This window comes from Cyprinodon tularosa, unplaced genomic scaffold (genome assembly GCF_016077235.1).
Source record: "Cyprinodon tularosa strain WSP-4 unplaced genomic scaffold, ASM1607723v1 ctg136, whole genome shotgun sequence".
Taxonomy (NCBI): Eukaryota; Metazoa; Chordata; class Actinopteri; order Cyprinodontiformes; family Cyprinodontidae; genus Cyprinodon; species Cyprinodon tularosa.
The window spans coordinates 1,389,877-1,515,690 of NW_024038178.1; the positions used below are offsets into that span (position 1 = coordinate 1,389,877).

The following is a 125,814-nucleotide window of genomic DNA, read 5'->3' on the forward strand; positions in this document are numbered from 1 at the left end:
GGCATAATAAGATAAAAAAAATTAATAAATCAAAACAAAAGCATTGATTTTCAGTGACCAGAATTGGGAAGACATCCAGTATATTCTTTTTCTGCATGTATAACCACAGTTTATGTTTAAAAAAACACTTTACTTCAAGATTTTCTTGACAGCAAAATGGCAAGTCCATCAGCTACAATCGCAACATATCAAATATAATAATATATAACTATGGGAACATATTTCTTAATATACATATAAATCACTCGTAAACACAAAACATATCATTGAATATAAACACCTTTTTTCATGTGGTCCGAGCTAAACTTTAATGTCCAACATTACCTCAGTTACATTTAGCATCACATAAATTTATTACCTCTCTTCCTCTAAAGATAAATGAATTAACTGGCAGGTAACAAATGAAGAAACATGTCTTTAAGTTTAACTTTTATGAGCAAATCACTCCATTCAGAGACATTTGCTCAATTACAAAACTCCACTCTGTCTACTGGTGGTGCACACCACATACAGTTACCCTTGTCGTCATGCAGAGACGGCACACCACTGATTATTTTACAAAAATATTGCAATAAATTCTGACTGGTGATACAAAACAGCTTCATACAAAATACACACAGCTTTCTACTCTTTTAAAAATGGTACAATGTACAGAGTTCAGAAATCTTTCTTTGAGGAAGTAAACATCCAAACTGCACATCTGTTGCAACTTTTTCATTTAACTCTGGTAGCATGCAAACGTTATGCAGGTAATGGTTTATTTAGCTGGAACACCTGACTTTTCAGTCATGATCCCAGCTGATGAGAGTTTATATTGAATCCTTATTGGATGGGGAGGGGAATCATCTGTAAATGCAGACAAGCCGCTCACAGACCTTTGGTGGTTCTCATTTTGCTGATGGTCTATTATGTAATTAATTAAACAGAGATCAGACCTTGTTATTCTTTTATATATTTAGCATTATTGTACTATAATATTATTTTGCAGCAAAAATATTGAGCTCTTTACAGAAATTTTAGATGTTAAGGTGGAGCATCTTGTTAGCAGTGACATCTAGTTGAAAAAAGTTAACACTACAGCAAGTGGATTTAATTGTCTGCTAGTGTTTGTGAAAAGAACTTGTTTATATAATCAGAGTGCTTGTTTTGAAGAAGATCAGAACAATATCAAATCCAGCGATAAAAGCTTTCACATATTTCACACATCACATTTAGGCACATAGGGCAAAAAACTGTATATTTAAGGATTTCTCAGCACAAGAAAATTACAGTTGCAACAGTTAACCACCAGATGGCAGCAGACACTATCAGCGTGGGAAAAGGCTGATTGTTTTTCTTTGTTACTGGAAACATATTTTCTTTTATAGCTGATCAGGAGAAGGTTGGAAGCTTAACTGGTTGTTATGTGAACATTTTTTCACTGGTGTTAACACTCCCAGTAACGAAAGGAAGGAGACCCCAAACTAGTCAGAAATTGAGGAGGTAGATTGGGTTCATCGGCCTGGAAAAAAGAGGCTTGGGGCAGCATTTGTTAAGGCATTGATTTGTTTAACCTACTGACTGGAAATCTGCATTGACATTATGATTCGTGTTTTTTTTCCCCTCCTTGAATGGCAAATCTTTGCAAGAAATCAGACAGTTTGGGAATCTACTGCAGATTTAAGAACCGGAAGTATATAAACTATTTCTACTGCTACACATTATGATCAGAAGAATCCCTTAAAGGTTAAACATGCACTGACAAACAATCACCTGATTAGTAAAAAAGATCCAGAAGGTTTTTTACATGTTGGAAGTACTAAAAATAAAAGGAAGTTATAATTGAAGGCATCAAAGTGGCTATTCCTGCCAGTAAAGGTGTTATGTGTAACCTTGCTCTTATTCAAAATGCTGTATCTGAACTCACAGCGTAAATTAAGCTTTTCAACATGTGTAATGTGAAAATTTTAAAAGGTTAAATTATCAGATCGTCAGAGCTTAAGGGTTTACCCCCCACCCAATAGAATGGGGTATGTTAGATTAATCTTCCTTAGCTTCACGATTAAGTAATTAGTTACAATTTATTAATGTAGAAGAAGGCTCTGAGGTTTCTGGCAGTGTTGGGCTTTGGCAGGCAAGTAACACAGCATTTTTCAGAAAGCTATCGGAAAAATATTGTGATCTTCCAAATGCATCAGGTTTTATTATTAGAGTCCCTTCTTGTAGTAATTACCAGGGTTTAAATTTGTTTATGACTTTAATAAGTAAATATAGTTTTCTTTGAATGCTGAGTTTCAGATTTTTTACAGTTATAGAGTTACTTCAGTAAAAAATCTCATATATGAATAATTTTAAATAATAAATAGATTCAATTATGAACACTATCAATAAAATATTTTAGTTTAAAGTAAATTAGTTCGTTTACAAAAACTGTTGAGTGAAACTAATTATAAAGTAAAAATAAGTGATTAAAAAAAACCTTTACAACTTGGTAATCAATGTGGGAAGGGATATACGGTATTAATAAAAAATAACAGAACCAGTTGAGAAAATGTACTGTGAATACTAGGAGAATTGTGACATCTTAGGGATTTTCTTTACCTATTTCTTATACACTATATTGCCAAAAGTATTTGCTCACCCATCCAAATTATTGGAATCAGGTGTTCCAATCACTTCCATGGCCACAGGTGTATAAATTCAAGCACCTAGGCATGCAGACCGTTTTTACAAACATTTGTGAAAGAATGGGTCGCTCTCAGGAGCTCAGTGAATTCCAGCGTGGAACTGTGATAGGATGCCACCTGTGCAACAAATCCAGTCGTGAAATTTCCTCGCTCCTAAATATTCCACAGTCAACTGTCAGCTGTATTATAAGAAAATGGAAGTGTTTGGGAACGACAGCAACTCAGCCACGAAGTGGTAGGCCACGTAAACTGACGGAGCGGGGTCAGCGGATGCTGACGCGCATAGTGCGAAGAGGTCGCCAACTTTCTGCAGAGTCAATCACTACAGACCTCCAAACTTCATGTGGCCTTCAGATTAGCTCAAGAACAGTGCACAGAGAGCTTCATGGAATGGGTTTCCATGGTCGAGCAGCTGCATCCAAGCCATACATCACCAAGTGCAATGCAAAGCGTCGGATGCGGTGGTGTAAAGCACGCCGCCACTGGACTCTAGAGCAGTGGAGACGCGTTCTCTGGAGTGACGAATCGCGCTTCTCCATCTGGCAATCTGATGGACGGGTCTGGGTTTGGCGGTTGCCAGGAGAACGGTACTTGTCTGACTGCATTGTGCCAAGTGTAAAGTTTGGTGGAGGGGGGATTATGGTGTGGGGTTGTTTTTCAGGAGCTGGGCTTGGCCCCTTAGTTCCAGTGAAAGGAACTCTGAATGCTTCAGCATACCAAGACATTTTGGACAATTCCATGCTCCCAACTTTGTGGGAACAGTTTGGAGCTGGCCCCTTCCTCTTCCAACATGACTGTGCACCAGTGCACAAAGCAAGGTCCATAAAGACATGGATGACAGAGTCTGGTGTGGATGAACTTGACTGGCCTGCACAGAGTCCTGACCTCAACCCGATAGAACACCTTTGGGATGAATTAGAGCGGAGACTGAGAGCCAGGCCTTCTCGTCCAACATCAGTGTGCGACCTCACAAATGCGCTTCTGGAAGAATGGTCAAAAATTCCCATAAACACACTCCTAAACCTTGTGGACAGCCTTCCCAGAAGAGTTGAAGCTGTTCTAGCTGCAAAGGGTGGACCGACGTCATATTGAACCCTATGGATTAGGAACGGGATGTCACTTAAGCTCATATGTGAGTCAAGGCAGGTGAGCAAATACTTTTGGCAATATAGTGTATATTTCAGGGGATTCCATGTTCTGGCAGCTTTCTGAAGGGTTATCTTCAAAGCAACAACAACATTTGCAACTGGATCAATTATTTTCTTGCAGCAATTTTTTTGGACAAAAACTGTTAGAAAAACAAATTGGGATTAAAGACCACTATGGTACTGACGGAGAAAGTTCTTCTGAGAAAACTGCAGCAGTATTCCATTTGGCTCAATAATTCAATATTCCCAACATCTTCCAAGAACCAGAAGGAAAATCAAGCATGTAAAGCCACAGAGTATAACTCCGCCCCCCTCTGGAGTTTGAGCTGCTTCATTGCTCAGCCCTGTTTGAATGACCTGATGCATCATTGTAGTCTTTCCAATGAATAATTTTCCTTTGCTTTCATCAACACCTCAGGCTCTTTTAAAGAATGATGAGTTCATTTCAGACATAAAGCTCCACAGTCAACTTTTTTGCCTTGTTGGTCTTCATCTGTAAAACCGTCTCAGACAGGCAGACTTTTTAAAAGTCATAGTCCCATCCTGAATTATCATCAGGTGGCGGCTCGTCTGCATCCTCTGGAAAACTGTCAAAGTTACTGGTATCTATTGGAGAGGACACCTGCAAAACAAAACAAAAATGTAACTTAAAATAAAAAAGAAGAAAAACAACAAATTGCAACGTTTTGATCTTAAGGGGGAATTTGACATTCCTTTCCACCTACCGTAGGTACGATGGGTGGAGTCAGTGTTCCTTTTCTCAGCCCTTCCCAGTTAAACCCTTCGAACCACCTAAACAAAGAAAAAACAGTTGATGGTATGATGATCTAAAGGATGATAAGAGGAAATCCTGTAGTTTACTCACTTGTGCTTCTGGATGTCCTTAACTCCATTTTTGAGATTTCCGAGTCTCTCTGATGGACTATCCCTGCAGACAAAACCAAGACATTATCAAAGGGCTGCTCATAAGCAGAAAGCATATTTTCTGGTATAGAAAACAATGCCTCCAACCTGCAGAGCTTCTTGATGAGGTTTGAAGCATTTTTTGTGATCTTCTCGGGGAACTCAATCATGTCAATGCCTCTCAAAATGATGTTGTATGTTTTCATTGGATCCGGACCTGAGAATGGGGGACTGCAGAAGCAAAATAACAAATAACTGTGTTACTCAAAACTATAAAACTTGATTTATTTTTCACCATCAGCTGTGTGAATCCTCACCTGCCAGTAAGCAGCTCATACATCAGGATCCCAAGAGACCAGTAATCTGCTGAGACATCATGACCTTTGTTCAAGATGATCTCTGGAGCAACGTACTCCGGCGTGCCACAGAACGTCCATGTCTTCTTGCAGACGCCGATCTTCTTTGCAAAACCAAAATCCACCTGTAAAGAGATCAACAGGTTGCATTTTTAAGGTGTATTTACACAAGAAAAGTCCTTTGGTCCCCTTGTTTGGTCAAGAGAAAGAGCAGAGTTTATTAAATTTTTTGTTAGGTCAGGTTCACTGACAATAATTGGCAACAAAGCATATGACAATTGCTGCTTACATTAGACAGACAGGTATGAGAGCACAGAAGCAAAAATCCTCCATTGAACACGTCTGTTTAAATATTGTGCAAAATCATAAAGACTTTGAGACAGTTTATGAATTAATCCTCCAATCCAAATGAGATCTGCTGAGACTAAGCAGTGTTGCTCAGTAAAAGATGGCAGATTAGATATGATTTCAATACTATATTTACTACTATGATGACCTAGTAGGCCATAGAGAATTTTGCTTTGTTTATTTGCTTTATTTGGGTCTGATAGAGTTTGTAGGTAGACCAGAACAGAGCGGCACCAGGTTTGGTTTGGAAGCAGACCAAGACCAGCTCAAAAGGTACGGCTCAATCCAAATACGTCAAAGTATAGGCCCTACCTTCCGTCCCTAGTGCCTATTCCTTCACTTCACAAACACATATGAAGATAAGGACAGTTGAAAACGTCACACACCTACAGTGAGGAAAATATTTATTTTTATTGTAACTCTGTAACGCTAAGGAATGTGGGCAACAGCATAGCTACCAGGGACAACTAGGGATTAGAATCAGTATAAAGTGGTTTACACTTACAAACTGGATTTCAGGAGGTCCCAATGCTAACTGCAGTAGCACAAGGAAGTATTCTGCTTCCAGGTCCAAGCGCCGTAACTGCCTGCAGTATTTAAAGCCTTTATTAAGTGGCTTAACTGTCCTTATTTAACCAATTCCTGGAGGGCAAGGGAGTTATATTTGGTCTTTTTACAGTATAGCAGCTCAAATGCAGCAAGTGTTAATACCCTCTTTGAGTCTTTCCACAGGAATTTAATGGTAATTTCACTTTCTATCAAAATGTTGTAAATTTAAACAAAGTTAAAGATTATCAACATATAGGATTTATTCATCAAAATTGTTTGGAACCTATTAAGCATAATAGACACAGATCGAAAAGTCACAAGGAACCTGCGTGAGTTTGCTAGATGATGGTGGACATACCAGTTTGGCATATCCTCGATTGTCCAGGATCAGGTTCTCAGGTTTCAGGTCTCTGTAGATGATGCCTTTGGCATGCAGGTAAGAAAATGCTTCAACCACGCAGCCTGTGTAGAACCTTGTGGTCAAGTCATCAAATGAACCCCTGGAATGAATAGAGATGTAGGTAAATATCTGTTTGGAGTTAATCAAATGAAGTTTCCACATTCAAAGAACAAATAAAACAAGAAATGTTTCATGTGAATTATGTTTATTGCAGTAAATGAGGACTGTGTTTTTAAGTTTTTTTTCATCTGTAAATTTGTATTTAGACTAAATGTTCTTCAACAAGAGAATAATTGTTTGGAAACTGATTTAATTGAAACACTTGTTTAACAACAGTTATATACATTGTGTAATTAATCATACTAAGTGAAAATCCATAAACCATCATTTTAAAAACAACTTAAATGTTTTATTGTTTACAATTGTATTCGAATAAAATTTTAAAGGCTTCTTATAAAAAAATGTTCGAAAGTGAACTGATTTAGTTAGGGTTAGATTATCAATATTTTTTTATTTGGAGCTCCTGCAGTATTTCTAGAATTTGAATTTGTATGACCATGCAACCTGCCCTGCGATGGACTGGCAACCTGTCCAGTACCCCGCCTCTCACCCATTGACTGCTGGAGATAGGCACCAGCACCCCTCGCGACCCCATTCAGGACAAGCGTGTCAGATAATGGATGGATGGATGGATGGATGGATGGATGGATGGATGGATGGATGGATGGATGGATGGATGGATGGATGGATGGATGGATGGATGGATGGGTGGATGGATGGATGGATGGATGGATGGATGGATGGATGGATGGATGGATGGATGGATGACCATGCAAGCTTTTATGAAGTAGTCACAGTTTTAGCTGGTTACCTGTCTCTCAGAATGGTCCACAATTCTCCTCCTAGACATGCCTCCAGCAACATATATAGATATTTACTGTCTTTAAACGTCCGGTATAACCTGAAAAAACAAGAATAAACAGTCACAAAAAGAAACTACAGCGAATGCATTTTTAACTCTTCTGATAAATGAGACCTCCAGATAAAATACCTAATACTAGATTTAAGAGTTTGTTCACACCAGGGATGTTATGAGGTATTCATGTTGGATCTGGACCAAAAGTTTATCCTAAGCTTATCCTTTTTGCTTGGTGTGATTTGTGCTCACATTATTCATTTCGCAAGTTAACTTCTCATGATCCTGCCCTTTGTGGACTTCTGTTTTAGTTTCTTTTTAAGTCTGTAGTTACATTTTGATTTTTGTCATTCTGCGTAGGTGCTTTCTTTTACATTTCTTGTTATATTTAAACAGTGTTGTATTTTTTGAGTTGCTCTCTGTTGCCCCCTTGTGCCAGTCTCCTTTCCTTTAGCTCCTTCTAGTTACTTGTGTTTACACCTGCTCCCTATCAGCTAAATAATCCTCCCATTGTTACTGGTTTCCATATATACACTTCCTGATCAGCATCAACATCAGATGCCATTTGTAGATTGACCAAAACTACCTCAAAAAGTCGGTCTTGTAGTTCTTTAGTGTGGAGCAGGGTTTGAATGTATTCATACCTGTACTACTGTAAATGGCCAAGAGAGGGGAAATCAATCTGGTCCATTTAAAGGGACACTATGCAACATTTTTCAGTTAATTAATGTGTTCCAGAACGTTATGGATGACTAAATGAGTCATTTCAGGTTGAACAAAGGTATTCTCGGCCGCCCTGGTGGTCTGTGGGGGAAATACTGCACTTGCAACTGCAGGAGCACCGACCCGCACCCACAGGCTCAGAAGTCTCGTGAGAGTCAGTCTTGCTTTACGGCGAGAACTGCTACACCACCCAGTTAAAAGCATTCTCGTTGCTAGCACAGTGGCGATCTTTGTGCAGTTATGCTACGTTCACGCAGCAAAAGCAGCAAAATCGCGTCTGCTGCTTCATTTTTACTGATTGTACCAGTTTAGTTCTGACGCGTGGCTGAAGCAGCTTTGCTGCTCTGGCTGCCCGGTGCAAAAGTGGCTCTGACGCACGTTGGGCGGAGCTTCACTATCCTTTCTCTGCCTTGCAGCTATATTTGCTGTGATCAGTGGATATAAAGTAGTTTTAATATGTGTTTAAGTGAGAAAATACACCTGAAAACGTAATCAGTGCAGTCAGTTCATTCAGATTAATATCCTGCCTTCCATATTTTTTTCTGTCGGAGCCGCTCAGACCGCCACATACCAGCGGGGCGCCGACAGTATGGATCCCATCATCAGCAGCGGTTCACCGCGGCAGCTGGTAGGTGTTTTTCATCTAAATAATCCAAACTGCATATTCTGCCGGCAGATTTCTGCATTTTAAGTTAATTTAGGCGTCAATAAACTGTTTAAGAGGAGTGATCATCAGCGCTGTGTCTCTCTCCCTGCGTTAAACGCGCCCGATGCGCTGCTTCAGCTGCTCAGACGTGCTGCGCCTGGTGCTCAAAACGCGCCGCGGGACCTTTTGTTGCGCCTTGACGCGCGTCAACCATTTACTTTGCATGTAAACTCGCTGCTTCTGTCGCGCCAGCTACGTCCAGTGTGAACGCAGCATTAGTCATTCGCTGCTAAGCTCAAAACAACCGCGCCTGGCTTGACGGAGAAACCAGGAGAACAGCTGAGCATATTTACGACAGTGCACTTTTACTTTCACCCTCTGGAGGGAGCCTCGCTGGAAAATCAACACCGGTTGCATAGTGTACCTTTAAAGCAGATTAAACAAGAAAGATATAAATCCAACCTGAATTTTCTGAAGTTGAATCTACTTCTATCAGGACATGGTTTTACTACATAACTTAGCAAATTAAAGATAAAGACTCAGAATATTCTGACCTGACGATGAAGTCTGAGTGCGCCTCAGTCATAATGTGTTTCTCTGCGCGGATGTGCTCCTGTTGCCTCGTGTCCACAATATGACGTTTCTTCAGAATCTTCATTGCAAATGTTTTAGCTTCCTCATTCTTCAGTTGCACCTGAAATACAAAATTTCTTTAGTCTTCAATGTTATAAGGTTTATAGAACAGATTGCTAAAGGTATACCTATGCCTACGGGCATCATAATGTGGTATCATTGCTATCCAGCACTTGGTGCTAACATGACATTGCATTTTTTGTGACATGATGGGAAATAAATTAGATGTTGGTTATGCTTTCTAAAGCTTTCTCACCTGATAAACATTTTCTTCATATTTCATTTTGCATGGAATTTCGACTGAGTTGTTAATTTTGTTAGTATAATAAAAAACAAAATGCAACCAAGTGTTTTGCGTTTGGTTGTTATTGACGAAGCAAATTATTAAATTATAATTAACCTTTTTTTATATCCTTGTCATTTTAGTCAAGACACATTCAGGTCTTTAACAGAAACATTCACCTTGAGCTCTCAGATATTACATTTTTTTTTAAATAATTTTATAACAACTGGATTAGCTGTAAAGATATTTCCTACCTCTTTTTTTGTTCCCGTCATATTTTCCTTGCTCTTTAAAATCCCTCAAATTGTTACATTTCAGCTCGAAATAAAAAAATAAATAAATAGCATTTTCTGATCTTTACAATATCTGTGCATGTATAGAAATTATGCTATTCTAAGGTTCTGGTTCTGCACTGTCAGAATCTTAGAGCTGTATCTAGTATTATTATTTATTATCTATTTTATATTAAACTGTTAAACTGTGCTTATTTTAGAAACATCAGTCGTTTTACAAGTTTAAAGTGCCAATAGTATGTTTTAGTGATAGTATGGTCTACATGAGGACTGCTTAGGCTGTAAACACCTCACTGTGCTTCTTATAGTTCATGACATAATCCTCTATTCCTGGACGGATTCTCCATGTCAGGTTATCTGAGCTCCAGTTCCAACCCATGACCCTCTTATTCTGCAAACAGTGATGGAAAAACAGGGAACTGAAGATGGGTTTCCACTCATGGAGCAGATTGACCTGCAGCTACCTTTAGTAACTAAGGTTTTACTGACATGTTTGGAAACTTACCTCTTTTATTAGATAAAGGAATTTTTTGATTAGTAGCATTAAATGCTTACCTTTAATATTTATTTAAATATTTCACTGTGATATCAGGAAATCCTCCAAAAAAGTTGTTCTGGAATATATAGGTTTACATTACAGTAAAGGCAGTAAAAGAAGCTGTATGTTGTAACTCTAAAACAGTCATATTCTTAGTACAGATGATGTCATTAGGGATCCGGTGAGGTCAGACAGGCGCTCCACAGCCAGAGGTCAACTTCTTTCTCACAGCACAGTTTTAAACTCACAACAACTAAAAATACCTCAGGAGGAGATCCCGAGCCTGGAATCCAATCTGTTTTTGGTTAAACCCGCAGGGCTTTCCCTTATACCAACAGTAAGCTCCAACCCCGCCTCCTGTAGTAGGGAAACCCAACTCCTTGAGCTGCAATGCGTCAAAAAGCTCCCCCCCTCCATCCGTCTACCTCTAACTGAATATCCCTACACCTGTTCTGGTCCAGGACTGCAGGTCTATGATCTCTGAAGCACATGACGACTTTTCTTTAGTTACAAGCAATGGTTTACTAGAAACATAGCACAGTTACTCAGAGCTTCTCAATCCTGGTCCTCAAATACTACTGCCCTACATATTTCTGGCATCTCTCTGTTGAAAGACACCTGATTAAAATGACTGTAAGATCTCCTCAGCAGCCATCCAGTGCTGCAGAAGCCTCTTAATCACTGATTCGTGTCATTCAGCTGTGCAACATGCAGGGTTGTGATGTTATATTGTTTCTGTTTAAATATAATGGAATTGAATACCTGGTGTCAAACTTTAAAGTGGTTTCTTTTTCCTGAAACCTTCTGAAACTTGTTCAACATCAGTCATAGTGGAGAAGATTTTTCTTGCTTCTAGAAACTTATATCTCACCAGATCAGACTTTAGGTTTAAGCTCCTGTTAGCTGCATTAGAAAGTCACTGACAAAAGCTTGAGACATACCAGTTCAACTCGTCCAAATCCTCCCACTCCCAGAGTATCAATGATGTTGAAGTCATCAAGCTTTAGGCTGGAGAAGAAGGCATTCTCAGCTTCGTATCTGGAAAGTTAAAAAAACAAAATCACGTCATGACAAATCCTGAACAAAAGTACCGTCCTGACGGAGAGTTTGTTTGGATAAAGTCTGTCCAGTGAATGGAAGACCCTGCTGTCTTACCTGCAGGACTTAACCACATGGAAGAATGGAAATTTCTTGGAGGTCTGGATGGAGAAGGAGGTGATGGGGAAGGAGTGAGAGGAAGGAGAAGGAAGGCTGGGGAGGCGTTCCTGCTTCCGCCTCACTGGGGTGGGAAGCAACTCTCTCATGTTCAAGTTGTGTTCAATAAATTGAATAAAAAAAAAAAAAAGTGCTCTTCATGTGCAGAGAGGCTGAACCAGCCTTTAATCGGTTGATGGATATATTAAGGACTGAAACCTAATGTACAGGATCCAGATTATTTTCTCACTGGTCTTCAGCAGAAAAATATGTTTTTAGTCACAGGCATAAAGACACTAAATCTTAGAACCTCACGAGAAAGTTCGGCAGAGCGTCTGTAACAGAGCCTTCTCAAAGGATGAGCTCCACGTCCAGTTTACATTGTGTGGACAGCACTGATGGCAGTGGTGGACCTGCAGAGTTCTGCTGTGGAGGTACCGGCCGGGCGGTGATTTTGCCGGATCCTCCAGAGGTTTGTGCATAAGGCTAGTGAGAAGAGGCTGGTCCTGAAGTGAACAAACTGCTGTCAGAATCCAGGAAAAACTGAGAACAGCATCACCTCCGAACAAATCACTTTACTTTTTTCTGACCGACGCACAAAAAGAAAGAAAGAAGGCCGAGGTGGGACAGTTAAACTGAGGACGCTTCAATGACTGTACCCTAGACCCTGAGATGTTAGTCCTTTCTGCAGCGGTTGACTCCTGCAGGCTGGCATCGAGAGGACAGCCTGAATAGTGGGAGTTGCTGCTGCTAATGGGTATTTTTAGGAGGTGGGAAACATTGCTCTAAGGTTGAGCTGCTAAAGGAAGGTCAGTTATTAAAGAGGTTGGCTCAGTTTCAGGAGACAGGAGCACAGACTGTCCAGACCTAAAAAAGCAAAGGATTCCCAGGTTTCATTTTCTATCAGAGTTCCTCAAAGCTTTCTGACCTGTTCTGTATCCAGGGATCAACATTAGGATTGAGTTTATCAATTCCCTTAATGGGAAAGAGGTTCTTTCACATCAACATACAACATATTATCTACCTCACATTACTAAGGACTAATAGTCACTAAACTCTAGTTAAAGCAAGAATCTACAAGCCATTTACTGCACACTATTGTCCTAATATTTCCATATCTCCTCAAAGGAACCATCTGTGAGCCAACAAAGTTAGACAAATTGTCAAATAATCTAAAGTAAAGCAAGCCACAAAATCAAGTCGCTTGGTTTTCACAAGATCCTAAATCAGACTTTCCTTACCTAAAATGACCAATTAAAAAAGTCCTACAATAAATTATTTATTCAGAGTATATTAAACAAGAAAGAAAGATTTTTGCTTATCTTTAGTCAAGTTGACACCCCAGCAAATGTAGCTTTATATCAGTCTGCATTGTTCAGAGAAATTACAAAAAATATATACCAACACGACACAGTATTCTGCAAAATCTCCTTTTAATACATGCAAACACGTGTCCTGTATCTCTCCAGACCACATCTGTCTTCCCTTCATCTCACGCTCCATCTCTCTCATACAACGTATCATTAAAATGTCTATACTGTAATGCAGTTGGATGAAATATATGATGTAACCTCATAAAATGGACAATTTCTTCTAAGTAGCAACAATTGTGGTCATTTAGAGAAAAACTAGGTTTGGATAACAGCTGATTGTTTGCGTTACACTCTTACATCAAGTCTGAAGCACTCGTAAAAAATTGTTCCTACCTGAGGGAAGATTAGAAATGGAAGAAAATAGTGAATCCGACATTTTCTCCAAGATCACTCGTACAGATGATTAAAGATCAGATCCTATCGTAAGAACGCTTTTTGCAAGAGACCAAGCCAATTTAAAATCAAACCACTTTAAAAAGAGCAGGTACTATCTAAAATGCTGAATAAAAATGTTTAAGATGAAGAAATAACGCAATAAAATAAAATAAAAATGAAATCAGGAAAATAAAAAACAGAAAGTTATAAAATAAAATAAAATGAAGAACTTATACCAGGTCAAAGCTCAAAAAGGAAACAAGAGGGTCATTGGAAAGGATCGAACTGCAAAGTAGATATGTTTATCCGGAATGCAAAAGGTCATGTATGACAGGATATTAGCACAAACATCTCCTACTATTAAGCATAGTAAATGGGGCATATTGACTGGTCCATAAACTTAAACCAAACAATTTTAAAGTAAAAACTGAGTTAAAGGTTAGGAGAAGAAGTTTTTGAATACTTATACCCTTGCTATTTTGTAAGTTAGAAATCACGGAGGGGTCTGAAAAAGTCCTTGTAGGTGAATGTCTACTGTGAGAGACTTAATCTAACAAAAATATATCAAGAAATTACAATATATGAATTTTTTTTTTTTTTACTATTTATTTGTATAATAGTGTAAACCATTATCTCTACTTGATACTGTATACCTAGGGTACTGAGAGCTGTTGGGAATTGTGCAGAAATCTCAGAAGAAGAGTGGGCTAAACAGTTTAAGATACTGTCATCATACCTTTATGTTTTGATAATGTTTCCCATATTTCTATATTGGGACTGGCAAACAAAGCCTCTTCAGTTCTACATGCAGGACCAGACTAATTCCAGGAAGAAGTGGAATCAGGTTTCTGGAAAACAGTGGCTACTGTTGGCCTGTATTCAAATAGTCTAAAATAAGGCGACGGTAAGAAAGAGATAAAGAGCTCATTAAAAATAAAAAGTACACAATGATAAGAAAGACCAGCAGAGTAAAAATAATAATGTTTAAAAAGGTTAAATAAAGGGAGACCGGAGACAAGATACAGAATTTAAAATGTTTTGTTTTTTTGAAGTGTTGTGTTTTTTGGTTTCTTGTAAAGTTTAGATTGTTGGTGTGTTTTTATAATATTTTTTTTATATAACAAAAAAAAAAACAACTTCCTTCAAAAGGATGCATAAAGTTTAAATTGAACAAATAGGGATTTCTAAAGTTTCCTCTGCTGTCAGCGGGTATTTATAAAACTTACAAAATAATTCTGCCAATTAAGAATTAACATAATCTCTTCCTGTTTCCTTTAGCCAGCTTAAATTTATAAATAAAACTCAGATTATTGAATAGAACAAAGTTTAACGAATACACAGCACTAAAGGACAAATGCACACTCAGGTTTCACTGTTTTTTGTTTACCACCATGACAACAGCTCTGACAGACAGCTAGCATCTGGTTTATGAATGTGTGTGTGTGTGTGTGTGTGTGTGTGTGTGTGTGTGTGTGTGTGTGTGTGTGTGTGTGTGTGTGTGTGTGTGTGTGTGTGTGTGTGTGTGTGTGTGTGTGTGTGTGTGTGCCATATCAAATCTATACCATAAGAGGAAACATGAGAGTATCAAGCTACATGGTGTCACATGACTTGCAGTCAAATGACCCTCAAATGTTACTGTATGTCGGCTTGTTTACAGCATGAGCTAAATCCTGATTAGATGAATGTCTACTGCCCACAAATGCCTCTAAAAGTTTCCGTTTCTCCACCTAGTTGTGGCTAAATTAGATTGAAACTTTTTCAAAGACAATCATTGACATATTTGATGTTTACATGAAAATAAAATAATTGTATTTTAAATGTCCAAAATATGAATATTTATTATATATGAACCTTTTAAGGTGACATTTATAGAAAGTAAATTTTTAAAAAGAACAGAGAAATAATTCAATTACAGTTTATTTAAACTAAATTTAAATTTCAAGTTGCGGGAATATGCTTTCTTTAGTTAGATCAGGAAAAAAGTCTCCTAATGAGTCATGCTTTTTTTTTTTTATCGGGGCTTAAATGTGAATGACTTTATACATAATGCTTTGGAAAACTGTCCACTTACCCTAAGGGACCTTGTGGTAAGTGGACAAAAAATTGTGAATGCAATTGCAATTGCAATTGCAATTGCAATTGCAACAGCGAGGTTGCAAGGTTGAATTTCAAATATATATATCTTTATATAAATTTCTGATTTTCTTTTTTTTTCTTTTATTTTGTTGCATTTCATATCCATTTGATTTGTTTATACAACTATTTATGAAAACAAATGTATGCATTAAGCTATATATTGTTTTTTCTGAAATTATTCCTAATTATGGAAGGATTGGTCCTAGTTCCTATGCTAAATGGAAGCTGATCTGCTAGAAACATCCCCATATATAAAGTAACTACTAAGAAACATCACAGAGCTCATAGGTTCACACTACTGTCATGGTTTTGGTTCTGTTCATGTTTTATCTCTGGGTTTTCATTGGTCTTATTTCCATTTTCGTGTTCTATCTATTTCTGATTGTATTTAATTTCCTAGATATTTCTTGTTTTCCCCCTTGTGTCAGTCTCCTTTTCCCTAGCTCCCTTCTTGCCTCCTCTGCCCACACCTGCTCCCAATCTGCTAATTAGCCTGGTCTTTGTTAGTGTCTCCCATATATTCTTCTCCTGTTCAGTCACTTTTTGCTGGTTTGTCGTCATTTTTTTGCCCCCTTGTGAGTATTCCTGTTTCTCAGTTTTTGTGGATTTATGTTTTGGATTTTTGCTTCTGTTGAACTTTTGGTTAATTAAATCTTAACAGCTTAGTCAGATCAATGAGAAATATTTGGTTTCATTATTGCTCATTCATCTTGGCTTTCTTCAAACCTGGTGTGTTTTATAAAACTAACTTAGACATATAGCAACTACTTTGTCTTGACCCTTTAGAACAGAAAGTCAATTTACCTCAGTTTTATGTATGGAGATATACAGTAAAACAACCCCCTGAGTTCCATACCGGCTGTGTTTTGTCAGTTCTTACTTAACTGCAGTGAATAGAGCCGTAAATAATTGTTATATGATAAAATTGGAAGACTTAAATAAGAAGCGTAACTTTTTTTTAGCCTACCCTAACCCTTATGATGATGTCGACCTGTGACTGAGGAACCTACTTGGCCTTGACTTCAGCATCCTCGTAGACTTTATTTGAGACGTCATCCAGTCCACCAATCAGATGCTTGAATGAGCTGAAGGAACAAAAGGGATTGACTCATTAGATACATTTACTACAATAAATACCAGCATTAATACATTTACTACAATAAATACCAGCATGAGGCTTTAGTCTCTCCTGGAACACCTGGTCTGACCAGACCATGGTGACAAGTTAAAAGTGGTCCCAAATACAGATGTCACTGGAGATTAGTCCTGATAATGGGTTGGTGTTTGTGCAAAGACAAACACACTACTCTCTATGTTATTAAGTAACTAGACTGGACTGGGACCGCTTTGAACCACGCAATGTTTCTGAGAAGGCTAGGCAGTCTTAAGGTAAATCAATTAGAATGATGTAGACAGAGCTTCCAAGAGTAACGAGTAACATTTGTTTTAAAAATTTAAGGAATAGAAAGTACAGATACTCGTGTGAAAATGTAATAAGTAGAAGTCAGAAGTAGGAAGAAAAATAAGTAATGGAGTAAAGTATAGATACCTAAAAAGTGTACTTAAGTACAGTAGCAAAGTATTTGTACTTTTTTATTTGACACCTCTGCAGGTTAGGAACTGCAAATGAATTGAAATTGCAGTTGCAAGCCAGTGGATAACTGCAGATGTTCTGATAAGTTGTTGGAAGCTTTACATGTAGCCTCATGTTTGCAACAAGAATATCTGTTCCTAAACAGACAGGAACAGATACTAATATGAAATAACAGGTTATGCAGTTTATTAAGAAAGCCAGCAGAGAGCAGCATCAACCTAACAAACCTGTCATGCCTTTTCCCAAAGTTCAAATCTAATATTTTAAACATGGTCTGTGGAATGATTACACTGAACCCAAAGCTGGTGGATGTTTCATTTCTATGCAGCAAATCTAGAAATGTTCTTTTAACTCCTAGGGAATTAAATTCAACACTTTGAAGTGTCTGTATTGGTCCAGACTTGATCAAGTTCAAATTACACTTGAAAATGCAGCACTTTTAATAGTTTATTTTTCAGGGTTGAACTTATTTAACATACAGTATATTGTTAGAAGTTAACACGAGTTAACATTGATCATATAGCTGAGTTTGATCAGCATAACAGAGGGGCTCCTATGTGAACACCTTTAACACTTCATCAGTGCGAGTTATGTGTCTTGCCCAAGGATACAATGACTGAGCTGAGATTTGAACCAGTGACCCTAAAGGGGGAAGTTGTGGCTTAGTGGTTAGAGCATTGTGTTTGGGTCCCGGAGGTTCTGAGTTCAAGCCCCACAGACTGCCACTCTGGCTCCCTGAGCAAGACCCTTAACCCCAGATTGCTCCCCCGGCGCCACAGAGTGACAGACCATTGCTCCCCTAGGGAATGGGCTAAATGCAGACAGTGAACTTTCCCATTGTGGGAAAAAAAGGAATTTACATTTAAAGCTGTAATGTTGCCGTTGGTGCACACGGGGGTTCAAAGACAGGTAGTTGTTCTGGTAGAAAATGAAGACATTTAATTTTGCTGTGTCCAGGAGTGTTAGACTCTTCTGAAACAATGGGGAACTTACTCTCTGTCGATAACCAGGCAGGTAACAGCCTCAAGAGCAATGACGTTGGCTGTTCTCACGTCTTCCCTGAAAACACACATACAGTTATTGAGAACAAACAACCATATTAACCTCATTCAGAGCACAGAAGAATGTATAATCTGTGATTATTTCAGATGAATAAACATTTTACATTTTCAACACAATTTCTTCTCAAACATGTATGTCTTAGAATTTGAAAGTAAAAAAAAAAAAGATTGTTTATTTATACAATTCATAAAACTAACATGTACTGTAGCTCAATGTAAATTCTATGAGTAAGAAATGATCAAATAGTTGGATGGACGGGTGTACAGGACATTGAAGGCATCAATGAAAAACAAATGGATAACATGGAAGGATGGATGGCTGAATGGAGCTAAAAGGTTGAGTGTTGCTAGTTGTCTTGGGGGATCCTGGTCTTACCCTTGGAGCGCTCGCTCTCCAAACCAGTCCCCTCTGCCCAGCTCCCTCAGGTGAATTGGCTCCTGATTAACTAAATCCCCCTGAGTCACGTTCACCTGGCAAGGAGCATGTTTGTATATCAGGTCTCCTTAGAATATATAATAATGTTGATAGCATCGAGGCAGAGGAGGAGAAGGGTAGACTAACCTTCCCTTTGCTGATGATGAAGAAGGTGTCGCCGCGTGCGCCCTGTCTGATGATGTACTCTCCATCATCATAGTGAGTCTGGACACAGACGCAAAGTGTCTCACTAAATGATTCACAGCAAAGGACGAAGAGATTATGATGATTGTGACGATGGACTCACCTCCTCCATGACATCTGCCATTTTACTGAGAGTTTCCTCTGAAAGACCCTTGAAGGTTGGAACACTGTAAAGGCAGAATTCAGTCGTTAATCAGTATTAAATCGTAAATCAAAAAGCCACACTTCAGTTTCTGTCTATGGTTTTTCCTTAAGTTCATGGATACTTTCTGAAAGGTATGACATTTTATGTTTCTAAAACAGCTTGTACAGACCAGCAGAACTTTAGCTACTGACTGTATCTGTGCATACGGTGATGAGATCATATATTTCTTGGACACTCACCTCTTTAGAAAGTCCATATATTCAGAATGTTTGATAAGGCCGGTTCTCATCATGATGGTCTGAAAGCACTGTCTGTCAATGGCCCACAGCTTCACATGGGTTAGAGCTGAAACATAGTTAGTGCTAAAACAGTCAGAGGGGAAACTTTGAGAGCTGAAAGAGCTTTTACTAAAATACAACGAGATGAAACAGCATCTGACTTTTAGTTTCTCAATAGTCAGAATTTATTAAAGGTTTCTGATAAATAACTGGATGTGGATTTTTCCTCTTGTAATTGTATGAATTTGTGACAATGTACGTGTTTGTGATTGTTGGCTTCTATATTCATCCATAATTTGCACTAGAGATGCTGACAATCTGAAAGATAAGACCTGAATTAGTGCCACACTGTGTGTGCACAAAACATGCATAGGTGGTCATGGAAACAATGCACATCTCTGAGAATGTGTCAGCTGTTCAAATCTCCAAACCAGGTGTAATCAGGCAGTCAGGTTGACCAACAGAAGAAACTTTATTATGAGCTGAGCTAGATTCACTGAGTTAAGGTTGTTGCTTAGTAACAAATTCTAGTCCATTTAACAGCAGCTGACTTTGTTATTTAATGAACAAACACTGGACCTTGGTTTCACATTCCTCATTTAACACTGCTATAAACATTAAGGGGTACTTATCTCTGTAAGGATAATTTTAACCCCTTGGTGACATCTACAATCTGAGATCTGCCGAGATCCATCAAAGTCACAGACACTAAAAGAAACCCCAGCTCAGATGGAGAAATGCTGCAAAATGGAAGCTGGTTTCATCCCCGAGTGAGCAGCTTGGTCAGAGAAAAACACGTTTCAGGCACAGATTAAACAACTGGTTTTATTTGCAAATCAAAGAATTATCGATGAAACTCAGATCACTTTATTACACATTCTCTCCCTCTTTCTGGTAATGACAGTTTTGTGTTTCACAGAGTGATACAGTGATGCAGAGATTATTTTTGGTTGGTTCAGATGTTGCAGCTTTGTGATCTACACGAGGAGTTGCAGCCTGAAGCTAAACAGCCAAACAAGTCTTGACGCCTTACAATTGAGTCAAACTAGAGAAATTGAGCCTGAAATTACAATAAAATCCACTAACACCTGTCTGTGACAGAGAGGATCAGGTCTCTCTGAGGCCTCCGTTTTATGTGGAGACACCACGCATCCACAGTGACGCAGGTTCATTTCCCTAGACAAACAGAACCGAGGACAGGGGATCAAGAAATAACTGTGACTGTAACACAGTGGAATCTTCATCCCTTAGAGGAATATTTGATATTTCACTTTGCAGTATAAAGTCCTTCAACTATGAAAAATCTGAAATGAAATCTAAAAAACCCTGCCTGAATCAGATAGAGGGAAGACATTAGAAAGAGAAGGAAAAGCAGAGCAGAGGCAAGCAAATAATAAAGGAATGATAATTAGAAAAAATGTAACTTAAATTAGGATAATGGAGCAATGAAATACTAGCATAGTTATAAACTACATGAGAAAAGAAAAGAATCAATTCAAAAACTAGAGACCAAACATTATGGTCATTGAGGTAAATGTAAAAACGGAGATCATGCTTGTAAACAGAGATGACAAGAAAAAGCCCATAAACAAAAAGAAACTATAAAAAGAGAAAATGGTATTTAAAAAGACACAGTTTATGAAAACATTGAAAACGAAGACAAAAAAATTCTAGGATAACTGAGGAAAGTCCTCACAAATGCACAAAGGTAATCCAAACATATCATATCCCATAATCTATAACAGGTCCACAGACAGACCTCGCTGCCATGGTAACAAGGCATCCACCTAAAGTTAGAGGCAGTTACTGTGGAGACGAAGAATCTAAGAAACTTTCTGTACTTTAAAGATGTTTGTGTGGAGATATACTGCAGTTCTGACAGAACACCAACATTTTATTTCTAACAGTGAGGATAGTCTTCTGATTCTGTCACTGCAGGGCCTCCAAGCTGCAGGACATGGAGTGAAAAACTGTTTCTGAGGTTAAATGAGAGTGTTTTGTTGTTGTTTTTCATCCTGCGAGAAAGTCCGGAAGCCAAAACATTCGTGTGTAAAGCTTAAACTGTGTCTTTGAGTTGACTGAAATTTTAGCAAGTGTGAAGATGAGAGAGAGACTCAGCCCGGTTATAAATAAACTGTGTGTAGATATATTGATGTTATGTCAATGTGATATCAAATTGATAATACAGGCTGAACACATAAAGCTATTATCTGAGAGCCATAAATGGAATTTTTCAAATATAGCACTATTTAACTTGAATGTAAAAAAAAATAAATAAAAATAGAAAGCTGAAAAAGGAAACATTCGACTGTAGTGTTTTAGTTCTTCTATTAGCTTCTGGTTTTGAAGCCACTCAGATGACTGTAAATGTTTGGCTCTCTGGATGGCTGTCAATCAGCAGTGTCTTACTTAGCTCCCGATCTCTCTAATCAAAAATGTAAAAGCTGTAACCCATTAAAAATGTACAAAGCTAAGTCTGTTCGCTTCCACTCAAAAATAACATAACAAATCAAGGGAAAAAATGCATTTAGGCAATCTGATTGTCACCATAGAAACACATTAGTAAAATCCAGTTAGGATAATATGGGTCATTATAACAGTATACTTAAAACGGCATGAACTATTCTAGTTCTCTTTATTATAGTTGGTATTTAGACAGAGAGAGTCTTGGTATTGTAGTCTGAATTAACCCATTAAAGTAATACTAAATGCAAAAAAAATTCCTGGATTGCAGTACATTAGAAAAAAAAATATCACAATGAAGGAATCCTGGTGTGATTCTCTAATGATGTAAACCAACCAGGTTTGTTCCTGCCTCTTTCATGTTCTTGGTTCCGTTTAAGTTTTCTATTTGAGTTTTCACTGGTCTCATTTCTAGTTGGTGTTATTCTACAGTAGTTGTTTTTTAATTGTATTTGAGTTCTTATGTATTTCTTGTTTACCCTTTGTTGCCCTCTTGTTTCAGTCTTCTTTCCCCTTGCTCCCTACTAGATTCTTCTGTCCACACCTGCTCCCAATCTGCTGATTAGCCTAGTCTTTGTTCTGTTTGGCAGTTATACTCCTCCTCTTCAGTTACTGTTTGCTGGTTTCTCTTCATACCTCGCTCTTCATGTGTGTTTTTCCTGACATGTCCTGTTTTTTGGTTTGCTGTGTTTTGTTTTTCAAATTTACCTTCTGTTGCCTTTGATCTAGTGATGTTATAAGATGAGCCGAGGCTTCGAAGCGTGTGTCGAATAGTGGAGGGTGGGTTTCCGTGAGCCGTGTATCGAAGCTTGCTTTATTTGGGGGAGGAGCCAAAATAAATCACGTCCATAGCCTCGCAAGCCCAACATACCACGTGCTTTGGGAAGTGGTTCAGCTCACCCGGAACTTTGGCAGGCTTTTAAACAGCCTCAGTATTCAGTCAAGATGTGGGATTTTATGTTGCGGTCAGTTGTATAGAATTTGGATAGATTCTAAGAATAGATAAGTTGGAAGAACAGCCAACCCAGTTGGTTAAGACTAGTTTGGTTAGATTAAACAATGTAATGATCAAAATCTGAGCAAGCCACTGATTACAGTTTTAACATAGGTGTTAAGCAATATTGCTTTCTGGGAGGATGCCTCCTTGTTAGTGGCGTCAGCTATAAGCCATGAACTTCCATCGGTTTGCCCTAGTGCAAATATAGATTGGGTAAAAACACACAGCCAAATTAGAAACAAGCACTTTCACTTTCTGCTTGAGCTTATTTCTCTAAAATAGCAGTAAAACAGTGTACCTTATATGATTTTTCTCTTCTAAGACATTTTGCACACACAAAAAAACTTACAAAAGATTTTATCATACAGACCAATGATTAAAAATTTCAAAGGAACTTAACTGAAAAAAACAAACAAGAAAGAAAATTACAAAGAAATCCCAGATTACATTACTAACTGAAGTTATGCACTCTACCAGTAGGTGGTGACATGTTCACATGAAGCTTCATGAACTGTGGGGATGGTTCATCTCACCATCACTACTTTGATCTACATTAAATCAGCAAAAACTAATCTCTGCCTCCTTGCCTCTGCATTTGGGTCCTCTTCAAAGCTCCACACAACCTGACACCCAACAGCAGTGAAAACACTGTAGATATCAGGTCTGCTAAAGATAAATCCTTACCAACTGTGGGGTTTTTTTGTATCATGAAACATGTTTTCTGTTGTACCATCAGTTACAGTCAAGCAGTGGATGTTTAATTTTCATTGATGAATTTTAACTGAGCTCAATATGGAATCCAATTCTTTCATTGTTACATTACTTATGTCACCAAGGGTGTAGGTTTGATTTCAACTTAGGTAAGGGCACTATTGGTCTGATGCCATTGGTCCTATGCAAAAATATGCATGCTCGTTTTTTTATGCTTGACGTGAAAATCAGGGTCTATTTTGTTTAAAGCGAAAATCAGCATTTCTTGCTACATTTATACAAATGTTATAAGTGCTACACACACTAGAGCATCACCAGCTCTTATGAATGAGGAATTATGACTTCTTTTCCACTTTGAAAAGGTTTGCATTTGAAATTCCCAGCGACTAAGACAGAAAGTAAATCTGTGCCTATTTAACAAAATATGGTCTAAATATGTCTGTTATATGTGGATTTATCCTGTTTTTTCTTTTGAAGATATACAATTGTTCAGAGGTAAACAGAGGTAAAACCTACTCTTATCTTTTAAATATTCCCTCTGTATCATGAAACAAAGCAAAATAATATAATCAAGGAACGCCAAATAAATGTATAGTATTTCCATGAGCACAGGAACTGACACTGGGCATTTAGAATATTAATTTCACTCTATAAGTCATCTAGGCTGTAGTTACTCTATTTAACCCATATTATGTATTTTATCTTGCTCTGATACAATTCATCGAAATAATCGATTATTGAAATGTCAACAAATTTAGTAATCGATTAATTGTTAATTGGAGTATAGAGACTCTAAAACATGTCTTTAGCTCACAGAGTGACCAAGTTACAGCAGGAATTATATCAAAATTGTAAATAAATATATAAACACTTTACATTTTAGATAAAAACTGTTTTTGTCTGTCAATATTGTCCATCCAGAACCCCTCTACTGCTGCAACAAAGCTGTATTGTATAATATAAATGCTATAGATGTTGTTCACATCTAACTGTTGGTAGGGACAAGTAGGTCGAGTTATGGCATTTCTGGTTGGATCAAAGTCAGCCAGTTAATGAAGCCAATATTTTCATTTCTGACAGTCAAAGCATGTTAATGCACAAAAACATAATTGTGTTGTCTGTCACTCTACTCATGCCTCTTTCTCACCATATGACAAAGCATATTTTTCCATGAAAGTTTGCAACTGTATTTCAAACTTGATAGACACATAATGATTATAATATTCATGAGAGCAAACGTGGTAAAGAGATTGTGCCAGCAAATTTTGGTAATTTAGCAGATACGGTACTGGGAGAAGCAGGTTAGTGTCAGGACTCCTGTCTGTTTGTTTCTGTTTGTCTCCCTTCCTCCACCAGGAGGCGCCTGGTTCTGGTCCGCCTCCTCACACATCTGCTGATGGTTACTTCGTTAACAGAGTGTTCTTAAGCTGCTGACTGCCACTACCTCGACGCCAGAGTGTTTGCCAGTTTTGGGTACTCTAGCCAAGCTGAGATTTGCTGAGTCAAACTGAGTTTTGTCAACCTGATTCTTAACGTTGTTTTTGTCTTTGCCTTTTGGCAGGGAGTCATCCTGCAAGCTGGATTTTTCGGACCTTCTCTCCCTGGAAGGATCAACTGAGATTCAAACTGAGCTGGGGATACAAAAAGGAGGTTTGGATCCACTTTTCCCCAAGAGGTCGTTTCCCCAAGGGATTCATCTACACCACAGCCCGTTCAAGTACCGCAGGAAATCTAAGTGGCAGTCAGCTTCTCCGTTCACCTACAAACAACCGCATTCTGGGTAAACTTCTGCCCTCCACCGAATCACACAAACACTGGAACAACAGCATACAGACTGGAGTCAGATATTCAACAACTTCTCTGGAAACGTGAGTCAGCAACCAGATCCTCTTCTCCAAGTTCTGAATTGTTTTTTCTGCATGTGGGTCCGAGCTCTTGATAAAATCATGACAGTTAGTAGATCAGCTTTGCTTGTGCTATCAAGTTTACACAGGTTTTTACGGCCCTGGGACTTTAAAAGGTTAAACCCCAAGTGTTTTAGATCTGAATTATGGTGGCAGCTGCTATATCTTACTAGACCGTTCCAAAATGTTAACATTATTTTAATCAGAAAAAAAAAAATGTAAAAATTAACTATTTAAATCTCAACTAACATGGACAAATGACCAAGCAACTTCTCTATCCCATTCTTTTAGAGTGATCAGTTCACCAAAGCCATGTTAATGTATACATATATTTTTTTAACTGTACAAGGAAGGCTAAGTCTAGGATTGATCACATTGATGCATAGAAAGAAGATTCAAACTCCATGCAGAAAGATGCCGGGCCAAAATTACAAACCCGGAACTTCTTGCTGCAGGGCAACATTGCTAGCAACTGCTCCACCAATCAGCGCACCTACCTTAAGTTGAGGACAGTTGATCTGAGAATAGTATAGCATTACTATTCACACTTTTTAACCTGTGATAACCAGGCTCAGACTAATTTTACAAAAGGATAAAAAGATACAAACATTGAAAACCCCAGAATAATATTAGGAAGATCAAACATGCATGGAAGACAAATTTGTTCAAGTTCTAGTAGATTTATTAGACATAAAAAAAATAATAAAATAGTGGATTTAGCTCTCTGTCCTATAAACAGCACAGATTAATTGAGGAAGGTTTAATGTGTTAATGTGAAAAACAAGCAGAAAGCTTCTGAAAATGCAAACAAATCATGTGGAACCAAGCCCTGTTGCCAAGAGACGCACAGGTGCCAAAACGTGTTGGCTGGACCGGATGGTGTTGCCTGGCAACAGCTGCTTAGTGATCGTTCCACCAGGAAGAGCTGACAGGAAGTTGGACCTGCACGCTTAGACACATGGTGCTGTCAAATAGAGTTCAGCCTTGTTTCTTCTGCTGAACTTATATTCAGCTCCCTCTGGATATCTGACTCTTCCTGCTCCATGTTAGTGGAAAAAAACACTAGTATAGAAGCTGATTCCAGCAATAGTAATTCAGTCGCTTTATTCAAACATGTTGGTTAAAGTAGAATCAGCGAAATGCTGGCAACATTCTCAAATTCTGAAATGTTTTCTCTGGATTTTCTCCTCATTAATAAGAAAACCCACCCAATCCCAGAATAACTAACACCACAGGAACCCCACCGTCTGCCCTCTCATTATTCAGTGTAAATCTAATGCTACAAGCTGGAAACGTTTTGAAGTTATAATTTAACAAAGGAAAGATGCCTGCATTCTGTCAGGTCAACCCCCTGCAAAGATGTTTTTAATGATATCCAGGCAAACATTCAATTCAACCAATAATGACTTGTCAGCTAGTATTGGCCCAGGAGGAAAGAAACACAACAGAATCATTTTCATTTTAAATTTTGTATCTTTTTTTCTTGTTTTTTGTCTTATAACAGGAACTTGGCCAACCTGATTAGGGGTATCTATTCAATCTCATTTCCTTACTGATCTTCCCACTGTATTAAGGAAAACAGAAAACAGAGAAAACTAGAGGAAGGATCTGAAGTTTTTCACAATGTTTGTCTTGTTGTTATGACCTGAAATCTAACACCGTACTCACTCCTGACTGTAGCAGTCCGGGTGCAGTTGTAGAGGATGGCAAGCTCTCCGAAAACTTTTCCTGGTCCCATCGTGCACAGCTTCATCCCCTCTTTGGTCACCTCCACTTTACCCTCTGGGTGAAAAACATGGAAACAAACTATCACTGTCAAACGCACACCTCTCTTCAGACACGTGCAAAATTTAGTATCACTATGTGTTGACTAAAAGTACAAATATAATAACTTGCTCATTCTAACAAAAAAATACTTGATAAAAATGTATATAAATTAAATAAAAGCAAGAAAAAGCTGGATTTTGACAGATTAAGCACATAATTTATCCTTAAAAATCAATCTGTCCTGTAATTGATAGACTCTGTGCAATTAGCTGGTTTTCCTCTATAGAATCTTTTAATTATCTGATTTATTTGCCTGTGCAAAGTACCTTAAAATGACATGTGTTGTGAATTGGTGCTCTATAAATAAACTAAACTGAATTGAATAACCCAAACCACCTGAATCACCAGTAGTTTTCACATCATTAAGTATCACCACTTGAGTATGTGTAGGATAAACTAAAAGAAAACAAACACAAAGCATTATATTGATACACTTAGGTTAATGGTTGATGAGAAATTTTAGATTTTTCAGTTTGAATTATAATTTCTGATCAACGTTGTTTTGTTTTTTTCTAAATGAAACATGAAAACTGAGCATATGAAGAGCAGCATAAAAAAACGCAAGATAACGGTTCCACCAAAATGGATTCCAGCTTCCCATTAAGTATGAACACCTGCAAGACTTCTATAGAAATCCTTTTGAGCAAGGTTAATTAACTGCAATACTGTAAAACTTGAGTATTCACTCTATCTCTCTCTCTCTGTATATCTTTGCTCATAATTGAAACACATTGCATTTCACTACAAACAGACAGAAAAAAAACAAGAGTCTAGAAGTGTCTATATATTCCAGCAGAGACGACACCACCAGCATTTTTTGTATCATATTATCCTTGTTGACTCTTTACATTAACCTGCACGTTGTATTCATTTCTATGGCCTAACCCTGAGCAATACCCTAACCTGACTACAAACACATACCTAACCCTTGTAATGTGTGAGCTTTCCTTCTAGCCACACTGCAAACCACACTATAGAGGAAACTATTGTATGCCATGAATTATTATCTATGTCCACATTCAGTACAAATGAGAGTCATACAAGTCTACTGTATGACTCTCAATGGTATCATACATTGCTATAGATGTCATTTTGTAAAGCATAGAGGCTTCTGCTTAACTGAAAAAAAGTAATAGTCATCTCTAACTTTCTCTAACTAAACAGTGAAAAAACTGAAATCCTTCTCATAGGAACCAAACTTGTATTAAAAAAAAACTGACATTTTCTCCCTTCAACTGACAGTTCCACATCCTCCCCCTCACCTCAAGCTAAGACTTTGGGTGTCATCCCCAATACCTATCTGTCCTTCACCTCTAATCAGTAAAATTACCTGTTCTGCTTATTTTCGTCTATGTAATACTAATGGTCTTTTCCTGCATTCTCCATCTATTTTTATCCATATTTCTCAAAACTCCCTCCATAAACTCCAAGTAGTAAAGAATTCAGCTGCTCTATTAAACCCCAGCCTTACAGCACTTCCACTGGCTCCCTCACAAATTCAGAATACAATTCAAGATTCCTCCCTATGCATTTAAGGTTACCCACCACCCTGCTCCTTCCAACCATTTTGATCTCCTTGACATAGTTACTTACTCCCACATCCATAGATCTTCCTTTATGGATATAGGAGATAGTTTCCACAGAGTGACTGGCATAATGATTGACTCACCATCACAGTTCTTCCTTTCACTTTATTATTCCTTCTGCCTTCCTCAGCACTACTGGGGACAGAGCTTTCTCCCATTCTGCTCCTAAACTTTGTTATTCTCTCCCTCTAGACATTCAAAATATTCACACTATGCTCTGTTCAAGTCTAAACTTAACACACCTGTTCAAAATTTAATATTGTAACTGTTAATATGTGCTGGTGATTCTCAGTCATCCAGGTCAGAGTCATTCCAAAAAAGGTAAAAAATATGTTTAAATATGTTAATATGTTTTTTTTTTTAGTGTTAATATGTTTTATTAATCTTTGTTGTTGTTCTTATGCTCCTTGATCTGCACAGTGTTCAACGATCCATCCACTTATCCATCAATTCCTTTGCACAGTGATCATAAGCTGTGGCCCACAGGGGAAGATGAGGGTTCTTGATAACTTCCGAAAGTTATAATCCGGGAAGCATCCTTCTGATATGCTAGAGCAGATGGTCTACTATGAGCTGTCGCCATATGATGCATCTCCTCTTAATTCAAAGGAAGAGTCTGCTGATGTATCCACGATTGTTACAGCTAGTACAGTAACCTTTTCTGATTCTTTTTTTTAATGCTGTACAGTTGCAGGTATTGGTGTAGTTGGAGCTTCTTTTTAGTGTCTTTGCTGTGGAGATAGATGCAGACATCATCCTCATTGGCACTTATTAAAAACTCTGGCAAAAGTAACTAGATCATCAGCTATTGGCTCAACCATTCCAAGAAGAGCCCCCTTCAAATGCTGGTTTCCCCCTCGCAGGAAGACCTAACTGTGTCTTTGTTTGAGCAGCTTGAAATCTTGCTGGGTGTTTTCATTGTTGTGATTGTTTTTTATACACTGTATTGGAACTAAGATATATTTTTTGTTGTTGTCTGATTAGCTTTAAAGACACTTATTTCAGTTTTTAACCTTTTTTTTTTTTGTTTTTTTGTTTTTTTTATCGTCCAGAGAGAGAATGTTGTTGTTTTTTTTTGTTGTTTTTTTATGTTGGGAACTCTCAGGCTAAAACCTTTTATAATATGAAGCAGTAAATAAAATAATATAATAAAGTAGGGCTGTAACAAATGATTATTTTGGAGGTTGATTAATCTCTTTTTTCGATTAATTGATTAATAATCAGACAGCTAAAGGTTCCTTAAAGACTTTTTACTAAATTAAAACAGGGAAAACGTTTTAGAGTCTCTACAGTACATTTAACAATTAGTCGTTTAGTAAATTAGTTGACGATTATTTCAATAATTGATTAATCACGATTATTCTGATTAATTGTATCAGCCCTTATAATAGTAAATATTAGTTATTTAATGAATTGTTTTGTACTATGAATGTACTTTAGCGGTACTTGGGTTGTACAAGGGATCCTTGCTAATATTTCTTTCCATACTTTCCAGTGTGGTCCTGTTTCTCTGACCGTGACTGAGTGGATGTGCTCTCTTCGTCCTCTGTCATCGGAGCTGGCTCGGAGCTCGTATGCCTGGCTGTGTGTTTCCTGGACGGGGTCGCCTTTTACAGCTGCTTTTTGTGTCTCTGCTTCTGTCTCCTTGAACCCCAGTCGGCCTCGACAGATGCCGCTCACACTGAGCCTGGTTCTGCTGGAGGTTTCTTCCTGTTAAAAGGGAGTTTTTCCTCTCCACTGTCGCTACAAGCATGCTTAGTGTGAGGGATTGTATTTGAGTCAATGAGTCAATGCAATCAACTGGTTTTCCTTAGATTAGAAAACTTTGTATCAGTTTGACTGTATGATCTGGTTGAACTGTAAAGTGCCTTGAGATGACATGTGTTGTGAATTTGGCGCTATATAAATAAACTGACTTGAATTGAATATTCCTAACAATGGCTTCAATGCTGCCAGAGAAATTTGAGAACCACTGTAAAGAGATTTGCCAACCATGTCATCCCAAAAATATCCTTACTTTGGCCTATCTAAGTACTTCTCCTGCTGTGATGCATGGGACCTTCCCAATTACCTTACAATCCTCTGGCATAGTGATTGACTTACCATCACAGACGCTGCGGTCCAGTAGCCAGCTGATAGCTGACAGCCGTTTCAGTACTCACCAATGCAACTCAGGTGATAGGAGGGTCTTTCTTAGACTTAACAGCCTTCACCCTTTAATCTCTGGTCTAAATACTTTCATAACTTTTAGAAGTCTTGGTCACTTTCTACCTTAAATATTTAGTCTGGACCAAGTTGGCAGAGCAAAATCAATATACAGTAAACATGATCTATGTTGATTGCATTTGCAAAGGTTCTACAGAAAATACCCAATAACAAATCAAACAGCATTTGGATGAGAGGCTTCGATGTCCAGACATTGCCTGTCTGTGTGCAAATGTTTTTGTATTTTGGAAATGTCATAGAGTGTTTGACATTTGGACTAAGAACTTTCCTAGTGACATTGGTGAAGACAGATTAATAAAGCTGGGAAGAGAAATGTCAGACTAATAAAAAACCTGCTGCATGTGGTCACGCCAGAGCTAAAGGTGTCAACCACTCCTTCCGGTCAATTCCCTCATCCTGATAGTACCAAATTTAGATTAACTGATATGTAAGCAGCAAACACAGCAATATATGAAGTTAATGTGTGTGTCTATGTATCTGTGCATACAGTAATTATAATAGAAAGTTTTGAGAAGTTTCATTGGAGTCTGTTTTTTTATTTGACTGCAATTATTGTCCTTTAAAAAGTGGATTTATGTTGCGCCATTTAAAGCTACAGTGTGTAATTTTCAGCAACATCTAATCGTCATACTGCAGACTGCAGCAATACAAAACACTTCCACCATTGCTTCTCACCTTCCAACAATGGTAGAAAATGGTTTCCACAACGTCTGCATCACATATATTCTGTCTTTCTCTGCATGGTTCTGCTTCTATGTGGGGATATTCATCTAATCCACTGATCTCTATTATTCACTGGATTGCTGAAAGCTCAGGAAAAAAAAAAGTCACCTGTCACCATCTTGGTCCTCCCCACTCTCACAGAGACACGGCATAAAAATGCCTAGGTGTGTAGCATTTGGCTGTACAAACAAACAGTTTGCTGGCTATGGGAGGATGTTTCACAGGTAATTTTTCAGTCAGTGGATGTACTAACCAAGAAAATCCATATATATGCCAATAGATCCTATAGTATAATATGTAGCATAACATTAGTCTGGCTATCTTGCACGACTAGAATACATTGACTGCGTTAGCCAGTGACATTGACAAAAATCAGGACTAACAGATGAATTTGCTTTTACAAGTCAAAGAAATAAATTTACAGCTGAGCTTAGAAAGCCAAAGCCATTTTTGTTTTGTTTTTTCATGAAATAATCAGGAACGCAAAAGGTAAAAATAGATTAATATGGAAAACTATTGAGAAATTGATTGGAAAAGAAAAGTCAAAATGTGAGGATATCCATCTCAAAATTAATGGAAGAATTATTGATGACTATTTTGCAATAACAAATTTTAATAACTATTTCATTGAACTGGCTCAAATTGTTCAAATTTTTCATCTCCCTCTCATAATCAGTGACAAATCTGATTTTAATTTTAGTCCAATAACCACAACTAAAGTTGAAAATATAATTACTGCTTACCAGCAGCAAACCACAAAAATATTTATGGACTTAATACTACCTTTCTGAATCAATATAAGGGTATATAAGGGTATTTTTCCAACAGCCCTAAAACCTGCAATTGTCATCACAATATTTAAGTCTCCTGGACGGAGCCGCCTTTTGCAGTTGCCTTTTGTATCTCTACTTCTGTCTCCTTGAACCCCAGTCAGCCTCAGCAGATGGCCGCTCACACTGAGCATGGTTCTGCTGGAGGTTTCTTCCTGTTAAAAGGGAATTTTTCCTCTCCACTGTCGCTACAAGCAAGCTTAGTGTGAGGGATTGTCTTTGAGTCAATGAGTCGATGCAATCAATTGGTTTTCCTTAGATATGTCATGAAACGAGGACAGATGGACCCAGTATTCAGGAGAGACAGTCAGTAGGAAAGTTCAAAAGGTTTATTAAATAAAACAGAACAAAAGCGGAGCTGTGGCTCGCAGACACTGCAGGCGGGGGGGCGGGGCACCGCCCAATCTCAGACACTCTAGGGAGGAAACACAGGTAAGTGACCACGATAAACTGATGTATGATTATCTGGGTTGGTCACTTACCTGGTTTAACAGTCCAGACCACGAGTGTCCCCAGTGCTGCAGTCCCAGAGGTCATGCTGGAAGCTGATCCTGGTGTGGGATCCAGAACAGACAGGAACTGGCAGGAACAGGCAGGATCCAGATCAGACAGGAACAGAGACAGGTGGCAGGATCCAGACTTCCAGGCATGCACATACTTCCAGGAGGGTTCAGAGTCTTACTGGGACCAGAAGCATGACCAGGTGGTCACACACAGGAGCAGACAGGATCAGGTGCAGAACAGGCAGGCACAGTGGAAGAGGGTAGCCGAGACAGGACGTAGGAACCGGAACTTGAAGCAGACTTTAAACTGGTCTCCTCCCTGGAGCCAGGCTTACTTAGATAAAAACTGAACCTCCCCCCATAATGAGCCAAAAACCCAGAGGACTCCGCAGGGGAGGAACAGTGGACGATCAGGAGACGAGACAAACACTAAAACCCTCTTTCCACTGGCAGCTGGGATCCAGGACATGAACCAAATAAAACTGGACAGAAAGACAAGTAATGATCTGGCACTGAATGCTCAGGCTGAACTGAATATAAACCAAAGGAAACAGGTGAGGGGAATAAATTATAATTGAGGCTGGGAAGGAAGAGGGCAGGTGATAGGAATTACTAATTAGGGGAGAGCAAACAGGCCAGATCATGACAAGATAGAAAACTTTGAATCAATTTGACTGTATGATCTGGTTGAACTGTAAAGTGCCTTGAGATGAAATGTGTTCTGAATTGGCACTATAAAAATAAACTGAATTGAATTTAACTCCTGCAAAGAAATTCTCTTCCAAATAATTTTGTGTGTTTTCTACTCTGCAGTTTGTGAGTTTCACTGGTTTTTGTGTCCAACTGTACTCTAGAAACCTATTTGAGCTGTTTTGAGTTTTAGAGTTCAGGAACGTGAAGTGTAGAGATGTTATACAGATCAAAGTGGAGAAACACGTTAGCAACCCTACAGTTTTGAGTTATGCTTAAGGCGTACAGTGAGCGCTCCTCCTCTCCACTATGCCAGAGTGAAATAATGTTGCTTTTGTTGCTGTAGGAGAGCTGCAACATATTCCATCTCTCCACGAGATTCACATTTCAATTAGAAATTATCAGCTTGACATTACACACAGACATACAGAGAAAGCAATAATTAACTGTGCTGTGTTACAAACACACACGGCAAATGTAGAAGATTGTTTTATTGAACAGGATAAACACACACAGGATCTGTTGCCTTAATCACATACTGTAATGATTATTGCACTGTAAAACACACACACACCCATATCCCCCCTGCCACACACACACAGAGTCTCATCAGTGGCTGCACCTGGACCATCAGAGTCCCCATGATGTGATTCAGATCATTCAGCTGATGACAGTCTAACAAAGTTTGCTTTATTTGTGAAAAAGGTTTCTTTTTTCTTTTGCTTCTGATCATCATAGAGAAAAAAAACCCAAAGAGAACAAGCTTTACATAACTTTTGTTCTACGTATTTCAGTCCAGCAGCAGAAGTAAAGATGCCAAAAGCAAGGTAACCAGTAAAGAAGAATCAGGAGCTGCATAAAGTGAGCTGTTTTAAAGGCAGCCCTGAAAAAAGCAAGTGGAAATACTGGAAAATCAGCCAATCAAATAACAAACATGCTATTTCCTGTGGCTGTTGGAAAATTTGTTTTATTTCGATTGTAACAAAAAAAATGTCAGTAGAAGAACAGAACATTTTAATTGCATATAACTTCAATAGTGACATAATTGTGTTCAGACTACGAGGTAAGACAGAGAAAAAGGTGGAGCAAAAAGTGTTTTAATAACACTAACAATTCAGCATAAAGTTAAAGTCTATTTGTCTTTAAGCTGTTACACAAGTGAACCTCAACCAGAAGCCTGGTCCATTCAAGTGATTATACAACTTGCTTACAAAAATAAATCTGCAGGTTTCTAGCATTTGACTCGGTTGTTAACGCTGACCAAAAAGAGTTGCAGAAACACAAAGACAGCTTTGAAGAATTGCTTCAAAGCATCAGCACCTAAGGTGCTTTAAAGAGAAATTATCTAAGTTTTCACTGAAAAATATCTATAAAACAGCCTTTTTATTTGAATCTGAATGACTAAAACATTATTTGATGAGCAGACTGACTCCTCAGTTGTTCAAATCCCGATACATCTATAAGCCTGTAGCCTTATTTTACTTCAGGTGGGACCTTCCGGTGCTGTTCTGTGGATGTGATTTCAAGCAGATCCATGTTAAATGGGTCCAGTAAAAGAAAAAGATAAAAGTAAAAGATAAAAAATCCTTGTCAAGTAAAGGCACGCACTACGAGAATGAGCAGAAGAGGCAGTTTTGTGTTTAGGCCACAGGTGGCAGTATCATTAGAAATTTGGAATGTGGAAATGTCATTAAAACGACACTACCACACAAGCTACTGGCTGTCATCTAATGTTTTTTTATTACTTCCTATTGCTTGTCCAAATCATTTACTCTTAACAGCTTTACGGTACTGCATATCTCTCACTAATTCCCATGCCAAGTGAGAGTTTGACTTCTGCCAAGCTAAACTGAAACATGCGCCCACACTTCTCATTTTGCTGCTCTGTCACTTTCTGTCCACCTTCTCTGCAAAAAATGTCTGTGCAGTCTGATGGGAAATTTCTCCTCCAACGAGCAGAATGAACACTGATATACCTGTGACCATAAATAACCAATTGGTTGACATGATTCTCATGCAACAGGAATTTAAAATGATGCCCATTTTCTCAGATACCACAGCTAGCTGAGGTATAACTATGATGTATGTTTTTTGTGTGAGGAAGGAGAATTAAAGGAAGATGTAGTCAACCATCCATACAAAAGCCACAAAAGGTTAACTATAAGCCTGCAGAATTTGATAATGTTTGTTAGAAATGTTATCCTTCAATGATTAGCCTTAGATGATCTGGAAAACACAATTCTTATCACTATAATGTTTATAAGTCGGAAAAAGAAATCTTCACACAGAAATGGATCCATATTTCTCAGATGTTTTAAGAGCCAATGGCAATATCCTGATGGTTTAACCTAAAAACACATTTAAAAGTTTCCAATTTTTCCAGCTGAGACAGCTATACTTTTACCAATCCAAGCAGAATCTGCGCCAAAGTGATCATCAGAGTCAAAGAAGCAGCTGCTATTGTCTGGCCTGATGCCTGAAACACAATCTGTTGGCTGCTCTTAAAGCCCCAAACATTACATGAACAAGAGTAGTCACTTATCCATGTAAGAGCCTAATATGCTCTCACAATGACAAAACAAACAGATCAGAGTGAGACCTCCTCCACTCATGTCTTTGTTCCTGTAATCACAAAAAAAAAAAAAAAAAGGTCCTCGACACACTCTGGCTGAGTCTTCGGGAGCTCATTACAGCAGCAGGAGAGCTTTCAGAGTGACGGCCGACAGCAGCGAGCAGAAAATCACTGAACGCTGCCATGAATTCATTACAAATGCTGCTTCTTGTTAGCTGCAGTGGAAATTAATTCCTGCCTTTGTTTCAGGTAACAGCAGCTCTCAGCCTGAAAGAGGATCTGAACAAAGCAAAGAATCTGTTAACCTTTAGAAGCTCTGGGTTTAAATAAAGACAGGAAAAGAGGATACTTTACTGCTGCACTAACACCTGCTGCTCAAAGTCGCTTCTGTTCAACTGTCTGAAGAACAAAAAAACTCTGCTGCAAACCAAAATGCACAGGTTCTATCAACATAAACAAAGGACAGCTTTAGTCAAAAATCTGTAAGAAACTAAATATAATTAAAAAAGTGTTAACCTAACTGGAAATTAAAAATCATCATTATAATTATTCTGAAAATATAAAAGAGAAATCAGTTTACATTTCAGGGAATTTATGGAGACATGGATATGGGGATTCAGTCTAATTTATATCGTTATATTCATATTGCACCAATTCACCACACGCTATTTTAAGGCCCCATACAGACAGATTTGTTAAAAGTTTTATTTTTTATTTGTCTAAGGAAAAGCTAACTTTAAGACTTTGCCTAATAAAGGGCAAACTTTTTGAGAAATATATATGACATTTTAGTGAAAAACCTGCAAATAATTTTCCATCATAATCTGATTATATAGTTAAAGAGAATTCCTATACACAATTTCAAAATAAAGCACACAGAGCTACATAAATAGACATTCAGAAATTCTGATTTCCCCTTTTTACTAATATCATTGACCCAAGAGGATGAAAAGAATGATGGAAGAGTTGTATTTGGATAGTTTGGGTTTTCAGTTTTCATACTTTCTCCCAATTTTGGAACGTCTTGGTTATTATAGGTAGATATTTTTAACATCTAAGGTTTTCTGTAGGATATATATTTTTAATGAATTTGTTTTCTTAACCCACGTTTGGTCCCTTCAAATTTTTTTCTATGTCGTTTAATATACACTATATTGCCAAAAGTATTTGCTCACCCATCCAAATTATTGGAATCAGGTGTTCCAATCACTTCCATGGCCACAGGTGTATAAATTCAAGCACCTAGGCATGCAGACTGTTTTTACAAACATTTGTGAAAGAATGGGTCGCTCTCAGGAGCTCAGTGAATTCCAGCGTGGAACTGTGATAGGATGCCACCTGTGCAACAAATCCAGTCGTGAAATTTCCTCGCTCCTAAATATTCCACAGTCAACTGTCAGCTGTATTATAAGAAAATGGAAGTGTTTGGGAACGACAGCAACTCAGCCACGAAGTGGTAGGCCACGTAAACTGACGGAGCGGGGTCAGCGGATGCTGACGCGCATAGTGCGAAGAGGTCGCCAACTTTCTGCAGAGTCAATCACTACAGACCTCCAAACTTCATGTGGCCTTCAGATTAGCTCAAGAACAGTGCGCAGAGAGCTTCATGGAATGGGTTTCCATGGTCGAGCAGCTGCATCCAAGCCATACATCACCAAGTGCAATGCAAAGCGTCGGATGCGGTGGTGTAAAGCACGCCGCCACTGGACTCTAGAGCAGTGGAGACGCGTTCTCTGGAGTGACGAATCGCGCTTCTCCATCTGGCAATCTGATGGACGGGTCTGGGTTTGGCGGTTGCCAGGAGAACGGTACTTGTCTGACTGCATTGTGCCAAGTGTAAAGTTTGTTGGAGGGGGGATTATGGTGTGGGGTTGTTTTTCAGGAGCTGGGCTTGGCCCCTTAGTTCCAGTGAAAGGAACTCTGAATGCTTCAGCATCCCAAGACATTTTGGACAATTCCATGCTCCCAACTTTGTGGGAACAGTTTGGAGCTGGCCCCTTCCTCTTCCAACATGACTGTGCACCAGTGCACAAAGCAAGGTCCATAAAGACATGGATGACAGAGTCTGGTGTGGATGAACTTGACTGGCCTGCACAGAGTCCTGACCTCAACCCGATAGAACACCTTTGGGATGAATTAGAGCGGAGACTGAGAGCCAGGCCTTCTCGTCCAACATCAGTGTGCAACCTCACAAATGCGCTTCTGGAAGAATGGTCAAAAATTCCCATAAACACACTCCTAAACCTTGTGGACAGCCTTCCCAGAAGAGTTGAAGCTGTTCTAGCTGCAAAGGGTGGACCGACGTCATATTGAACCCTATGGATTAGGAACGGGATGCCACTTAAGCTCATATGTGAGTCAAGGCAGGTGAGCAAATACTTTTGGCAATATAGTGTATCATTCCACCTTTTTAAAAATAACAAATTATGAAATTGAAAATTTCCAATAGTAAGTAGCTTATACGTTGCTAGGCAACCACATCCACTAGAAAGCTCTGCATGTGTTTTTGTGCAACATTATGAGATAAATCTGCCGCATCTGTTTCTTCCGCCAAACCATAAATAATGAGCATCATAACTGTAATGTGTACACCCACACACACACATACTCGCACAAAGAACCTACTCATCTCCCCCATGCTCTGTTTTTAGGGATTACTTCCTCTTCCTGTTACAGGGGTCTTTATATTTAGTCGCCATCTGCGCCCCCTTGCGCTCCCTAAACTTCCGCCTCCACCCCCTAAATAGCGCACATGTTTATGCATGTTTGTGAGGACCACAGTAATAGGAAGCATTCATCTATTAACTCAGCCTGTTTAACACAAAGCAGATAAAGCCAGGTTTATACATCTTGCAGCTGGAACCTTTTTAATGTAATCAATGTATTTCTGACAAGGTTTTTTTTTTTTTTGCTCTCTGGTCTGGTCAAAAAACTGTATTTGGGGAGAGGTTTCATCAATGCTGGAACATCAGCCACCTTTTGCTCCTATTTCAGCAGTTTCAGTTTGTAAAAGCAGTTTGAGGGCTGAACCAAAACAACAAACACAAATGATTGTCTCTCCTGAATAAGAAAAAAAAATCTGTTAGTATTAGTTAAAACTAAGACTATGACAGACACCAGGATAAACCTCACAGTTGCTGTAACATTCTAATGCTCTGAGGAGCATTAAACTGATTATAATCTAAATTATACAGTTTGTAATATATGAACACTGAAATGTTCATGTTCATGTTACCTAGTTGTGGGTGGGTTAGGAGTTCTAGTGAAATGACTACCTCAGTTACACATGGGAATTATAACCAGTATCAATGGAATCAATTCCTCACCACATCAAATCTTCATTATTCCTCATGTATGATGCTGAACGTGTTGTTGTTCCAACAGCTGGTTCTAATCTGGACCTTCCCTCAGGTTTGACTCATTTCACTCACCTTTAAGTTCACTGGCTCTACTATTGATAGTGAAACTAATGTAATCAGTTATAGGTACACTTGCTCTGTAAATGATAAACTGCCTGTACTTATACGTTTTGTTTTTATATCAGAAGACATGACTAAAGCACTTTACACTACATTAAGTCATTCACCTATTCACACATACAGTACATTGATGGTTGGGAGCTACATTATAGCTGACAGAAGAAAGGCCGTACACTGGCGCCACCAGGCCCTCTGACCAAAATCAGTAGGCAATGTGGGTGAAATGTCTTGCCCAAGGACACAATGACACTGAAAGCCGGAGGCAGGGGTTGAATCGACAACCCTTCAGCCAACACCACTGTCGTCGCTCCGATGAATAAATCAGCAAATCTTAATGCATAGTTTTGATTTTGGAAAAAAAATCAGTCTAATTTCCATGGCTTCTCTGCAAATGTCCAAATTTTGAAAAAAAAAGCAATTTTTGCCTCCGTTGATGTCATTTACTATTTACTGGAAAAAATAAAAAAACTCTAGATAAGTAATTTTTTCTTTAAAAAAGTGCATTTCTTCTTGGACTGAGGAGGAATGAGAGACATTTTGCCAATAGAAAAAGACAATTTAAACTTAAAAAAGGAAAACACAATTGCATTGTCTTATTTCAAGTGTATATTATCTAATTATCTTATTTTAAGAGTAAAAATACTCATTCCATTGGCAAACTATCTCGATTGCCTACTCAAATTAAGACTCATCACACTTAATTCAAGACATTTTTTTACTTATTTCTAGATCGTTTTTCCAGTTTTTGATGTATTTTTTTTATGTTATGATGTTATACACAGTTATGTACCACATAAAATCCAGTCAGCAATCTTTTTGTGATTTCTACTAATCTTTGAAGATCTCTTTAAATATCTTAACAGTTTATTAGGAAAATAATAAAAAAAAAATTTAATGACCTGTTATGAGTTAAAGACTAGCCTAAGCTAGGCTGAAACCTAAAACTGAACTGAAACTGGTTAACATCCTCAGTCAAACAATAAGACTAGTCCTCTAGTCCTACCAACACTACAAAACACAAACACTCACACATCTCAATTTTAAAGCATTCAGAAAATCTGTCAGTTTGAACCTGAGCCACCCACACCATACTCTCTTCTCTAAAACCAGTCCCTTTAACATTGATTAGATAATTATCTAATCTTGCTCTAATATAAAAGCCGACAAAAAGACGCCTCTCACATTGTGAGGACATGCTCTTAGTCTCAGCATGTGTGTTATCTACCCAGAGCAGTTTTTTTTCTTTGGACATAAATGTCATCAGTTGTTTCTCAGCACACGCTGCCGCCCACCAACACAGGACCAGCCATCTGGAGGATTGTTTTTTGGTCTCAGTTAGTCCAGCAAAACTAAAACTCAAAGGTTTGGTAGGACCTGAAGACACAACGTGACAGAAGCAGGTCTGCAGCTACTCTCGAAAGGTCAGTAGGACTCTAATGAGTAGGGAAACTAAATATATCCTTAGAGCATCTTGCTAATAGAACATATCCAACTCCGACTGACAGAAGAACTCTCAAAACATCCCTTTATCTGAAGAGATTGCCTGTATTCTGCTCAAACTGCTCACAATACGAGAATCATATTCCTAGATGCTTAGTTAAACATCTTCTCACAAAAGGTTCAGTGACACACCAGCATCATGGTGTTTTCAGTGGGAGGATTGTGTTACCAAACGAGATTCTTATGTAACACACTGACCTCAAATTCATCTGTAAATATAACAAATGAGTTGAGTGTGTAGTACCAGAGTAGAGCTGATGAGGCCGGGGTTTGAACCCACATCCCGTGTAAATCCTGTGCTATTTCTCCAGAGTGAAAGGAGATCAAAATCAGATCAGATCAGCTAAAGCTATGCTCAAATATGGAGTTCAATGTGCAACAGCAAACAGTTTAATAGAAATCTACCAGTAAAGAGTAAGTTTAAATTAGATTAAGTATAATCTTAAAAAAATAACAATAATTCAAAAATCATATACTGTATATTTGTGGGATTGTATTGTCTGGATTGTAAAAAAAACGTACTATCTGATATTTTAATTTTTGAAAAAAGCTATAAATATGCTAACCTTCAAAAACTCCTAAAGTGTATTGTTGGTTGATCTGACTGTAGATGTAACTTAGTGAGGAAAACTTTATATCATTCATAATACACAAGATTAAACAAATATCTTCTGATCATTGTCGAATTAAAGTAAACATTCCCAAATTGCATTTCTAATTGAATTTAACAAAAGTCAGGCCACTTTATTTTTTTAGGGGTTTTCATTAAAGGAAAATTCCGGTTTTTAACACTTTTAGCCCATTTTCTGTAGTGTCCAGGATGAAATCGAATGATCGACACCAAAATTTTGAGGATTGGTCCTGTCTCTGCTATTTGGCTCATGCAGAATCCCCCCCTGGCTGCTTCAGAATGGCTTCCATAGTGCATGTCCGATAATGTCCTTAAAACAACCTTAAACGTTCTTTTTTTTAAATATGCTACTCACCGGGCCGTCAGCGCTGTTCAATGACGTTCCAAAAAAAGTTTCGTGAAGAAAAACCGTTCCTGTCTTGTTTTATTTAGCATTTTGGATTTATTGTAATCCAAAGGGGGGCCCAGAAGAAAATCTTTGGGAACCACTGGGTTATGCAAAGTATAACTAGCCTTTAAGTCCCCTATTAGTCTCCCTGCCTGCATTCCTGATTATTTCACAAAGATTCAATAAAATATTTGGGAATCTTAGGTTGTCACAAGTCCTCACTTTCCATTGCCAGGGATCATCTAGTAAGAGTAACTGGTAAAATACTAATTAAGTATTAACTCGTTTTATTTGCTATTTAAAATTATGTAAAAAGACAGAGAAAAATGTAAAGTAATGTGTGACTACTAGAATTTTGATGACTTTAAATTTGTGGTTATAACAAAGGAATGGTGTATCTTGAAAAATAAGAGATCCAGAAAGAAGAGACACTTTATCAAGCCTATTTTCTTTAAAACATAAAACTTGTTAAACTGGTATTTCCAGTAACAATAAATAATACGATCTGTTCATAAAACCCCTTTCCCTACGCTCCATTTGAGGAGAGACATGAAAAGGGAAAATAATCTGGTCTATAACAAATTCCAGAGGAATCTTTAGGAGAAGCTTCCATTTCAGGACCAGTTCCATGCCCGTATTTACGCTCTCACCTTCCATGACAAATACCAGTGAGCCCACATCTCCTTCCTTTATGATACAGGAATCCTTCCCATAATCCACTGGGTACATGCAGTCCACTATCTCCTGGATCTGAGAGATTTCCAGGTTTTTCATGAAGTCATTGTCCAAGATGGCTTCCTTTATTAGCTCCTTTGACCTAAAAAGATGAGGAGAGAAGGGAGTTAATACAAAACACCTACAAAGACATGTCAGGGTAAAATAATTTTATCAACATTTAAAATTTTACTGAAAAGCTATCTGCTTTACCAAACAAGCCTGCAACTATAGCATGCTCCCTAAAATTAAACATGGTAATTTAGTATAGTCATTTTTGAGCTTTTAAAAAATGTAAACTAATTTAAAATTTTAGATAAAATGGAACACATTTTGCATTTAGTCATAAAATGTTACTTAGTCCTGTACAACACTGAAAACGTTTTTCTGTTTCAGTGATCCTGTTGAAAATCAATCCAGATTCACACAGAAATGCCTTCTTTCTGCGTTTAATAAACTCTCCTGTCTGCAGTTATTTTCATTCTTGTATTTGACAGTATGATCATCTGAGGCAGGAAGGCAGCAGACAGCCTCAGCTCTGTCTTTTATCAAATAACTGATGTTATTTTCTGCAGGTTTGATCATCTGTCGTCTCTGAGCTTGTAAAGACTGAAGCTGTGCATCTGATCAATGGCAGCCGGGTGGTGTAGAACAGACAGCCGATTCATTTAAAACATCCTCAAGCTTGGATTGATCTTGGAAACAGTGCTGTGCCTCTGGGCAAAGGAGGAATTATTGAGACCAAACTGATGAGAATCTAACAGTCTGTGAGGAAATGTTCGGATTTCTGTAGCTTGGGATAAAAATCCCTGATAAGAAACTGGTGTCAGTGAAAAGACATCAAACTTAATCTGTTGTTTACATACAGGTTCAAATTATTAGCAGAATGGATGTCTTCAACATGCTGATGTTTTTTGTTAAATGAAAAAAAATTATAATTCTGTCAAAATGTTTGCCTGTCAAATGTTTGGTTTGTTGGGTCGACCCGTAAGAGAGGACTGAAACACAGCCAGAATCTCTGTCGTAACAGCTATAAAAGCTCTTCTTTCAAAATAAATTTATTCCCTTTGCATGCAACTCTTCACTGGCACATGCACATCTGGATCTTAACAATGAAAAAACTGCATCTTTTAAAAAATGGGGAATCAAGCACAAGTATGCACTATACCCAAACATAAGACCCACTGCAACAAGCTCCCTGAGCGCTCATAGAAACAATTCTCAAGAATTTCACGAATTTGAAAACAATGAACGAGTAACTTTTTTAAATTCAACTTTTAATTAGCCAGGATAGTTCCATGGAGAATAAACCTTGTTTTTCAATGGAGTCTTGGCCAAAAGGCAAAAAACATATAACTCACAAAATGCCATAGTTAAAAGAAAAGCAACAAATTATGAAAAACATTATTATGTTTTTAAATCACCCTCTAGAACTTTTAGCTTAGAAGTAAAAACACTCAGTGAGATAAGTTCAGTTAATTTAGAAGTTTTCTGAATTCAGTCCAAACAAAGGGACAGAAATACGCAGTATATTTTATACGAGGCATACGAGTCAATATTTTGCAGTGTAAAAGCAGAGCAGATATAGGCTGGAGGCAGCAGAAGTAATGCTTTACAAATAAGGTGCAGTAAGAATCCGGGACGAATGAAACTGATGAAGATTTAGCTATGTTGGTGGAGGAGGGGCTGGAGGTGGGTTGAAACAGGGTTATCTGAATGAAGTCAGACACAGCGCCACCACCGCCTGCGCACTAGGTAGCAGATGAGTTGCGGATCAGAGGCCTTTTAAGATGAACTATGGATGCTGACTGCCTTTCGTGGAAGCGTGGTTCAAAGCTCATTAGCTGTGGCTGATGGCGAATAATCAGTTTATTCAGTCGAACTTCCTTCTAGGTTCCATTGTGATGACAATAACCTTTTTATTTATTTTTTTATTTTTTCAATGTTTTTGACAGGTAGAGTTTCTTTATTGTTGCTGTATGGGCTTGTTGCATTATAAATGGCTTGTTGCATTTAATCAATGTTTTACCTGTGTCATCATATTTTACTAACTAGTAATACATTTACCCCTAGGCTAGAGTCAACATAAACTTTCTAAACTGTGTCTTTGATATCTAGCAGCAGCTAATGTTAAAAATCTGCTATTGCTTAAATTGAGGCTACAACTAGTTTATTTCACAGCTCAATCTGTCAATGCTCTGAGTGACTGTTGCTTTCTGCCTGGACTCATAATGTACTTTGGTACTGAAAGGTTCAGTTGGGATTTGAAGGGTTTGCTAAAAAGTTTACGGATGCTATTTCTTTGTTGTTAACCAAGTCAATAGTTCAGCACATTTTTTGACTCGCCATGTGTGCATCACTGCAAAACAATCTAAAAATGAGAAATTTTTAAACATATAAACGATTAATTAGAGTAGGTTAATAAGATAACCTGCCATTGGAATGAATTATGTTTTTCTCCTTATAAGATAAGTATATATAATGCGTAAAGTAAGAGCCTGCAATTTTTTTCTTATTCTGAATGTACATTTTCTTAGTCCATTGGCAGAGAATCTCAGTTACCTGCTCAATTCAAGAAAAATTTGATATTTTTTAAGACAAAATGAATAACTTAGATTTAAACTTGCTGCCAATATTAAAAGAGGTTTTCAGCCACCATTTTAGCAGTCTATCCGTACAATAAATCGGTCGCAATGACAGAAAGTTAACACAACATGAGAAATTGTTCGCAATTTTATAAATTTATGATCAAGCCCACACTTTCTGAAATATGGTTTCATTAAAATATTATTTTGCAGTATTTTACCTTATGCCTTGTGTAGCTGCCATCAAAGTCAGAATAAATGGATAAATAATAGATTAATAAATATTTAGGTTAAAAATATAGAGTTGAAGAACAAGTGAACCGCAGTTTCCGAAGACAATTTATTGGAGAACAAATACTGTCAACTTTAATTTTCATTATAAGAGGCTATGTGTGAAATGTGATCAGTCACATTGGAGTAAATGTTGTGTGAGGCAATTTGTTGTCTGTATTTTATTTTGGCTTGAACAGTAACGTAAATATCGCTGTGATTTCATTCTGTATATTGTTCAAGATGTTTGTTTAAATTGTTAAAATTTGAATAAATATATTTTGGGGAAAAAAATATAGAGTTCATAAATAAATACATTTCTAGTGTATATCATGTATATTGTTTGTTTGATATGGGGGAACGAGTCTTAATTAAGGGGGGAACCAAAAGGTTACTTTTGAGGGTCGATACCTGTGGATCAGGCAGACACCTCGCTGATTCCTCTGGCTAAGCCACCTGTTGGGATCCAGAGGTTTGCCCTCTAGAGGGCGACGTGGATCCCTTTCTGTGGGCTTCTGTTACTGTTGGGATCCAGGGGTTTGCCCTCCAGAGGGCGACGTGGATCCCTTTCTGTGGGCTTCTGTTACTGTTGGGATCCAGGGGTTTGCCCTCCAGAGGGCGACGTGGATCCCTTTCTGTGGGCTTCTGTTACTGTTGGGATCCAGAGGTTTGCCCTCCAGTGGGCGATGTGGATCCCTTGTTGTGGGCTTCTGTTTATCTGTTGGGATCCGGAGGCTTGCCCACCAGAGGGCGCCGTGGATCCTTTCCTGGGAGCTGGTGCTCAGCGCTCACAGCTGATCCCCATCAGCTCATGATTAAGCTCTCCCTTCTTAAGCTGGAGGAGAGCTCCACTCTGAGCCGGATTGTTGAACTGAACTGACCTTGGTCGTGGTTAGCAAGCCTGAGCCACCCTGCCTGCCTGAACCTGTAAACCCGTAAGCCTGAATCTGTGAACCTGTAAACCTGAACCTAACCTGCCTTGTCCTCTCTGCCTCCAGGGCAGAACCCTGTCTGCATCCAATAAACAATTGGACTTTTATCCTGCCTGTGTGTCTGTGAGTTCTGCATCTGGGCCAGTAATCCTGCCTGATCATGACAACACCAGCAATAAGAAAATTGGATAAAGTGCATAGTGCCATAAAGGACTGAAGATTCTAATTTTCTCTCAAGGGAAAGCGTCCAATGAGGTATAATTTTGCTTAATTTACTGTTTACTTTATTTGACCGTTAAGATGTAACGCGGAGAATTTCTGTTGAGTCATATATTGTATGGTCGCGTTTTTTCTTTGATGTATTTACGGAGAAATAATTAGTTTTGTTTGCTTTTCTGTATATGTTTTAACAGTTCTCATGGCACACTATCATAATTATTGTGTGATTAAAGCCAGTAACTAAAAGAACGACTTGGTTTCGGGATTTCGACTTGAGAGGGAATTATACCTTACATTGTGAAAAAAGTCATTTGAAAACATCAAGACTGTTTTTCCTGGAAAGTTCCAAAACTAACCATACTACTTCATCTACTCTTCTATATAACGACACCTCACTCAACTACAGTTGTTAATGATTGCCTTTACAACTAATCAACAGTTATTCATAGCCAAATCAAACATACGGTTGCACAAGAGGTGTTTAATAATTAGCTGTGATAATAGTGGCGAATGGAGTAAAATGTGTCCTTTACGTTTTGATAGTCCAAAGTGCACACAGATATGAGCCATAAACAGAACCATCATGCCCATGCACAGCTGTTTAAGGCTTGATATGATGCAGCATTCAGCAACATTATAACGAGTTATTTCTGCTAAGTCTTGAGTTTAATGAGGATGTTGGATTATCCAAATTATGTATCACTGTTAAAACCAAATAAAAATTCTCAGATTCAAATATTCAGCAAACACCAATAGAGTAAATTAGGTGAACCGCTTAAACACCACAGACAAACCGGTGGGTTCAGCTTAGGTGTTTAAATTCCACCTCAAAACAGTGTAGAACAGTAACATGTTTAAAAAAAAAAAAAAAATGTACTCACTATAATGTTTTGCTTCTAAAACAAGTCACCCAATATGTTTGTCAAAAGTATTAATTGTTTTAAAGCAACCTACAGCAAACACATCTGTGCACATTTAAAGGTCTTTTACACATTGCAGACTCAGTTAAGCAAACTCTACAAACGAGACCAAGCTTTTAACTAAAAAACATTTTATTTGATATCGAACAAAACTAAAGAAATTCCCATTTCGCATGACATATAGAATGTCCTTGCAGCATCTTTTCTGAGGAAGCATTGAACCTACATATTGGAGCTTACATAATTTCTACTTCCTGGCCATTGCATATTGAGCAGTATAAACAAATAACTACTAATGACATTTTGATGATACACTCGGTAAATGTCATGAGCAAAGGCTCTGTTGAATGCAAAATAATTCCTACAATGGATACCACCGTTTTATTTGACCAGATTCCCCATAGTGACGTGAAAAATATATTAAGCACTCCTTTGGCACATTAGGCTACATTTTGCCAAAATGACAGCTTCATTTGGCACACTGCCAACTAAAACCTGTATGGATTAAATATGCTTGATTTACAATTTGTGTTTTCTAAATGATTATAATAGTTTTTGGTACAGTGAGTTTAGATCTTTTTTGTAGCAACACTCAAATAATGTATCATTTTTATTTATGAATAAAAAAAACAGACACAGTAATAGTAGATCCGCTGGAAATATATCATTTAATGTCCTGATATTACACAGGTACCAAAAGTTCGAAGTCAGAATAGATAACTGAATATATAGTTGATTCAGTTGTGTAATTTCAGGTGGAAATTGAACAAACCCGGCTGCAGTTTCTCTGTATTTTTGTGCCCTGCATTTCTGCAAATCAGGAATGTTTTTCTCTATCTTCCCAACAGCGTTTGCATCAGATGCCCATTAAAACCAATAATGTGCCATGCTTTAAGCCCAGATAGTATTATATAAGGCTTCATCTATAACTTTGTCACAATCTGCACAACTCTCCCTGCTCTTGTTAGCAGGAACTACTGTAGATTGCACGAAGGTTGATATATAACGTGAACCTACTGCCTCATTCTTTAAGAATACCATAGCCAAACGGATTATTTCTCAAGAAACCCAAAATAGGTGGTGTTTTGAGCAGTAAAGCAGTTACAGACTCTAAAACTCAAAAACAACATGTTGCTACTCAACCCCTACTGGCTTATGCTTTTCATCTCTCTCCTCATTGATAAGTTTAGTCTCTATTTCATGAAATGGGGAAGTTGACCCCCACATACGGATAGAGAATGCAGGAGGCAGGCCCCGGCATTCAGAGATGAGGAAAAGGAGCAGGTCTCATCGATCTCCATGAAAGGGAGTAGAGATGCTTGTCTATGCCTGCAGCTGTGAGGCTGTTGAACCATTCCACCCTGAAACACAAGCTCTGGGAGCCAGTGGTAAGGTACAGATGCCTCCCTCCTTTCCTCTTATTATTACCACCAGCCTGTTTTGTTTTTTCATCAAGCAACTTTGAATATTTTGCAATTTTGATTTCCTTGCATGCGTAGGTTCTCTCCTGGGTTCTCTGGCTTCCTCCCACAGTCCAAAAAAGACATGACTGTTAGGTTAATTAGCAGAATGAGTAAAGACACAACAAAAGTTGATCCCGTGTGTAGCCTATTTTCTTTTTTTTAATATTATGACATTAGGCTTAATATTTTAAGCATACTTCTGACTCAAATCAGAAATGAAAGTTAAAACTAATCCACCATCAAGTTATTAAATCATGTAGTAACAGTACATTTGAAACTGATTTTTTTTTCTTCCAGAAGCGTAAAAAGGGCACATGCAAATTAAAACATGTTTTTTATTTGCAACCCTATGAATAAATTAACAATTTTGGGCTAACTTTGCTCTTCTTACTAACTTTATTTCAGCTCTATATTCTGCACTGTGAATCAATCCTTAAACAGGGTTTGAATATTGTCTACCAGGGGAGAAATGGCCGTTACTTGGTAATATTTACACATTATTCCTGCAGCTGGTGCCTTACAATAAATAAGTCTGGACTGTGAAAGGAGAAGTAGTTCCATCTTTTAAAGGATAGAAATAGCAAGCAGCTGAGCAATCCTCATCAAACAGACACTAAAGAGGAGGAGAAGGATGGTAGCGCTGAGCCAAAGGTTTTCCTTCCTGTCGCGTTTTATTGAAATGGACTGAAAGAGACAAAGCGAGTGGAAGCAAGATGATAAATGCTTCAAAGATCATCACTGGCAGCTGCTTAAAGATTTCAGGATGAAAGATCTGCGGAAATTTAAATAAACCTCTTGGGATTTAATCCAAAAACACCTACAGTTTGTTCAGTCTGACGTAACTGCACTAAATTCCCAAAGAAAACTGATCTCAGTAAGGGAGCAACATGGACTGCCGTCATCAGGATAAATTATTTTATTGATTGAAATTCCATTTTGGCATCAAACGACTAAAATTAATTTAACACAGGCGCAACACTAATAATAGCATGATGATATTTTAATTTAATTATATTTTCATGTGGCTGAGACATGGACACTAAGCCATATGGACCTTTTGGCATCCTCCAGACCTTCCAGTGGGAATGGTGGCAAATTAAATCAGCATGTTGGTCACATTCTGACCTAGAGGATTCTAACACATAATTTTTCACTAAATTAAGTCGCTGTTATGTTCATTATAACCTGTTGAGTTAAACCTGAAAGTAGCAAAATTATAGACCATCATTAAGAGGACCTGTTAGGACTTGTCTGCTTGCTTTACCTTCAACAAGACATGCAGGTAAAGGGAACTCTGTGCTGAATGTGTTGCCCTGCATGAGGCCAGCTACTGTAGGTGGCCCCTTATATGTACAAGCAGCTTTCAGTCTCAGTTAAAATGGAAACAAATACAGTGTGTGTTAGACTTGAATATAATACATCATCTGATATTTACAAGATCCACCCATGAATGAGTGGGTGAATTTGGGTCAAACAATAAACATTTACAAGAAAAGATTACGTTAAATTTCCATTTCAGGTTAATGAGCGGATTCTGTGTTGCAACTACTGCTGACCAGTAGAGGGTGTTGTAGGCTATCATGACAAGCTGCAACATTACAAACCAGAATCAGAATGTTTTTGCTAGTCACTCTGTCACTACACAATCCTGGGGGCAGGATCCATCCTGCGCATGCGCCATTAGCTCATTAGCACATACACATCCATATATACATCCGGGTCGTCTTCGATTTAATTTTGTTAAAAATGACATTTTTCCCTCCCCAAAAATAGTAAGCGTACTAAAATATGTGTTAAAGGTTAATAATGTATGTCCTGGGAAAATAAATGCATTAAAACCCTTTCTGTTTTATTATTCATCTGTGCCTGATATGCTCCAGAAATGGGATCTAGTACTTCTGGGAGCTAACTTTTTCAGCTTTGGATTTAAACTTTTTCCGCGGGTCATTAAAAACCATTAACAGTCATTAGATAATTATTTTTTAAATCAAGGCCTGAATTGTCATTAAAATTCATTAAATGCGATGATTTTGGCATTTAAAATGCTTTATTTAGCAAAAAAAAAGTTTATAAAAACAATTTATTAAACAATATATATATTTGCAAATATATCGTGATATATTTGCGCGGAAATGCTTCCAGTTGATCGTAAAGCCATATGTTCGGAAAATAAGCTTGCGGAGAAAAGGCTAGAGAATGGAGAAAATGCTAATTTCAACAAAAGTTGTTGGAAATTGAGGAATTGCAGCCTGCCGACGGAAAAGATGAAGGAACTGTAAATTGCTGTGTATATATGAGAGTCATGGGTATTTGTTGATGGCATTAAAATTATCTTTTAAGAGCATTCAAAGAGCATTAAAAATCACTAAATTAGAGTTAATCATTTCTGTATAAACCCTGCTTTTGGGTTTTATGTTTTCTTTTTGTGTAAAACTTATAGTATATAGTGAGATATACTAAAAAAGAAAAAACTAAAATGCAGAAAAACATGGTTTAATCATATTTTGCCGGACCACTTTGAGCATGTCTGATAACAATGTCAGAGAAGCAGTTTAATTAAAGGCACACTATGCAACATTTTTCAGTTAATTAATGTGTTCCATAACGTTTTGGATGATTAAATGAGTCATTTCAGGTTGAACAAAGGTATTCTCGGCCGCCCTGGTGGTCTGTGGGGGAAATACTGCACTTGCAATTGCAGGAGCCCTCTGCCCGCACCCACAGGCTCAGAAGTCTTGCGAGAGTCGGTCTTGCTTTACGGCGAGAACAGCTACATGCCCCCAGTTAAAAGCATGCTCGTTGCTAGCACAGTGGCGATCTTTGTGCAGTTATCATGGCGGACCCAGCGTGAAAACAGCGAAAGCCCATGTCGGAGCAGGCAAGAAAGAGGAAAAGGGCTCCGGACAGAGAGAGGAGTCGTACACGGGTGAACATCGGGCAAGCTTTTTCCGAATGGCGAGAGCTAAAATAAAAAGAAGGCTGCAAGGCTAACGCGGACCTCGCGTTTCTGCTGATGCGATTGTAAGTAACATTGGAATGGTTTCTCTCTCTCTGTGTGCATGTTCATACTTTCACTGTGTTAGTCATTCGTTGCGTTCGCCTGTCTGCTAAGCTCAAAACAACCGTGCCTGGCTTGACGGAGAAACCAGGAGAACAGCTGTGCATATTTACGACAGTGCACTTTTACTTTTGCCCTCTGGGGGGAGCCTCGCTGGAAAATCAACACCGGTTGCATAGTATACCTTTAATTAAGTGTAAAAATTGTCTCACAAAAGTCATAAAAGTCATAAAAAAACTTTCAAGATTTGTAGTAGCATTCTTTAGAGTTAAGGACATTATTTATGGCAGTGTTGGGAAAGTTATCTTTCTACGTGAACTAGTTCAAAGTTCAGTTCACACATTTTAAAATGAACTAGTTCAGTTCATAGTTCATAATTCCAAAAAATGAACTAGTTCATAGTTCTTTTTTTTTCATATATTGCTCAATTACACCATAGCCTACTGTAGAACCACAGACAGCAATTATTTTATCAGTTCTAACACTGAAACTGTGCGTCAGATTTCATCTTCATATCCAGTTTTGAATCCTTATCCAACCAGGGTTTACATTAGCATCGAGGGGACAGATTTCCCCATTGTTGTTTAATGCTTTGTTGCTGTCCATTCACTTCACACTAGTAGCAGCTGCAGCTTTCACCCCTACAGTATATTCTCAAAAACATCAGGAAAAATGTGCTGCTTGAATGGTCTTTTTTATGAGTAATTATTAAAAGAAAAATAGGAAAGTAGTCTTTAAGGTGCAAATGTTTTTTTTTTTTTTTTTATAATTTTTTTCCATTTGAAATTCCATTTCAATACATACTAAAAAGGAATACTGGAATCCTGGAAAATTATACCAGGCAGGTTTAACAAACAAGTTACATGGATAGTAAAACCCTCAAGAACAGGGGTCTATGTTTTCCAGACCAAGGACCCCCAAACTGATGGCGAGATGGAGCGGGGACCCCCTAACTATATATATTGTATGAAATTGTGTCCTATAGTCACTCTATTACAGGTGGAGTAATGTAAAGAAATTAATTTCTCCCTGGGATTATTAAAGTTTTTCTGATTCTGATTCCTGGTTGATGGGACAGGTGTTGTGAAGGAAACGGTGCCCAGCTTGAAAGAGCTCCTGTGTGTCGCTGAATGTGAGCATTGATGACTGAAAGACATCTTCTGCCTCCATTTATCTGTTTACTACAGTGTGTTGATTTCATGTTAATGAGTATTTAAAGACATTTCAATTAGTGGGGGAAAGAAATGCAGGGGGGGAATATAAAAATATCAACTAACCATGCAGACCCTCATGCAGTACCTCCGTAGACCCCCTAGGGGTCGCGGATCCCCTGTTGAAGACCTCCGCTCAAGAAGATTTTACTAACACAAACTGAGGAACCAGGCTGAGGTAGGAATTTAAGGTTACTGAAGTGCGGATTTTTTTACTGAAAGCCGGCGGGCAAACTTGTTGCCATCATCCTCACCGACCACCTGGTCATAAACCTGTTTTAAGTGATCATACTGCTGCTTTGTCGCCTCAACGGTCGCCTCCATGCTGCTGCAGCTTTAACGCTGCATTTTGTTTTGATGACGCACGCGGCTGTAGGCTATGACGCTGGTAGCTGCTGTTGCCAGATTGGGTGTTTTTCCCGCTACATATTAAGGCCTGTTTACGGTGTGATTTAGCCGGGGTTTCGCCTGGAGGGCTCTATAGAAATCTGGCAACCTATTGAACGGAGTTGAACTGAGAGAGCGTGCCGTTCCAGACACCAGAATGAACGAGTTCACAATAACGTTCACCAGGCGGTAATGCAGTACGTTCAGTTCACGTTCGCCCAAAATATGAACGAGTTCATGAACTTTCGTTCAATGAACGCGTTCAGGCACAACACTGATTTATGGACCCCTGGATGTATATCTGTTGCGCAGGACGGATCGTGCTTCCGGGACGGATCGGGTAGTCACACTCCAGTCGGTTAGCACTTGGAGCGAAAAAGCACAATGATTAGAGGAAGAGGAGGATGCTCAACAGTTTTGCGACTCTGAACTGATTTGGCACTTTCGGCAGAAAGCCGCTCAAAGCTTCCCAGCGCCTTAACATGGATTTTAGCAACATAAAAATTAAGTATCCCTTGGACAGCGGAGCTCGTTACTTGTTTGTTAGAATTGTATTAGTTCATGATTCATGCACTATATGTACTGTATTTATGTTCTGTGTCAAATAAAGCACCTAAACAGATGTTTTATTTTTCTTCTTAATTTTCATGGTGTATTTGATGCACTCCAACAATACTGGGATTTTGGATGAAGTATTTAAATATGGCTCTACTGCACCTGTCAAAGCTCTCTTTATTTGGATCTGAGGGATTGCTACAGTGAAAACTTGACGCTAAGTGAACGCTAGCCCAATGGGATCTATGCAAAACTCCATTACTTCCTGAACCTAAGGCAGCTGTGTGCCTTGCCTCAGTAACAATGCACACACATACTGTACCTGGATTAATCCGTTCATCCAATATTGAAAGACAGGAAAAAAAATAGCTGCCTTAAGTTCAGGAAATAGTGGAGTTGTGCATAGAGCCCATAGTAGAGGAGTGCAACCCACATGTCAGCCAAGAGAGACTGCTCCTGTCAAGAATCATTGCTGCTTCATCACTGCTCTTGGTACTGAACTCTGACTTGGTTAATCACAACTAATACGATATTATACTCAGTAAGGACTTTAGGGATGATACAACGTGACCTGCTCACTAATTAAGAGTTTTATGCTTTAAATGTTATTGTGCTTGTTATTGTGTTGAACTTGTTTTAAATCTACTGTGTTCATGCATTAGGTATTTCTTGTATGGGTTTTTCTTCTTCCAGAGTAGCTTGTTGTGTATCAGCACTATTTACAGACATTTTTTTTTTCCTTTTTCTAAGTTTTAACTGAGTATTGTCCCAAACCATCTTAAAGCAGCACTCATTTAAATTTGAGTCAAAACATTATTATAAAGCACAAACACAACAAAAGAATACATTGTGTCCTGCTGAAGAAACCAACAACATAGAGCAGTGGGAGGTGTGATCCGGGAATCGTGAAAGGTGCTTAACTGAAAAGGGCAAAGAAATGCATGAATAGGATGGAAAGAAAAATGAAAAAGCTTTTAACAGCACATATAATTTTTGGAACGAGTCAAATAAAAAATTCAGAACAGGACTAGAGGCTTTCTGCTTGCCAGAAGATTTAAAGCTATGCTACGTCAGCCATGACATGAGAAACATACGGCTGAGCCCATTCGCCGCATACAAAATATGACCCCAAACATAGTAAAAAAAAAAAAATGGATGCCAATACTGTGCTTCAAATAGACATTTGTGAGATTATTACTAAACAACATTAAAATATTGATAAGCCTTTTAAGGATTGTCTTGTGCAAGGAGATGGTAAGAGTGATGCTAAACAGAAATAGAATAGAATGGAATAGAATAGAACATCCCTTTATTGTCCCACAATGGGGAAATTCTGGTGTTTACAGCAGCAAAAGGATTTTAGAAGAAATGGTCATGCAAATGTTGGCCTTAAAAAAGTGTATAAGAATAACATAATAGTGAAGAGTTAAATGATAAACAATAAAATAGTGTACTGTAAAGTGTTCTAACAATATAAAAACTTTGCACCTGGAGAATAAATAACCAATGTACAGCTATGGACATTTTTACAGTAATGGATATTTGAAAATAGCAGCAACATCAGAGATGTGGCAAATAACAGCAGCATGTTATTTAACTGACTAAGGTAGGGTCCAGCGTGGTAGCTGAAACCTGTCGATCAGCTGCCCTGCTCTAGTCCCCTCTTTCAACTGGATCCCATTGTGGATTAGGGACTTTTTCGAGTTGGTGGAAGACTAATGAAACTAACACTGCCAAGGATTCAAACACCCTATTATTTTCCCAAACGATGGTCACATTACAATGTTGGTCTTATCTCACTTTCATTCAAAGATTTCCCATCAAGGCTGAAGCCAGATTCTAATGGAAATCAGAGCAAAGGGGTTTTTGGTGAATCATTGGACCAAGGAAATTGATAAGCTAATAGGCAAATGTATGCATTGTTGAAAACTGCGGCAGCCTACAGAGGAAGAAAACATGGCTGAACTACCAAAGGAACAAGTTGAACTCCTAGATCCTTTCATTTGCTGTGGAACGGGCCCTTTTGGACCATTTATCACCAAACAATGCCGCAAAGAGAAAAAAGGTCTAGATTCCTCTTTAACTGCCTCTTTACGTGTAGACCACTCTTAAATGTTAGAGAACTTCTCTAGAGACTATTTCATTAATGCCCTTCCTTGCAGATAAAAAAAAATAGTTAAAAAACAAATCACTGGCCTTTTTTTTCCAAGTTTGAAGACATTTCGCTTCCCATCCAAAAAGCTGTAAACGTCACTGACATCTAGGGGCTCTCTTCATGAGAGAGCTCTCTCTTGTGTTTCAGGTCTACCTGGCTGTAACAGGTGCAATGTGTTGGAGCTCGTCAGCCACCCCATAAAGAGCTTCATACCAGAGATGTCCACCTCTTTCTCTTATTCTCTGGGCCTTGATCTGAATTGATCTTGTCTGTAAGCTGACTGTTTTATGGGGACTTAAATGGTTTAGCTGTAAACATATTGTTAATCATATTGAATAATTGTCTAACTAAAGTGTTTTCTGTTCACAGTGGAAGCTGGTAGGGGTTCTCTGCCATTTTTGTTTAACTGTTTTCTCCTTGTTTTTATGGTAAGTCAGCGAGTTCAGGTTTTGTACTTTCTTTTCACTTCTCCTTTAGAAAGTGTTTGATTTTATAATTAAAAAGGGGGTGTTTTGTTTGTTGTTTTAGCCTTGGAGACCCTGAGGCTTGAAGCTTCCCTGTGTTTGCTGTCTTCTGTAATTGAACTCCTGCTAATTGTAAAATAAATTATATTTTGCTACTGACATCATCTGTTTAGGTTACTGACTTCTGTGTTACACCCACTACCAGAATTTACCCTTAGTGGTTGTAACGCTTCTGGGTTGCATTTAAGGAAGCAGAGGGTGGTCAAAAACTCACAGCCACACTGTTACTGCATTCCACAGTGTCATCCTTTAATAAAACATGCTCTTCACCAACTGTACAAAGCCCTGTTGAACGGCTGTCCAAACAACCCCTGACATTACAAAGAAAATATAGTTAAATAATATCTCTGTATGAGCACCTGTATCTCTCTGCATCACGTCTCCCGCACTCTCTACAGAGAAGCAGTGGCGCATACCAATACCACACTATCTTAAAGAGATAGTAGATGTAGAAAAGCTTTCTGAATTCAAAATGTCTGGAGTAGCATTGATTTTCAGGCTTACAGAGTAACCCCAAACAACTAACTAGCCACAACTTGTTATGACATAGAAAACATTCCAATTGAACCGAAAAAACAGGTCCACCCCTTTGTAATGGGGAGTTATTGAGGTTGTTGTTGGCCTGCAAAACCCGACATGGTCCATGCCTCTGAAAAGGGAGTCGTTAGGGTTGTTGTTAGCCTGGCTAACTAACATTATTTTAGGAAGCAATGTTATTCTGGCGGACTGGGCGATGCTTCTCTAAAAACTGTATTCCATGAAGCAATGTCTATAATCAATAGCCGACCACTAAGCATTGATGCCATCAATGAGCCTTAATCTCCTGAACCTCTAACTCCAAATCATCTCATCTTAATAAAGTCAAAGGTTGCACTGCCTACCCCTGGGAAGTTTGTAAAGAAGGACTTATGTGCAAGATAGATGTGGTGCAGAGTTCAATATCTAACCAAACACGTAGGAGTAGATGGAAGTGGAGTACCTTCTAAACATATCTACAAGACAAAGATGGCACCTTTCTTGTGGAAATCTTATGTTGAATGATTTTGTCATTATGAAGGAAGATATGCTTCCTAGAAGTAAGTAGCAACTGGTTCAAGTTGTTGAAGCGCCACAAGGAGATGATGGTTTGTTGAGTTAAGCTTCAAGCTGGTGATCAAGCTTTGCCAAAGAGGCAGAGTAAAACACAGAAACCTCACATTATTGAGTGACCAGTCCAAAAATGTATACTTCTTTTTAAAAAACAATAACTGATATTCGTTATGATTCTTACATCATCAATCCATTCATCCGTCCATCCATTTTCCATCACGCTAATCACAAGCAGGTTCGCGAGGGGTGCTGGTGCCTATCTTCAGATATCTACGGGTGAGAAGCCGGGTAAACCCGGGACAGGCTGCCAGTCCATCGCAGAGCAACACCAAGACAAACAGGAGAAACCATTTGTGCAAACCCTCACACCAAAGGAGAATTTAGGGAAGCAAATCAACCAAACAACTCTTACATCAGACATTAAATCACTGAAGATTGTATAATGTTGACTGCATTTATTTCACCATTTCTTTAACATCAGTTTCAAGCTTAAAATCTTGCATGAATCCATGTTAACTTATTCTCATATTGCATGATTTGATGGGAGTGTAAATGCCCATTCCATGTTCATGAGGTGATTCTGTGCTGCAACAATTGATGGCCAGTAAAGGTTGCCTTAGCCTAGTTCATAGCAAATTATAATGTTAAGAATCAGAAAGAGAACAGCTGAAATGTTTTTGCTTGTATCTGGTCGGTCAGTACTTGAAGCTAAAGAATCCCTGACACATCTGTTAGAACTAAATTTTATTTTATTGACAGTTTTACTTCTGTTTCTGGACGTGAACAGGACTCAGAAGGGAATTCTGCTTTAGCAGGAATGCAATGCAATCTGGATGGAGCGGTGATGAAGCATACCCTTACGTCCTTACTGCATTAGTCACAGAGAGAGAAAGAAGGTGTAAGGACAAATAAAATAGATGGAAAAACGGAGGGGGTGATGTGTGTTAAAGAATAAAAACAGGATGAATAAAAACAACAGATGGATGAAAAGAAAGAATTAAGATAATAAATATAGGAGAGATTTGGAATGATTGGAAAACACCAATGAAAAACAAAAAACATAACACAACGGTACTTCTGTAGGTTATTAAATGGGGGGTCATTAAAAAGAAGCTGAAAACAGAAACAAAACAAACCGATCAATTATTTGTTCAATCATGACTCAGTGTTAACAGGAAAGCAGGGAGTCATCAACTCCTAATGTTAGCCATCAAGGGGCAGAAAAGGCAAAAGCATAAAATATTACCAATCTGCAAATCTAAAAAATGGATAAAACATCACAAGGGAGAGGCAACAGCAGATTTATATTCATCACAAGATATTTTTAGACTACCATTTACATCAGAGGATTCTAAACTAAAAGGTTAAAACAAGTGAAATATCTAGACTAAAGAAACAGCTAAATATTGCCTTCTTCAGATGAAAAAATAATCTTTTTAGAAATAACATTTTTGGAAGAATGTCAAAAAATTAATAAACCTAAAAGGTGATTTATTGGTTATTTTTGGGAACTATTTTAAACACTCATACAATTATATTTTAAAGATTGATGAGTGCTTGAAAAAGTCAAAGTTGTAGGCATTGTTTGATTGTGTGAAGACAATGCTAATAGAAAAATATTAAGACTGGGAAAGAAAGGATGGGTACAAGCATTTTGCATTCTTGAATTTTAATCATGTTTCAAGATGGAGTTTAATAAAAAAAAAAATGACAAAAAAAATTTAACTGTACACACAAGTCAAGCACTGCACATAAATTTTGGCTTTCATGTTATTTATATCAGTGTCATGTCCTCCCCGACAACAAAGGAAAACAAGCCTTTAAGCTTTATGTCTTTGAAGGACTCACAAAGCAATGCTCAAATTTCAATGTAGCATAAGGTACACAGTACAAAGAAATTTGGTCTTTTTTGCCAGGTGTCTCAGACAATAAAAAGGTTCTTTTTTTGAGCTGGAACATTTCATAACTTACAAGATCTCAAATAGAAAACTTATAGCATTCCTCCTAGGTCCCTTCCACTGCAACATTTGTCTTTAGTAACCACTTCTGCAGAATCTGGAATATCCTCCAGAATATACTGTATGTCCACCAATATATATATATATATATATATATATATATATATATATATATATATATATATATATATATATATATATATATATATATATATATATAGATAGTTTTGTTTGAGTTATTTAAGTATCCCTGTATTTATATATATATATATATATATATATATATATATATATATATCAAACCAAAAAGGTTTCTTTATTTCCAGATGATTACTAAGAATATGACAAGATTAATTATAAAATGATAAAAAGGACGTTTAACATTTGAACTGCTGAAAGTTACCAGTTATTTTGAGTTTATTTTCCATGTGTAAAATGAAGTCATTTTCAACAAACCCTGTATTTTTACATACCTGCAATAGGGGTATTTAATATAGTATCACATTCAATTATATGCTGTTATCTTTGCCATCATTCTAATTTAAAGATGTACAACACTAAGTGGATGAAACATTAGCTAAGAAAAAAAATGTTAGACATGAAGATCTACATCTATAAATCTCTTCTCTGAGAGAAACAGGTAACTCAGTCCAACAAGTGTTAACGTTGCAGTATTTGATCATATCTATCTAATTTTTCTATAATATGGTAATAGTTTAATGAATGATAAATACGATTATCTGACTCCATCCATTCATCATTCCATCTATCCATCTTTGCAGTTGCATTTAATGCCTGCTGGATCTTTCTGGAAGTTTTACTATATGATTTGTAAGACGTTAATTATTGTTAAGCATCTTCCATCCACTTCAGAATTAATATTTTCTCTTTATGACTGTTTAATTATATTATTTTATCATGACTCATATTTTAGAAGAACTCATGATTCTTAATGTGTAATATACTATATTCAATATATTGTTAATGTATTTATTATGTTGTAAAATCTCCTACATGAGTTGGATACAGGAATTTGTTAATGACCACCAGCTGTGAGCGACATGTTAAACACTCATTTAGGCTGAAATATTTGATCATACACTATATTGCCAAAAGTATTTGCTCACCTGCCTTGACTCACATATGAGCTTAAGTGACATCCCGTTCCTAATCCATAGGGTTCAATATGACGTCGGTCCACCCTTTGCAGCTAGAACAGCTTCAACTCTTCTGGGAAGGCTGTCCACAAGGTTTAGGAGTGTGTTTATGGGAATTTTTGACCATTCTTCCAGAAGCGCATTTGTGAGGTCGCACACTGATGTTGGACGAGAAGGCCTGGCTCTCAGTCTCCGCTCTAATTCATCCCAAAGGTGTTCTATCGGGTTGAGGTCAGGACTCTGTGCAGGCCAGTCAAGTTCATCCACACCAGACTCTGTCATCCATGTCTTTATGGACCTTGCTTTGTGCACTGGTGCACAGTCATGTTGGAAGAGGAAGGGGCCAGCTCCAAACTGTTCCCACAAAGTTGGGAGCATGGAATTGTCCAAAATGTCTTGGTATGCTGAAGCATTCAGAGTTCCTTTCACTGGAACTAAGGGGCCAAGCCCAGCTCCTGAAAAACAACCTCACACCATAATCCCCCCTCCACCAAACTTTACACTTGGCACAATGCAGTCAGACAAGTACCGTTCTCCTGGCAACCGCCAAACCCAGACCCGTCCATCAGATTGCCAGATGGAGAAGCGCGATTCGTCACTCCAGAGAACGCGTCTCCACTGCTCTAGAGTCCAGTGGCGGCGTGCTTTACACCACCGCATCCGACGCTTTGCATTGCACTTGGTGATGTATGGCTTGGATGCAGCTGCTCGACCATGGAAACCCATTCCATGAAGCTCTCTGCACACTGTTCTTGAGCTAATCTGAAGGCCACATGAAGTTTGGAGGTCTGTAGTGATTGACTCTGCAGAAAGTTGGCGACCTCTTCGCACTATGCGCGTCAGCATCCGCTGACCCCGCTCCGTCAGTTTACGTGGCCTACCACTTCGTGGCTGAGTTGCTGTCGTTCCCAAACACTTCCATTTTCTTATAATACAGCTGACAGTTGACTGTGGAATATTTAGGAGCGAGGAAATTTCACGACTGGATTTGTTGCACAGGTGGCATCCTATCACAGTTCCACGCTGGAATTCACTGAGCTCCTGAGAGCGACCCATTCTTTCACAAATGTTTGTAAAAACAGTCTGCATGCCTAGGTGCTTGAATTTATACACCTGTGGCCATGGAAGTGATTGGAACACCTGATTCCAATAATTTGGATGGGTGAGCAAATACTTTTGGCAATATAGTGTATTTAATGCGTTTTTTTAAATTATTATACCTTTGAAGAATTTGCTGTCTGTATATCATGTTCAGTATAGATATGTTCTATAGCCTCCAATTTGATTTACAAAATGAGCATGAAAAAGCATCTTTAAAGGAACCATTCATGTGGTATAGCTGTTGTTCAAAAGCTTTTGATGGGGACAGGCTCACTTTAGAGTTTTATGGAACAATAATCCGGGATGTCCTCTTTACCAAAGCTGGACCTAATTTGGACTGAATAGAGAAGCAGAAGACCATATCTTAAAGAAAAGGAAAAGGAATAGATTTTACAAATCTTTAAAGTAGAACTTTGTGAGAGGAAAAAAAAGTTTTTAAAGTAAAACGGAGATTGGATGATATCTTTTGCTGTCTTTGTAAGATCAGCAGTTCCTCTAAAGCTTCATGTTTAAAAATGGAAGTGTCATGTTTGGGTTTTCAGACTCTGAATAGGAGCAATAACGGAGGCAATGATCAGTTAAGGGTTTTATTGAAGTTTTGTGGTGTACAGAGAGGAGTCCGGCAGGCAGGGCTGTCAGGAAACTGCTGGAAGAGGTTTGGTGACAGGTGAGAAACAGTTCGGTGCAGGTAGAGGAGTGAGGGATGTGTGAGACTCACAGAGAGGAAGGCTTGGCGTCTGTTTGGGAGGATGGTGTCCAGTGGTCCAGTCTATTGGTGCAGGTCCGATTGGTGAGACCAGATGGTGGTGTCTGAGGGTGGACAGGCAGGTGAGCTCAGGCAGGAGGGCTTCTTTGGTTCTGAGGCCAGAAGCCTCACTGGTTCTTTGAGGCTGACTGAGAACGCCTCTAACGGGGGTCCAAAGCACAGAGGTCTCTGGAGTGGTTTCTAGGCTTGGGATCCTGGATTCTACAAGAAGGGAGCAGAGAGGACAGGGTTAGACTCAGGCAAAGCTTAGATGCTAGGCTTGGTTCTGGATCAGTTGTACCAACGCTGGAGCATTAACGAACTGACGCCCTCCTCCTGGTTCCAGCTCCTTAAAAAGGGTGGGAATCAGCCTGTTGAGGAGCACCTGCCCATCCAGCCCTGCAGAGAGAGAAAAAAAAGGACAAACCCAGCCTGCACCAAGGACTGGGAGTATGACAGCACCCCCCCTTTAACGGACGCCCCCTGGCGGCCGTCCGGATGAAGAAGACTCGAACTCTGTAATAAGAGAAGGGTCAAGAATAAAAGAGCGAGGAACCCAGGAGCGTTCCTCAGGGCCATAACCCGCCCAATCCACCAGGAACTGGTGGCCTCGACCACGGCGTCTAGAGGCAACAATCTTGCGGACTGTGAAGGCCGGGTGACCATCCACAACCCGGGCGGGTGGAGGGGGCTCGGCAGGAGGGCACAGTCGGCTTAATCAGGCTTAATCTGGGAAACATGGAAGGTGGGGTGTACACGAAGATGTGGAGGGAGTTTGAGACGGACTGCTGATGGGCTGATGACCTGGTCAATCTTAAATGGACCGAGAAACCGGGGAGCCATCTTTCTGGAAACTGCCTTCAGTGGGAAGTCCTTAGATGAGAGCCAAACCTCCTGTCCCGGCAAGTAAGCGGGTGCAGGAAGGCGTTTGCGATCCGCAAACGCCTTGACACGGATGGAGGCACGTTCCAGGGCTGCTCGGGTCTGGTCCCAGATTCTACGGCAACGGGAGAGGTGTGATCTGACGGAAGGGAGGACAGAGTCAGGGAAGGATGTGGGGAGGAGAGATGGCTGGTAACCCAGAGAAGCTTCAAATGGGGAAAAACCAGTGGCCGCGGATACGTGGGTATTATGGGCGTATTCAACCCAAGCGAGATGCTGACTCCAGGTGTTGGGGTTCTGGGAACAGAGACAGCGGAGGGTGTTCTCGATTTCCTGGTTGAGCCGCTCGCATTGCCCATTGGACTGTGGGTGAAATCCAGAAGAGAGCGAGACCTTAGCTCCCAGACTCTGACAAAAGTCACGCCATACTCTGGAGATGAACTGTGGACCGCGGTCAGAAACAATCTCAGTGGGGAGCCCATGAAGCCTGAAGACGTGGCTGATTAGAAGCCGGGCTGTCTGATGTGCAGACGGGAGTCCGGACAGCGCCACCAGGTGACAGGCCTTGGAGAACCGGTCAATGATGGAGAGGATAACTGTTTTGTGGTTGGAAGGAGGAAGACCAGTGATAAAATCTAAGGCAATGTGAGACCAGGGGCGGCTGGGTCTGGGTAAGGGTTGGAGAAGACCAGTAGGTGGTTTGCTGGAGCCTTTATTTCTGGCACAGACAGGACAGGCAGAAACAAATTCAGAAACATCTTTATTGAGTGATGGCCACCAGTAATACCGCCGGATAAGGGCGATTGTGCGACTAGAGCCAGGATGACCAGAGAACTTTGAAGAATGACCCCAGCGGATAACTTGGGAGCGGACTGTGGAGGGCACATAGCGTCTTCGTGGGGGGCCGCCTCCGGGGTCTGGTTCGCCCACCAGTGCTTGCTGCAACTGTCTCTCTAGCTCCCAGGAGATAGCTCCCACAACACAGGACTCAGGGATAATGGTTTCTGGATCTCCAGGGTCTTCAGAGGAGGAGAATAGCCGGGACAGGGCATCAGGCTTAGTGTTTTTAGAGCCAGGGCGATAAGTGATGGTGAAGTTGAAACGAGAGAAAAACAGAGACCAACGACTCTGGCGGGAGTTCAGACGTTTGGCGGACTGGATGTAGGAGAGGTTCTTGTGGTCGGTCCAAATGATGATGGGTAACTCTGTCCCCTCCAGCCAGTGGCGCCATTCCTCCAAGGCCAGCTTGATGGCCAGAAGCTCTCGGTCTCCTACGTCGTAGTTTCGTTCTGCAGAAGAGAAGCGTCTAGAGAAGAAGGCGCAGGGATGGAGTTTCCTGTCGGAGGCTGACATCTGGGACAGAACCGCTCCAACTCCTGTGTCTGAGGCGTCAACCTCCAGAGTGAACTGGGCCAGTGGGTCAGGGTAGGTGAGGATGGGGGCCTGAGAGAACCTCTCCTTAAGGAGTCTGAAGGCCTGATCTGCTTCTGATGACCACAGGAACGTCCTTTTGGTTGAAGTGAGAGCTGTAAGAGGGGAAGCAATGACACTGTAGTTCTTGATGAACACTCTATAGAAGTTTGCAAACCCGAGGAAGCGCTGAAGTTGCTTTCGGGACGTGGGAGTGGGCCAATCAGTAACTGCTTTGACCTTTCTTGGATCCGTCTTCACCTGTCCACCCTCAAAGATGAAACCGAGGAAGCTGATGGATTCCTGGTGGAACTCACATTTCTCTGCTTTTACGAAGAGTCGATTTTCCAGGAGGCGCTGTAGGACCAAACGGACATGCTGCTTATGTTGTTGGGGATCCTTTGAAAAAATAAGTATATCATCAATGTACACAAAGACAAATTGATTAATGAAGTCTCTGAGAATGTCGTTTATGAGAGCCTGGAAAACAGCAGGGGCGTTGGTCAAACCAAATGGCATGACCAAATACTCAAAGTGGCCGATGGGGGTCTTGAACGCCGTCTTCCACTCATCCCCCTCTCGAATCCGGACCAAGTGATAAGCATTGCGGAGGTCCAGTTTAGTGAACACCGTGGCTCCCCGAACCGTATCGAAGGCTGATGCCAGGAGGGGAAGAGAGTATTTGTTTTTAATAGTAATCTGATTTAACCCCCGGTAATCGATGCAGGGGCGTAAGGTCTTATCCTTCTTCTCAACAAAGAAAAACCCTGCTCTGAGGGGTGAGGATGACGGGCGAATAAAGCCTGCGTTTAAAGAGTCATTAATGTATTTCTCCATGGCCCCCTGTTCAGACTGGGATAATTTGTAAAGACGGGCCGATGGCAGCGGAGCCCCTGGTAGAAGATCTATGGAACAGTCATAAGGCCGGTGGGGAGGAAGACAGAGAGCCAGATCCTTACTAAAAACCCGATTTAGGTCATGGTACTCAGAGGGTACCAGGGACAGATCAGGGGGGACCTCAGGACAGAACGGGGCGGCCGAAGAACGAGGAAGAGCTGACTGAAGACAAGAAGCCAGGCAACTGGAGCTCCAGGTCTCTATTCTGGATTCTCTCCAATTAATATGGGGATTGTGAGCTAACAACCAAGGGTAACCAAGGACTACAGGTGAGTGTTTGGTGGGAAAAACAAAAAAGGAAATGGTTTCATGGTGATTACCGGAAGTTATAAAGTGAAAAGGAAGTGTCTGTTGGGTAATAGTAGCTAAAGGACTGCCATCTAAAGCTGCAACAGAAATGGGAGACGGTAACGTGCGAACCGGGATCTGAAAACGATTAACCAAAGTGGGATCTATTAAATTCTGCTCAGAGCCCGAGTCCACTAAGGCAGAAACAGGGTGGCGAGAGTCCTGAAGGTAAATAACGGCCTTTAACTGAAACCTAGGACTGGGGTCTTCAATACACGCGCCCGCCAGTATCCCCAGAGTTACTGGCGGACCTGGTCTTTTGGGCGGAGGGGACACGACAAACGGAAATGACCGGTACCGCCGCAGTAAAGGCAAAGTTGGCCCCTTATGCGCTTATCCCGCTCCTCAGCTGACAGGTGGGCTCTACCTATCTGCATGGGCTCCTCGGTGGGCTGGCTAAGGATGGGCCGGGCTTGGGAAGGCACGGGAGGAGCTGAGGGGGAAGAACGTTGTACCGGAGGCTGATCGTGACTCCGCCTCTCACGAACCCTCTCCCTGAGTCGCTCGTCTACCCGAATAGCGAGGTCGATTAAATCCTCAAGACTGTCGGGTTTGTCACGGCTGGCTAGCTCGTCCTTTAATCTTTCTGACAGAGCGTTGAGGAACACGGCTTTTAAAGCGCGGTAGTCCCAGCCAGCTTGAGCTGCCAAAGTGCGGAAGTCGACTGTAAAGTCGGCAACCGATCGACTTCCCTGTTTGAGCGACCATAATTTCTTAGCCGCCTCCTCCTCCCCCATGGAGGAGGCGAACGTTCTTTTGAAGCGATCCAGAAAATCGGCATAGCTGTAATCGAGGATTGTTTCCTCATCAATAAAAGACTCAGCCCATTTTAAGGCTCTGTCTCGGAAAAGACCTATTAAATAGGAGATCTTGTGGGCGTCATCAGGAAAAGACCGAGGAGAACGACTGAAAACTAGAGAGCATTGTAAAAGGAATCCCCTGGACTTACTCAGATCTCCAGTGAACGGTTCGGGGGCCGGAGTGGAAACCCCCACGTCGGGCGCAGATGATGCTGCGGGGACAACGGGAGCACTGGCTGCAGGCGGAGGAACAGAGGTAGGTGGGTTAACATTCAGCAAGGTCTTCACATCCTGCAGTTCCCGGGTTAGGGAGCTCATAGTCTGCATAACCTGTGTCTGCTGTTGAATCATGGTCTGAATTAGGGCTTCATGCTGGCCTAGCAGTAAACCCTGGTGGGAAATAGCGCTGCGTAATTGCTCTCCAGAGTCAGCTTGGTCAGTTCGTTCTGTCATGTTTGGGTTTTCAGACTCTGAATAGGAGCAATAACGGAGGCAATGATCAGTTAAGGGTTTTATTGAAGTTTTGTGGTGTACAGAGAGGAGTCCAGCAGGCAGGGCTGTCAGGAAACTGCTGGAAGAGGTTTGGTGACAGGTGAGAAACAGTTCGGTGCAGGTAGAGGATTGAGGGATGTGTGAGACTCACAGAGAGGAAGGCTTGGCGTCTGTTTGGGAGGATGGTGTCCAGTGGTCCAGTCTATTGGTGCAGGTCCGATTGGTGAGACCAGATGGTGGTGTCTGAGGGTGGACAGGCAGGTGAGCTCAGGCAGGAGGGCTTCTTTGGTTCTGAGGCCAGAAGCCTCACTGGTTCTTTGAGGCTGACTGAGAACGCCTCTAACGGGGGTCCAAAGCACAGAGGTCTCTGGAGTGGTTTCTAGGCTTGGGATCCTGGATTCTACAAGAAGGGAGCAGAGAGGACAGGGTTAGACTCAGGCAAAGCTTAGATGCTAGGCTTGGTTCTGGATCAGTTGTACCAACGCTGGAGCATTAACGAACTGACGCCCTCCTCCTGGTTCCAGCTCCTTAAAAAGGGTGGGAATCAGCCTGATGAGGAGCACCTGCCCATCCAGCCCTGCAGAGAGAGAAAAAAAAGGACAAACCCAGCCTGCACCAAGGACTGGGAGTATGACAGGAAGTCAGTGTTTCTCCTAGTATCTAGGGGGTTTCTATAGCTGTGAGAACCACAGCAGCTATTATCATGGACTCATGAGGTTTACCAGCAGAATATGCAAACCTTCTGCTTCCCACATCTGATTGCAGCTGTATTGCTCTATCAGGTCCCTTCCTGATGTGGATCTAATGTAGTTTTGGTTTTAAACTGTACGATTTAAAAACTCTGTATCAAGGGCATTTTCAGTGGATCATTAACTTGTCTGCAGACACCGAGTGAGCTGGTGGGAGTCCACAGCCCACACACACTCTTCTCCATTACTTTATATTTTCATATAACACACAGACACATGCAGGCGGGCTGCAGACGTGAAGAGGAGATGGGAAGCAAACCCTGTCAGCTGCCTCTCTGTGTGGGAAGATAAAAACACGCTGGTTGTTCAATGTGCCACATGCAAAAAAACGTCCGTTAACAGCCTGTAAAGAGGTAAAAGGGAGCCCAAAAAAGAGACATATCTCTGCTCAGAGTGACCCATTCTGATGAACGCACACTGACTTCTAAAGAATCTTTTAACACTGATTAGCTGATCCCAGCAGATTGTCAAAAAATGCTCATAAATAATCCCATCTGACTGCTTAGGTCCATCAGACAGGACAACTGTGGGCATTTACACACACGCATACAGACACCCACAGACATAACTGAAGCCAAATTACAATCATCCATTTACTCACTCAGAAATATCAGTCTGTTAAATATTTTATCTTAGCTCTTCTTTCAGGGTACAACATTGCAGAAATTGTAATTTAGCATATTGGGCAGCTCTTCTTTATGCGGCCACCCCAAACACTAAACCCTGCCCTCATAATATTTTATTTATTTGTCAAGACACTAAGCATCTTGTTTCTCACGTGTAGCGCAGCTAATTCTGTAGCTGAAACCTAACTTTCTGCTATAAGTGCACCACATGAATGCTGATGGCCCGACGCTGCAGACCGTTTCCCTGAGCACTGAGCTCTCTGAGATTGTGAGCAGCTCCCAAAACGGACATATGGAGTCGTGTTGATAACCAAGCACTTCCTGGATCGCATGCGGAAGGAGCGTAATTCATATTTGTAACAACGGTAATAAGTCTGCATGAAGCACGATTATCATACACGACAAGGAGCATAAGGACCAGTGCAGCTATAGAGCTGTTAGTGGAAGGCAGCTGTTCAGCTTCCTGTGATGCTGGTCTGGAATAGAGCTTAGCCTCTGCCACCATTTATTCCTTCCTGGCTTCATGTAGACATCTGTTAGCAGTCTCAGACCTAAAAATGAAAACTAACCACAAAATAATTATTATGTGGTTAGTTTTAGGATAATTATTAATTATCCTGCATGGATAATAATTATTCAATAATACAATTCTCTCAGATAATAATAAATATAAAAAAGAAAAACATTTTAGAATGTATCTCTTTGATTCATGCATCCTATAATCTACTACTGTAGGTACAGATTCTGTTCTGGAGACTTCCTTGCCTCTTGAGTATTCAGGAAAATCTATACAGTATTCTGTAGCTAAGGAACCGGAACATGGCTGTTTTATCAAAGGACTTTCAGCTCAATGACCCTTGGAAAATTGATATAACTAAAGAAAAAGTAAAAAAAAAATGGACAGAAAGAAATCAGTTGCATTAACAATAAATCCTATTCACAGCCCAGGATGTGATGTCTATTTTAAGGGAAAACTAATTTGAGCTTGCTCCGTGTTTCTTACTGCACAAATATCAGTCTCCTCATTTCCATGGATCAATAAAAGAATCAGAAATACATGGAGGTTTATCCTGGGAACATGGGCAAAGATTTATTCAGGAGAGCACAAATCATTTAGCCATGGTGGTCAATTTGTGGGAGTCATTTTACATGTCTTATTTTAGCTGCTCCTTTGATTAATAAAAATTAAAAACTCTAACACTTTTTGGTGTGTGAACCTGAACCACTTGGTTTTATGTAACTTTTGAGTTTAAGATACATCTACTAAAGGCAGGTTTTTGTTTAATAAAAGGGAATACTTGCCTAACTCCTTAATTCTTTGTTAAAATAAATGTTCCATTTTAGAAATTAATTGAAACAGATATTTTCCCCTTTAATGTGCAGCTGTTCTGAGAAAAAAAGATCAGAGATCAGGACAAAAGCATCTCTCAGCGATTTGCTATAGTTCCAGTTTACTTTGCTTGAGGGAAAACCCACAAGTCTTTACGTGGAACAGTTTCAGATCTCCTCCAGTAGACAGAGAACATCAATATGCCCTCAACAGAGGTGTGTTATACTGCTTATTTTGGTATTGGTCTAATATAATGGCAAGTACTGATAAAAATATTAACACTTTTCAGTCTTTAAGTCTGTTATATCATTAAACTTTTGCCCATTAAAAATAGATTTTTTGTTTTTCCTTTACAAAGTTTATAGGTGAATAATTGCGTATGATATTAACTTGATTAACAGGTTAAAAAAAAAAACTGAACTAATTTGTATTTACTATACATAAGTAAAACCAAGTTTCATCCAACCACTGCAGGAATTTTTTTTTAGAATTTTCTAAAATAAAAAAGTAAAAAAAACAGGGTAGACAAAGCATCTGTAGTGTATAAAAGAGTTAAATTGAATATAAAGTATAGATCTCACAACAATAGCATGTAAATGATATCATACCAACTTGGTGTCATTATTTTGTATTGATCTGCCCACTAATAATCCTAATATGGCAAAATAGGCTTAATAAGCATGAATGCCAATGTAGCACATAATTTTAGGAGAAATACAGAAAAAAAAACATTGTATTTGCATCTGGCATAAACTTTGCAGGTTGTAGGATCTCTGTATGTCTGCAGCCTTGAAAAACGCAAATGTCCACATGTGTTTAATGATAACACCCAGCGACAGATCTGTTTTCTGACCTCTGTCATCATGTGGTACAATCCAGCAGCGATTCCTGACCAATACAGGCTATCTAATAACCGTGTACACTATGTTCAATTCATTGCATTATCTGCTGCTGATCAGACAGCAAGAGCCCAAACAGAGCTGAAGAGCTTCATTAGTGCAGAACAGAGCAGATCCATTAGAACTCATTCCTAATGAGCTAATGAGCAGCTGCAGGCCTCAAACAGATCACAAAGATTTCAGTCGTTATTACAGACCACTGGCACTCACTCATCTGACACAGACATGCCCTGGACCTTTTCTTTATTCAGTAAACATTTACTTTTATTTGCTCAGAAAGAGGCAGACTCATCTCCTCAAATGCGGATGAAACAGCTTTACAACTTTCTTACGTTTTACAGGTGGTTATTTTCCGTCAAATGGTCCGGTTCTGTTGATCCTGCATTATGTTCCCAGGTTCAACAGGACCTTAAAGCTGCAGAAATGACAGAACCTATGCAGATCACCTGGGAAGCCAAACCTTTGGTTTTCTGCAAGAAGTTATTTTTATTATTGTTAGATGGAGCCTAGGTGGAAGTTCAACTGAATAAACTGATTACTCGCCTTCATCCGCCTACGACACAGCCAATCAGCTTTAAACCGCGCCTCCACGACAGCCAATCAGCATCCAAACTTCATCTCAAAAGGCCTCAGATCCACAACTCGTCTGCTACCCAGTGCGCAGGCGGTGGTTGCGCTGTGTGACTTCATTCAGATGACCTACTTCAACCGCCTCTAGCCCCTCCTCCACCAGCGTAGCTATAACTTCATCAGAGTTTCATTACTTCTGGACTCTTGCTATCCAGCAGTATCCTTACGATCCGGCAGAAGACTGCCATGTTGAGTCTGGTTCTGCCAGAGTTTTCTTCCCAATGGGAAGTTTTTCCTCCGCACTGTCGCTTCATGCTAGCTCATCATGGACAGGTTATCTCAACCTGTGTTATCAAAACTGGACTTCCATCCATGAAACTCTAGTATCAGCTCACTCTGTCCACTAGACCTCTGCATAAAGCTCAGCATTCTGTGTCGCTAACCAGTAGTCTAGAGACTGACCAACTTCATCTATCTCCACTCCACCACCAGTTTCAGGCCTGGGGGGAACACCCAAAGATTAAGTAATTGTATCAGTAAATTTCTTCTAGTTGTCTTTCTTTCCATGTGAACTTGCTGTAGCATATAGAATGCTCTGCAAGTTTCACATAGGCTCAAACCTTACAAACAATGTGTCATGCAAGATGTTTTAACTAAGTTATTTGATTTTTTTTTTGCAGGTTTTTTGGTTTTAACCACCTGCAGAAAGCAGAACCCAGCAGAACATGCAGAATACAGGAACATCTCGTCTTGTGTTAGAACTTTTGCAGCAGAAAGCAAAGGACCTACTGTGGACTCTTGGGGTAGAAGGGCAATGTGACGTGGCACAGCTCGCTGATATCAAAGGCCGTGGGTTCTGCAGAGATGGCCTGCCTCTTGCTGCGTTGCTGATCTGGCTGCAGAACCAATTTCTGTTGCTGGGCCTGGACCTGTTGGGCTGTGGCGGGTCGTATCACTGAGCGGTACTTGTCCAGCTCATTCTGCAGCCTCTGGATCAGCTCGTCTTTCTGGTCAAGCTCCAGCTCCAGCTCATCAATGAGGGCGTCGCGTTGCCGTAGCTCCTCGATCTTCTCCTGCAGAGCGTACTGCAGGTCCCGCAGGGTTCCCATCGATCCTTCAGGTAATCCAAGGAGGACTACAGATCAGGAGCTCAAAGGGCTTCACTGCACCTTGACCTCTTTGGGATATTCAAGGTCCTTTATGATATATTTGGGAATAAAGTGTTAGCGTGCTCACAATGTACTATATCTCTGCCTCAGCCTTACATATTTGTAAAGTGTTGGAGGCTTTTCTATGTAATTTAAAAGTGCAAATGTTCGTCCCTGGAATATCTGGAATACAAATTACTTCTGGTAGCTTTCCAAGAGTCTCTTTCAGCCAAAAGTCTTTGGAACTCCAGATTCTCAAAGATTTCAACAAACTTCAGAGTTTCTGAATAAAATCCTCCCTTTCAAAGCTGCTACATCTTTTCAAAGGTATTCAGAGCATTATACTGGCTTGGCAGTGGTTCCTTTAGGGTACCTAATCCCTCCTGGTCTAAATCCATTTATTTTGCAAATATTCCAGAAATCTCTGCAGCTATTGTGTCTTTTAAACAGCCAGTAAAGGGTCCCTCGGATTATCACTACATGCCTGACATTCTTAAGGAGATGAGAAACATTTTAGAGTTGTTTTAATAAAAAAAAAAAAAACAGGATTGGGTAATTGAATATGTAAATAATTGTTGGGATTCAAGGCACTTTTATTTTTTTAGGAATTAGAGTTAATCAGGTACTCTGGAAGCAGATTGTTTTTCAACGAAACCATGAAGTAGGTGATTAAAAAGTGATTCACACTGAAATAACTAAAATCCGATTAAATAGCCTATTGGGTGCTGTTTCTGTCCGCGGGTCACATTTCCGACCCAGCTGATGAGATCCAATCAAAACAAATCAGAAGAAAGTGGATCTGGGTTCATCTGTGAGATCCATTAAAAAACTGATGAATAATCCGGAGAAATACTGACAGAAACAAAGTTTGGTCTACGTTCAGTCTGAGGAGCGCTGAGGGAAATTACCCGCAGAGAATATCCAAACCATCGCCGGACGGATTTCATTAAAGTGCGAAAACCAATAGAAAAAAAAACTGCAGGAATCCAGCTGCTCACTTTTTTCCAAAAAAAAAAAAAAAAAAACGCGTTTTAATCCCTCTCGACAGCGCGAATTATAAAACCCGGAGCCTCCAGCAGGATGTTGAGGGAAATTAGAGGACAAATGGAGGAGAAAAGGTGCAGAGGAGCGGCATACAGGAGACCTTAGAGCTGCGAGCCTTTAGAGAGCTGATCTGAACAGTTTCATCTGCAACATTTCAAGCTGAAGCGGCTGAGAAAGAGAGAGAGGAGGAAAGTTAGGCTGCCTCAGCTCCTCTTCATCACCTGTCCTCCTCCTCCTCACCTGTTCTCATCAGCATCACCAATCCTTCTAGCTCCCCCTCATCACTTGTTCAGCTTTTCTAATTTAGGAAATAAATGGAGGAGTTTAACTGATGGTCCCTCGCAATCTCATTGTTATGGTTTCGGTTCTGTTCCAAGTTTCATCTCTGAGTTTTTTATTGGTCTTATTTCCATTTTTGAGTTCTAGTTTTTTTTTATTGTATGTGAGTTCTTAGATATTTGTCCTCTTGTGTCGCTCTCCTTTTCCTTAGCTCCCTTCTTGCCTCCTCTGTTCACACCTGCTCCCAATCTGCTAATTAGCCTGATCTTTTCTAATTAAACAGTTCAACTGAAACATCATTAGTTCAACTTTTTTATTTTCTTTATTCCAACTTTTTTAATATTCTTTTTTGTTTCTGCATTTTTTGTTTTATTTTATTTTATTTTTCCTACTTGCTTTGCTTCTGTTTTATTTTACTATGTTTTAATCATGTAAAGAATTTGCATCGTCTTTGTACTGAATTGTGCTATACAAATACATTTCCCTTGCCTGTTGCCTTTGCCTCTTTGTTTCTCTCTCCCATTAACCCTCCTATTCAGTCACTATTGGCTTGTTTGTCATCATTTCTTTGCCCCCTTGTTGTGAGTATTCCTGTTTTTCAGTTTTTGTGGATTTATGTTTTTGGATTTTTGCTTCTGTTACATTTTTTGTTACTAAAAGTTCAGGAAACCACTTCAGGTTCAGTGTCTGCATTTGGGTCCTCCATCAAACCTCCTCATCCACTTGACACTCATCATCGAACCCCGTTTCATCTGAAGGTTACTTACATTTTTTTAAACATCAGGGATTTGTTCTCTTTTTTATATTTAGTTTCTTGATTTGATTAAAATTATCCCTTTAATCCAAGGTGCAATGAAGTGAAGCCATGCTGTCCTAATTTTTCTTAACGCTTTATAGGGCACTCTGTGAAATATTTAGAAAATCAACATTTCAAGCCAATAATGTTATTGGAGGGGGGGGGGGGGGGGGGGGGGGGGGGGGGTCCATTGTAAGGGGATCCAAAATGCAAACTTGCCTTATACAGGGTTAAACTGATTCCAAGCAAATTTAAGAGGAGAAAAATACTGAAAAGAATTCTTAGTTTGGAATATCAAGGCTGCCAGAGTAACAACGACGCTGGACTCAATCAATACATCAACTGAAAACATTTGTTCAGGTTTAGATTCAGATTCTATTTTTTTTAATGTCAGAGAAAATAAAAAAAGTGTATCTTTTTGGATTTATTTATTTTTTATCTGGATTATTGCAATACATCAGGAAACCAGGAGCCATAAACTAGTTAAACATCAACATCCTATCTATGTGTAATATTCTGTGCATAACGCATTGGAACAATAGTTGTGAAACTGGTCCATAGTTCTATTTATACCAAATCTTTCTGTATTGGCATCAATGTTTGGCCTGCTGTGTTCAAACCCAGCATTTTCCTGCAGATATTTTTCAGAAGACTAAAACAAATTAATCTGAAAAGGAGACATTAATACATGAATTTTACACAGAAACTGTTCTTTAAAATTCTCCCTTTTCTCATTATTGCTTTTAGAGAACATGTATATCTGTGCAACAATGTTCTGATCAGATTGAAGTAAAAATCACCCACAGGAGTATGATTTACCAACTTCTGTTAAGGAATGAATGTTTTTGTAGTCAGATTACCCTCTCTGCTGGTGCATTGCTGTCATTACAATACAAAGACCAATAAAAAAGCAAACAAACAAATTATCGGAATTTGTTAACAATAGTTAAAAAACTTATAATTATTTTCCTTCTTAAAACTTTTTGTTTATTATTATTAAATCTGTTTTGATCTCCAAACATCCCTGATATGAAATGTTAATTTACTTTCTGTTTTTTTTTTTTTTTATATATATATTTTTATTCCAACCTGAAAGGGAAAAAAAAATGCTCACATTTGGCATAAATAATAATAATAATAAACATTATAATAAAAAAAAGAGTTTTGGAAGAGGCTTAAAAGAGCTAATCATGTCCAAAACCTTTCAGTCAGAAACAACTTAAATTTGATATTCACTGTAACTTGAGAAAAAGTGTTGACACAAAACATTATGCTTGATAATAACAAAGATCTATATAGCCCACATTAAAAGTATATTGAGTATTAATATAGTATTAATAATACTCAATAATAACTATACCCTTTTTTGTAAATAAATATGCAACAAGTTTTCACTATAGACTATAGATCATAACCGTCATTATCACAGTATAATCCTTAATAATAATAAAAGCACTCATAATAATCTCTTTATAATCACAGTGCACAGTATAATATTGAACAAATATAGTACTCTAATATTTGATTAGGATATACATATACAGGTGTTTTGGTTTAAACTAAAAACTTACTGTTTCAGCTTGTTGTCCGATTTTCAAAAAAAAAAAACTTTTTAAAAAGGAGCCAAACGTCATACAAAAAGCTGATTAAAAGCTCCTAAGGAATCTATATTTTTTAGGATTCAAGGAGCAGTTGATGGTGTATTTTAGATCCCCCTTCAAAAAAATGTAAAATAATAAATAAATGGAATAGAAATAAATCATCATAACATTACCACATGATTTCAGGTGGTGCTGACTAGTTTCATTTATTGATTAATTCTATCTCCCATTAAACACCTGATTTGATGGTTCAAATCAAATGATTGTATTTAATCTTATGGTAAATAAAAATTAGCACCTAGGCATTCAACTTGCTTTTATAAACTTTTTTGAATGAATGGATTCTCATTTCAGCCATTTAATTCCTATGTGATCCATTATGACACCAACTTTGCAATAAATCCGGTCATCCCTTTTAATTGCTAAATATTTTGCAGCCAACTGGAATTGATGGGAGCTCAACTTAAATGAAGAAATGAAATCACATGTCAGTGCCAGCTGATGCTGGAGAACATAGTGAACAGAGGTCACCAACATTCTGCTTAGTCTGAATGCCTAACTTCTTTTGTCTATCAAATTTACTCCCAGACAGTGTGAAAGCTGTGTCAAAGCTTTAAAAACAGTCATATAAAGTATGTGAAGACGTGAATGAGCCTTAGATGCATGTGAAAAAGTCTATCTCTGTCTGCTAACATAATAGATGAATGTGGGTTTAGCAGTCAGGCATTTTCGACCAACAGTATCTGACATCACAAATGTGCTTCCGGATAAATGGACTCCAATTCCTATAAACCCACACAGCACCTGCTATAGAGGCCCATGCCACACTGAAACCAATGGGTAAATAATGGGATTTCACTCAAATATGTTTGGATATGAAGAGAGAGGAGTGAAAAAGTTTGGGAATAAAATGTAAATTGTTGCCCTCAGCATTATGACTTCCAGCTGTGTGTTCTCACCTGAGTGTGTCCAAGGAAAGCTCTGCCTCCCTCAGGTGCTTAGAGAAGCTGGCAAAGTTCTACCCAATCAGCTGATGATGGCACCAATACAACAGACTGAATCTAAAATTTTTACAAAATCATCTGTCTGAGTAACAGAATGAAAAAGAAAGGTAAACTACAAGTCAACCTTCAAGTGTTATAAGTTGACTAAAAAACTATCTAACAACTACTCTGTTTATCTTGTATTGTGTTCTGCTGCAATCTGTAGACTGTTGGTGGTAGAAAAGTAGCTGAACTGTGGAGAAAAGAAGGGGCAAAGGCAGAGGAGGGCAAGGGAGGCCCTGGATCCCCTATAAAGTTACCAGTTTGTTACTCAAATAAAGGTAAAAATTGCCCGGGCCTCTATTTACTTTAATTAAAAGTTAGTTAGTTAGTTTTTTAACAACCAAGTTAGTAAAACATAGGATATTGGCCTTTAATGATTCATTAAAAATTAGCTGTTGCAATAAATAAATTTATGTTAAACTAAATCTGCTGCCATATATCCAATCATCCTTTCATAAACACATTTACACACTGACGTGCAAAATTGTGTTTTAGAGTTTAATTTTTGTTGCAATATCAATAAAGGGCAGATTATATATGGAAAGAATATCCCCTCTGGTCTTACACATACTTTAATATATTTAATGTTGAGAAACTACAATTGCAAATTATAGAGAAACATATTAATTTTCATATTTTTTGCACCCTGAAATAGACCCCCCCATCTCAGCCTCAGAATACAAAGCTTAAACATTACTCATATTGTTGTGTAATTAACAGATATCTTTTAATTGTTGATGTAAAATAAGTAAATAACTTATATAACTATGCTAATTTTCCTCAACTGATGTCCATAAGCCTCCATCAGTACTATGACGCCATCTACTGTGTCTTCACCTGTGTCAGCTGACTTTCACTGACCGTTCTGAAAGCAGGACGCCATGGTAACCACCTGATAACATCATCACCTCTCACCGGATTTCTTCTGGTGGCTCTATTTGATATTCCAGCTGCTTGTAAAATCCCTCCAAATGACTTCCTTTGCATGCAATGGCTGCCATACATTATATGCATTAGTACTCTGGTCTCTCTGGCCTTTTAATCTGAAATCAAACTTTTTATTCTTTATCCTCTTTTTCCTTTAAAAAACTTTGAATTTTCCATTATAAGTGTAGCTTTATTAAAGGATGCAGTACTATAGTCACACTTGCCTTGTGATGATAATGACAAATATCATTATGACAACAGCTATGATGATAACAATTTGTTTATACAGTTTTCTTTCAAAAAAAAAAAAGAATTGATGCAAATGAAATAAGTCCATTTGGATCCGCATACACACTACATGATTAGCTTAACTGAATATTATTAAAACAAATATCATAGATAAAATTTGCAATGTTCAAATTAGTTCCATTTTCACTGAAAATCAATGAGTTTCATCCACAAAGGAGCACACAGCATATCTGCGACTTTGTGATGATTGTGTTTTTTTGTTTATCTATTTATTTGTTTTTGGTTGAATTGTTTTTCACAGCTTACACTACTTACAGTACGTTAGACAGAGTTTAACAATTGAATTATGAATCCAATGCACTTACTGCACTATTTGATGCCCCCAACCCCCTTCCTTGATGATACATATCCTTTGACCTCTTTTGCAAAATATAAGAATGATGTTCCTGCTTTTACCACCCTTTTGGCGAAACCATTGATTGTTTTATACCGGAAATAATCTGTATCACCTTCACACATTCTCTATTGTCAATAACCAGAAGTGGAATGTTTATGACTCTATGGAGACCATTCCTTTACTATGTTAACAATTCTGATATCACACTTATTCTAGACCCCAATGCTATCTATTTAAGTTATTTAGCTATTTGAATTTGTACTGTTTTAGGCATTTGCTGTTTGATGATGTGCAGGTTTTTGTTTGTTTTGAATGTCAGCTGTTTGTATGCTTTTTGTTTGTATGCTTGGGGGTTCATTCTTCTTAAAAAAGGAAAATATACTTTATTGAGATATGTTATTTGTGATCTTTTTGTGAAATAAAGATAGTGAAATGAAAATAATTGCGGTTTATAGTAGTTAACAATGGTACCCAACAGCTTTGAATAAAGCAAAAAAGAAAACATTCTTAAAGGCTTTAGGTTTTTTAGAGAATTTTTGAACAAAAATTTCACAGCAGAATGACATTACATGTTCGGAAAAGGATTAGAGCCATTGAAAAAAAAAACAAAAGAAAAAAATGTTATCGATGGGAAAAAAGTTAAAAAAAATTTCTCAGAATTCTAACTTTAATCTCACAATTCTGACTTTTTTCCCATATTAAACTGAAATAAAATTTAAAAATCAGTTAACTTTTTTTTTTTCCAGTGGCTCTTATGCTTTTCTATGTAAATGTCATTAGCTTGGAAAGTGTGTGTGTTTGTTTTATTTTATTTTTTTTTTACATTATTTTGTACAAAAATTATTCCAAAGAAGAAAATCTGGGTTCCCTTTTATTAAACATTTTCTGTATTTCCTTATTCCAAAACCTAAAAATACTGTTGGTTGTTTAAAATGGCAAAAGATTTTCGAATAGAAAAAAATATATATTTTTATTCAATGGTCATGTAATAAAGAAATAACTGAATTATAATCAGGTATGTAAAAGGGGCGTAATGTCCAAAGCACATACTGTATGAGTTTGTTGTCCATGTGTTATACAAGGATAACAGCTGCTTTTTTTCTGCAGTTGGTTTCTTTGGTTTGTCTGTTAAAATGTTTCTCTAATCACATAGAACAATATGAGAGATATGAGAAAAATAATTCAAATGATTATAAGAACACAGGAGATTCTGTTAGAAAAATGTTAAATCTAATAGATCTTGATTTTACCTCCAATATTCATGTTTGTCAGAAACATTTTTAGGCCTTTAGAGACAGTTCTCTGGAGCAGCTGGAAAGGCCTCTGATCCGGATCCTGTCGGTCAAAGGCCTCATGAGACCCACATACACACACACTGACCTGCCTCAGTTAGTCCACAGATAGCAGCAGGTTAAACATTAACGTCCTGCAGCTTGTAAAGCTAACACCAGGACAGTGAACCTTTGGAGTTTGATATGATGTGATCACACACAAACACACGCAACACAAACACACACACACTGACACAGGGGGCTCTCACACACACTTCCACTCAGAATGACACAGCTCTGATCGGAGGCAGGTGATCTCTGAAATTGCTCAGGTGAGTTTTTCTGATTTTTATACAAAAAAATCTGCTTTAAAGCATCAACTTGGAGAGAGATACACATGAAGTATGATTTTCTCGCCTTCTCTTTTTCTCTGCTGTGTGTTGAGGCTGAAAACTGAGCAAACAGCCGGGGTATGTGGTGACTGAGCTGCGTTCAACAGCTGTTTGAGCTTCTTCTGTCAGTGAAAGTGTTTCTCTTGATGTTTCCGGGCCACTTTAACACCAGTTTAATTTCCTTACTGGTATAAGACTGGAAGCTATGCCCTATAATCTAACGTTTCAATCAGGTCAAATCCTTTTTTTAAAATGTGCAAAATAGCAATCCTAATGCCATGGTTAGAAAATTTAAAGTATTTGCAATTTAAATAAATCTTCATTTCTTTTTTATGCTTAATTTTATGTGATATTTCAAAGCAGGGAAGATTGGAGCATGTGGAGGGGAAAAAACATCAAACTCAGTTCAAATCTTTAATTTGTGTTAAAATTGAATCTTGTATTATTATTCATTTAGCTGAAACGTTTCCTGCCAAATTTGCTGCTGTGAAAAGAACCATTTTAGATTGAATCCTGATTCTTAAATACTGATTAAATCCTCAATGTTTATCAGTCTGCAGCAGCTCCAAAATAAAAATGGAAGAAAATTAATTATGTTAATGTCGACGTTATATCGAATCCAATTTTAACCTTTCAAACATTTTCTTTACTAATTTCACTGGGAGGAGAGTTAGGTGGAACATTATGCTGATCTCTTCACATGCTAATCTTCACTGAGCATGTGCAGTTAATCAACTGGTTTATTCAGAAAGCTCTGACTCAGACCAGAAGTCACCTGAGGATATCTGAAAGAAGACTTTTTTAAATTGGGATTTAAACATAAACTATCACATATTATCAGATTTTTGTAAATTTATATAAATTTTAATGGAGGAATTGATCTCTGCATTTAACCCATCTCCTTGTGGGAGCAGTGGCCACTGTGTGGCATCAGGGGAGCAGAGTGGGGGTTAAGGGTCTTTGCTCAGGGAGCCAAAGTGGCAGTCTTTGGGAGTGGGGCTTGAAATCACAACTTCTAGATCCCAAGTGCAATGCCTTAACCACTAGGACGCCAATCCCCATAATTGTATTTTTTCACAATAGCGCTAAACTTTGAAAACATGTATTAGACACAAATATCATTATCAGTTTTTCGAATTATTTTAAGAGAAACTGCAATGCTATGAAAGCTTAATTTTTAAGACATTAAGAAAGTCAATTATTTTTAGCAGCTTTGCTTAAAAAAAATTTTTTTTTTTTCAAAAGTTATGGTTAATTCACTATCTTAGTAAGTAAAATATAAAGATTAATCTGCACCAAAATAGATTGAATGAAAACATTTATTTGAGGCAACTTTAGCTATAAGTTAATTAATTAGAATAATTAAACTAGCAGCCTCTGACAAGTACTGCCTTCTGCTGGTCAGAGTGGAAACTACAACCATCTTGTTACAAAACACAGCTGCATTAGTACTGTAGATGGGGCTGCTCTAAATCCTGCTCATAGAGCACTAAAATTTAACTTGTGGGAACTTGAATGTTTTTACAGCTTTCTTAGACAGCTGTGAGGGATTTAATGAGCTATTCACAGTTTTCCTGTTATGTCTGTGTAGGTAATTTTAGTTCCTAAGACAATCCTACAGGAAGTTTCTCATTAGAAACAGTAGTAATGTAAATAATCAGAGGTGATGGGATTAAGTCTTGATGTTTTATACAATCAGATAATTAAAGCATTTTATTGTTATAGATAAAATTAGATTGTTTTTTTTTTAAGGTTTGACTTCTTAATCAGTTTCACTGTTAACAAAGGTTAGTCTCCTGTCCCGATTGAGAATTAAATAAAATTTATAGATAACAAGATTTTAATGAAACATTTCTGGAAGCGTTGCGATCAAAGTCCTCCATGAGGCGGAAAGCTGCAGAAAACAGGTTAAAAATCAGATACAGTTGCTTTGTTCATGAATCAAATTCATGTTTTCTTGATGTTTAAAGCAGAAAAGACAACATTTTAAACTTAATGAGTTGGATCTTTAATAAATGTTAGTCCTGATTAAGTAAAAAATTTAATTAAGAAAAATATTGTTAACTGCTTTCTATGAGCTACAATAAGATTATAAACTGTAGGGGCTGGGAAAAGAGGAAGGCAGGAGGGCTTCTAGAAATAAAGCAGTATAAAATGTAAATCTGGATATAGCTCAGGCTCTTTTTCTATTTTAATGTAAGCTTTTATAAACATTTTGTTACATGCAATCTCATGCGTTTTTCTGAATTATCTATGAACATACTCCAAACACTGCTGCAAAATGTCTTAAATATTGTGAACTCTATGCTGCAGTTTTGATATCAGACTGCACAATGTGTTCTCATCTGCACAGAGAGCATAATTTGTTTTCATTTCTTTCCCTTAGTAGACTTTATATTTTAAAGTGTGCTTGACTGCATTAAACGGTAATATGATGTGTCGGAGTAAAATACTCTTGCAGATATATGTCCTGATTAATTATGTCAACTCTAAAAAATAGATATTTGTCAAAAAACTAAACATTCCACGTATGATATACATTAAACCCTGAATTATCCCAGATAACAGACACTCTTCCTGTGTTTCTAATTATGAAGCTCATCATGTAAAAGCAGGAGGACTGAGGCTGTGATTTCACAAATGTGGAGAATAGACTTAGACCCATAACTGAATTACCCTGTCACTGTCTTTAAAAAGGAATGTGTTCAATATAGAAACAGTTATCAAGAGCAGAATCCTCTATCTGCATTTCTACAGAAACCTAGATATGGTTGATATACGCCATTTTATTTATGCAGCTTTAAGTGGCGGATAAGGTGATGTAGGAGGTTATTTATGAATTCTATTGGAGAAGCTGTCAGGATTAGGTTGTGATGTCAGGACCCAAATGCAGAGACAGGGAGGCAGAGGTGGTTTTCTTGATGATTTAATGAAGTGTTTTCAAACAACTGAGGCAGGATTCCAAAAATCCAAAAATAAATCCGACAAGAAAAAAGTTAAACCAACCAGAAAACATGGAGACTTCAGGGGGAAAACTATCACGAGGAGAAAGACTCAGAGAGATGAAATTGGAGGAAGTTTGATGAGAAATAAGCGCTGAGGAACTGAACAGAGAGTATTTATGGGAGACTAAAACAAAAAGAGGACTAATGAGCAGATTGGAAGCAGGTGTGGATAGAGCAGACAGGAAAAGTAGCTAGGAAAGAGGAGAACACCAGAGGGCAGCAGAGGGCAACAAATAAAAACCTGAAAACTGAAGAATAACCAGAGAAGACAAAAAAAATCAAACCACTAAAACTAGAAAACATAGAGCAAAGTAAAACAGAGGACTCAAAAGAAAACATAACAGAACCAAAACTGTGACAGAAACTAGAATTAAACCTAATTGAAGGAAGGAATAATTATTCAAAGGTCATCCACTAGTGATCTTTTTTTAGTTTAAGTCAGTTTTTTACTTTAAGTTAGTTTTAATAACTAATTAATTACTGATATAAAATAAAACAGAAGAAATGTTAAAATTGAGCCATTTTTTCTAGATTATTTGCTCTGTTGTTTAGTTTGCCATCCAGGAAGCTGCTCACCGTTGGAAAGAACTGATTTTCTAAATTAAAAAGACTAACTGTGAGAGGACCAATTGGCCAAGCTTGGTTATCGTGAAAGTGTTGGTCTTAGTTTATAACCTAAATTTCTGACATCGGGGAATTATTCCTGTGGGTTAATCTGAAATTATTACCATTATGTTTTTGGTAAGATCTCCATAAACAACAGGCTGGTAACTGAGCTTTGCGCTTTCACTAGCTGAGCTTATTAGGTCTCCTTACAACCCTATCAGCAAGAGCTCCTGTAGACTGAATGTTTAAGGAAAAAATACCTAGTTGTGGACTTCATGAGATCTGAAATGAAAAACAGCTGCAGAAGTTTGGTTTTCAATGGACAGAACATTGAGAAAGTGTAAACTGCTTGGTCATGGAGCTGCAGTTTGTTTAACTTTGATTTGATTTTGGGTTTCATGATGCAGTTTTTCTCAGAAAAAATGATAAAATCTGAGTTTTATTTAGTAGGGAGGGAATCTATCCCTTAAAGGGATGTTTGCTGAATAAATTCAGTGAAAGCTCATCCTGATTTCAGCTGCAGCCACTTCCTCCCTGCAGGACGGAGAGATGGACTGTCAGGCTGTCCACAGTCTCTGTTAATGATCAGCCAGCAGACCTTGACCTCCTCACTGCTCATATCTGCCGCACAGATTAGGAAAACAAGGCGAGGAGCCGCAGATCTGTAAGGACATAATGTCTCAGCAGTGACATGAGTTGATCCAACAGAGGCTGAAACAGAGATGACACCTAAAAAATATCTTCAAGCTAAACCACAGAAATAAACAGGGAATTTGAAAGAAATTAAATTAAGTTTATTCCTAATCAAATCTGGGGGGAAATCTATTAAAAATAAAAAAGCTAAAATAATTTTTGTTGCATAATAGGAAATTGCCTTAAACTAAAGCTAAACTTTAGACCCTTTGAAGTAAATTCACATTTATTCTTTGTTAAAGCAAATCTATCATCATCCCATATTTATAATTTTAAAAAATTGCTATATCCCTTAGATTGAGAGAACCTATCTGGTCCATGGCCCTTTTCAGAAAACCTCCTCCAAGTTAGTTGGACCTCAGTTATTCAAAATGCTTTATTCACATCTGATTTTGATATCTAATAGATCAAAAGAGATTAAAAACTTAAACTACCAGCAGATACCTTTTGGCTTTGGAACAGAATAGCCTTACTTTATTGATCTTTATGAAACTAACCACACATATTTCACAATGGTTTTTCTGGTATTTTTGTTGTTTTCTGCTAAACATACCAAAAAAGCTTCAGTTTAGTTTAATCAGTCTAAATTCCATTGCAACCTTTTGGGAGATTTTAGCCTTTCTTGGATGTTTTTTCAAAAGTTCAATCCTCTTAGCAGCTCAACAGATGCTGCTGTTTGCCTCTTTAACTGGTTTTGGGTCTTTTCATCTGTGCAGGAGAAACATTCAGTTTAACTAAGTCACAGATATCATTATAACCTTTGTACAGTTTTTGTACCATCTTGAACCCTCTCTACAAAGTACTACTCTCTGTAACAGGAAAGTTGGAATTCCTTAAGATGATAAAGATTTCTTAATTGTATTAAACATTGCTTCATAAGTTAGCAGGTGTGCACTGAAGAACCATTTATTCAGAAAACGAAAAAAAATGTGTCTCTCCAAAGTTTTTTTTTTTTTTATATATTACATCATTGAACAGATATAGATATATCTTTTCTGGCCAGAAATTTTTTTTTTTTTTCTAGGGAGCTGCCTGTAGCTTTCATCTGTAATTTAATGACTTAACCACAAACATGCAGCTTGTAGGGTTTAGTCCAAAGCCTACCGAGGTGAGGTACAAATGATGAAATTAGGGATACACAGTGATCTCAAAACAGGAGCAAAACACAATATCAGATACATCATCACAAACAGTTTGACCTTCTATAATTACCTACAGCCCATGCAGACTGTTATTCATCTTCAGAACATTAGAAGTAGTTTTACACCGATACCAGTATCGGGCCGAGCCCCGATCCAACACTAAAATGGTGGTATCGATATCAGTGAGTACCAACAAATAGGGCATTGATACCATTTTGAGAGCCAAAAGTTTATTCAACTATTGTCACCCATTCCAGGTAGGCAATACAAAGTTCTACTGGATTCACTTTGTATTAGTCTTTTTCCTGCTTCACAAAGGTAGGCAGCAGCTTGACAAAGCCATGATGGCAATTATTTTACATCCAAGTAGTATACAGTTCCTTATATACAGACACATCAATTTCAAACAGATGGTATCGTTATGGTATTGGCATGTGCCAATCCTGCACAGCTAGGTATCACGTTTCGGTATTGGGGCCGAAAAAATTAAATTGGCACAACACTAATCATAAGTAAAATATGCTATGTCTATTTTTTACAGTGAGCTCCCCTAATTTCCCTGATTCACAATCTGCTGTTAATCACACCCAATGGAATCCAATCAGAAGGGAAGTGGGGACGGGCTGGCGGGGACACAGAAAGAAGTAGCTCTAAGAGCACTTACCCAAAGGACCGGATACCAGCTGAGACAGGTGGGGACAGAACTATGCACTGCAAAAACAATCCAGAAATAAGTAAAAAATGGCTTAAATTAAGTATATTTAGCCTTAATTTGAGCAGGTAAATAAGATGATTTGCCAATGGAATGAGTATTTTCACTCTTAAAATAAGATAGTTAGATAATATTTACTTGAAATAAGACGATAAAATAGTTTTTTCTTATTTTAAAAGGAAATTGTCTTGTTCCATTGGCAAAGTGTCTTACTTACCTCCTCAAATCAAGGAAAAACACACTTATTTTAAGAAAAAATAACTTATTGAGATTTATATTTTTTGCAGTGTGGAAAAAACATCTTTCTCCATGCTGCTGCTCCTAACCTGGTTTTCTGTTTTTAAGGAGAACGGCCAGCGGCGGTATGGTGGTCCACCACCTGACTGGGATGGGCCACCTCCTGAGAGAGGCAGTGAGATATTTGTGGGAAAACTCCCAAGAGACCTCTTTGAAGATGAACTGGTTCCGTTGTGTGAGAAGGTGAGACATGGAGGACTACAGTTGGGAATATCTCCTTATGATCCTATTTTCTAATGTTCTTGCATTCCCTGACCCTGGCATCAGTTTGGAAAGATCTATGAGGTGAGGATGATGATGGACTTCAACGGGAACAACAGAGGTTACGCCTTTGTCACCTTCAGCAACAAACAGGAAGCCAGGACAGCCATGAAGCAGCTTAACAACTATGAGATCAGGTCAGACGATTCTCTACTTACAACAACAGCTTTTAATACTGTCAGGAATCTGATCTGTCCCAAAAGTAATAACTGATATAATGATGCAACCCTTATTTAACCCTAACCCTTACCCTGACCTGAACCAAACATCTAGCATCCCAATAATTACCAATGAGCATGTCAGAAACAAGTTAAACACTGCTATCTATTGACTGAACACATAAGCAACTCTACATTTTGATTAAAAGAACCAATACAAATTCAGGTTCATTAGATATGCGGGATAGTTTCATAAGCAATGATGAGCAGTATAATTAAGAGACTTAATGTCTGAATTACCTTTATCTGTAGCCAGCTGCTTGTTTTACAAATTAATTGGGTTGTTATTTGCAAAGACCAATATATTGCTTTAATCTGACATTGTATAGGATTTTTTTCCTTTATGTCTCCCAGGAACGGGCGCCTCCTCGGTGTCTGTGCGAGTGTGGATAACTGCCGTCTGTTTGTCGGAGGGATTCCTAAAACAAAGAAGCGTGATGAGATCCTGACGGAGATGCGGAAGGTCACCGATGGAGTTGTGGATGTTATCGTGTATCCAAGCGCTGCAGACAAATCCAAGAACAGAGGTTTCGCCTTTGTAGAGTATGAGAGTCACCGAGCAGCCGCCATGGCCCGACGCAAGCTCCTGCCAGGTAGAGCCTGAACTATGTAGATACAGAAAATGCTCTATGTTTAACCTCTAAATTACATTTTTTATCCTAAAAAAACCCAGCTGTCTTTCCCTTCATGAGACTATGAATATGTAAATGGATATCATAGCCATATAGAGAAAAAATCACTAGCAAAGCCAAAAACAAACCTTAATATTATCGATACATCATAAAAACAGTCAAAGTCTCCACTTGTCCAAGCATCAGCCAGTCAAAGTCAATGTTACTGCTGATGGGTCTTGTGATATGATAGCAGATACCTGAGATACCATGCTTGAATCAGAACCTTTATTGTTTCTGTATGATCTTAGATACACCTGTCTTCAGATGTGTCTATAGTTACAGTCAGTTGGAAAGTGTCTTGATACAGTCATTCATACCTTCTACACAACAGTAAACTATGGCTGTTTTGTTTCCTGGTTTAGGAAATGCATTTTGACCACACCTGGTCAAATGTTAGTTTTTGTCTGAAAAAATTCCAGCAGCTAAATGTTCTTAAGTGATGGTATTACTGAACAATACATTAGTAAATGGAACAATTCTGCACCTGCAGTGATGAGGGTGCTGCTTTTGTCTCTCGGGGAAGAATGAATGAAGAACAGCTTCATAGAAGTTCCAGTCCTCTCCCATGTGGTTTTAAGATTCGCATCCCAGTAGACTAGAAAGAGATAATGAAGAGAATTATTTATCTGCTAGTGGGGCTTGGGGTATATTCCATCCTCTTCCACATCAAGATGATTTAACTTAGCTGGTGCATTTGATGAGCAGGAGATCCAGAGCATGTTGAAAGCAATGATTCCTAGATACACAGCTGGATGGATGGATGGATGGATGGATGGATGGATGGATGGATGGATGGATGGATGGATGGATGGATGGATGGATGGATGGATGGATGGATGGATGGATGGATGGATGGATGGATGGATGGATGGATGGATGGATAAAACCACTTCATTTCATTCTGTGGTAGTTCCTGCACTGATGGCTTCATGGGTGAACCCTCCTTCAGCCATCAACCAACTATACACAATGCAGGAAATTTTCAACCTACTGAAGAAGCTTGAAATAGGATGAAGCACCATGAAAAACCTTCAAAACAGTTCATTGTTTCACACAGTATGCAGGGAGTACCAACCCTGCCTTCACTATATGTTGCTGAAGGTGTAATTGTCAAAAATGTAGATATTTTGACGCTTGCTTATGCATCCTCTTTTCTTATATTACCGTGAGCAGCAACTCATATGGTCCATATTGACATCCAGTATTGATCACACTAACATCCAGTATTGTGCAGACGCAGGTTTCAAATCTCAACCTCTTTTCCTCAAGCAGCTCTTTAGGGTCTCATTAGTTCCTGCTACTTTTTAACATCTTCTGTTTGCAGATCATACTCTTTGGTCCAGCGGTAAATGTTATCTATTTCAGAAACCTGAACAACAATTGTGATCAAACACTTGTGCAGAAAGATTAAAGGCATGTGTCCTTTGTCTCAGGTCGGATTCAGCTTTGGGGTCATCCTATTGCAGTGGACTGGGCAGAGCCTGAGGTAGAGGTTGATGAGGATACCATGGCAACTGTTAAGATTCTGTATGTGCGGAACCTAATGCTGCAAACCACAGAGGAGACCATAGAGAAGGAGTTTAACAGCTTGAAACCAGGTAAGACAAGGATTGATGGAAACTCTCATCTCACATTGTCCTTAAATGCAGCAACAGCAGAGAAAATCACCCTAAATTTTCTAACATAGCCCCAGAAAAGTCAGTAAAAACCTTACATAGAAAGACAATGTGTCTTGAATACAAAATTAGGAATATGGGTGGGCAATATAGACTTAAGATCTCATCACAATATGCTGTGTAGGTACCATGACAACAACAAAACTGATCACAAAAACTTAATTATTACTTATTTTCTGTATTTTATAGGTAGTTGTATGACACATTGTATGAGTACATGCACAGAAATTATATCTCGACGATCACAAATACTGCCCTGGTAAAATATAGCCATTAAAAATTTCCTTCTTCAGGCAACTATTTATACAAAGAAGAATTATTTTAATAATCTGCACAAAGATACAGCATTTCCTATTTTTCTTTTAATTTAATAGTGATCCGTTTAATAAAACAATGAAAAAATTACATTTGGCATTTTTATGAGTTTTAATGTATCATCCATCCTAATGTACTTTTAGATGATCAATTCAACTTTTTTTCATGACGGCAAGTTTATCAGGATAATGACAAACAATAATATAAATAATAATATAATTATGTTCATCCGTAATCAGAAAATGAAACATTTCATTCATGTACAGTATTTGAATTTTTCAAATTCCAACTAAATGATAGAAAACTGCAAACAATCCTGATCACAAACCTATTTTAGAAACTGACTCATCCGGAGCTAAAGCTTTATTAAAAGAGCATTAAATTAAACTATAAGTTAGCCATACTTAACTAATATTCAGGAAAAACACTGAAAACTCTCCAAAACACAATGTAACTTCCATTAAAGTCATACATAGTGTTCAGATCAGCGAAAAAGAAAGAAGAAAATGTGTTATCCTGTTCAAAAAGTCCTTCAGACAATTATCAAAAGAGTAAAACTATGTCTTTGATGTATTTGTGTGTCATTATGTTATAAATGTTTTGAATATTTGAAGCTTTAGTAAGCTATAAATTATCAAAGTAGATGCCAGTAAAGGTCATGTATGATGTTGCAGGTGCAGTGGAGCGAGTGAAGAAGATCAGAGACTATGCCTTTGTACATTTCAGTCAGAGAGAAGACGCTATTAACGCGATGAACGCTCTCAATGGAAAGGTCAGCTCTGAGTCTCTGTCTACCATTCCTCTGTGGTTTCAAACAGAAACAAGATATGATTTCATCCTTAAAATAAAATAGCAGTAACTTAACCAACGTTAAGTGTGACCTTCCACTCTGTTATGTACATAAAAAAAAAAATCAGATGGAAATGGTTCCACTCCAATATGTTGAGGAAAACCAATGCAAGCCTTTTTTTTTTTTTTTTTCCCTCAGCTTAACTCGCAAACGACTTGTCTAAATAAACTTCTGTGTTGGTAGAAATTTTTGGGGCTAACATTATTTTCTTTCAGAGTCAACATGGCGGTAAACTCCTCCATTCTCTCCTTGCCTGCAGGTGGTGGACGGCTCTCCTATCGAGGTGACTTTGGCCAAGCCAGTGGATAAGGACAGCTATGTTCGGTACACCAGAGGAACCGGAGGAAGAGGAGGCTCGGTTTTGCAGACTGACTACACAGCTTATACTTTGGGACAGGTAGAACTGGAGGGTCCAGAAACATCACAAATATAAGTTGATTTCAGGAATTTGGGTTTTCATTTCTCTAATATTAAACAATTTATAGTTTAGTGCTAAAGGTTTAAAACATTTCAGATGATGCTCATGCAAACATAACATTTCTGCCAATACTGGGTCCTTACCTTAAAGGTATAGGGGAGGATGTTCTTTTTATGGGTGGATCATCAAAATAAGTTGTCCTACTAATTGTCAATCATTCTGGCACGTAACATGGCCGTTTACATATGGCCGTCATACGGGCTCGTCCCCATTTTCACTTCGCCTATGTCTTACATAGTGGAAAAATTACAAATCTTCTTTTGGAAAGTAAGCTTGTATGAGCAATGCAAACAGCAACTTTTAAACAGAGCGTGCACGAGGGGAAATGGGCTTGATCATGCTGTTGCACAAGTTTAATAGGCGTATTCTTTCGGGAGCGGGTACAAGGTTGTGCATGTGCATTTTTTTTTGAGAGGAGAGGGTTGGTCTTTCTCGAAAATCCTTCACGATACCTTTAACTGAATATACATAAAGATAAAGTACATTTATATGAGTTAAGCCATGATCAGAGGTGATTTAAAGCTTTTAAGGGCCTTGATCTGAATTTAAAATTGATAATGCCAAAATTTGCTCAAAGTGTCAGGACATCACCTAGTCAAATCACACCAGTTTTTTCCTCTCTGGTCAAACGACTACAGACATGTGCAAACCTTTGTTGAAGTGTGTCATAATGTTTACCAGCGTTGTCCACGTGGCTTAATCTGATATGCTGTCCAAACTAAGCCAATGACAAAAAAAGTCAGCATAGTTTGTGCATTATCCTCACATCAGATCGTTGAATAACTAAATAGAAACTCTGGTACAAATTTAGGGTAAAATACAAGAATCTTAAAAATATTGATTACCACAGAAAGAAAAAATAACAATTTTGCAATAAAATGGAAACATTTTAATCAACACCTTTTTGGTGATGTTGAAAAAGTTGAAAAAGGAGTAACATGACTCAGAAAGTTATTTTTTCATTAGTCCAAAAGTTTAGGAAATGATTCATTAAAGTGTTTTTAGCTGGAACATTTTTGACATAAAAGTCATAAAATTGACTTTGTTGAACTTAAACCAAAGATAAACAGGAGATAAAGAACTGATAATGGGTTGAACTCTGAGTTTACTGAGGCGCTGTGGTTTGCTGCTTAGCTGCACCATCAACAGAGGTTAATTATAGGATGTCAAATAGCTCCATCCAGGGGCCGGTTATTATCAGTGCCCCAGAGGAAGGTATAAGAGTTTAGACCGGGGGGGTATCTCCAACCCAAAGGGCTAATCTTAAGCTTTACGTATTTGATACTGATGAGGATTGAAGTTCCTGGCTTAGTTAAAGGCAGAACTTGCTAATTTCATCTTTTGAATCAGGGGTATTGGAGCAGGAAATGAGACAGTCTGAACTTTGACCCCTAAGAAAATATAGAAAAATTTAATTTTCCTAATAAAAATAAATTATTACCTGTGATTCAGATGCAGAGATTGCTTCCGTTAAAGTTGATTTTTGTTACAACCCAGAGCCTTTTAAAAATTACTAGGTAATGAGAGTCAATGTCTGACTTTTTTCATTCATGTTATTTATATAGGGCCATTTCACAACACATTTCATCTCAAGGCACTTTACAGTTCACCAGATCATACAGTCAAATTGATTCAAAGTTTTCTATCTACTAAAAACCAGTTGATTGCAACGACTCGTTGACTCGGATGAAATCTCTCACACTAAGCATGCTTGTAGCGACAGTGGAGAGAAAGTGTGAGCGGCCATCTGAAGAGGCCGACTGGGGTTCAAGGAGACAGAAGCAGACATACAAAAAGCAGCTGTAAAAGGCGGCCCCGTCCAGGAAACACACAGCCAGGCAGACAAGCTCCGAGCCAGCTCCCTCTTTAAATTTTTGAGATATTACTAGACTGAGGCTACATATTTTAAAACACTTTTAGATAGACAAAACTTCATTCAATTTATAAAAAAACAAAACAAATGTATTTTAATGCCTTCTTGCCAACTTAGATCAAGACTAACATGACATGTACAGTATGTCAGCGGATCAAACCTTGAGAGAATTGTCTTGCACTGATCAGTTTTAACATGTAATACGCTTTTATCCATTAAATGAAATCAAATTGAGTTCTTAATGAAATTGTGTAAGCTGTAAGATTTATTGAGACATAATATGTTTTTTGACTTCTTAACAGTTGTGATAACACGCATAAAAGTGACAATTTTTCCACATACCTGTTTATATTTGGCCGAGAAATATGCTTGGAAAGCGTTATTTGCAGACAGCATTGCTAATAGGACATATAGCTGGAGTACAATTGACTGGCAAATTGAGCTATTTCATAGCTTGGGATTCAGAAAACTTGCTGAGTTATAATTAAAGGAATAGTACACCCAAAACATGATTAGCCTTCATTTTCTACTCACCCCCATGCTGAACAACACTCTGGAGTACTTTTTTGATTTCTCAAATGCATCTGGAGATCTGGGAGGCTTCTTGCTGTCTGCTGACATTCAAATAATGGAGGTCTATGGTGCCCGAGACAGAAAGGTCCATAAAAGTCCACAAAAAACGTGTCAATATTCCTCCATACTGCTCGTCCAATGTATTCCAAGTGTCCTGAGTGGGTAGCATCCAGAATTTACTCGAAACGAAGTCATTTAGAATGTTTTTAGAGCATAAACAGTAGTGTATAGGACTTCCTGAAAGCGCGCACATGCGCGTTCACGACGCTACGGAAGCCGGCAGACCAGACCAGCGCATTCAGCTCGGCAAAGAACTCATGCTCTTCCTCAACACTGAAGTCCTCAGACATTTTTCTTTCGTTGTTTCTTTCTTTGCACAGGTAAACGGCACATTTCTTCTTCTATGCTTGCATTATTGGCAGAGCAGACGCTGAATGCGCAATTTCATCTGGGTTGGTCGCCGGCTTCTGTAGCGTCGTGAACGCGCATGTGCGCGCTTTCAGGAAATCCTATACACTACTGTTTATGCTCTAAAAACATTCTAAATGACTTTGTTTCGAGTAAATTCTGGATGCTACCGACTCAGGAGACTTGGAATACATTGGACGAGCAGTATGGAGGAATTGACACGTTTTTTGTGGACTTTTATGGACCTTTCTGTCTCGGGCACAATAGACCTCCATTATTTGAATGTCAGCAGACAGCAAGAAGCCTCCCAGATCTCCAGATGCATTTGAGAAATCAAAAAAGTACTCCAGAGTGTTGTTCAGCATGGGGGTGAGTAGAAAATGAAGGCTAATCATGTTTTGGGTGTACTATTCCTTTAAGAATGTTAACATGAAGCTATAAAAGGCAGCTGAGAGAAGTCAGAAACTTTTACATTAATACACAAGGCAACCTTTCTTCTTGTTCTTCCCCTCCTTCTTCTCCTAACGCAGGTGTATGACCCTACAGCGGCGTATCTTGGGGCTCCTGTGTTTTATGCCCCCCAAACCTACGCTGCCATTCCTGGTCAATTCCGCTTCCCAGCAGCCAAAGCTCATGTAGGAGGTAGAGGACTGATTAGAACGCCTTCGGTCAGAGGTAAGAACAGTTTGTCTTAGGACAATCTGGATTATGTGATGGAAGCAGATCTGCTGTCAGAGTTGAATTTGACTGCAGAGGCTGTTTAATCTGATGGTGAAGCTCCTCCCCTCAGCACAGACTGACCAGTCACTCCTTAGCTGCTGTCCTAGAAAATCAGGATCGTACACTGGCATAAAGTTGGCTTTGAGCTGTACATCTGGCAGATGTGACACTGAGCGGTGGATCTTCCTAAATCATCTGGACATAATGAACGTGGTTTAAAAATCAGAATACTTTATGGTAGGAATCATGTGAGATATTTTAAATCAGCTGAAGTTTGGTCATAAATTCACCTGAAAAATGAGAAATCACTCAGGTGTTGTTGTTGTTGTCAGTGATTTGATAATTGTGTGAAAGTGTGATTCTTCGTCCTTGCTGATTTCCAGTGATTTGATTGATTTACTGCCTCTCCGATCTCCTGTAGAAATTTACATGACTGTACCTGTAGGGGCCGCTGGGGTGCGAGGGCTGGGTGGGCGGGGCTACCTGGCCTATGCAGCTGGGGCTGGAGCCATGGGACGAGGGGGTGGAAGCAGTGCCTCCTATGGTATGAAGGGGGACAAACAGGCTGAAGAAAAGCTATATGACCTGCTGCCAGGGATGGAGCTGACACCGATGAATCCTGCTGCCATGAGCCTGAAGGCCAGCAGCATCAAGCCACCGACGCAGGTGATGGGAAACACACAAGCAACATGACATATTTTTAGTTTTTTAAATTCCCATAGTGAACGCTTCCACCTCTTTGTACTCCTGTCAGGTTTTGGAGGAGCTGTGTCAGAAGAATAACTGGGGTCAGCCGGTCTATCAACTCCATTCGGCCATCAGTCCAGACCAACGACAGCTCTTCCTCTACAAGATCACCATCCCAGCTCTCGCCAATCAGTACCCCAACGTGTGAGTACATGGAGCTTATTCTTCCTTATATTGCAGCAGACTGGTGCTCCAGTTACTAAAGCTACAAGGTAGAAATTGATAACTGAGGGAAGAACCTCAATGTTTCTCTCATTGGTTGACTGAAGCTTACTATTGCCTCTGACAATGAGAGCTGAAGGTGTAAGGAGACCCTTACCTCTTGGACTCCTACAATGGCAACCTCAGTTACCTTCAGTGGTTAAAGAAGGAAATAGCATAGGCTGAATTTCCCCGGCCTTGGAGAACATCTTTCAGCTGGACTGTAGGAAGTTCTGGGAGACTGTTAAACAAATCAAAAAGGAGAAGTAGGCTCCATTAAACACACTTGTGTGGTTTGGAAGAGAACAACCGATCCAGATCGATCGAATAAGAGTTATTTTAAATGATTCCTCAGGCCAATATACAGCGTTTGACACTATCAATGCTACGAGCGGGTCTCTCCTCTTTAAATACACATTATGTAAGTTGGGAGATGACGCACCATTGTTGGCCAGGTCATAATTATCTCCTTTTTGAACGTAAGGTCTGAGGACTCAGTAGGAGACGATTTCTTCAAAATGACCGAAATCATTGTAGGAGAAATCCTTTCCAGTAGTGGGGACATTACTTTTTAAGACTGAAAGCAGAACCAGAATTTTCATTAAACAGCAGAGAAATACTAGCCTGACGTAGTCCTACTCAATTCTAGTCAGAATATGAGTCTGATACTGCTCCATAGAGCTGTGATTATGGGGCGTGTTTCGAACGAACCAGGAAAAAAAATGCCTCTGCACTCAATTGGATAGACCTACAACCAATAAGAGCAACGGAGTGCGTGACGTATGTTAAGCGACGCATAGTTGTTAACAAAAATCAAAGTGTGCAGTTGCACGCCTAGAATAAGAAGATGAGCCTTGATCGCGTTTCTCTGTTCCTCTTTTAAAATTAATTTGCTGTCAATATCTTCTAGAACAGACCTAATAGCAGAATCTACACACCTCAACTCTCCAGTGGCAGTCATTGTTGTTGTCACCCAAGCGCGCTTGGGTGATGTGGTTGATTACATTACTGTTGATCATCTGTCCATCATCGTATAAAGATGATGGACAGATGATGGATGATTGGCCCGCCAGATATTGTGCGCGCATACTCGCGCTACTGTTGAGCAATGCCAGACCGAACTTCCCGACCTCAAACATTGTGGGCGGGACTAAGTTCGGAATGGCACCCAGGCTAGAGAAATAGGGTTGCAGACTAATTTATATTAATAAACTTTTTCAAGTTTACCGCATTCTAGGCTTTTTGAAATGATGATCCAAGACAAACATTGTGACTCTTACCTAGGTCAGATTTCTCAACTAGTGAGAGGATCATGGAAATTTGTATCACCACTCTATGTGTTTTGTGGGCCTGGAGAATTAAAGGCTCAATTATGGTTACGTTTCAGGGTGTCACATAGGAATCTGCTGAGGGGACATGAGTAAGAACAGGTGCTGATGGTGTTTGTATTTGAAGCTGACACTTGTACCATATTCTATAGAGAAGAACAACACCAAAAAAGTTTTTTATAACAACTTAATTCTGTTTATTGCAAAGTTCCATACAGTACTCACAGGAGGAAATGAAGAGGAAACCTCTTTTTGAACTCTTGACTTAAAGGACTCTAAATAAAACAAAAAATTAAGTTTTAAATATAATTTAAACTATCTCAGTATGTAATTGCATTATGTTACTCTGACTGTTTGTTTTTTTGACAGTTTTGTTGTCTGCCTTTTTATCTTGAAGAAGTGATTTATTTGTGTATGATAGGTTTGCATGTTGGTTGCATTTTTTTTTTTTTTTTTTTTTGCAGGATTATGAAATTATTTCGGTAACTTTAGGCAATTACCTTTAAAGAGCAAATTACAACCGAAAGAGAAAGGCAGATACATTTACAGAGTCAACTTCTATGAATGCAAGACTATTATTTTAAGCCAGCAATGTCTTGATTCTTGTCTTGGGTTGGTTTTTGCCACAAGCAAAGAACAAGAAAAAAAAACTGGTGAATTGTAGTTTAAAAATTTAATTGTTTAAAAGCGAATAGAGCTGCCACTGACTTTGGAGTTCTGATGCATAGTTTTAGCTTCTGTGTCATAAACCAATGAGTCATATTCAAAAATGATTTCAAATAATAATAAAAAAAGAGATAAAAATTTAAGATTACAGAATTACAGAGAAATCAAGAACCAAACAAGTGTCATCATATTATTTTCAATATGACTATAACCTGGACAAATAATTAAATATGAAAAATATGAAAATTAGCATGTTCATTGAAATAGAAATACATACATATTAGTTGAAATTAGTATTTTTTGAATAGCATGCAAAACCTTGTTATAGGACCTTAAGTGTGAATAGTATAGCAGTAAAATTAAAATACCAATACTTTATTTGGATTGTAGTTCATGGTATCATGAACTGGCCCTTTTACTTATAAATCTTGTAATTTTACTGTTATCTTTTTGTAGACATCCCTTCACTCCTGCCAAACTGTGCGTGTCAGTGGAAGAAGCCAAGGTCCATGCAGCTGAACATACCCTGCAGACACTCGGCCTGCAGACAGAGGGCGCTGCTGATGCCAGCTGTGCTACTGCAGCTGCTGTGGCCTCAGTAGCCTTCCCAGGTATGTGAAGGTCCGTACCCAAGTCCAACTAACTTTTCACTCACTAAAGCACCAACAGAATCTATGTGAAGATCAGAATGAACCAGAACCGGTTCACATTTGTGATTTATGAAAGTTTTGTTTTAGTTTTTCTAAATCAGAAGGATTTTTCTATTAGATGTCTTTTCTTTTGTTTTTTTCTCTAGGCTACGCACTGGCGAGCCCTGCATCCTCAGGAGTCGCCTCCCAGCTAAAGCAGGCTGTCTCTCTTGGACAAGATCTAACTGCCTACACAACGTACGAGGGCTATCCTGCATTTGCCTTGGCAGCTCGCCACACTGATGGATATGGTGTTTTCTAAAGCAGCCTTTTCGAGGGAAGTTAAATTGCATTTATACCACAATGCTTTCCTTACTACAAAATTTGATTCAGTTTAGAAAAAGCAAACTCTGTGACCTGGCAGGTGGTCAGATTTTTTTTTGGCTCTTAGTTAATAGCAGGTTTCAAGTAAACTGGTGCAAACGTAGTATTTAGCTGTTGTGTTTAGGTTATACAGGGAGAACAAACTCTGTTGAGTTTAGTTTAAAGCTGTTATAGCTGCTGCTGAAAACCAGTGGGACTCGTCAGGGGCCCAGAAACAAACTCTTAATCTTTGACATTTTATCTTTCACCTTCTCTCCTTTTTTTTTTGCTCCTATTCAATTAGAATTATTAATTGTCAACATTTTGGTCCAAGGTTCTAAAAACTGCCTCTGATTGGCTGATTCCCTTATTCTGGTTAGATGTTTACAGTATGACTTATCTCTAACCAAGATATGTACTTTTAACGTGTCCTATACTGATGATTTCAATCACAATTGGGATGTTAGCTATTCTTCAAACCTTTTAATCATATATTTTGTTTTTTGATAGAATTAAGAAAATAAAGACATTAGGCGGATGAAACGGTAAACTTTAAAGGATGCCAAAGTCCTCTTTATAACATATGTAATGAAAATTTCTTCTTATTTTTATTTTCCATCTCTGTAAAACTGAGAGCAGTTTTTATTTGAAATTGAAGCCATTTGAGTAATGAAGTACCAAAAAAAATATTTGGCAGGGCTTAAGGGTTGTAAAAAAATTGTATACAAAGTTTCCTGTTTTATACAAGTTCATATGAGCTTTTTAAAAGCATAGTTTTCATTTGTATTATCTGTGGTTCAGTAGGATTGTTTCTCTAGGGCGTAAAAACGCTCAGAAACATTGTACGAATGACGTTTGCTGTCTTATTGCTGATACTTTTCTGTTTGTTATCAGTGTTCTTATGTTCTCACTGAATGTTTTTTTATTTTCTTTTGTAAGTCTGTTGCATTAGTTAAAACGCACCTCCTTTCTATCCTACAATCCAAGGTGTTATCTTTATTTGAGATTTGCAACCTGGTTCAATAACTAGAGTGAGGTTATAGGTCGAATGGTAAGGTGTCAGGCTTAAATAATGCTCCAGGGAATCCTGATTGGTATTTGGACAAAAGCAGCTGCTGACAGCAGCAATAACATTTGGTTTAACTTTTGCTTCTTTTTTTTGACTGAAGGTTTGTGGATATTTTAGAACAGATGACACATGTTGGCATCCGAGCTGTGAACATGCCGAAGCAGAGACAGTATTAAAGTGTGTGAAGCACTTAGAACTTATTTTTGTACCTGGAATCAGATAAAATATCCAACATATTTGTACAGAGGTATTTTAACTTGTCTTTGCTGCCATAATTGACTTGGCAAGAAAAACGTGATGCTGAATCCGAACCAATCCGTAATAAAAAAAAAAAATTGTGGGCATTCTTGGAAACTTTTGTGATTCATTATCTGTTATTGTGTGTAATCTGAAATGATGAAGTAAAAAATTAACAAACAATTTAATTGTATGGGTTTCATCTTTTACTGTTTAATTGCAGAGTTTTATATCTCATCAAGCTAAGGAAGATTAGGTATTGTGTTTTCTCTAAGGTGGATATAGATGATTGATTTAATTTCAGAGCAATTTATTTTTTGCACCTAGTCTTAAGGCACTTTAAAGAGACAATTGTTTTTAGATCATACAGACAGACTGCAAAAAAAAAACACACACACACAAAAAAAAAACATAAATTGCAGTTTCTGCATCATTTCATAGGTGTAGAATTTGACAGGAAGACTTTACTTGATTTACAAATTGTTTATTATTTAAAAAAATGTTCACTTATGACTTGTGCTTGATATTATGACCAAATTAGAGAATCTGCAATCTCGATAAAAAAAGAGGCAAATTGCACATACCCTGCATTTCCACTATACATACATATACATAAACCAGCTGCAAATACAAAATGTTGCACAAACACATAAACACAAAAATGATGCTAATGTACAAATCGGGTCGGATCTCATCCAAACTCCAAAGTCTTGTCACATTGTTGAATTTAGCCCATGCTATTAAATAGACCGACAATGAGCACCCATCCTCTGCTTTCACTAGGATAGGTGTTAAAACCTGGTAGAGATCATCAAAATACTCCTTCCTCCATGCCACTAAGTTCTCACTCAAGGTCAACAGTTGTCTGTTTTGACTGTTTTTGCCTCAGGAGACCCACAGGCCAACCAGATGTCTACCACAGACCTTATGACCATAGCTAAAGGCAGCTGTATCAACAACAAAGACAGAGAGCACAGGCCACTTAGCCTCTAAGTCCCCAGCCTTTCACAGAAGAGACATTCCAAAACATTTGGCCAAGGGTCAGAAGATGGGACAGTTGTTAACTGACCTCCATAAGAGGGAGTCTTAATGGCAAGAGTCCTTATCATGTTTGAACATAGTGTTCGATATGGACAATACAATAATACCATAGAAGTCCTTAAAGAGACAACACTAGGGTTCTGGGCAAGGGGTCCATTCCTCCTGAATAATGCCCCTCCAGCTTTTACTGTTCTTTCCTAAATCAGAATTGAACTACCTCAGTAGAATGATGGAAATCCCCAAGAGGGGTCTGCATTGCACCACTGCCAGGAATGCAAAGAAAGCTTAATACTCCGTGCCACCAATCAGCCCTTAAGCAAAGACAAAAGTCAGAGCCATCTTCCCTACCTGAAGGTGCAGAAGATCTTTAGGTTACTTTCATAACCCCAGTTCTCTGAGTAGCATGAGTGAGTGTCTTACATTGGGAACGCCTTCAGCGTGACTTCATCAGAAGCTCCTTCTACATTATGCCAGCCAGGATTTGCTGGAAACTAAGCCTGCTATTGTCAGAGAGGGCAGGGTCCCTCCCCCTATATATAGGAATTGACTGCACTGACAGTTATTCAAAACAATAACCTCTTCCTGGCAATGTTACAGCGAGGAGGGTGATTTGGTGAGACACCAAACATGTTACTCAGGGAACAGGGGTTACTTTGCACTGAATGCACCAGTGATGAAGCTGCAACATCAAGTTTGTAGCTGGAAAACAAGCTCCAGGAGAGTAATATCAAATAAGTGTGGTCTGGGATGAAGAAGATCAAAAGCTCCAAGCAGAATCAGGATCATACAAATAGAAGTATGGACAGAGCTGATAAACTGAAAACATTTTTAACAGGTTCAATTGAGGAATAAGCTCAGCATCCTTTGATTCAGTGTATTCTCATTATGAGTTCGTACGAAATCATACGAAAAGTTATGCACCGTAATTTCGTACGTTCTGGACGTTTTTTTCGTTGTATTTCGTAATATTTTTACGTCTTGCCTCGAGACAAGATATCTTGCGCATGTGCATCTTACGCACCATTCAATAACATAGAATTTAACATACAATTAACCCTAAGATAGAAAAAACAGCAAGCAACCTAGTGAGAGACATCAAGAAGTAATTATTGCACTGTTTTTCCCAGTTTTACATCCGACCGCGGATCTGCTTTTTCCGTCTGTCTTGCTGCGCATGCGCACTGATCTGTTTTTTAGAGGAAAAACGTCCAAAAAGTACGAAATACTGTGCATAACTTTTCGTAGGATTTCATACGAACTGATAATGAGAATATGTTGTTCGATTATGGCCAAAGTATAATGGACATTCCACCCTCCTTTGACACAAAGCTCCTCTGTCACACGTCAAATGTTTCATCTTGAAACTTTGCCTTGGACCCTATGGCTTCTATGTGTTTGTTCTTAGGTAATTCTGAAGATGGTTCTGCTCTCTCACCCTTCCACCTGTCTTTCTCCAGAAATCAAGTGAAGATGCAACTGAAGAGACTGAGTAAAGCATCAGGGCTAATGTCAGCCTCAGAGTCCTGAGACCCTGTGCACAGCAGCTCTGTGGGATTCTACAGCATCTCTTCAGTCTTAGCCTTACCCTAGTTCCAGAGTTGTGGAAGACTTTTCTGCCTTGTTCTGGAACTAAAAGAACTCAAACCAACTGCCCTCAATGACTATAGTGCTGTTACCCTGACATCCCACATAATGGACGTCCTGGAGAGAATTCTGTTGGTCCACCTGAGCAAGCAAACAAGTAACAATGAGCACTCTGTGTAGTTTGGTTATCACAGAGGAGTTGGAGTTTAAGATGCCAACATACACCTTTTTGAACAAAATGATTTTGGAGCTGATGGTTGGCTTGATCGCTTATTTCATTCAACTGTCTTGCTCTGTCCTGTTTCTCATCAATGCTCATCTGATCTACCTGCTCCTGCTTCTATTTAAACTCCTTGGTCCAGGCCATCAGTGCCAAATTATTCTTGAGCCTTTGGTGTAGAGGGTTTTCGAGCGTTAATTATAGTGTTCCATTTGCCTGATCCTTACCTGTTTCTGTATTCGGACCTTTGAGCTTGCCTGCCCATTTTTTGATCTGTTTGCCTGACCTGTCTTCAGACTCCTGATGGATTCTACTGAGGACTGAAGGATCTGCCTCTTGACTTTGCCCTGGAGGTTATTGTCTTCCTTTGTTTGTTTGGATCTGATCTCCAAGATTTTGGTTTTGTTCTAGGAACTATTCCTGAATCTCTGTAGATGATTTTATATAAAATTATTTTTCAAAAACTGAAAGAACAACATTGTGAACAGCGGCATAAACCCAGTTCATAAGTCTGTTATACCACAACAGAAAGTCTTCTGCATATATGGGTTAAGACAAACCGTTACAGAGCATTCCTGTCTACAGCTGTCAACATCTACAACAACTTGTTAAAAGGGCCAGATGAGTCATTATGACATTTCATTTTAATTTGATAATTCATTTTTTTTATTTAACTGAATTAAAATCATAAGCTTCCAGAACATCATTTGTGGTAACAGTGTTAAATTGCTGCAACAGTAACTTTTCAATGATCATTGCTGTCTTGCTTTCTACACACCGTGTATACAAATGGAGACATATTTTTTAACCTTTTTGAATCAGTAAAAACATTTAAAAGCTGGAAGAATATGAGACAAGCAAACATTACATTTGCTCCAGTCAGTAGATTGTGAGAGTGGTAAGGGAAAAAAAAACATGCTTTGTGAGCCCTAGTTAATCTTCTTATGTAAGCGCTCATTTAATTCAGTTTGCAGTCTATAATCCTCCATCCGCTGTGTGTTAATCTAGAGGAGAAAATGTGGGAGGCAAAAATTTGTTAGACATCTGCAAATATTCAAAATGTTGAAAAGAAATGGGACACACTGCATTTAATTATCCAAACATGAAGTGGTTTGGCAGCACAATAAGTATCAGACATTTACTGTACATGTTGGTTTTTAGTTTGCTGCCAGAGCAACAGTTATCCTTTCAACTTTAACAAAATAGTGATTTCTTTAAAAATCTTACCTAAATTAAAGAGGGTACATTATACATTCAATAAAAACAGGGAAATTTGAAAAACTAAATGTCCTGATGTAGTCTTCTGTTTTCACAACTTTAGAGCTTTTTGAAACAATAAATAAACCAAACAAAATAAAAGGATAAACTGGGAAAAAAAAGATGTCACCACATCACATTTAGATAAATAATGTAATCTTAACAACCTAACTCTGATTCTCTGAGAGTGAGAAGCCCCTTTTTAGTTCCAGGAATTAACAAATGTCCTTTTTATTTGTTTAATAATATATTTCATAAAGAAAATCAGTTCTCCAATGGAATGCATTTCCTGAATAATCAATTTTCATCCACTAATAGTTGGGAAATGTTCTTATAACCATGATTTGGTGATGGCTTTTCTAGACTGCGCCAAGGATTTGCAACAAATATGCTTCCTGCTTTTGCAGCCTTGCTGAAATTTTCCCAAGACACAACACAGAGGTTAGATCAGCCTATTCAGTAGAACGCTAAAATCATATAAAGATTTTCCTACATTTTCTCCAACTGCCCAATGTTCAGCATGGTTACTTTGTATGTATTTTTGTTCTAAAATATCCTATTTAAGACTGCAAATTTCCTCCAGGTGAATTCTCTCCAAAGGTTTGAACTGGAAGCATTCTTCTCCTCCCTTCAGTTTACACGCATTGTATAAAATGTTACCTTTATCCTTGAATTATTTCAGTTCTGTAAATGTTGCTTCTTTTTTTTTCGGGATTGGGGGGGTGTTCTATATAGTTTCAGTATAAGAAAAATCAAAAAGTCACAAATGTATGAAAGTAAAGTGAAAATTGTTGTTCTTGCCTGGATTTTTCCTCGGATCTGACGGGATAACAACTTTGTCTCTCTCATTGTGCTCATGATGTCATCAAGAACAGAGAGAGAGGGAGGGGGAGAGAGAGAGAGCTTTCAGAATGGTCAACTCTTTCCTCTCTCCTAGTTTTCCTCTCATTTCTCCGAGGATCAGAAGCATGATGGAGCCTCCGCGGAGCCTGAACAGTCCAGATTTGGAGATTAATAGTCTGCAATTGGACAACCACCGAGGTCAGTGCCTGCTAATGCTATTCATGTAAGCCTGATGTGGTGATTTGGAGTGCCCCTGTCAGAAAATATAAACCTTAGGCAAGAAAAATGTGTTTATTAAGTTTATAAAAGCATAATAAATGGTTGTATATTTTTTTATTAACTTTAAAATTATTTTTCAGTCTTTAATGTCAGCTTTTATCCTTTTCTCAACTGACAATCAGTTTTCTACTGCTTTGCAGTGGGATTAAAAACAAACCACAGCTACATATTTGTCTGTTATCTCCTCATTAATAACACTAATAAAGATGCAGCTATAGTGAAGGGCTACAACCACCTCAAACAATTCAACTCATGCAACAGCATACCCATCAATTTGGTCCTGCTGCAAAGGCTCAAAGGCTGCAAATAGCTGAAAAATCCCCTAAGGTCACTGTTAACGGGCAATGAGAACTTTAATACTATTGTCGGGACACATAAGCAAGTAAAGGAGTATGCATGTAAGCCATATAGCCCCCTGCATGTTCCAGTACCGAATCTAACAATCTTCAGTGAGTATAGACCTGTTGCCCTGTTATCCCACACCACAAAGGTTCTAGAGAAACTCTTGTTGGTCCATCTGAGTAAGCAAACAAGAAGTCATCAGGACCCCCCTGTAGTTTGCTTATCGCTGTGGAGTTGGAGTTGAAGATGCCATCACGCCTGCTTTAACAAACCCACTCATTTATACAAGGCAGAGATATTATTTGATAGGGGCAGATTTTAGAACTTTGGGGCCCTCGGCAAAGAGAGGCAGGGGGCCCTCTGAATTAAAAAGACAACGCATAAAACAGACCCATTATACAATACAGAAATTTGAATAGAATAGACATACATTATTTGTTCTAGGTTTTGTCCCTCTCCCCTTGTCCCATTTCTTGTTATTTTCCCCTCTATGTTTTGTACTCAGCAGACCTTTAATGCTGTGTCAAAGCTGATTGATCCTTCCTGTCTTTCCAAAAGGCGTCAGCAAAAGTAAATAACCCGGTCCTTCTTTCCACTGTAGACAAGCCATGATCTGTTCTCCATTTTTCATTTGTATGAAATAACAGCTGCATTAATCATGACAGCAGATGAGGTAGAGGAGAGCAGGAGGCGGGGTTACAGATCTACTGGCTCTAGGGAACAGAGTTTGGTGCTTTTATATGTTGTCGCCAAACTCTCCACTAGCAGAAAAGTCACTAGATTTAGCACTAGGCACTTTTTAGAAATAAAAGTACTGGAGAGGTGTGAAAAGTTGCTAAACATAGCGACAAAAAGCGCTAAGTTGGACCCACTATTCTTCGCACCACTGTTTTCAAATGTTTTGCTGCTGTCTGTTTGGAACTTTCTGAAAATGTGCACCAAATGGACTGATCTAATGTGGTAGACACTGAGCGGAGGTTGGGGATCCTGAGACACGCTTAATATTATAAGCGTTCTGATGGCATTTTAGTAAAAGGATTTTAATCAAAAATATAATTAATGTGCACAAATAATGAAAAGTTGTATTGACTATACATGTACATATAGTTTTATTGGGCCCCCAGGAACTAGCTGGGCCTTAGGCAACTGCCTAGTATTGCCTAATGGTAAATCCCCTCCTGTTATTTGATTTATCCGGTGCATTTAATACAATTCAACCTAAACTACATTGTCAGAAGTTCTGGAGGACTCGGATGAAGTCTTAAATAATCTCCTGGATCAAAGACTACATGACAAACAGACTGAAGGGTCAGCTGTCTTATCAGGTAGTCAGGACCACAGGAGCACCACGGAGAACTGTTCTCTCACTTTTCCTTTTCACTCTGTACACCTCTGACTTTCACTACCAGATAGAAAATTGTCACCTGCAGAAATAGTCAGATGACTCTGGAGTTGTTTGATGTAACAAGCACTAGCTTTGTAATTTTGTTTTATTATTTTTCATTGGATCAAAGTAATTTAGGTGCTGAGAGGGGAAAATTAAATTTTTTTTACGTTGTAGAATTTTCATTTAATTTTAAATGATTATCCTTTACTTCTGCATGCTATTGTAAACAAAAAACACAGGTTCTGCTGGAGCACAGGTGGTATTTCCAGAGAGCCCCTTAGGTTTTTTATGCTCATTGTTAGAGTTTGTAACTTAAATGTTATAAGAATGGGCTAAAACTGATTATTTCCGAAAGTTGTATTTTAGAAACATTCAGGCTGTAAATAAAATCTACTGTAAGAAGAACTGATAGCTGTTAATGTGATGCTGCTTAGTGATAAAATTGAAACTCTGCTTTTTGCAGCTATTGTGGCTCAAGGATAACAAGATATATTGTTTACTTTTGTTAAATGCTTGCAGTATGCTTATCTTTGGACTAGAATTTGAGTAGCATCTCTGACAAAAAAAAAAAAGTGGTAAGTGTAATGATGAATGTTGGGGGGATCAATTTATCCTCTCATCCTCTTGGGACAATAAAAGCAGTTTATTTTTTTCTTTATTTTAGAAACAATCCAAAAATAAAACAAGGATGTATAAGAACAAAAAATGCAACTTCTCCAAACATCAGACCACTGTGCAGTTAAGGTTTTAATATATCATAGCTTTATTTTCCATTTATGGAAGAGGGTTCAGACAGAGAAGTAATAATTTAAGGCACGATCATAATTTTGATAACCTGACTACACTGTTGTACTTTCTCGCTTTGTGGGCTAAGGTAGGGCATAGAGATTGAAATCCTGAGGTTCTGAGTTTGAACCCACTCCCACAGACTGCCACTTTGGGTCTCTGAGCAAGACCCTTAACCCCACACTTGATGTCTAAAGTTGTACATTTGTACAATGCATGGTGTAAATTTTAGTGCTTCCTCATCTTTTTGGAAAGTAGTTGTCAGTTCTCTGGAGTTCTTAGCAATCAGGTAAAATGTTGTAAGTTCTGAGGTATTAAGGTGCATTCACATCGAACGTGACACCTGTAAAACATTTTGCCTATCACCTGCTTTGTCTCACCTTGATATTTGACTGGTCAGCGAAAGAACTTTGGACAGCACCATTTTTTTTTCTTTGGAAAGCCATAGTAACTGTTGGCATGAGTTTAGGACATTTGAGAATGTCTGGTTGAAGGTCGCTTTCATGGGTACCTCCACCTATCCGTGACCTAGTTAGAGGCTCTGTTGCCCACATTGGGGGATGATCGAGTAGATCAGATAAATCCACCGGGAAGACAGATGACTGAGGGCGTTTCAGACACTACTGCTGCCTGGGAGCAGGACAATCCTATATCTGAGAAGCCAGCCTTGGAGGCAGAACTAATGGCTGGCGGTGTTTCCTCTAGGGTAAGTACTCGAGATGAAAGGAGTGCAGATACCGGTGGAACTGGGGAAAGAAGGTATCCGTCTCCACTGGAGATAAGATGATGAAACATTCTTTCTTGGAATAAATTAAAACAGCTTTTTTTAAAGCCACCTTAAATCCTCCTTAGGGCATTCCTACTTCATCCTTTGTCAACATTATTTTCTCCATTTTCCATTTTTATTTAAAAAAGCTTGTTTGATAGTACCTTAGACATGACAACCGTTTCCTGAGAACTGAGGATGTCCTAAAATGTTCATCATACTTGATGCGCGTCTGACCTTAGTGTGGACAAGCAGCTAAGATGAGGCTGCAGATGCTACTTTGCTGCTCAAATCATGTTTGGTATGAATGTATTATAAAAGGAAAAGAGCTCACTGTTTCTTTGTGGAGGGAATTTTGGTAGCCCAAACTGCTGATCTCCATCTCCATGGATAATTACCTTCTCAGCATGAATAAATGGACACCCCCTCCTTTTCTTAGACAGGATGAGGGGATGAATAGGAATGGCAGCAAAAAAAGTTTATCCTTTTTTATTGGTTTTTCCCTAATTAGATTATTATTTAAGTTAAATATAACTTAATATTCAATCTGGTGAATTTGGTTTTCTTTTCTTTTTTTTTTTATTGTGCTTTTCTATGCATCCACATGAACCACATATAATCCTTTTTCGAAACAGAAGTAAAGCAGAGAGTGAATATACTAATGTTTGTCTTAATGTTTTCCTGCAATAAAAACAAATGCAGCCAGAAAATGTTCAACTCATTTGAATACGTTTTTATGTCTGCATCAGAATTACAACGCCTGTTTGTAACAACTTGTGAGGTGTCTGGACCCACACTGAATAAAGAAATACTTTTTTTCTAACAGCTGGAACTAACTTCCCTTTTCAGAACCGACCTGCACCTCCTATTCAAACTGTTTTTTACTTCTCCTCTCAGTGAGCTGTCTGAATGTGGCCCTTGGCTTGTAAAGTTTGGAGCCTCCTGTTGTTGCAGCACTCTGAGCTGTCCTCATCTCCTCAACAGGCTCCTTGTTCAGCTTTCAGCCTCTCAGTGCAACTGTAGACTAAAGCCTTTTGTACTCAAACACAGGAAAACAAGGAGGGATGGGGCATCAAAAAAGATGAATAAATAAAGGAAGGAAGAGAATAGGGATGAATAATTACAAATCAACACTGTGACAGAATAAGATAAACCTCTTTGTACATTTATTTTCCTAAATATTAGTCTTTCTTTTGGTTTAAAAGGTAAGAATTAATGATAAATGATTTGATATTGAATATTTGATGCTGAATTTCCTTGTTGGATGTTTTTTTGATTCAGTCTAACATGATATTGAGTTTGAATCTGATTTAGGGTCAGATTACCAGACCTTTAATAGATTAATCCCTCACTGTGACTCTGAAATAATCCTCTTACATCACAGAAACGCCTCGAACATCAAAGAGGATGGGAGCACCAAAAACGCCCCTCTTCTTTATCTTTACTGCACAGCACTTCCTGCAAAACACACCAAGCTTCTGTCATATTGACATTGATCGAAACCTTCATCAACTGCTGCTCTTTGCATCCAAAACAACTGTCAGTTCAAATATCGATACAGATACAACACAAATATGAGACAGGAAGAATTTTATGCATTTAAAAGAGCAATAATTAAGAAATCTGATGAAAAATTAAGCAAAATTAGTCCCATTTGTCACCGGGATGGAAGTTACATTCCCTATAACCAATTAGTGCTCTCCATTAACAATGCCTTAGTCAAGCTTTTCTCCGACCTAGATCTATGTTTCTGCTAAAGAAGTATTTCAGTGCAGTGTGCAGCACATGTTTACTGCCTGGTTCCTATAGGTTTTTTTGTGTTGCTCTGATCTGTTCTAATCTGTTTTTTCCATCTCTGTTTTGTTTACCAGCATCAGAGCAAATGACCTAGAGAAGCTTAAACTGATGCAGTTGTTGATATGAGAGGAACTAGCTCCATAGTTTTTAGCATTTGTAGTAGGATCAAAGGTATACAGGTGATGAGAAGGGATAACAATTCTCTGGCTTCTTATCCTTTAGAAATTAAGTTTAATTTTTAAAGTGATTATGTTTTATTGGTACATGTTAATGGAGAAACAGTTAACTGAGTATTTATATTGTTAAAGCACTGTACAGTACAATACTCTATTTGTTTTATTGTCCTATCTGTTAGTTGTATACTTTTTTTCTAAGGTGCACATTGTAACCTTTTGCTGCTGTAACACCACAATTTCCACATTGTGGGAAAAAAAAAGGGATTTTTTTTCTGTTCTATTCTATTCTATTCTATTCCAACGCAAATAAGCAACACAGGTTGGACCACAAGAGAGATCAACAGAAATTACTAAATTGTTTTCTTCATAAACATTTTTAATTTTATTGTAATAGGAATGGCCTAATGTTTAATTTTTTTTAATTTCATTTGGTAAAATTCTATAAATAATCTGTTGCAGGTTGCAAAAATAAAACATGTAACTCAGGTAATTTAGAAGTAGCAATGATGTTAAAACCTTATTTTTAGTGTTTTGGAGGAGTTACATTATGACGGGACAATCTGACCTTAAAATATAAAAGGTATAGATTATAAAATAATTACAATAAGCAATATCAGCAGATGATTTTTATTGATTTTGGTTGAAAATTAGTTTTCATAAACGTCTGGTTATATTAGGATCAAAGCTGTTCATATGATTTTTCCCATTTATGAAAGTTTCAAAGATTCTCAAAATTAGATTCATGAAGATTTCCTCAATTTTTTTCACAGTGCAACATATTATAAAACAATCCAATGAATTTGGAGAAATTTCAGGGAGCAGCTACATCAGTGACTGCTCAAATCATTAGTAAACAGTAAACACACACACAGTAAACAATCTGTGCAGACACTTAATCCATCTAGCTCTATGTCTGCGATGAAAATGAGTTGTAGTTTTTGTTCTCGTGCGATTCTGTTAAATATGTTGTTTCAACATATTTAACATAACCAGAGCTGGCAGTAAACAACGTATCAGAGACAGAAGGGATGAACTTCCAGCCGTGCTGGCCAGTGTCCTATAATAGAGTGATGTTTCACAGTTCAAGATATTTGGTTTTTCAGAGTCAGAGTCTGCAGACAGCGACATCGGAGATGTGGACAAGCTTCCAGTTCCTCAGCAAATACACATCAGTAACATCACATGCGATTCCTTCAAGATCAGCTGGAACATGGACAGCAGAGGCCAAGATCGGATCACACATTACTTCATTGACTTGAACAAGAAGGAAGACAAGAGCTCCAACAAGTTCAAACACATGGTGAGACATTCAACTGATGATTTGGTCGTTCACTCCAGATGGGGGATCTTGGTGTTTGCTGGTTAACTAAAATAAATTTTAGAGCCACTTACTTTATTTCTTGCTCTGCTTGTCTTCTAGGATGTACCAACCAAGCTGGTTGCCAAGGTGGTTCCTCTGCCGATGACAGTGAGAGGTCATTGGTTCCTCAGTCCCCGAACAGAATACACTGTGGCCGTTCAGACAGCTACCAAACAGCAAGATGGGGAATACGCTGTTTCTGCATGGAGTGAGATCATTGAGTTCTGCACAGCAGGTCAGACAGGAACATTGAAAAAAACAGCTCTGTGCTTCAATTTCTAATAACAAGCAAATTGTCTTAGGTATATGTTGCTGTGTTCTTGCACAGAAAGTTATGAACAAGTATCTATAGACATTAGATTTAATCTAAAGTCAAAATAAAATGCAGACTATTTCAGTGAGTGTGCAGCAGCAAATAAAACACTAAAACACTTTTTTTGCAGATTACTCCACCATCCAGCTTAGGCAGCTTCTGCAGAAAGCTGAAGCTATTGCTGGCAGGATGTTACCTTTCACAGTTTTCTACAGAAACCAGCAGAGAGAATACTTTCAGCCAAACAGGTGTGTCCTGCAGGTGTCCCTTCTCCAATGCTTTAGGTAATTAATTGCATTTTTAACCCCTGTGTGTTTTGTGAACAGCCAATATTACAGTTCCAGAGATGTTCAGTGCTGCCGCATGCTCCCATCAGTGAAAGACAACAGCGGCAGCCATGGGTCACCCATAAGTGGTAAACTGGAGGGCATCTTCTTTAGCTGCAACACCGAGTTTAACACCGGACGACCTCCACAAGATTCTCCCTACGGGCCATACCGCTTCCAGGTACTTCTGACAAGCTGAACATTTAAAGACTGCAGTATCATGACAGTCTAACTTTATTTATCAACCCAGAAGCCAAAAATCCTTTATGTCAAAAACTTTTTGCTTCATTGGTGTGTGTTTGAAGACTGGGGTAGCAAAAGCTAACGCTGTTGGTTCCATGATGTATGCTTTAAATTTGGAAAAAAAAAAAAAAAACATGACTAATTGGTGTGAGTGGCCTTAGTTGATGCAATGTCAGTGATATAATCAATGTGGTGCCAGTTTATTGTTAAAAAGAACTAACTGAAGGTTCAGTTCACACAGGTGAAAATAAACTAGCTCACTGTCATAGTTCAATTTCTAAAAAATCAGTTAAGTTCACAAACATATAAATTAACTGGTTCAAGTTTATTTGGTAAATTAAGCCAAAATCTTACACAATAGAACCTCATATTTCACTGTTTAAATGTGGGATCATATAATATTGAAAGAAATGGAAATACTTGATGCTTTCAAAATATACGTGTGCATTGATGCCAAATTACATAGAATTTCACAAACATACAGGTACATTTAGTTTCTGCTGAAAAGATCTGTATCAAATTGATTTCTTACGTTTCTCATTCAGTAGCAGATTTCCCAAGATAGTTTAGATGCTTTGACTCAATGTGTCGTTTTAAAGTTGAAGTAGACGTGGTTGACGTACAGAATTGTTTGTTAAGTTTTAGACAAAAAATTTTAGTTTTTTTCCTTTGCTCTGATAAACTGGCATCAGAAATACCAGAAGATGAGTCTGAATCATACAGACTAGTACTAGCAGCAGACATGCTGGTCTGTCATGCTGTTTAATTTAAAAAGTGACGTAAAACCTGACGTTATCCAATAAAAAGTGGCGTTATTGAACATGAGCCGTGTGTGTCGCTCATTATTCTCAGAGTGAAAGTCGCTCTTGTTATCATTCATTACCTCAAAAATGATCCATTCAGTTCTTCGTTCACTAAAAAAAATGAACGTATTCTGTGAATACAGCTACATTGTTAAAACATGATTCAAAAAGCCATACACAAAAGTCATACAAAACAGACTTGAAAGATCCAGGAGAATAACGGGTGGTCATGGATTTGCATCTAACTTGGAATGTGCTGAAGAAGATGGGCCTCTGTTGATTAAAAAAAGCATCATTCCAACTGCAGTTTGCTCCAGAGCAGCAGTCTCAAGATGTACTGTCCTGCAGGTTTTAGAAGCATCCCTGTTCTAAAACAGCTGAATAAAATGACTGTCTTGTCAGTAGTCCTTTGCCAAACTTAGTGGCATGCTAAAGAGGTAATATGGTCATTTTATTTTGCTGTGTTGGAGCAGGGATGCCTCTAAAACCTGCAGGACAGTAGATCTTGAGGGTCGGAGATCCCTGCTTTAGAGCTGACAAAATTTGCAAAGACTCCAGAATAGATGTCAAAACATTTCCCTCCAATTAAGCCTGTTTTGTGTTTTTTTTTATGACAAGGATAAATAACAATTTGAACAGGCATGTTTGAAACTAATTTTGAAATGTTTTTTATTTAATTATAATCTGTAAATATGATGTGTGATATTTGCCCAATTTTCCCAGCAATTGGTCAAATATTAGGGTTGACACTAAGCTGATATTTTTGGTTGAAGCTACTTGTGCACGAGTTTCTGTGTGGCGTCTTTGCACACGGACACCTATGCTCTCGATTACTGATCAATAAAGCTCATCTAATCTAATCTGATGGTGCCTCTGTGCCTGGCTACCCCCCAAACACCAGACGTTATTTAGACGATGGTTTTTACTAAATCTGTTCGGCTCCTTCATAGTCTTGATTTAGTCCAGAAATTGTTGCTAAATATTGAGCTGGGTTTGGTCCGTCTGATTTTCTCCCACATTAGTCCAATTATACGTGTCGAAAAGACGTTGCAAACCCAGTTTTCAACGTGTTCTCAACAATCTGAAAATTACGGCTTTCCACCTTTCATTTTTCGACCAAATGTAAAGCTTGTTTGGACGTAAATCATCATCATAAATTTTTGCTTGGTGGGAAGGAGACATACCTCTTTAGTGAGCCCTTTCCTAATTACCTGTGTTGATTCTTAGTCATCCGGGTCATGACAGCCAAAAACAGGCTTAAATTGGAAATCAAACTGATTTTTGCTCTGTTTATTTTAGATATTTCAATACGTATCCAGGAGACTTTGTCAATTATGTTGGCTTGCACCAGAGCAAAACTTTTGCTGGAGCGCTGATGTAGCAGCATTTAAGCAGCATGTAGGACCAACCTCCTGAACACATTCCAAGTTATATGTTAATCAAATACCCGCTCGTTGTTCTTCTGGATTGTTGGAGCTGTTTGTTATGCATGGGCTGCGTGGCAGGTCTTTTGAAACATAATGTGAACGCTTATGTAAGTTCTTGGGAATGAGTTCCATTACAGAATTGTAAATGTTTGAAAGCTGAAACCGCAATCCTCCCCCCAGTGTTGTTTTTGCCATCTTAGATTTAGTCTTAGTCTTAAGGACAAAAACTATTATTAGTCTTAGTCGCAATTTAGTCATTACGATATGTGATAGTTTTAGTCGTTTTTAGTCGGCTAAAAGTTAAAAAGTTTTTAGTCTAATTTTAGACGGTTCTATGTTGTAAAAAAAGTCAACCTTTACAATATCGAATAACAACCAGATTCTTTACCAGACTGACAGCTCTAGCCTAGTTACTACAATAGCTGGGTATAGAATGCTGCCGTGCAGTTCATCATTGGTATTTGGCAGAAAACTTTGATTTATAGAAATCAAATAACATTTTTTTATGAATTAATGCCATACTTTATTCAAAAGTGTCTCACTAAAGTTGTGAAAATAGCATATCTAGTTCCACAAATCATATTGGTTAATATAGCAGACAGACAAGCTAACACAATGTACAATAAAGGAATGATTTTAGATATACAAGGTTTCCATCCCAAATCAAATACTTTCTGATCTACTATGAGTTATGCATTACACACAGATCAATTAAATTTTGATTGCTCCAAAAAAAGCAACTAAAATGTTAAAAAACTAAAGGAAACAAGGAAAATGTTTTAATTACATTTCAAGGAAACATTTACATCATATTTAAATAGATAGAAACGAGAATTATGAGAGGGAATGGATATTGGTTTGGATATAATTTAGGGATTCCTTTTGGTAGAATATAAAGAATGTTTAGTATCACCTCATGTGAGCTGGAAGAAATAAAATCTCGATAGTTAGACAGAAGGATTTTTTTACGCTTGGCAGAGGATGGTTGGCCACATGTAGTTTATTTAAAGAGGTCATACAATGATTATATAGAGTATTCGGTGCTGGTCCTTCAGGTCTCTGAATAGGATGTGTAACATTGGTTGGGCTGAAAATAGCATATTTGCTGTTGTATGAGCCCTAATGCAAGCCTGGTTAAAAGCCCTAGAATGAAATGACAGGTTTTCTTCCTTTTATGGTATGATCATGAATATTTAGATGAGCTGTGCATTGATTGGTTGGTTTACAACGAGCAAAGCTGCTGAGCAAAGACGCATCATAGCAACAAGCACTCACTCACTGAAACATCGTGATTGTTGATATAGTAGGGTGACCAGATGTCCTCCTTTTCTCTGACATGTTCTGCTTTTAATACCTAAAAAAATGTCCGGGGGCAATTTCTAAATCTTCCGGGATTTTGGTCAACTACAGTCCATCAACCCTTTAAGTAGTGAGAGCAGGAAGAGCCATGCTGCTGAGAGCGAACCATCAGTGTGGAACGTAAAGCACAGACTATGAGCTAAGCGCACACAAAAATGCATTTCTGCACAAGCACAGCTGAAAGAACAAAGTTTGTCAGAGTTCAGCATGAAGTACTGGTTTTCTGTCAGCTGACACCCGGACCATTCTGTATTTTCATTCTGCTGCCATGATCCATCTGTGGTCATGCAGAATAAGCTTGGTTGCACAGCAGGAGGGTTGCGTGTTCAAACATGACGCAGCAGCACGGCTGATACTGCACAGCAGATGCCAGCACAATGATGCATTTTAAATGTCTGACCGACTACCAGCTAATTTTCATTTAGCCTTGTCTCGTTGACTAAAACTCACATCCATAACTCAGAAGTTTCCGTCAACAAAGATCCATGTTTTGCCCATAATTTTTTTGTTATTCCATGAAAAAAAGGAGCGTTAAAGAAATAATTTTGTTATCCTCATCGTTGACTAAAATAAGACTGCATCCCCCTCTGTTCAGTGATAGTGAGATAGCTTCCTTGATGCCTATTTCAAACCATCTATCCTCCCTTTCCAAAATTTGAGCACTTAGATCTTCAAAATGTGTCTTTTGATTTTGCGGTGCAATTGTACAGCTGAATCTTGCCCAGAGCTGCTAATTCCCCCATGCTGTGCCATGCGTTGATAAAGTTGTTGTTTTGTTTCTCCAACATAGAAGGCTGTGTAGTCCTCACTGCACTGGATTGCATACACAGTGCTGCTCAGCTTAGGTTGGGGTGTTCTGTCTTTAGGATAAACCAGTTTTTGTTTGAGTGTAAGCAAAAGTCTGGTTGCCTTCCAATTAAAGCCTGTTTGTGGCACCTATTGATTGCCTCATGCACACATTCTGCATGGACAGAAACTCGTACACAAGTAAAACACCATTGTACGCACCAGAAGAGATCCCGAGCATACGTGGGAGATTTTTCTTCCCCAGAAGCCACAGTTCCTTGTATAAGTTGGATATTTTCTGCATAATGGTTGATAAATTCATATAAAAAATTTGTTTAATATACGTGTGAGTATGTTTAATATGCTCTTGGAGATTTTGACATTAATATGACGCGATACATACCAGTTAACCCTAAGCCAAGGAACAGAGCTGTCTTTATGTGACATTTTATACAGCTCACAGATTAATTGGTCAACATTAAAGCAAATTTGAGAGAAACCTTTTAACCAGTGTAATTGCAGATATCAAACAGAAAAAATAGGTTTGTTTATTTGTGTTCTACAGATCCAAGCAGAACTTCTTTTCAACCAAAGCACCAACATCTACTTTGGAGATTTTTACTGCATGTACACCTCTTACCACTATGTCATTGTGGTCCTAGCCCCAAGGGACTCTAAAGGAGACATGTTTTGTAGAGGTAAGCTGCCAGCTCTAGACCGCACCAACAACTGCTTACTGAGCTGTACTGAGGAGGAGGACGGCTCGCTCTCCTTCCGTCATGCTCAGGATGTCATCCTAGAGGTGATCTACACAGAGCCGGTGGACCTATCTATGGGAACAGTGTCACTGATCAGTGGGCATCAGTTGATGAGCTTGTCTACCCTTAATGCCAAGAAAGACCCCAGCTGCAAGATCTGCAACATCAGTGTGGGACGTTAACAGATCTTTAATATAGCTTGACTAAGCTGATCTGCATGTTAGCAAACAAAAGGAGCTCTAACTTTAACACCACTAGTGCAAACAAATACCAAGCTGAAGGACAGTTTATGCATCGGCTTAACATGTTCTACTGTAGGCCAGAGGCTTGATATGGTGAAATAAATGAAGATGGATCTAGATGAATAAAGATACCATGAAAACTGCTGTTTGTTTGTTCTGTTGTTTAAGGATGTTGTTTTCATAACCCTATGTCTGGGGGGTTTTTTCAATCATTGGCAACATATGTCCTCAGAATTTAACAAAATATGCATCTACATTCTAAATCTAATGTTTCTCTCCCTCAGAAAAGGGTCAGGTGGTGCTTTAATCAAGCAGACATCACATTGCTGCTCTTTCCCTGAAGAAATTACAATCGCCTTATCTTTTGTTCCAGATTAGCTGTTTTACCATAAACCTTGTGAGGTTCTCAGAGAGGGTGGGGTATCTAATAAAAATTATTTTTAGAAAAAACCTATCAAGATAACGCCTGAAGACTATTTTTGTGTGGACAATCTCAGATTAAGTCCAAGGAGAATGTTGAGGTGTCATTTATGTCAATCCATTGTGAATCCGTAAAAAGAAATGTTATCTGCAAATACGTTTTTACCTATGGTTTATTTTAAAGTCTTACTAAAGTGTTCAGCATCCTAATTGCATGCATGTCTGCAAATCGTGTCACAAACATAAAAAAGGAAAGAAGAAAAACACAGCACAAAGTTAATCAGATAATTAGTTTCCTCACACTCTGTATCTCCTCTTAACTGACAGGAAATTCAACAGCCTTATAATGTTACTCAGATCAATAGAGAAAAAGGACCCAAAAGCAGAGACGGAAGCTCAGGTGGTTTCTTGCAGAGTTAATAATGAGCTGTTGCAACAGAAGCATAAATCCAGAAATAACTAATCCATGAACTAAAATGCAGAGGAAGACATAGGTATATAGGGAGGAATGACGAGAATCCAGCAACAAGTAACTGCAGAGGATGAGTATATATGCCAAACAGAACAAAGAATGGAGTAATCAACTGATTTGGAGCAGGTGTGGACAGAAGGAAGTAGAAGGAGGTAGGGAAAGGAGACTGCCACAAGGGGGTAGTAGAGAGTACACAAGAAATACATAAGAGGTCAAATAAAACCAGAAAAATAAATAGAATGATACAAAATTGAAATTAAATCAATTAACTTGAAAACACAGAATGATATAAATCAAAGTGTAACTGAAAACTCAAAAAGAAAACTTAAGCAGAACCTGCACAGAAAGGGCAGAATCATGAAATGGGTTGAGAAACTGGAAGAAATACTAAGAAATGAAACATATGATAGATTGATGCAGCATTGAACGATTCAGGTTGAACAATAAAAAATGGTGTTAGATGTAAAACAAACTAGATGAGCTGATAAGAGGAAATTCAAAGCTAGTGTGACAGGATGAAAACAGTGACCTAAATGAAAACTATTTAACCTGAGTGTAGTTGAATAAAGATATTTCTAGATGTACAAAGAATAAAAGATCAAACTAAACTCATTCATCTAAGAAGTCAGCATCTGTGTTATAATAAAGAACACTGAAATGGGGGAAAAAAAAAACTCAAGAACACAGATAAACAAGAAGGCAGTCATTCGACCACAAACACCAATCAAAATGTAAAACCTGATGATATTAAATAAAGAGGAATTCACTTTACATTTCCTTTAAATTTAATTTCTTATCAGACACTCAATCCATATAATTTTTTTTCTCTAATGTGTTTGCTTTGTGGATGTCCATTCCTGCTCTTAACAAAAGGTTGCTCTGATCTCTCCTACTGGATTGGCCATGGGGGTCACCTGGGGGGTGTTAAACGTTGTTAGGGGGTTCTGATGGGCTGATAACTCCCTCATCAGAGTGGTTTTCATCACATGGCTCATTGCATTGTGAGTCAGGTCAGTGATGATTCTTTAGGGTATGTTCCTAAACATGCTTTGTAAGTAGGTGAAAGGTATAAAGAACTTGCTTCTGAGTATCTTACATCCAATTCCTGCTCCAAGCCCTCAAAGGTGCACCTGAATGGAAGATACCAAACAATAAAGTAATTCAGTTATTGGGTCAAATGTGTCTTGCAAACACATTATTAGTTGTCAAAAAGTATGCATTCATCACTGATATATTTTTTATTTCTTACATTTTCAACATTGTCTTTGATGAGAGGTTGTACTGCGTATTCTTCTCTTCTGAGAGGTCATTGTCACCACAAAACAGGCTTAAAGTGGAGGCAACTGTAAATTCTTTCAGTTTTTCTGAAAACGTTTAGATGCCTACCCAGGAGTTTGTGAATTATGTTGGCTAGCTGACAGAACTGTTGTCATACTGATAGGGAAGGCATGTCAAAAGACAGTCCTCGAGGGCCAATGTCCTGCAGGTTTTAGAGGTTGCTCTGCTTCTGACAATTGCAATTCAGCAAACGCCTGTTGATCAGCTATCAATGAAAATCAGCAGTGCTAAAGCAGGGTAACCTCTAAAACCTGCAGGACAGCAGCTCTGGAGGACAGACTTTGGACATGCCTGAGATACCAGAGTAATATAAAAGGGCAAACAAATGTCAGACTCCCAAACGAAGATGACAGAGCATTGGAGAGGAGAGTTAGGTTATAATGCTGAACTGCTGAGGGATGTATGTAGAACACCTACAGAGCCACACCTGCCAAATCACAACCTACAGAGAGGAAGAGCAATGAAACAGCCTAGATCTGCACAGCACTAGTGGATATGACCATTTTAATCTTTAATCTGATGAATCATTATGACTCATAATCTAACTTAGTTTCTGATCATATGAGGTTACCAAATAGATTAAAGATAAAAGAAACATAACAGGAAGAGGACATTTAAAAATTAAGAGATAAGAGAAGACAAGTCCATCAGGCAGTGAACAGACGGAGTCCACCTAGACATGGACCTATACATAGTGATAGTACTGCTGCTTCTGCCTTGGAGATCAGGTAGGACTAATTTTTTTATATGAAAAAGTTTAGTAAACCATTGATTAAATACAATTAAGCTTTCTTAGGTCATAAAGAGGTCATAAAAAGGATTATCAGTGCTGACAGCTAAAACCCAGCATTAAAAAAAAAAATTATTGTCTAAATGGGCTTTTCTCCTAATTTATTGTGGTGTTTGGCTGTGGAAAAATCTATTCTATGTTGGTCTTTGGTAAAAAAAAAAAAAAAAAACATCCAAACATCAGTGAGAACCCCTAAAACCCTCTAGCTCATCAAAAAGCATCCTATTCTGTTTGAGTCTTATGCAGTAAGTGAATGATTATTGTTCTTAAATGCTTTCCGAGAAAACAATTTGTAAGTTCTTTTCTTCATTTGTTCCATATTCACTGTGCCATACCATATGAGACAAAGCTGCAGTTGGCTTCCGATTCTAGCTTTCGATTCAAGAAATTAATAAAGGGTCTTTATTGAAATATCACAAATCAGAGAAAGGTTTGACAAAATCCCAAACCTGGTTTTAATTATTCTACAAGTAATTTATAATAATTTAGTTCAGGTTTGATGTGTCTAGGTGTTGTAGTTTTTTTTAATTAGAGCATATTAAAGATTTTGAAGGTAGTGAAAAATTAAGTGGAATCACCTTTTATTAATTTCCAGAATCATGGGCTAGAATCGGAAGCCAATTACAGCTTTGTCCACATGAGTTAGTTTATTTTAATGTCCTTCTATCTGTAGGTTAATTTGATTGTTAATGACCCATGATATGAATTTCATGTCAAAGATACATTAAAAAACATTTGCTATTGAAGAGGACAGATGAACCTGTGCTGTAAATGGTTTGATATCAAATTATTTTCACTCCCAACTTGTCAAATATTATTCCTTGCTCAAGCCGCCTGAATCTCAGACTATTTTATTGATGTGCAGGGTGCATGAAAGGTTGAGAACATTACATTCTCACTTCAAATTTGTCAAATATTTGTGCTTCGGTTCAAAGCCTTCATGTCACATACTAAGTTATGGAGTAAATGAAAGGTTGAGAACATTGTATCAAGCGACACGCACATTATTTTTTAAACTTGACCATTGTTGGTATCTTTGGAGTGGATGGTGACAGGATACTGTTGTTTTTCTGGGTTTTTTTACGTTTAGGGGTTAGAGTTCAGTTTTTATTTAAAGCTCGTAGAAACTTCTCCCAAGCTCCTCCAAAGCTATCATGCACCCTCAATGCTGAGAGGTGTTCCCTGGTCACATGCAGTGGGCCTGACCAAGTGTCCATTTTGGGACAAGTAGAGAATGAGGATATGTTGTTGTGGCAGCTACTTACACAAATATCTACAATGAACTGCATAGTAAAAAAATATCACACAAAAATATAACTCATCCCACGCCTAAAGCAACCAACAACGAACTTTGTAGGCTACATTTTTTTTCCTAATTTGTTGCGGGTCACGTCGGTAACCCCCATTTACCTTGGGCATCCATATTTCATTAGAATGGTACCACAGACACTTTAGCATGTTATCAGAAGCGAGTTTTAACATGGCATAGATATTTGACAATTTGGGAGTGAGAACATGTTGGTGACATAGCACAACTTCTTACAGAGATCTCTAATTATTTCTCCTCTCTTCTTTTTTTTAGGAGCCATATGTGAAACAACCAAAGCTGACATTGTGATGTTAGTCGACAGCTCTGGGAGTGTTTCTCCTGATGACTTTGCATCTGTTGAAATGTTCTTAACTGAAATAGTTAAAAACGTTCATATTGATCCCAACGGTGTCCAGATCGGTATAACTTTTTTTTTTTAATATATTTTCAAGAGTTTTATATGTGATGAAAGGGTTTTGACAAAAACTATAAAATGTTATTGATACCCAGGTAGAGCAGAAGCATGTAGGCTGTTTAGCCAATCAGAATGCAGAACACAATGCACAATGCAAATCTGTGAAGCAGCGAGGCCAAAAAAGTTAAACCGCGTTCACTGGGTTCAGTGTAATGGGAATTTTTCTTTCTGCTCATCCAACACATCAGTAGCAAATGTATGATGAATACAAACAGTAACTTCTTACTGTTTGGTTTCATCAATGGCTGCATGCTTTTCAGAGGTCTGACTTGGTACAGTTACTTACCAAAGTCTAAGTGGGATCTGAACACATACAAAAAAAAACTGTCCTTGGTAATGGCTCAAGAAATTACAACAGTTGCATGGAAGGCACATGAAACAGGTCAACATTTCATTGACTTCACAGCTGATTCTTACCATGAGGTGCTCTGGGACTTCGGGTTCTGTTGGGATCCTCACTTACAAACTAGAACATTTCAAAAGATACATCAAATAAAGAAACACCAGCAATTATATGAAAACTAATCTACCAATCTAGTCATTTCCCCCTCTTAGTCCATGTCAGGGTAGCAGAGGGGCAGGTGCTCTCTGGCAGTCTATGGGTAAGACGGGTGTTACACCGTGCACCATGTCTGTCGCAGGTCAACACAGAGACACGCTGTGACAGACAACCATACACACACAAACACACTCACACCTACGAACATTTAGAGAAGCCAATTAACCTAGCTTTCATGATTTTATGGGAGGAAGCCAAAGCACCGGAGAGAACCTATACATGCAAGGGGAGGACATGCAAACTCCATGCAGAAAGAATCCGGCCCAGGAATCAATCCAAGAACTTTCTTACTGCAAGGCAACAGTGCCATCCACTGTCCACCCTGCAGCCCATATGAAAATTAACAAATATTAGCATTACTAATCTCACAGGAAAGGCCTAATTTTATTCTCTTTTAGAATATCCGTCCTTAAATAAAAATTGTACAGACATTCTAGAAAATGTGACTTTTAGAAAAATACGTTTCTATTAATGTGTAGGCCCAAATTATTAATATAAGTTCACTATGTTTAACTTTTTTCCCTTAATGTAGGTATTAGTATATAACATAAACCTTCACCCCCAGATTTTTATTTATCTGTTTTTGGAAACATGCAGGAAAGGCTCTGGCTCACATTCTACATCACAGCTTTAAACCAAGTGTGGGGATTCATGCAGAAAATAAAAAAAATGTTGTTCCAATCACTGCAAAAAGACCAAAAGAGGCTAGATTCCAAGAAGTGTTAAGTTTAATAATCTCGTCTATCAATCTGTGTTCTTAGTTCTTGGATTTTCATATCAACGACTCATTTGCTGCAGATATTCACCACGTTGTGTAAAATACCTACAGTGTATGCCAATTTAATTGCCTCTGGAGACGCTGAAGATTGTTAACACTTGTCTTAGATTTTCGATCCCTCCACATGATTATAGATTGCCTTACCCTTAGCCCCTGTCACAATGCTCCTAGACATCCTCTGTATAAACAGCTGCATATGAATGTGTAAACAAGATAAGGGCTGTAAAAAATAATCTACAGAGATCTGATGCCTTCAGGTATAAAGATGATACTGAAATTACATTTCTGCATTAGGGAAATATGTGGAAAACTCCAGTTTAAATAGTAATAGATTTCTTTTTGTGGGATCCAGACCATCTTTTAAGTCTTTGTCAATATTTCTTTTGACATTACGTCTATATCTGCCATTTGCTTTTTTAGGACTTGTGAAACAG

The 125,814-nt window shown here is 38.5% G+C and overlaps 4 protein-coding genes and 1 long non-coding RNA gene across 9 annotated transcripts; 3 read left to right on the plus strand and 2 right to left on the minus strand.

The window, feature by feature from the left end:
- Positions 1-4,190: 4,190 nt before the first annotated feature.
- On the minus strand, positions 4,191-12,365 carry LOC119778624 (cGMP-dependent protein kinase 1-like). The gene is made up of 10 exons (XM_038277954.1): positions 11,558-12,365; positions 11,344-11,440; positions 9,210-9,349; positions 7,242-7,331; positions 6,329-6,470; positions 5,035-5,198; positions 4,826-4,948; positions 4,680-4,742; positions 4,540-4,606; positions 4,191-4,436 (listed from the first exon to the last, which is right to left on the minus strand). The coding sequence occupies exons 1-10, from the start codon at positions 11,704-11,706 to the stop codon at positions 4,338-4,340; spliced, it is 1,134 nt and encodes a 377-aa protein (XP_038133882.1). The 5' UTR covers positions 11,707-12,365; the 3' UTR covers positions 4,191-4,337.
- Positions 12,366-16,472: 4,107 nt separating this feature from the next.
- Positions 16,473-74,604, minus strand: LOC119778625 (cGMP-dependent protein kinase 1-like). 2 transcript variants are annotated; one of them, XM_038277955.1, is made up of 9 exons: positions 73,043-74,604; positions 42,858-43,024; positions 26,921-27,034; positions 19,139-19,244; positions 18,858-18,921; positions 18,698-18,775; positions 18,512-18,606; positions 18,068-18,133; positions 16,473-16,565 (listed from the first exon to the last, which is right to left on the minus strand). In XM_038277955.1, the coding sequence occupies exons 1-9, from the start codon at positions 73,360-73,362 to the stop codon at positions 16,487-16,489; spliced, it is 1,089 nt and encodes a 362-aa protein (XP_038133883.1). In that variant the 5' UTR covers positions 73,363-74,604; the 3' UTR covers positions 16,473-16,486. The 2 variants fall into 2 exon arrangements, with proteins under 2 accessions (XP_038133883.1, XP_038133884.1); XM_038277956.1 differs by lacking the exons at positions 16,473-16,565; positions 18,068-18,133 and having other exon boundaries at positions 18,508-18,606; positions 73,043-73,362.
- Positions 74,605-81,208: 6,604 nt separating this feature from the next.
- Positions 81,209-100,019, plus strand: a1cf (apobec1 complementation factor). 3 transcript variants are annotated; one of them, XM_038277958.1, is made up of 13 exons: positions 81,209-81,343; positions 87,391-87,541; positions 87,907-88,041; positions 88,126-88,256; positions 88,692-88,930; positions 90,445-90,609; positions 91,677-91,774; positions 92,112-92,249; positions 95,715-95,859; positions 96,326-96,570; positions 96,659-96,795; positions 99,303-99,457; positions 99,643-100,019. In XM_038277958.1, the coding sequence occupies exons 2-13, from the start codon at positions 87,440-87,442 to the stop codon at positions 99,795-99,797; spliced, it is 1,845 nt and encodes a 614-aa protein (XP_038133886.1). In that variant the 5' UTR covers positions 81,209-81,343; positions 87,391-87,439; the 3' UTR covers positions 99,798-100,019. The 3 variants fall into 3 exon arrangements, with proteins under 3 accessions (XP_038133886.1, XP_038133887.1, XP_038133888.1); XM_038277959.1 differs by having other exon boundaries at positions 96,350-96,570; XM_038277960.1 differs by having other exon boundaries at positions 99,303-99,467; positions 99,643-99,785.
- A 6,081-nt stretch (positions 100,020-106,100) lies between these two features.
- Positions 106,101-119,833, plus strand: LOC119778627 (phytanoyl-CoA hydroxylase-interacting protein-like). Of its 2 annotated transcripts, none has more exons than XM_038277962.1 (6): positions 106,101-106,287; positions 112,732-112,922; positions 113,043-113,217; positions 113,426-113,543; positions 113,622-113,802; positions 118,805-119,833. In XM_038277962.1, the coding sequence occupies exons 1-6, from the start codon at positions 106,158-106,160 to the stop codon at positions 119,177-119,179; spliced, it is 1,170 nt and encodes a 389-aa protein (XP_038133890.1). In that variant the 5' UTR covers positions 106,101-106,157; the 3' UTR covers positions 119,180-119,833. The 2 variants fall into 2 exon arrangements, with proteins under 2 accessions (XP_038133890.1, XP_038133889.1); XM_038277961.1 differs by having other exon boundaries at positions 106,106-106,287; positions 112,726-112,922.
- Positions 119,834-121,553: 1,720 nt separating this feature from the next.
- LOC119778633 lies at positions 121,554-124,002 on the plus strand. The gene is made up of 2 exons (XR_005280097.1): positions 121,554-122,197; positions 123,842-124,002. It is a non-coding gene; the product is annotated as an uncharacterized LOC119778633 (long non-coding RNA).
- The last annotated feature ends 1,812 nt before the right edge of the window (positions 124,003-125,814 follow it).

Coding starts and splice junctions, on each gene's coding strand:
- LOC119778624 (XM_038277954.1), bottom strand. CDS start 11,706: ATGAGAGAGTTGCTTCCCACCCCAGTGAGGCGGAAGCAGGAACGCCTC. Junction 9,350..11,343: donor GATTTGGACGAGTTGAACTG/GTATGTCTCAAG, acceptor TTTGTATTTCAG/GTGCAACTGAAGAATGAGGA. Junction 7,332..9,209: donor CACTCAGACTTCATCGTCAG/GTCAGAATATTC, acceptor TTGTTTTTTCAG/GTTATACCGGACGTTTAAAG.
- LOC119778625 (XM_038277955.1), bottom strand. CDS start 73,362: ATGGGAACCCTGCGGGACCTGCAGTACGCTCTGCAGGAGAAGATCGAG. Junction 18,922..19,138: donor TATATGGACTTTCTAAAGAG/GTGAGTGTCCAA, acceptor CTGCCTTTACAG/TGTTCCAACCTTCAAGGGTC. Junction 16,566..18,067: donor TGCCTGGTTATCGACAGAGA/GTAAGTTCCCCA, acceptor TTGTTCCTTCAG/CTCATTCAAGCATCTGATTG.
- a1cf (XM_038277958.1), top strand. CDS start 87,440: ATGGAATCCAATCAGAAGGGAAGTGGGGACGGGCTGGCGGGGACACAG. Junction 96,571..96,658: donor GCATCAAGCCACCGACGCAG/GTGATGGGAAAC, acceptor TACTCCTGTCAG/GTTTTGGAGGAGCTGTGTCA. Junction 96,796..99,302: donor GCCAATCAGTACCCCAACGT/GTGAGTACATGG, acceptor ATCTTTTTGTAG/ACATCCCTTCACTCCTGCCA.
- LOC119778627 (XM_038277961.1), top strand. CDS start 106,158: ATGGTCAACTCTTTCCTCTCTCCTAGTTTTCCTCTCATTTCTCCGAGG. Junction 112,923..113,042: donor CCAACAAGTTCAAACACATG/GTGAGACATTCA, acceptor CTTGTCTTCTAG/GATGTACCAACCAAGCTGGT. Junction 113,803..118,804: donor ACGGGCCATACCGCTTCCAG/GTACTTCTGACA, acceptor TGTGTTCTACAG/ATCCAAGCAGAACTTCTTTT.